Here is a 144179-nt window from a genome sequence, read left to right as displayed (position 1 = left end):
CTTTTTGTAAAACATAAAATGAAAACTGGACCATTTCGGATCACTGTCTGCACAATGCAGACATGTTTCTTGTTTGATTGGCACATTTCTTGCTTGATTTGACTATCCCTTTGCAGACTTGAAAAACTCCACGCCAGGTTTTTCCTAAAGTAATTTTCTGCAGATTAGCAGCGTATTTCCTTACAAATATCTCAGAGTCCTGAGCTTCCTTCAAGAAGACAGATGCTTCTTTTTGTTTACTCAATTCCGCCTGCACAGTCCGCATTGGATATGTAATATTATTTACAATGTTAACTATTTTAAGTGATGAAGTCATGAAGTGAGCCTATTATTTTAATTCTGGTAGTCCAAGAGCACCTAACCCTCTTGAGTCTTGCACTGCTATTCTGGAGGGATTTATATAGATTTTCAGCATTCTTCTATCTCTCTAGCATCTGTGTTTATTCCATTAAAAACTCTGGATTCAGTGGATAGCTTGGGGTAACCTGGGCCATAAGCTCAGTAGTAAGGAAAAAGACAGCAGAGGAGGCATTCTGTCCTATAGAAAAACTTGTCATTAAAACCTTCCTCTAAAATTAAAACACGGCTAAAGAAGAAGAATGCTATCCACAGAGGGGCTCTGTATTTCAGAGCTATTTTGTACCATCTCCAAATAGTGCTTTTAAACCGTTCCACTTTTAAATCCTGCAAAATTCTGAACCATAGCTTATATTAGACATGTAAAGTGAAATGCTTTAAGACCAATGTTCTCGTTCATGCAATAAAAGGGTAAGTATCTACTTATGTGCTTTGTTCAACTTCAAGCCTGCATTCTTCTCTTTATGAGAAATCAGTTGGTGTGATCTTTAAAACACAAACAGTTTAAACACAAACAGCATAAGGAGGAAGTAGTTCACAAACACTCCGTGCAATTATTACAAGCAATAAATGCTGCAATCTCTGTGAATGACAGCATGGGACATTTCAGTGGTCAGCTGAAGGGATAGTAACGCTTCTCCAGTTTGTATAAAACATAATTTCAGGAGCCCATAAAGCAGGAATGCTGCATCATTCATTAAATATAACTGTTTTACCTCATAGCATCAAGCTCTTAAATCTCTGTAACGAGCAGCAGGCATTTCAATAAAGTCAAAAATAATTATGACGTTGTGAAATATTACTACTTCATGCATCTATCCATTTTTGGCAGCTAAAGATACCATCAACAGTCCCTTTTTCTACTTACTACCTCTGATTTACTGGCTGATTCTGTTATTTCCGTTGTGCAGTTGATAGGACATAATTATTTCAAGTGGAAAGAGAGGGAACTTCTAATAGAAATTTTATTGCAGACAGTTTCTGCTTCGAATTTATTTAGTTCACCCGAATTTAACATCGAGGAAGATGTACTGGTTTGCAAAGGGAATAAAAATGACAGAACTGTGATGAAAAAGGGCAATAAATAGTGAAGGATATATTACCAAGTCGTTCATTATTTCAGCCATGTCGTTTCTCTACTATAAAATCAAAACAGAATTCAAGCCGTCACTCTCTAAATGCATCAAAGGCCCTCGGAGAGACCCAACTCAAGATTTATTCTCCTTTTAAAGCAAACAGTCTCTTTGAGAAAATATGCTTCAACCATTCAGCTCCAAAAAGGAGGGCTTTGTTTCTTTTTCAAGTTACTTAACTCCGTTTTCAAGGTGCCTCCGTCAATTTCAAAATGAAAAATGGATTTGAAATGAGGACTCCAGTCATCCTCTACCGAAAACTTTCCAATTAAAGTGTTCCCGCTACCAGAATTGCAATTTGCTTTGCAGTTCATGTTACAAGCCTACAAGACATCACGCTGTACAGAGCACGACTTTCAAATTCGCTTGAATTCTTTTGCATATTACATAGGTCCTTCTTACATTTCAGGTACAGAATATTTGCCAGTGCTTAAGTAGAGAGCAAATGCATTGGAAGATGAGCTACTGCTTTTTAAGGAGAAGCTACTGCTTCTCTTAACGACGTGATTCAGGAGCAACACCAAAAGCAGGGCCAGCACAACAGACGAGGAATTGTCCTGCTTTGTTTGGAAGCCGGGCACCAGAGAGCAGCAGCTCCCAGGAGTTGAGCTGCCGAGCAGCAGAGCAGCTCCGTGGCAGGCAGCGCTTGCAACAGGCAACGATGCGGCGACTTTCGATTTGTTAAAAGCAGATTTTGTGTTATTAACAGAGGCCGTTTTACGGACTGACACCTTGACACTTATCAGGGGCAGCTCAACGTCTCCCTCCCCAGATCCTGTTTTAGGGCTTTCCGAGCCTGCAGAGCTTCAGTGTTTGAAAGGGAAACTGTTGAATCCTCAGTTAGATACAGCACTGGGGAATCCCAGTGCCCGCTGAATGACCCTGGCACTCATCCTTTAAAGCTATCAGCTTCACCAGTAACAGCTCGGGCTTACATCATTCATTTTCCCCCTTCCACCTAACATATGCCCTTGTTTTCTACCCAAACCTGCTCTCCCTGTGTTTCTCTGAGAGGTTGCTACCTTTTAACATGACAGCCCTCAGCCTTGGGAGATTGGCCATTATGTTGAGCCATTTTGGAGGATGAGAGAACATTAGTCATACACTGAACATTTCCATGCACCTGAGCACCAGCATGATGACCCAGATGCCTCCCTCTGGCCTCAGAAATGCTGAGTAACTAATTGCTAAAGTGAGCTAAAGCACACAGATAATTTAAAGATGATGTGCTGAGTCCAAAGAGAGGCCCAGCTACCACATCTAGCCACAGTGGGTGCAGGCAGAGTATGTGAAAAACTAGCCTGGAGTCATCTTTATGTTGCTACATCCCCCCTTTCCTTGAGGCCAGAAGTTAGAAACTTTCTGAGCAGGATGTCTGTGTTTAACAGCCACTGACCACACTGACCATGTTGCTGCCTGTAAAACAGAATTATTCACTCCTCTTCTTCTCTATATCTTTCAGGATATTGATATATATATTGGGTGAGTCCTGATCAGATGTTTGGTGATTTTTCAGTGATAATGGTCTTCAAACGTTAAGCTCCTCTCCACACAGAAACCTCTACTCATTTTTCATCATCTTTTTCTCTTAGCTTTTCTAATTCTTCTGCATCTTTTATGAAGAAGATGTAGAGAAAGAAGTTGATCTTATTTCCAAGATACAACAGCATCATTAGCAGAATGTTCTCAGTTTTATTCTCCACTGCATCCTAGTCCATCCCTAACGTTGTCTGTCTTTTTGACAACTAAATGCAGTCAAGCAGATATCTTTGGAACAGTGTCCTAAGCTTTCCCTCGTCTCTAAAATAAAACCAGTCAAATTTGGATCTGATCATTGCCTATGTACACTTAGGACTGTGTTCCTACACTCCATTACCCTGTATTTATGAAGGGTGAATTTTATCTTCCATTTTATCACCTTCTCAGCATGATGCGAGCTTTTGAAATTCTGCAGTCTGCTTTAGTTTCCATCGACCTGAACCGTTCTGAAACACCAGCAAACTTTCTGCTCTTGCTGTTGCTCAGCTTTTCTAGGTGATTTGTGGCATGATGAACAGCACCACTGCCAGCAAGGTGCCCCTGGGATCCCTGGCTAACTGCTCCAGGAAGAAGGCTGACCATTTATTCCTGCCTTTTCCAGCTGCTTTGAGCAATTATTAATGCACAGAAAACTCCCCCTGAAGTGAGGTTTCTGCAAGACTATTTGGGAAGGGATTTTGTGGGAAGGTTTAGGAATCCAACTGTGTTTTTTTGGTTTTTTTTTGCTCCAGTTACCTTTGTCTATAAGCACAATGATACTTCCTCAGAACTATACGGGATTTGTGAGGCGCGGTTTCTTTTCTTGTAAACTCTCTTCACTCATCCCTAGCAAGTTGTGTGTATCCACGTTTACTAATTCTGCTCATTATTATAACTTCCATCAGTCTGCCTCAGCAGGAAGTCAAATTTACAATTCTCTGGTTTCCTGGCTCCCCTCCGGAGATTATTTTAAAAATTGAGGCCACATTTGCCACCTTCCATTCCTCTGGCACCAGCGCCAATGTAAGCAATAGCTTACACACTACTGTTAAAAGTTCAGCAATTTTATATTTGAATTCCCTCAGATCCCTCGAGTGATTGTTACCTGCTCCTGGCAATGTGTTGCTACTCACTTTATTGATTTGCTCTAAAACCTCTCTAATGACAGTTCAATTTAACACAGCCCCTCAAGCCTCACGCAGTAAATAAAGACTTTGTTGTGCAAACTTCCTTAAACTTCTCTGTGCTGAATGCTGACACACGGAATCCATTTGGTTTCTCCTCTCCTCTCCTCTCCTCTCTTCTCCTCTCCTCTCCTTTTTTCCTCCTTATTCTTACTAATCACTCTTCTTAAAGTACAAGGATATTATAATCTCTTTTTGACATGTTTTATTTTTTTCTCCTGCTACAGTATGAACTTAGCTATTGAAGGTTCTGCAGTGTCTTTATTTAGAGTTATATCTTGAACTGTATCTCGCACAATGCCCACAGGATGCTTTTCCTCTTGTACATCTCTACTATTCATCTAGATTAGAGTGTGTGGTTTTTTGTTTGTTTGCTCATTTATCTTGAGAAAACAGTACTTTGTGATTTCCACAACTTTTGGCTCTGCCTGATGCTTGTAATGACACATGACCCTTGTCATTATTATTCTCTTTCTGATCCTGGTCGTCACTCTGTTCCACTGATGTGGATCTCTGTTATCCCTTTACTAACCCATACTCCACAATTTCAATCCACAGAATTATGCTAAGACGTGGATGATCTAGTCATATCATTTCACTGCCAGGGCTTTCTTCAGTGCACATACTGTTCCTCTACCAGCACAGCCAGCTATACTTTCTGATATCATTTTTGCCTCAGTGTTACAGTATTCCCACTGATTTCCTTTCCTTCCTCCCAGTTCACATACTATCTCATAGAACAATATCCTCATTTAGAGCTGAGAATTTCCGTTCATCTGCTTCTGGTTTCAGACCATTAGCTTTTGCCTACGGGCATTATCCATTTTTACTTTTATTCTCATCGTATACTCTATTTGATCCTAACTTTATTTGCTCTTTAATGCTGTCCAATAATTTTACTGACTTCTTTTGCATACTCCTTTTCCAGAAGACAGAGATTTTATCTCTTCCCCTGCAGAAGATGAATCATCCTAATTGGGTGTGATTATTCATTTTTCATCCTTTTCTTACACTTCCATATCCTCTTAAAGTGACATTTCCTAATCTTCATTTCTCTTGCAAAACAAGTAACAGAATTACTTTAGGTTGGTATTAACGAGGCGATGTTTACAAACAAGTCTCTTCAAATAAAGGTGCATTGTGTGACAAAGTATTTTTGTTATTTTCTATTTATTTCATCACTCACAATCATCTAGTAACAATTCAAATATGCTCCATGACCACTGTATGCCCTACTTAGTAACATTTGAACTGCTTGGTATAATGTAATCCAATTAGCAGTAAGAGCAGCACTGAACTCCATTACAAACGCATGTGTCTCTTAGAAATTGTAGGAAAGAGTGTTGGATGTACATTAGGGGGTCACAAGTTAATGTAAGTCATGCCTGGTACCGCATGTCCTAACCATTCATCCAGATACCTCAATTCTTTTTCTTTTTTCTTATTACCCCTGATAAATTACCCAGTAGAACATCCTTCATTTTAAAAGATGGCCTATAAAGCTTCACTGAGATTAGCCAAAGCTTCACTTCAGCAAAGCAGTTCCTGCTCCTGGCCCTGATCCTGTCAATGGCTCTGACGCAGAGCAGGCAGGACACATGCCAGCATGGGGCCCAGTTGGGCTGAGGGAGCTGGGGCAGGTGGATTCCTTGTTGGAGCCAGGTGCCACGTGGGTGTGCAAATAAGAGTTGGCCTCAGTGCTATTAACCTCGCTGACAGGTATGATTTCTTGTGCTCCTATCACCATTCCTCAGTTTGGAAATATAAAAATTACACATGGTTACTATTGCAATTGTTACGCTGTTAGTATTAACTGCGTGTTACAGAGTTAATTTTGAATCGTAAAGTATTAGTAATGACAGTAGTCAATATAGGTGTAGATTGCTTTGAAAGTAATGCCTCCTGTTTCTTTCCATGGAAACAACAGGTACAAAAAGCACAATAACACCGTCTGACAGAGCAGATTCTCAGCTACAAAACACAGTTTTTCTACATCACCACCACCATTAGCTGTGCATTTTCTTCAGTGATGAACAAGAGCCTGCATGCTGCACTCATAACAATTTGCACCAGCAGACGTGACCCAAAGATGCTGTTCTCACTGCTGGAATGAACCACCCACCACCTCACCATGCACACATCCACATTTTAGTCTCCACAGACATCCAGCAAGTGTTGGTAAATATCACTGGGTTTTCTTTGTGGAGGAATTCCATTTCACACCTTTGCTTCATGCACACTTCCATGTCAGTCACCATTGTGTCACACTGCCCCTCTGCTGCCATCTGTTGTAGGCAACAAAACGTAACGAAATATTGATGGGAAGGGTCAATTTCTACTGTCATACCACCACCATCTGCTTCTGATTGTGGGCCAAATAAGAGGCATTACTTTTGGAGCAGCCTTTGTATGTGTGCATGCATATATACAAATGTGCTTATGGATTAAAACATACACAAACACACATATATACATGTAGTGGCCCTTGCATGCAGGAAACCTCTGATTTGAAGAAGCACAGCAGGAGGAGGTAAAGAGCTGCAGTGATATAGAAAATGACAGTAAAGCAAACAATCAATTCTGTAAAATGTCAAGGAAAAAAAAATGAAACACGTAAGCTTTATCACAAGGAAGGATCTTTCCCTGCTTTGTTAGGAGCCTGAAGAAATGCCTCCAGGTGTCATTTTTCTTACAGTGATTTATTAAATCTGTTCCGGGATTTAGCTCATTTTAGGCTACTCTTCTGCAGATAGTGTGTGTCTACAGATATGTATTTATGCATAAGAAGTATGTGTATAAGTTTATACACACACACATTCATATATCTCTTTGTCCAAGGCACCTTCATGGGCTACGTGGCTTTATGAGGTAAAGGCAAATCAAACCATGTATATATTTAGAGAGCTTAAAGAATGTTGTTTTCTATTAAAATCAAAAGGTATTTTCCAGCACAATACCTCAGATACAGTTGTTGAAGCTTGTGGCAGGTGAGCCAAGCAGTTGCATATCCTAGGAAGGAAGGAAAATGCTCTAAAATCCTCTGTGAAAGGGGAACTGGTCAAGCAAGGAGGTGAGAAAGATGTCCAGAAAAACAGTGCAGAGCTTGCACAGTTCTCTATTAGATTGAACTGGGAGATAAATAGATGTTCCTGTCTTGCTCAGTTCTCCCTGCATTTGAGGAGTTGTCCTTACACGATCCATCCGCAGAAGTGAGTCACAAAGTTAGGATAAAGCTGAGAAGTCTGTGTAGGATCCCTGTCAGCAACACACAGGAGCAATGCTTCCCAAGGCCTTGAGGATCTCTCAATGTAGCAGTAGGCACTGAGCTGGCAAAAGTCTTAACAAGTAAAAACAGCAGCTGAAAAGTTAATTTTCTTCTTCAAAATAAACGTGTTTTCATGATTTTTCTTTAAATGCAGTTAAAGAATGATCGTGAGCTATATTAACTCCCAATCTTAAGCTATTAAAAGCTTTTAGGTTATATGAGGAACACCATATTAGCTAATATATTTTGCTTAAATGAAATTTCTGTAGAAGTCAATTAGCGTATGAAATCACTGGCTGGGCTCTGGAAACAGAATTTGCTAAAGCATTACATTTCTTTCTGGCAATCTGCAGTCTCTTCTGCTGGAAGGATGTTTTCTTCATATCAGATCTGCACAATGCAATAGCTACTTAAATAATGTAATAGAATTTGAGAAATCAGGTGGGATTTGGAAAGAACAAAAATAAAAGCAAGCAGAAAAAGCCAAGTTTGCTCTTCCAATTTATTTATAAAAATGAGGTGTGAGAGGTGAACACACTTCAATCCTAAAATTCTGAAAAGCAGAGATCAGGAACCATCAGTTCAGTTGTTGCTATGAATAATGCCTTCTTTGTTAGGGTTTCATTTTATTTCATTTATCAAACTTTTCTTGTTCATTCAACACAGGAACTGCATTTTTAAGTAACGCGTGTAATACATGTACAGAATATCACCTTGGCTACCAATAAGCAAATATCAGTTTTAGTTATGGGCTACTTTTAGTACCAAACCAAAGTATTTTTAGAAGCTACCAAAAATGAGAATCAGTCTGTCTGTAGGAAAATAGCATCCAACTGCTGCTGCTGGGCAAGGACCCACCCCAGAGCTGGTTCAGACAGCTCCAACACACTCTACATTGCGCTGAGAGCTTAGAGTAGAGACCAACTTTGTAGCCAGTATTTCCAACTCCTGAAAGCACTTACATGATATAATCAATTATTTACACCTACTTTCCTGCCAAATTGTCTCTTTCTGTCAGGAGATCTGTTACAGCAGTCAGGACTGGCACTGGTACCTCTGTGCCTTGGACAGTGATGCTCATGTAAATGGCTGGGAAGTCAGATCGTCTCCTTGATTGAAAAAAAAACAAACAAATCTTCATTACATTAAAGAGCACAACTTTTTATTTTTGTTTTCTGTGTTCTAATAGGAAGATACATAATCTAGTTCACCACACACGTGAAACCACTTTCATCTGTTGTGGAGACATTGGGGATTGCTGATGTTCTGGAATCATGTGGAAATTTATCTCCTGAAGCAGGAGGGCTCACTGTTTCCTGAGGCAGGTGCAGTGCCCATGCTGCCTGCTGCCACCTCTACAGCCCCAAACGTTTTACTTTCCACCTCTTTTCTGATAACACAGACACCAAACTTATTCAAACTGGGTTGCCAGAGTTTATTTATTGTGCTTTACTGAACTTCCCCCTTTTAATCTCCTTAAACAAAGCACCACTTCATAGCAAACCTCAGCTGGTTCCGCAGTCAGATACTTTGACCTTTCTCAGCTCAGCTGTGGTTGAGGAACCTTTTCTGATCCTGAAAAGCTCCTGTAGGAGCACTGACCCACAGGAGCAGACTTGTTCATGTAGAAACGCAACCAGTCCTTGTTTCTCTGCTTTCTGTACTCTGGATTACTTTAGGGGTGGTTCTGTTGCTCTGTTACGTTCTTTAGAGCACAGTTCTTTCTGCAAAGTCACCTAGATTAGCTCTGAGCATGCAGCCACCACACCACTTGGCACTGCAGCCTTTTGGGAAAGCACTTGGAGAGCTGTTCTTAAACTGAAAAGTGTAGGAAAAAAAAGGTTCTGCAGCCATGACTTCAGGGCTTGCAGTTGTCCTGCCTTCAGCCAGGGCACTGCAGTGTGCTCCATCAAGGTCTCCTTAGGGTGTCTTGATATTCCATTTTCACTCTCTGACATACAGTTCTTTCCCTTATCTTAATTTCTGGAGCCCATCATCACTTGACTTCTCTGTTTTCTTTTATGTTTCCTTGGTAGAGAAATAAGGAGGACAGTGGCAATGGAGACGTTACTGAGGGAGTGTAGACACTTCAGTGGTCCATTTATGATACTCTCCAACACCCACAATTGTCGTAGTAGGGCTGCTACAGGATACATCGCTGCTTGTCACTTTTAGCCTCTTTTTTGGCTATTCCATCATTATTATAATTTAATTGCCATTTTCCCCCCTCCATTATGTCCTTTTGCATGCAGAACATTTTCAAATTAAGGGAGTCTCAGTACACTTTCTTTGACATCTTTGATGCAGGCTTTTAGTTTTCCTTCTGGGTAGCTAATTGCTTGAAAATGAATAGAGTACACTTTATGCCATGCACTTTCACTGTTGTGTTGGGTTTTTTTTGTACTTCCCTGCAGCTTCTCCTCGACTCTAGCCAAGTCTATAATCTTATCTACAGTATTGACTTTGGTAGCATCCCTGAGTACAGTGTGTCCAAACTAAGCAGAGGGGTAAGTGGCATACAGAGCAGTCTATCAACAGTGAGTCACCAAATAAAAAGTTGTCCTGGTTGCTGTGTTATCAAGGTACTGACAGTTCCTCCTTTTTCAGTGCAAGCCACAGAAATCCACCTTGTCCTTAATTACTCCCGGACAGTATATGAAAGGCCCTTGGACAGAAAGGCGAGCCAATATTCAGGGTTTGCAAGGAGAATTGATTACAGGAGTCAATTATTAGCTTTCTGGATCTGCAATAATTATTTACAAAGAATGCAGTATTTTACATAAAACCCCTTTCTATGAACACAATAAGAACAAAAATCTGGCAGTTTTCTTGCTCACAGATTCCAATACTGCTCTTTCAGAGAGTACACCTTCTGCCTATCCTTTCTCTTTGGGACATGACAACATAGGATCATAGAGTCATAGAGTCATTGAATTACCCAGGTTGGAAAAGACCTTGAAGACCATCAAGTCCAACTGCAGCCTAACCATAGTACCCTGACTCTAACAACCCTCTGCTAAATCATATCCCTGAGCACCACATTTGCTGGCTTGGTCTTGTGTATTGCAGCTTTTTGTTTGTGGTGTGACAGATTCATCTCAGGTTTGCTGTCGCTTTTTAGGAAAACTGAATTTTTTGGTGCTGTCTTATCTTCTGCAGCAATGGCTAATAATAATAATGGCTAATAATTTCTTCAAGGAAATGGCTTCAATTATTTTTTACATTAGAAGATGCTTAATCATTCCCAGTTTGGGGTGAAATGGAAGTATTTACATGCACTGAGTTTATCCAGGTGTGTGATGACTGATGATGACCATATTGTCAGGAGTCTGACAAAAAGCATGACAATATTTGTTACACTGTGCAAAACTGAAGTCGACAAGTTGCAGTGACGCTCTCACCTTATGTTCACTTCTTTTAATTCTTTTAATTAGATTCATTTAAAATTCTACTGTTGAAGTATTTCTTAGAAGATGAGCCCAGGAGATGGTCTGGTTTCCAAACCCAATTATCATCTAAGAGGGATTTGTTGCTGTCATGTCTAGACAAGGAAAACATACTAGTGAAGCTGCTTTCAGTAATGCTGGCTCTTGACTGGGGTCAGGAAGTTATTATGTATTGCATACGCAATTTGAATAAGAGGGAGCATCAGTGTGTGATTTAAACATTTTCCTGGAAACAAGGACATGGCACTAAGCTTTGGATGCAGTTAATGGCTTGCTGTAACCTTATTGAAGGAGGGAAAGAGTCATTAAAGGCAGAGTTCATCTTGCCTATTTTAGCTTCCTCCAATGCAGATTTCACATTTGAGAGAGCAGTTGTTCACTTGGTCTTCTTCAGATATTGCTTAAATATGCAGTTTGTGTAGCCTAGAAGTTTACATACACATCCACATAGGAGTGTGGATCATGATGTCAACACTATAGATGCCCATATTTCCTCAGAAAAACCCCACTCTGTCCATCTGGACAGGTGAAACTGCTCAGGTCACACATTGCTAACATCTCCAGAGCACATCCAGAAACATTTGGAGGGAAGAGCAACACTTGGGAAGATCAGGTTGGGAAGGAAGGAAAAATACCAAAGTGAGCAAGAAGACAACAAATCCAGGCAGGGTTACAACATCAGTATATTATGTCTCACAGCCAGACCCTGGGAAGACCAGGGGTAGTGGAGTCTGTTCCACATGGAAGGTTGGCCATGGGCTCTTGACTTCCTTGAGCCTGCCGGACCAGAAATCTTTGCTCCTCTCACATCCTGAGCAACGGCTCCTCTCCAAGCACAGGGGACGGGTGGTGTGGAAGAGGAAGGTGGTGGCTTGGGTGGGCACTGCAGTGCTGAGGAGGTTGGTGTGATGGCCATCTGCTCTACCTGCTCATGCCCAAGGCCAGATCTCAGTGGGTAGGCACCAAGAAACCTCCACATTTATCAGCAGAAATATTTGTCAGTTTCTTCACCCAAGACAAAGAACATTCTTCTCAGAATGTCCTGCTAGCTCCTGAGGATGGTGTGATATGCTACCACAAATACACTGCGGTGGGAGAGTATCATCATGCTCTAAGTTAATATTTGGATTAAAAAATTCTCATTTCCTCCCCCCATTGATCCCTTTGCTATTCAATTCCAGTGTGTACATCTAAAATTAGTAGTCCAAAAGTATTTCATGGCAGGGGTTGTAAATGGTCTGTTTTCCTAAGCCTGCTGCTCCTGAGGCTTATTTTCTGACATCTTATGACTTGGCTTGTGGCCGGCATCGCATCTGCGTAAATTTTGGAAGTGAAGGTTCAGTAATACACTCACCAACTAATACTTCACGAACAGATGAGCTGAAAAAATTCCATTAAGGCATATCAGGTTTATTTAAACAAAGAGCATTATTATTTAATCTCCAGAATCGTGCTAGAAAGAATGTAGGAAATAAATCCTCAGCACTCCAGGATCTACCTGAGTCTCAGTGCAACATTTTCCCCTGCTGAGTTTTCCTTGAGGCACCAGCTGGGACTTTCTGACACATTGTGAATGATCTCAGTTTAGCACTGGTGGGACCTGCATGTGCCAGACAGGGGGAATACATACTTTTGCACTGCTAACTGCTAACTGAGATCCAATTTTGCCAACACTTTCAGAACACATCAACCAAAGATTTTTTAATGACCGTCGATTACAGAGAAAGTAGTCTACCGAATGATCTGCACAAATACAACAAATTTTATGTACTCAAGGTTTTGGCTTCAGATCACATTTCACCAGAGCAATCCCCAAAGCTTATCTCAAAATAAAACCAGTTCTATTTTCTGGGGTTCTATTTTCATAATGGCTTTTCTAATTTTAGGTGTAAGTTCCCACTGCTGGCCCCAGACAGGTTTTGGACAAGAAGCAGGCTCATAATAGAGGGCAAAGTTCTCCCATGCAGTCTGCCTCCTTTCATTCAGAGCTTGCTTTCTTGAAGAAGTTAGCGATGAACACACTGTGGGTGAATGTAAGGGGCAGCAGTGCTCGCTCCTCAACCAGTTTTATGTGAACCTGTCACAGACACCTTATGTAGTTTATGCTGATGTCTCTGGAAGCAAATTACCTCCAATCATTAAAAAACACTTGCAGAGAGAAGTAAAGGCAAGACACACTTGCTCTTTTTCACTCCCTCACACACACTTGCCCCTAGTCCTGCTTTTCTTCTGGCACTGAGATAACACCACTGCCAATTCATCTCTTTAGTGCATGGCACACAGTAATGTTTGTGAGATGCTATATTAGTTCTCCCAAACCTGCTTTTTTACAGCTTTGCTCCATTCCCTGCATTTTAGCCACTCTTTACTGTGGCATCATTCTTGTCATTCCTTCTGATATTTTTGTCTTTGTGTTTCTCCACATCCTGTCATTAAGTGATTTCTTGAAGCCACATTGTGCGCCCATGTTATTTTCTTTCCCTTTAAGCATTTATGCCTGTCCACCATCTCAGCTAAGATAACCGGGATAACAATTTGGAGTTTACAGTAGCTAAAAAAAGTGAAGACCATAGAGGATTTAGACATACCAGTGCCATGATTTCACTTCCATTTCATTGATGGAAGCAGTATGGCCTGAAGGACAGGGGCTGGCAGGAAAGACGAGACATTTACCCTCCAGTTCTTGAGAGACATGGAGTAATTTCTTGACTCACTCTGCTCTGGTTTTCCCAGCTGTAAGATGAAGCTGACAGGGTGCCCTTAAGCTATTCAGAAAGGAGGTGCAATAATTGGTGAATAATTATTAGAATTGCTTGTTTGATTTCAGGCCATGACATTTTGTCTCTCTGGGGACACAGGTCAGTGAAGGGCTCCATGAGAAGGAAATTCCACATTGCTTGAAGGCACTGAAGGAATTTGTGTTATTGATGGTGAAATGTGTAAAAAAATATATGATAACATTTTAAAAAATTACTCGAGTGGCTTTCTATAACAATTTTACTCTTTTTTAACCCCCTGACTGAATTATTCTTGCGTGTATAACTTGCCTGCTAAAAATCCTCTCAGGGCTGCAGATGCAAATATCTTTGTGATGACTTGTATCATTCCACTCCAAAGGAAGGTGTAATACCCTTTCAGACAGCTTTCAACTCTTCCTGTTGATCGCCTCCAGCTATGCTGGTAAACTGGAGTTTTATCAACCATTGCTAGCCCAGGTGGAGTCTGTGCATGGCCCAGCATTAAATTCTTCTACCTTAAATTAATGGTAAAAGGCTGAAAAGGAAAAACTGAGCCTGTTATTGAATGGGGCATGTGATTTAGTGACAGTGAACATGAAGAAGACTGAGTACTCAGTGGCTTGATGAGGGGATAGTGTCCACTCTCAGCAAGTATGCTGATAATACAAAGCTGAGAGGAGGTCCCTTCCAGCCCCTAGAGTTCTGTGATTCTGTGATTCTTTGCATCAGTCTTCACCAGCAAGGTCACATTGGTCTTTGTGTTTAAAGACGGGGTTAAGGAAGAAAAGAATGACCAGCAGTAGATGAGGATCAAGCCAAGCATTATCTCAGAGGACCTGACCCATGTACATCCATGAGACCCAATGGGCTTCATTGTAGGGTGTTGAGTGATGAGCTAATATAATCTCAGGGATGTTTTTTAGTATCTTTGAAAGATGATGGAAAATGGGGGAGGTCCCCAGTGATTAAAGGAAAATTAAGTCATTCAGCTTCCCTTCAATTCCTGGGAAAATCGTGGAATGAGTCTTCTTGGAGCATATTCTGTGTTTCTAAGCATGTGGCAGAGAAAATGATTGCAAACTGTCAGCACTGGTTTACAAAGGACAGAGTATATCTGAACAACCTGAATGCCTCCTATGACAAAATGAATGGATATGTGGAACAGGACAAAGCAGTGGACGCCATTTATGTTGCCTTCAGTTCTCTGTCCTGCAGTATTCTTGTGTACAAGGTGGAATGTTGTGGCCTTGATGGGCAAAGGGGTGTAAAAATAGTTGGGTGGCTGGGTTCAAAACATTGTGCTTAATGGGCTGTATCCAGTGTGAAGGCCTGTGGAAAGTGGAGTACCACAGGGTCTATCCCAGGACTTGTATTGTGCAATGCCTTTGTCGGTGACCAAGAGGAGGAGTTGGTACATGTTCATGAGATTTGCATATGACACCAAGTTAGGGGGTCCGGTTGGTATGCTAAAGGGCAGTGTTGCCATTCAGAGGGACCTAGATAGGCTGGAAAAATGGATCAATGGGAGTCTTAGGAAATTCAACAGGGACAAATGTGAAGTTCTGCATCAGTGAATAAGTGTGAGTCTAAGATTCTATTTTTAGTCTTTTTATTTTATGTGCACATTCAGGAAAGCGGCAGCTCTAAAAAGGAAAACGTGGATGTTGCAGATCAATAACAACACTGCCAAAGAAGTGCAGATATGGCTACACATACACTCAATCTGTATTCATGCAGAAGTAGATTTAACTCCTACCAACATAAGGAGATATTTTGGTTTAAAAATACAAGATCATGACATCACTGATGTTATGAAGAGAAACTGAGCAAGTCTTTTATTACCGCTCTAAGCTTTCTGTGTTAAAAATCAGATCTTCTTTTTCTAAGAACAGACCTACGTGGAATTGCAAGTTTTGTTTATTTTTCAAGGGTGATGGAATAAAGCTTCGTATCAGTCCAATCTTTTTAATATTTGTAGATCAGCTTATCTTACTGGGAGGGCTGCCAGCACTGATTATAGCCACAGAAACTTTACATTTGAAGAGGGATTTTATCAAATCACTCACATCTGGAAAAAGGCCAAGAAAAACAGTGGCTGGAGAGAATGGAAATCATGTCTAAAAAATGGGATGAGAAACTGTGGAATAATTATTCAAAAGCTATGTGAACGTACATGAACATCTGCCAGGTGACCAAAATTGCCATCTGAATAAAGCATTATCCACGTTTAGACCAGATTTAGCTAAACAAGCCATTCCACCAGGCATAATTTCACATTTTCCATAGTTACAGCTTTTCTATCAAGTGTGGATATCCCAAGAGCACTGTATATTCATACCCTATCTTAATGCACACTAGCTTTCCCCTGTAGACAAGCCCTTGGAAGCAGGTACACCTCCAAGAGCATGAAGAGAGTAACGCTTACTTAGAGGTTAAAAGATCAGGAAGTGGTTCAGTGATCACTGCAAACAAAAGTGGATAAATACACTGCTGTCCATTGGAGCAGACTTTTAGGAAGGAAGGCACCCATTGCATCTGTCTAGCCAGAAGTACAGTCCTATGTGTGTAGGCACCTACTTCATATATCAGCACGCTCTTTACAATCTATGGGAATGCTACATGCAAAACTAATTTCTGAAGCACTACAGGACACTTTTCTTTTTCCACTAACGTTAGAAAAGAAGAAAAAAGGTTACAAGATTTTTTCCATCCGACTTGTGTTCCACAAAATAGCTGTCCATGTCTCTTACCATCAGGCACCCAGAACACCTGAGCTCTTCCAGGGGACATTAATCACAGCCCATGTGGGAGGAGAGGCATGTGAACACTCACATCAGGAGGACTGGCTCCATGCATGGGACCAAGGGATATCGCTTTGAAGGTGGAGTGAGACTCTAGTTTGCTTTGTGCTAATGTTCCAGGAGGAAGCCAAAATTCCTCCAAGGATTTGGAGGCACCAAGGACTTTAAAGAAAAAAATGTTACTTGGTTTCAGGCCATAATCTGCATCTGCATAGCAAGTTGCTCTTCACACGTGTGTAAATTCAGCATCCCCACTCCCTTTGCTCATTTCAACATAGTTTGTGAGTTCACAGAGTGAACTTCAAATGCAGATGTAGCTGGAAAAGATTTCTTTCTGAACTAACACTTCTCTTAATTCCTTCTGGACTGTGTTGCGTGAATTAAATACTCCAGAGGCGTGAGGCTCTCAATCTATTGTTTGCCCTACATCATACATCGTAACTTAGAGATGGAACGCATGGTTAAGTCACTTTGTTTATCTAGTATAAAATTACACAAGGTGAAGATACAGGTTGCTTTTCAATTGCTTGTTCACTCAAAAGGGGGTATTTGTTATTTGTAAAACATAATTCCTGTGGTGTTTCAGTGCCACTTGAGCCACCACAGATTGTATTAGGCATATAAAACAGGAATGCAGCTGCATGTGTGTGCATGCACAAATGTATCATCAAGAGCAACCAACAGTGAGAAGCAAAGAACCAAAGTTATGCGCAGAAGGCACGTCTATGCAGATGGGTGCAGACAGACGTGATCCCCTCTGCAGGACATATTAACTTGGGCACAGAGCTGCAGGAACATGGATCAATGGTTTTCAGACCTGAACTGGCTCCCATTTGATCAGCTCAAAGCATGGCAGATGAGCACACTTGTCTGGACCCATCTGTGCATACGTGCCCAGACTTTCAAAATATCTCTGGAATGAAAAGGAGTTTCCAGTTAGGATCTAAAATAAATATTTACTGGGATAACACACATGCTTGCTAACGCACTTGAAGTGGGAAAGACGAAAATGACAGTAGAAGCTGAAATTAGACAATGATGAAATGCCATTTGCTGGGTTGTTTAAGCAGGGCTCACTAATCATGAGATTGTGGCAGTTCTCCAGTTCAGTGTCAGGTATTTATTTCAGAAAATAAAGAAGCACATTAAATATAAATACAAAAATATGGCAGAGCCCAAACGAGAAGAGTACAAAAGGAGGAGAAAACCCAAAATGAATTCCCTTTGTGATGCTTACTGACTGAACTTTCCTTGTGTTCCTTGGGCGGCACTGGCAGTATTTCTCACCTTTTCAGCTCTCTGGCTTTAGGAGAAAGAATGGGTAAAATCATTGTGGACACTGGCAGGACCATTAAATCTACCTTTAGTTATCTAAACTGAGCGGTGGTCTGTCTGAAGACAGTGAAGAGGGTAAATCACTTTCAGAGGGAGCATTTACAGAGATATGATTGAAGTTTAGGTGGAATAAGTGCCAGGAAGTACACTGTATGGAGGTTGGTGTCTCTTTGTTTCTATTGACTGTAGCAATGCATAGCTTAATCTAAATCACCTGAAGACAGGGGAGATGAATCTTAATGTAAAGGAAGAAACAGAAAGGCAAGTAAATAATGTTGCCAGAAGATTCTACATGCACTGAGTCTACTTTTGGGGCTAGCATAAGTTTAAGCATGAATGAGTATATCAGAGAGCAATGAGGTTCACTGAATCTTCAAATTCTGTAGCTGAAGAAAAATAATTAAAATGAATATTCTCAAATAGAACAGAACTTGGAGGTTAAAAGAGATAGATTTGCTTTTGATCAGCTCCCCATCTTGCAATCCACATTCCTTGTCTAAATATGTACCTCAATCTATTGTGGTACTTCAAAGGCACCATATCTTTTCATGCTGGTGCTAACGCTCGGAGGCTTAGTAGAAAGCTGCAACTTGTATCATGAACTTCCTCTGCTTATTCTGTTATTGACAGATCAAATTAAAAACAAAACAAAACAGAAAAAAAAAAAAACAACCAAGAAAAAACAAAACAGAACAACAAAACCAACATTTCTTTTGCTCCTTTTAAGAGCCTTAAATTTAGGCATTTTCCATTACCCAGCTTGGTGATGATTAAAGATCAGATTCATCCCCAGCCTTCCTACAGCAAATACAATCTGCCCATGTTGTAAACAGAGACACTGGTATTCACAGAAACATATTCTCAAAATTCTTGGTAAACAACGCTGGCACTTGCTGGTTTTTTGATACTCACCACTTACCTGACTAAATCTGGTTAAAAGGTATATGTAGTGGCAACTCTACACAGGTTCTGAGCAAGGGCTGGACCCAAGAATTTAACATTTACAGCATATGAGGATCAGTGCACACTACAGGTCTGTTTGCCGCAGTGCTGCTCTTGCCGGTCCAACAAATGAACTCCTTATGTTAAAGAATGTGAGCAATAATAAGTGTGCTTACAACAAAGGCCTTAATAACAAGGTAGAGGGGCTATCCCTTCCCCTTCACCCCATAGCTGAGACAAAAAAAAAAGTTGGTGCTGTAATCCCTTTCCAGGTAAGAAAAATCCAATGAGATTTTCATTGCTACCTCTTGGTAAAGGGACTAGCATGGAAAGGATGGAAAGTTGCCATATACTGTAAAGATGGTAAGCATTAGAATACCTGGCTGAAAAAGCCAATATAGCTCAGTGAATATAACAAAGGGAAACCACATCCGCAGCAGCAGTAAATTATGCTGCTTGGCTGTAACAATCTGAAGGCATCTCTCTACCAGGGTGAAGAGAAGTCCAGGCCTGTGCTATGGCTTGTTGTGTGCCTGACTGGTAATGACCACTTGTGGTGAATCCAGACTGTCTTCCATAGCTTTAGCAGGGACCTCTCACAGTGCTCTCTGGGAATGAAGCAAACATCCAGCAGTGAGCACCTCCACACAACATCCAATAGCAGCCTCTGTGAGAAGCTGCCAAAAAGGTAACATGATGGCACCAGGAGCACTTAGATGGGGACCAGCTGTGATTAGGAGATGGCTATCATCAGAAAATTCGTAATGATTATTAGAATAACTAATGCTAATGTATTCCACTTGGACTGGGCCATCTGTGCCAGAGATTATTGCAGCTTTAAAAACATAAAATGAGAAGCCTCGAGCGGTTGTGTTTCTCCAGGACTTTTTTAATATGAGTGTTTCATTTATAAAGTCCAGATTTTAGTATCTTACACAGCCACAGGACAACTAGGCCTACCTCAAACTGATCAAAATGGACTTTTTTTCCATTGGGTTCAGCATTCAGTTGACTATCCAAACATCTGTTTCGTGGTTCGTTCAACCTTATACGTCAATATGATGTTAATCTCCTTTATACACAAAAGCTGAAGCGGTGCCAATGGTTTAACTTCCTAGGAAGATGGAAGATCCTTTCTCAAGCTGTAAATCCTTCTGGCCTATGTCCAAAGCGAAAAATATAAATCACCAGAGTGGAAACATGGCAAATATAATTTTCTGTCTAAACACGGGCAGTCTTAAATTTGGAAATTAATCAGCCTCTTTCTTCAAAACCCTTTTAATGACAATGAAGACAAATCTTCCAGAAAATTACTTGGGAAATTAATCAACCTCTTTCTTACACATTTTTTCCAGTATTTTTCTGGGAGATTTGTCTTTGTTGCCATTAAAGGTATTTCTAAGTGAGGAAAAATCTCTTCTTCAAGAACACAGCCAGCAAAAGCATTTTTTTTTTTTTTAATGTACACCAAACTTCCTTCCTCTGTGCTATTATTTTCTAAATAATCTTATTCTTTCCTTTACCTGAAACCAAACTGTTATTCTATGCAGAGGTGAGCCCGGAGAGGGGATAGGGACAAAAGGCTTTATACGCCTTACTGCTGCCCACAGTGCCAGCAATGACTGCAGTGGAACTTGGTGCCACTCAGGGAGCAGCCACTTGCACCTGGAGCCACTCCTGCATACAAGAGTCACACACGATATTTGCTAGAAGAAAATGAAGAGCCAACTGAGTACAATCCTACCTTTATTCAGAAGTTTGAAAACGTACCATTCATGTTTGTATTTATCAAAGTTTCCTTTAGGCAGCTACAGCCCTTCGCTTTTTATTGTTCCATTGTATGTGTTTTGTGATCTCTTTACAGTGCAGCTCCTAAGAAATGATCATATCTAACTACCCGTGCTCTTGCTTTGCTTCCTCATTCCCTGTATTGTTACTTCAGTCGTGGTTCTCCAACTCAGGGCTCAGAGTGTGCCAGTCCTCATCACTGCTGTTGAAGACAGAGGAAAATAAGGCATAAAACATCTCTGTTTTGCCTGTGTACCTATTTGTGTGGTGATCATCACCATCAAGTAAAGGGCCGATGCTATCTCTGGCCCTCCAGTAGCTGCTGATATATTTTAAAAAGCCATTTTCATTGTGTTCCATAATATTGACCAACTCTAATTGAGCTTTGGCTGCACAAATTATCTCCCTACAATAACAAATGGAATCTCTGTATTCTTCCCATATCACCTGACGATGTTTCTAGTGCCCATACACTTTTCTTTTTGATCTAAGATCTAGAAGATTCTCGCTTAGCCAACACAGCCTTCTGCTCTGCTTGTTGACTTCAGACACTTTGGAATTGTGTACTTTTCAGACTCCAAAAGCAGAATCCCGGGCGATCTTACTAACCAGTTCCCACCAGTTCCTTCATCAGTGTTGCCATCCTGACTGGGTGGCCTACAGAAGACTCCCACAGTGACATCTGCTTTACTTGTTTGTTCCTTCATCCTTACCCAGAGGCTCTCAAACGTGTCATCACCTGTGGTGAGCTCCATACAGCCCAGCCCCTCCTCACACACAGCTACCCCCTGCCTCGGCTGCCCTACATGTCACTTCTGAAGAGCCTAGAATTGTCCATCATGACCCACCGGTCACAAGGCTCTTCCAACCAGGTTTCATTCATGGCAATGATGCTGTAGCTCTGCAATTCAGCCAAGACTTCTGGCTCCTCTTGCTTGTTCCTTAAGCTGCATACATTGGTGTAGAAACCTTTCAGATGTGCTCCACATAGTCTCTTGCTAGCATATAGTCTCTCAAATTTTGAAGTATTGCCCCTTGCTTATCACTGTTTTTATCCCTTACTCCCTTCAAATCTGCTTTAAAACTCTTACAATCCTTTTCTACCTCTGAGAAAGGTGCAGTCCATCAGGTGCAAGCAGGCCTGGTGTTGTGTAGAACATCCCACGATTCAAGAAACAAAATTCTACTGGTGACACTGGTCCTGGAGCCACGTATTGGAGTCTTGGAGCTGGGTCTGCTTCTTCCTTCCAATCCTATTCCTTCTTCTGTAAGGGTAGAAGAAAGCCCTATCTGTGTTCCTGATTCTTTAACCAACCAACCTGAAGATTCTTTTGATCATCTTTGCACTTATGTTTCCTACTTCATTGCTGTGTACATGAAGAACCAACAATGGATAATAATCAGAGGGCTGCACCAGCCTGGGAAGTTCTGGGGGAAGAACAGAGTTCCTTAGGCAAGAATAAATGAAGGAAACATGGCTACATCTGCACAATGGAGGCTCAGGAGGAAAAGAATGAGAAAAGGAGCAGGCAGAGAGGAAAGGGTGTGAGTAGCAGGACAAGGTGGGAATGTAGTGAGAATGGATGCGGAGGAAGGGAATATGGGGAGCACATGATGCTTTAAAGCAGCGTTTTCTGCAGAAGGGCTCACAAGCCTGGAAGAACAAGCTGATGGGACACAGGAAGTGGGACTGAGTGTTAAAAAAACCTGGAAACTGCTGCCAAAAAGTAATAGAAACAGAAAAGCAGCCCTTGCTCTGATTCAATTAGTAAACATTGTCAGGTCCTCCATAAATTCTGGCAGCAGATGCTTCAGAAAAAGGTGTAAAAGCAGTATGTGGGTGAAGCGGTAAATGCAGCTGTGCTCTGGCTGGGAGGAACAACCAGACTGCATTGCCCTAGCAGCTACTGGTGGTCAGAAATGCTGCTCACATCCCAGTGCTGCTCTGGGGCTCAGAAAGCTCTCCTTAGCTCCCGCATAACAAAGAGCCACCGTGGGAGGGTAAGGCACTTCAGTGTTGTCAGCCACCCTGACATCTCACTGTTAAAGACATGGGTTTTGGAGAAGATTTAACATCTTTCTTCAACAGTGTTTTCAGTATATGTGGTGTCTGGAAATGTACACTGTCCACGTCGATGCTTGATGTGGCTTTTTGAATCTTAATCTCAGCTAAAATTTGTTCCCATGGCAATGAACGGTCTAATGATAAATCAGTAGGAAAAAAAATGCTTCCATTCAGCAGTCTCAAATTTCTTGTGCTTTCCATGTCAGTAACCTATTATTAGAAGAGAGAAAGAATTACCCACATTGTCTGCCTAACATAAACAATCCAGCTCTCCTTTGTACTTTCACAGCTGTAAAGTCACAGAGTAAATACAAAAAGAGAAACTTTACACAGGCTTCTGTAAAGCCTGTGTACTTTACAGCAGGCTTGTGCAATATCAGGAAGATGAGATGAATGCAACTTTGTCTCAGCAACTAATAGAACCACTCAAAACACAAGACTTGGTATTAATGAGAACTCCCACACAGTCATTTGCCAGAAGAGAAGAATAGCAGGATAGACACCAGCCGCAAGATATGGGATGCGATGTGAGTCACAGTGTTAATACAAAGTGTGGACAATGCAATTAGAAGGGAGGGTCTTCTACATCTGGATTTATATAAGAATATGGAGGTGAAGGTAAACTGTGTGATCATTACATGACTCTTAGAAGAAACAGGAAGAGAAAGCAACCCTCAAAATATTCCAGCAGAGTAAGATCAACACTGAAAACAAATGTAAGAGAGAAAGTACTTTGGAGCAGTGGAAAATCCCTGGGTGTTACAGTAAGGTCAAAAGTATGATCTATCGCAGTGAGGAGAAAGGCTAAAATGGAGTGTCAGAGGCAAACCTGGGTAAACCATGAGCCTAAAACCAGATCTACATAATTCTTGTCTTTGTCAAGGAAATGGGGAATTACAAGGCAATCAGCTGTCCTTCAATTCACAGAAAAAATGCTGGAATAAGTAATCAAAGAATTGTGGGCATCTGGAAGATAACAAGTAGATGAATAACACCCAACATAGACCTGTCATGTCATACTAACAAAGCTTACTCTCTGTGGCAGGGCAGCAGGTCTTGTTTGTTGGAAAGAGGAAGTTGATGGCCTATATATTTTTTTTATTTCATTAAGGCTTTCAACATGCTTTTCACGACATCCTGATAAATAAGCAGGGGGAAAAAAAAGGAAGACATGAACATTTGGAAGTACCATAGCTGGTTGAAAACCTGTACTCAGAGAGCAGAGATCAACAGCTCATTCTCAAAACCACAGAATCTATCTGCTGAGGTTTGGCGGTATCTGTACTGCATCCAACACAGCGCTGGGTTTGTAAAGGTTACTTGCACGAGAGAGCAGACATACACTGTTTAATGACATGAATGACTAAACTGGGAGAAGCAGCGGTGATGACAGAGGACAAGATGGGATTATACAACGATCCTGACAAATTGAAGAAGTGGCTTGGAGGAAAATGGATGCAATTGAATAAAATGTAAACAATTAAATAAGAATAACAAACTCCAGAAACATGGGAGGGGAATAATCAATTAATTCAGAGTAATGCAGCCTGGGGTCCAGTAGTATTCCTATTAACTGCTAGTCAAGAATTCAGTCACAAAATAGGCGAGAGCTGAATTACAATGCATATAAAAACAAGCAGCTCGTGAAATATGATGTGATTTTTTGTTCTATGTGGTGTCAGTAAAGTTGAATGGGAGAACATGTCCCACTTTGGTCACAGAGATCCACCAAGGGTTTATCCTCCAGCAACTGCAATGAGGAGGATTGGAAGATTTTTGCTTATTATGGAGGAGGCTCCAGTGAGAGATGATGAGCCCTTAAATTTCTCATGAGCCCTTAGATATGTGTAAGCCAATAAACATAAAGATAATTATTTAAATATGCAACAAGTCATAGGAAAGGAATAAACTGTTCTCAATGTCTGCTGCATATTGGATAAAGAATAATGCCAAACATCACAGCAAAGAGGACGGGTGACTTGTCAGGAAAGGTCTGTGATAGTTACGGACTGTGCAGCAGTGGAGCCCGGTGATGAAGGGAGGCAGGGAAATCTCTGGCACCAAAGCCTTTAAAAAAAGGATCTGACAAGATCCAAAAAGGCATCTGTTAAGTGCAATATGTATTTAATTAATCTTTCTCTACTGCCTTCTTTGATTCACTCATAATTTTATTACCTTTCAGCTGCTTCCCTGTTTCCAGATAATAAAGGCAGTAAATAATGCAGGTTACAGAACAGGATCTTCTGCATTTGACCATTTTGTCATTATGAAAATATACTTCTCGACTTACCCATTGACTTCCATCCCGTGCACAATGTTTGGCTCAGGACAGTGCTTTCTCACTTCTTCGCTATTTAGCTGCTGAGATAAGATTTAACTAGGTCTCTGTAGAAATCCAAACAATTTATTCAGCTTCCAGATGTCTTATTGCTTTAACTTCACTGGTTGTTTCAAAATATTCTGTGGTACAAAAGTGACAATTAGTGATCTAAGCCAGATTTTTACTCATGTAGGGACGAGCTTGCTACTTGAAGTCCCAAAGCAAACAAAAAGCTTGTTTTCTTGCAGCCCATCAGCCCCCAGGACTGGAGCACTTTCGCGGTCTTGGACATACAATCTGAATGTAGCAACATACAAGGTTTTCAGCTTGCTCCAACACCTCAGTTGTGGTATTTCCTCAGCAGCTTCATCTAATCCCTAGGAACAGAACCAACATCCCCAGTGGAAAACCCTTACACCAAAAGATAACTTTAATTCTGAAAAATTGCCTTTCCTTCCTCGGGTTGTTTCCCTTAGACTCTGGTTCTCTTCCAGAACCGTGAAGTCTCTCTTTCTACCAATTCTGATAGACTTAAGAAAACATATTTTCATATTTACTTTTTTTTTTTTTTTTTTAAAGCTATATTCCTTTGAAGCCTATGTTGATCCTTCTGATTTCCTGCTAATTTATCACCTACCATAATTTATAATCCTGTTTATTGCCCTCAGTAGGGTCAGATTTCCAAATGCTGAAGGACTGGCTCAAATTACCTCTTAAATCTTGCCACTTGGCATTCTTCTGCCCCTGTCTGGTTCCCTTTTATTCAACCTCATGCATATCTTCCAACACTATATAACTGTGATTTGAGTAGGTGACTTTCTAGAGATTTTATTTAATTCTAATTTCTAAGCCTTTTAAACTAACATGTTCGTCTTATTTTTTAGTGCTTACCAGAGCCGTGGCACATTCCAGTGTTTTATTTTCCCTTTGTGGGTCTAATTATATGGTTGTATCTAATTATATAACACTCAGCTACTGACACCTTTTTTAAAAAAATTAACTCCTGCATGTTAATTAAGACTGGATAAGGAATGTTTTTTTCTCCGAAGTGCAAGTTCTTGGCCTAGTTGTGCTGAGACTCAACACTTACATCCAAGAAACCATCTCGGCAGGGCTGGTGCCAGCAGCCCAAGCTGCAGGTGGGCTGCTGATCACCACTATTATCACTGTTTTCCTGCTGCTGTCACATCACTCGGTGCTTAGTGTCCTTCCTTTCATCTGGGGACGTGAAGCTGAGCTGTGGTTTGTATCAGTTTGGTAAAGCCACTTTTCTCTGTGTTCATGATGATCTTACAAGCTTTTCCTTTCTCTCCAAAGATTGCACTTAGCTGGGTTTGATCAGGTTGGCAGCTTGTCAGTAGCACCTACTGAGTTGTGTCTGTATCATCACTCACTGTAAATTCCCCTCCTGGCCTTCAGTGTGCTGCTGGGCAGGATGACAACCCTGCAAGTGGTACGGGGACCTCTAAGATGGGGTCCCCTAGATGGAGAGTGAGGAAGGACAAATAGTGTGGCTTCTGGCTTCTCACTTGGTCAACAAAGAGTCCTCCAGATAAAGAGCACAGTGCTGCCTGTTGCTGCTGGGGCTGATATGCCTCTGTTTCAGTCCCAAGCAGATGATCTGCCTCATTAAGGGGAGAATACAAGCAACTATTTATACACTTCTTTTGAAGTGTTCTCATTTGGGAAACTAATCTCATTAAATGCATCTGCAGCAGCCGGGGCAGTCACAAACATCTGTTCAGTAGGCTGCCGTACCACGGCGGTCCCTCTCCCGCTCAGCTGCCACCCGCGTTGCCCGACAGCTACATGTTGTCTGCTATGGGTGATGGTGACACTTGTCCATCTGGCCTTGGCAGGAACATCTTGGCACTGATCAGAGGATGCTCCGGGTGCACGGACACCTAAAGCCTCCCGGCATCAGGTTACAGGCCGCACAGCTGTTTAAATTGTTGGGAGGCTTTCCCTCGGTGGTTATTTTATATGGTTTATATGATGTGAAGGGAGCATTATTCTTGAAGGGACTTAAAGATCTTGGCCCGGTTTGTCTGTGGTCTTTAAAGATCCCATGACACTTTTCACAAGAGCTGGAGAATTAATCTCGTTGTGCTGCTTAAATTTCAGCCAAGAGAGTTATATTTTGCTTTTCTGTCCTTTTCTGTACTCTGCTCTGTAGAGTCAGGCATTATTAATCCCTTTTATGACATTTTAAATGTACACTGTGTGTGGCACTGTAGATGGAAATCTGAGGGGTTAAACTCAAAGTAAAGTCAGATCCTGAGTGGTTTATGTGGCTGAGGGAAGATCACAGTAATAGGCAGGAGCAGCGCTGGCAGCTAACATATGGGCACTGTGAATATCACGTAAGGAAGGACATGGAGTAAAATGGCTGTTATGCACATAAAAGACTCTTCTATTCCAATACAGTTTTTAAAGCACTGTGTTTAAAAGAACGTATTCTTCAAAAAGCCATTTCATCATGGAGTCTAGGGGTAGCCGAACTGGTATCTGCTGCAAATACTGAGTACAGTGACTACGGAACATAAAGCAGCTCTGTTTGTGTCAGTGTTAATGAGAGCAGAATCCAACCCAGGGCAGCACACACATGGTAGTGGGTGTTCGCCAGGCGGGCGTCTCGCTCTATGGTTCCTTCTCAACACTGGGAACAAACAAATGGCAAATTCACAAGAATAATTTAGCTTTGGGTAACATGTAAATAATAGCCATTAGGTAGAAGGTGACAAAACAAGGAAAAGAATGATTTGAGAACTAATGAACAGAAGAGCAATGAGAAAGGAACAGTCCAAAGACAGGACTTTAAAACTCATGGTGAAGTTTGAATACCTACAGCATGCCTAAAAGCTTCCTATAGTAAATAAATACTGTAGTTCACTAAGGGCAGAAAGACCACCAACACCACCGATCGTGCCTGTCCCTCCTAGGCCAGAAAGCCTCCATCTCTATCCATGTCAGAATGGCACATCCAATGGCTGCTTTCTGCAGGTGTGCAGACCTCAAGCACTGCCCACCTCTCCTGCCCTGGCCTCCAGTGCTCAGCTGCACAGCCCCTCCAGAAAGTGCACCCCCAAACACAACAGCAGTGCAGACTGCACGTTCCCTCTGCTGCAGGAGAAATGGCTGTCGGATTTGGGAGGTGGGATGCCAGAAATGTTATTGCTTCATGTCTAATAATCAATAAATGGACTTTATTATTCACCTTAAGTCATAACCTCTATGCTAGCTTTCAGAGCTGATGCAATCTGAGATAGCTGGTATATTAGATAGCATGGTGTCATGGGGAAATATATGGCTTCCTGAGGTTCAAACTGCCAAATCACACTCAATCACCATTGTTCAAAAATTGCATGAGTGTTATAGCTGTAACAGATGACACAAGGAAGATATGCTGACGTGCTGCACTCTCCTATCATCAAGTGTAAGTAACCACACAGTGGGGCTATCCTGATTTAGCAGAAGCTGGAATTAGGTTGGCGGTTGTGTATCCTTATTTCTCTTTGTTTTAATGTGAGCCATGACATATATCATCAGCATCTCTACCAGGCTTTGCAGTTGAAAGCCGTCAGTCTAGTCTGGGGATTAAAAGTCAAATATGGCACCGTCTTAGAGAAAAAGAAATAGGCTTTTAAGTGCAGGAGCCTGTACTTGAGCATGGTCTTCAAGCTAATGGTTGTTATTTGTACATACAGGCAAAGAATTATTAACATACACATCATACAGATAGGGAAGGGCAGGCAGGCAGGGGCCATGTGGCTGACATGGGAACTGGGAAGGAACAGTGCATGTGGCTTCAGGAGCATATTTTCCTGTAGGCACCAGGCAATGTCTCAAGAAACAAATAAAGATATGATTGTTCCTAACTCCTGCTTTGCAACTTCGACTTCCTGATGCACCCATCTGATGCAGTGAGTGGTATATAATTTGCTGGCACATAGCGGAGGGGAGCAGGGCTTGCAGCAGAGTCCAGCAGGGCTGATTTGTCTAATAGGAGAGGAATTCCACACAGAGCAAAGAAGTATCGGTTCCCAAGGACTACGGAGGAAATGAGGGATTATTCCAACATTTAGGAAACTTCCTTAGTTCACTGGAAAGATTTCACAACTATAAATCCGACACCTTCTTTGAGTCTTGCAAAGCTCATAAGCCTTTTCCCCAGACATGCAGGCCAACTTGTGCTTGCGCACAGAGCCAGCCTGGGGCGAGGGGCTGCTCAGCAGCATAGGGTGGGGTGAGCATGGGCCCCACATCACAGTGACAGTCGCCAGGTAACAGGGTCCATGCTACAACAGGCATTGAAATCTTCCACGTATAGTACCATTCTCCCCCTTTTCCACCAAATGAGGCAATTCAAAGAAGTTATACCACTCCCTGTCAGAGCCAGGCATTGCCCACAGCCTCCTCTTGCAGCCTGCAAAGCGTGGAAGAATTGTACCCCATACCTTCCTCAGATGCAACCTCTTCTTTGCAAGACAGGTTTGATTCTGCACTAAACAGGCTGGACACGTGCCTTGCTGCGATTGAAACAAAACAAAACACGCTTTGGATACCTGTCAGCAGATTTTTCTCCAGATTTCTTATAGCAATTAAAACATGGACAATTCCTCCAGCTCTTCTTGCAGGAGTCAAAAGACAGCCTTTGAAACAGGCTGTGCATTCAGTATTTGCAGCATTCATTTGATTGTGAGGAACGCATTTGCAAGGAAATGCTAAGTACTATTGCTTCTCATTTTCTCATGAGCGCTGCAGGCAGGCACAGCTGAGTGTTTGTAACCTTTCCGTCATACATAAACCAGAGATCATTAAAACCCTATTATCATATTTTGAAAAATGCTGTTAATTTCTCCATCTTCCCAAAACTGAACCGCTTACCCACAGCTGCTCTGAACAAAACCTGATCTGTGGCACTTCACTGCGTTTGAAAAAGAAATGTTTTCTCCAAATGAATACAAATGAAATGTAACCGTGAGCCGAAAACGTGCATTCGCAAACACACATCACAGAGCTGGGAAATGGTCTGACAAGCCAAATGCTTTATTTGCCTTTATTTGTGTTTCCTTGAGACCCAGAATCACAAAAAGGTGAATGCTGGTAGAAAGTCGATGCACTTTTTGTACAAGAGAATGTAATTTCAGAATTACAGCACACCCCTAAATACTCTGAATGCGAAAAATACGACACATTGTTTTCCATAACTGTGCTTTGTGATAAAAGAAAACAGCCAAGCTTTGTGATTTTGTGGTACAGTACTGGAAGCGTTTGGGTATCTGCTGTCATTTATACCAGCATTAATCCCAAACAATTCAATTACTTGCAGTTGTTTCAGATTTGCTCCCTAATGCAGCCATTAATTTTGCCATCAAGGAAGTCCTACCAGAGCTTAATTTATACTAGTGCAGCCATTACTGCACCAGGGGCTACAGCAGTGAGTGCCACACGGTGGAGGACTATGAGGAGCACATATAACCAAATGATTTGGGGTAGTAAAGCGTTCAATCAATAGGAAAAATCATTTTGTATCCCCAGGTTTCTCTGTGCTCAGAAGCAGCAGGCAGGGCCCCACACATATAAAGGGACACTGCATCCCCAGTGCATGTTTTACTATGGGAGTAATGTGTGATGGGCTCCAGGGCTGTTCCTACTGAACCTGCCTTCCCAGCACTGACAGCAGCGTGGGCATGGAGCCCACCAGAGGCCCTGTGGGGAGGCCATTCCCCTCTCAGCTTTGCTTGTCAATGGCCCCACACATGGCCAGGCTTAAGATCTGTGGCCATGCCCTGCAAAGAAGAAGGGTCAGACCCAGCATGCAGTAACTGTGCCATAAATAAGCTATGACTGCAGGGCTGTTTTTCACTGTGACACCTGTCTTGTTGATTTGTCACAGCTCAGGGTGAGCTGCTGGACCTGACCCATGTTGGGCTCAGGTCTCCCCTAATACAGATGCAGTTTTACCCTGAGGGCTGCCATGTTTCTCATTTGGACTGCTGTCGCATCTTGGTGCTCATGAGGGACCTTTCAAAGAGGGAGGAGGACCCCAGCTCTAGCTGCAGGGCTGCGTCTGGAAGGCGTTCACCCACTGACCTTCATCTTGTCACTATAGCAAGAGCCCTAGAGGCTCAACAAAGTCACACTGATATAGAAGTGCTAAACACGGCCCATTTAGCTGTGAGAGCATCTCAACTACAGCTTACCAACCACATTCATTTAAATGGTCTTCGTTTAAAGCCAGCAGGACTGAAGTGCTGCTAAGGATTTCACCCTAACCTCTATACTGGATAGTGAAACTCTGCATGAGATATTAGCACCAGTTCCTACTCTGCTCTGGACTTCCAACAAGACAGCTGTGCCTGGGCAGCCCTAGCCCCACAACGTGTGGGGGTTGTTGCTTCATTAGCACAGCCAAACCTCTTTAGAGCCAGCCCAGGGCCTTAACAGCTACCCCAAGACCTTGTGGCTTAGACAAGCATGTCCCCACAGATATCCTACTGCAAGCCCCGATGGCCGCAGGTGTCACCTCACTGTGCAGGATGTGGTAGCAGGGGTGGGATAAAGCTGCAGACAAAGGGAGGGCGAAGGATGTGGGGTGCTCCTGTGAGGAGCCATGAGTTGGATTTAATGATCCTTGTGGATTCCTTCCAACTAAGGATATTCTATGACACACAAAACGCTGTTTGTTGTTAGGTTCACCCACAAGGCTGTCTGCTTCATTTCATTACCAAAAACTGAACAGTGCTCACAGCTACTATGAATGAGAAAGATGAAATCTCCAGTGCCAGTCAGAGATATAAGCAAGACGTTGCCAGAACACCAGCAGTCAGAGGGCACCAAGGGACACGTTTGGTTCCACTCCTGGTCCCAGGTGGCAGAGTGCATGTCTGTTGGGAGAAGGATGACAGTCTCCCTCTAGGTCTGCATGTCTTCAATAGGACTGTGGTGCATGACCTCTCTGGGGGCCAACTGAAGACACTCTGGGTGTTACATTGCTGTGCCTGTGGTGCTATGTGGCATGGCTCCATGAAGGGAGGATCACCCTGGCTGCTTCCCTTGTTGGCTGGGACCTCTCTGCTGCTGTCTGCACTGCACCCCACTGAGAAGGGCTGGGACTTGGTTTTAGGAAGCCGATTTATGGCAGCTGACAATTCCTCCATACAAGCCCTGTGCTTCTGTTGTGGTTTAACCTTACAGGCAGCTTAGCACCACACAGCCGTCTGCTCGCTCCCCCCAGGTGGGATAGGGAAGAGAATCAGCAAAAGGTAAAACTCATGAGTTGAGATGAAGATGATTTAACAGGGCAGAAAAGAAGGGGAAAACAATAATATGTATTTATTTATTTATTTTAAAGAATATACAAGACAAGCAATTAACAGTACAACTGCTCACGAACCACCAACTGGTGCCCAGAAATAGTGGAAGGTCCTCCCCAGCATGCTCCTCCAGTTTTATTGTTCAGCATGACCCTGTACAGTGTGGGACATCCCTTCACCAGGTGAGGTCAGCTGCCCTGGGTCTGTGCCCTGACTGCTTCCTGTATACTCCAGCAGAGTAAGAAGATAAAAAGTCCTTGACTTAGTGTAAGCACTGCTCTCCAACTAAAACATCAGTGTTATCAACATTGTTTTTCTTCCAAATCCAAAACACAGCACCATACCAGCTCCTATGAAAGAAATTAACCCTGTCTCAGCTGAAACTAAGACAGGTTTGGTAGAGACTGGTCCTGGGAATACAACCATACCACTCCTCACTGCTCTTTGTAGCATAATAATCATGATTTAGGGCTGCAGCTGGACTCAGAGGCAGTTAAATACTTCTCATCATATTGTACGAGATGGGGATAGACTGTAAAGATGATCTCTGAATGAATGCACATGGCAAGTTTACAGCATCAAGCGCCTCTTAGTGCTTCTGGCATACAGAACTACTCCAGAGGGTAATCAGAGCTGCAATGCACTGGGAAACACATGTTCAACTGCAAGAGCCTCACTGACAAATGGACGGAGCTTATAAACTGCAACGTGTGGTGCACAGCAGTGGAGGGAGCTTTGGCTGCTGAGAAATGGGAGGTGAATGCCTGAGCAGCTCCATGGGTGCAGCGGGGTTGGATCCCACAGGGTCAGGCTTCCTGAGATGGATGGGGCAGCTCCTGCTGCGTGAGATGTGCTGGGCAGGATAAAGGCAGAATTGCACCTAAGGCTTGGAGAACGCAAGTCACCCCCATCTTTACTGGGGAAAGAGGCAGGAGGGCTGCTCTGTGGCTGGTGGCAGGCTGCCACTGCAGGCTGCCTCATACTTGGCCTTTCTAGCACCAGCTTTGAATAGAGGAGCCTGTCTGATGAAAGCATCAGCTTCTACCAGCTTCCTAAAGGGAAAAATGTCTATTGCGATTTCACATAACTGATGGTGTTATCTGAGAGGATAATTGTTGGGTGTAATAGAAAACATTCCTGTTCTCCGCACCGCCAGCAGGTTTGGGGAATGAATAAGGGATTCTTGTTTGAGCAGTTACCCCTGATGTGTTCCAGCTCCTTCCCTGAGACACAGCTCACTGCGTGCCATGCGAGCCTGGGACAACTGCATCTCTCAGATGCAGGGCACGTTTCAATGCTCCCTCAGAAATCAGAAAGCCCACAAAGCAGTACTTTGTGATCCTCACTCTTTCCTCTTTCTTTTTTTTTAATCAATATGAACTATTGACTTGGTTGTGGTGAGGGCACTGCTTAGAAAAGTTCAGGGACAACCCCAACACAGTGGTCTGTGATGGGCTGTTTCTCAGGCACGGGTTGCCCTCCTGGGGTCCCACTCTCGGCCCTTACCATACCGCAGCCAAGGGGGCTGGATGAAAGCAGTTGAGGGGAAGGTAAATAAAAAGGTGGTGGTGGAACACAAGGCCAGGTCTACGCTCTAGCAGGCCTGCTGGGTATTAGGTTGCACGCCTGTTCCAACCTAAGTGTGCCAGACGAGCAGGTGCAGACAGACTCTGGCTCCTCTGCCAGTGCTGTGGGTGCAGGCCAGCGGGGGATCAGCCCTGGGTTAGCACACCACTGACCGCAACACATGCAGCTGGCGGCGCGCTGCTGAGGTTGCGCGGCTTCTGTACAAGAATTCACTTGCATCTGTTTGCACCTGACTGCGAAGACATGCCCTGCGGGGGCCACTCGGTCAGGTGAACTTTGCTTTTCTAAGATTTCCTGGTCTTTGTGCCCTCGTGACTTTCTCGAGATTGCTGTGGATTTCCCAGCCAGGCTCACCTGTTTGCTATTTCCCACAAGCTGCCTTCTTTCCCAATAGGCCTCTGGGTTAATGCTCTGGCTTCACTTTGCAAAATTGCGGCAGCCTACATCTTACCCTGGGATTGTGGATACAAAGGGTCAGCAGAACAGGCAGTGTGCAGAAACTTCCTACACGCTCTGCGTTTCTGTTTGCTTTGCTGAGTAAGCAAACTGCCTTTTCCTTGTGTTTGCCTCTCTCCTTTTAATTTCTCTTCATATATAACAAAGCAAATAAAGACCACTGTGCAGTGTTTATCATGCTTGGTGCCTGACTCAGTGAGCAAAGGAATGGATTTTGTACTTCAAGGATAAATAACGATAACACAATTGGTGTGAACAACGGGAGACAGAAACATGAGAAACACATAGGTGTGGGCTTGTGCATAAGGGAGAGGGAGGACACTTATCCTGGCTGCCAGTAACCAGCAAAAGAAAGATGCTTTTTTCTTGGGGGATGGAAAAACAGAAGAAAAAAAAAAACACCCACATTTTTTCAGGCAGGGTGTCTGCAGTTTTCAGTGCCTTATGTGGTATGATGTGCATATGCACACCACGGTCCGTACTACAATTTCATTAGTAAATCACTCTATCTGGTAGTGCCTTCCTCCTAAAAGTGTGCAGCCGTGGCTTCCGGAGGCTCAAGACCTCAGCATGGCACTGTCTGAGAGCAGCAGGAGAAGAGGCGACAGCTTCAGGCCATGCGTGGAAGGATCTTGGGGCTGGGGCTGGTCAGGGCATGAGCTCCCCATCTTCCCACCTTGCTGCAGCACTTCAGCTGCCCATGCAGTGTCTCCCACGGTGCTGGCAGCTGTTCTCACCTGGCACCAAGGGCTGCAAAGCAAGGAAAACTTGGAACCACTGCCCAGGGTTTTACAAAACCTTATAGCCTCCTGTGAGATCAGGCTCTGATTTCAGACTGAAGCCTTGACAGTTGTGAGCTAACAAGTACTCAAAAGGGCTTCAGATCTGAAGCACTCCTTTCTCTCATTGACATAATTCTAATCTCTCTCTGTTTTTATGCCAAGCTTGGTAGGGAAAAAAAAAATAAATTTAAAAAAAAAAAATATATATATATATAAACACCTCTCTGTGACACTTTCTAGGAAGACAACTGAGTTTCAAAACTGCCTTTTAAGTTAGACACACACACACAAACAACAAAAGAAAAGCAGAAAGAAAAAACAAGACAAACCCTTGTTATACAAGCAGATGTGATGTTGCCACTTGCTCTGCAGTTATGGATCCTATGATGTGAGCCCAGCATGTTCCAGCAGCAATTTCGACCCAAATGGTATTTCATTAGGAAGCTTGAATTAAGTGGTTCCTACTTAAGAAGTAGATAACCAGACTAAACTATGGGATTTTAATTAAGGCACTTCCTTACAAGGAACAGCAAAGGGTACTTGGAGCAGGAGCTGTTCTTAACTCCCTGATGGAGGCAGCTCTTTGCAGGAGCACAGCCCAGAGGCTCCTGTCCTTGCCCTCTCCCACCCCATTGCTCTGTAGCAGCCAGTGCAGGCCTGCCTGGCACTATTGTGCTGCTCAACCTGGTCAAATCTATGCAATAGGGGCTGACCGACACCTAGGGACAGCATGGCTGTGCAAGTAAAATTACCTGAGGAAATCAAAATACAAAGGAGATCATTGCTAAACATCAAATGGAATAACATAAAGAACTTGATTTCATTTGTAAAGAATTTGCATTCTGGCACTTGTGATTTTCTGCAGGGAAGACTCTTATAAAGGGCTGAATTCCACTCAGGGGTGTAGGCAGAAGAAAAGAAGTCTCCTCTTTTAACTGTGGGGAAAAATCGAGCTGGTTAGCTCAGCTAATTTGTACAAGGAAACAATTTTCACAGCCGTGGTCAGATCATAATGATACAGTCCATTTCTAAAGCATATGTCAGTCAAGGATCTCAAAGTGCTTTTTAGCTCACTGGGCACTCCCACTCTGCACAAAAGCTGGCAGAAAACATGAAAGATATCCATGTTACATCTTCTCTAAATGGAGACTGACCAATATACACATGGTAATGTGTTGTACAGTCACTAAGTCAAGCAAATGTGCTGGGACCCGGGTGTTACACTTTGTGGGCTGCCTCTCTTGACCTAGCTAGGTACGCCTACACATCATTTAGATCGTGTACAGTGCAGTGTCGTGACACCCATGAGGATTTGGCAATGTCATGTCAACAGATGGCAGAATTGACTGAAAGCCAAGATTTGCTAGTGGTGACCAAAAGTTTGTCCCCCAGAATGGGTGTTTCATCACCTACAGGACGTGATTCACTGATGTCAGTGCAATTCTCATAGAATAAATGATAAATTACCTTCACTGTTACTAGGGTCAATATAATAAGCTGTCTTGCTTGTTGCTTCAGAAATGACCCCCAGGGTTGTCTCAAGCCTCTTCCCACTTAAAACCTCACTGGCTTAAATCTAAGCCAGACCAAAACCTGAAGAACTGTGGAGAGCAACTCTTCCTGCTCCTTTAGGAAGCAGACGGTGAAAGAAACTGAAAGTACAGCAGCAGGCTGCTGCCAGTGCTGATTTTCAGCAGTCCAGCCTTGTCCCTGCTCCACAATGTACTCATCCTCAGAGTGTGAGTCTCACAGCTCTGCCTCACGCTGCCCTTCTCAGAGACCCTTGCACATACCTGGTGTGGAGCTGCAGCTCTGCTCAGCTTGGACCTGCACCAACCTGGATGCAGCCTCTCCAGGTGCACCAACAGCTGTCTGCAGATCCTTTGGTGCCATAAGAAGAGGTTATGGGCAGCATTCATCAGCACAGCACTCCTCATATACTTCTTGGATTAACTACCAGTCTACTCTGATCATGCTTTTGCTAGAGCGTTGTGCTGTTACTCTTCAGGTATGCTTTCAGTAATAGCTTGATTTCATACTCACAACCTGCACAAGAATGGCAGTCTCCACCATAAATTGCTTTAGCTTTGCAAAGTCCATTAAGCTTTCTGTCCACCAAAAGGCTTAATTTCCTTTTGTCGCTGGCACAGACACATTGTTGATTGTCTTAATGGAGTTGTAATCTCTCTTGCAGCATTCATACTTTGATAGGTATATTATTGTCATTGTGTGGCACTCAAGTTTTGAGTTGTTTACTTTTGGCCTGGCAGCTACAACTGGTTCCCAAATTGCTCTGAGCTCCTGATTAATACCTTTCCAAAATCCATTCTAATTCATGGTGCCATGCAAAAACCTCTGTATTATCCAAATAAGAGCTGCAGTTGCTACTCCAATGGCAGCTTTAGCACTTGGTGTTTGAATTGTTTGCAGGAGATTTGCTTTATTCTGTGACCAGCTCAAACTGCTCACACACAGTAACTGGAAGAACTTTAGACTGTCTCTGCCTGTCTGGGAAAACTGGCCTTCAAAACTACAGCCCTCTGTGCTGCAAGGTTGTTCGATAACACTATTGCTAGTGTAATGAGAATGGGTAAAATGTGGGAACAAGCATGATGAAGTCCCCCTGTGTTCAAAAGAGGGTCCCCTTTGCATTTCAACTCCCTGATTCTCACGTGCACACGTTAAAGCTCAAGTCTGCGTTCCAGGCCCCAGTGAACAGCAAGCAACTATTCAGTGCGGGGGCATAAGGTAAAGGCAAGAGACCACTGGGATACAGTGGTGTGACCTGATTCCCGCAGCCAAGCCTACTAATTGGGAAAGCTAGCAGAACAAGTGCTAGATGCAACCCATGATAGCAAGCACTGTGGTGGGTGAAATAGTGTTTCCCAAAAGGACACTGACAAGGCAACCTGAAGATGGTCACTGTTCTGTTCTTTCCTTAGGTGAAGAAAGGACATTAGCCTCTCTTTGAAAAGAATGATAAATTAAGCAAAAAGATTTAAAGATAAAAAATCACAAGAAGCACATACACACACACACACACACATAAAACCCAACAAACAACAACCACCACCAACAAAAAAAACAAACCCCCAACACCAGAATCACAGCGATATAGCCAGTGATGTAAAGAAGTGAAAACTATCATCTCTGACAAATGACTCTTTTGGAGTCATCCCAAGAATGAAGGGATATCCTTGAAGATAAATTGTTTGATAGACTGCTGATACTCAAAAAAAAAAATTGGCTTTTTCCACTGCCCCCATTTTATTTATCACTTTCACAGCATTCCTCCATCCCCTCCCAGCTTCCTCTGCCTTGTACTGAAAGCAGCTACATGTTGTTATCGTGAAGCTCTGGGGCTCTCTGGAATCACTACAGCAAATTACAAATGATATGATCTGCTGGTATGAAATGAATAATCGGTGCAGATGGCACAGCGCACTAGCCTGTTTGCTGCATTAGTCAGGCATATGCTGCAGCTCAGCACAGCGCTGCCAGAAATTCTGACCACACCCAGAAAGAAACATGAAAATATTCCTCCCAGGAAAACAGAAGGCTTATTTTAGTTAATTTTTCAAGCGAGATGGTGGCCAGCTAACTGGATCTGACACAGAAAGAGAGAGAAAAAAAAGAAGTACAGCTCTCCTTCCTCACAAAGGAATTATAAATCATTCAAAGGTTCTTTAATTACCAGGCCGTTGCAAAAACGCAGACGATGGCTGGATGGGAATGAGCATGTACAAGTGCATGTGTGAACTGAGGGGTAAATGCGTCCATGTGTATAGATCCCACACAAGTGCGCTGTTTATCATTAATGTCTCCTCTGAGGGTTTCAGAATATAAGAATATTAAAAAAAAGTTAAAAGATCCCTGTTAGGTCAAATACTAGCCCAGCCAGCCCGGTATCCTGACTCGGAGAGTAGCCAATAACAGATGCTTTGGAAAGAATACAAGAAAGCAAGCATCTATTGAGTGATCGGACACTTCCAACAGTCAATTAGGGGCTGCAGGGACTTTCTTAAGCTGGAGCCTACATCTGGAGCCCAGTTTTTAATAGCTGCAGGGATGCGCACTGCTCAGGTGGTCTATCTGTGCACTGGAGAGCTTCACTTTGCAAGCAGTTCCTGAGGACCAGTGCTAGAACCTGCACTCATCTGATGCAGGACGAACCCCACCTGTCCCACACCTTTTACCCCCTCTTCTTGGAGAGCCCCTGCTTTGGGCAGGATTCAGTCTTGGGTTTCTTCACGACACAGCCAACAAAAGTTACTATCATTAATTTAAATTATGGTGATGGACTCCCTAATTCTGTTCAGAGAGGTCATTATACGGCTATTAGACTGCAACAAACCAGCCCACTACTGATCTGGGCTGGTTTGAATTAATGACCCACAAATGAATGGCTCTGTATCCTATTAAAAATCTGCCAAGCCACGCCAGATCCCATTACTTTGGTTTATTTGTAACCCGTCATGAAGGACCCAATGTAAATCCAGATCTGGAGTCAATCCAGAACAACTCTGAAGGGCAGCTCCACAATCTCTCTCGCATAATGGAGCAACGTCTGGCTATTTTCTCTTGGCATATGACAGTGGGGAAATATTTATTTCTGTGGGTTTTTTCTTACCCAGACACGTGTCACAGGATGATGGTGGAAAGCAGCCAGTAAGATGTGAAGGACTTCGGCACCCACCTTCCAAAAGCCATTTGCTGCACCAGTACCACTTTACAATATGTAAACCTGAGAGAATCCTCTTAAATTTGTAAAACAGGTTGTTATGTGCCTCCAGTTTGCACTTTACCACTTCCAGCTGGCAGAAGAGCACTGGATTTGGCAATGGTAAGGCAGCAGGCCATGGTGTGCACTCTGTGGATGGGCCCAGGCAGGTGACCCCATTGCTGTGACTCTTGGTCCCACACCTGATGGCTGACCTGATCCAGTGGGGCCTTCCTGCTGGGACAGGGCCGTGAAGGCCAGTCTGGCACAGGGCAACTTTCCCAAGGCATTTCCCAACACCACTGCCTGTGCCCCATGGAGCTGCTACTGCAGCATGCTGAGATCCAGGTATCAGAGCAATTACTTCAGGTTGTGGTGTCAGTATCAGCAAGGCAATGATAAGGGAATACCAGGAAGAACACACTGGGAAGAGGTGTGACTGCCAAGCCCTGAGCCGCCCTGGGCAGCTGGCATCACTGCAGCCAGTGGGACAGCACCAATGTGCTCATGTGGCACTTCCAGCAGTGCCAGTTTGCACACGGGCTCACTGTGAAGACTGAAAGTTAGAGAGAAGCAGGCCTGAGAGCTGAGTCAGTCCGCAATGCCGTGCCCCTTCATTCCAGCCATCTGTGTGAGAATTGGGAGGACTTTTAGAGGAAGAGAAGGGGACACCATGTCGCCTGAGCGCCCCGGGCCACAGTGCTTGAGTGGGCAGCAGAGCAAGAGCCATCCACCCCACCCATCCTGGCACCGGGCTGCAGCTCTCAATCCAGTCCAGGCTTTCTGCAGATCCCTACTGGAAGGAGGCCATTTTTCTTGAGTGTATTTCCAAGAAACAGTTGACAGGCTTGGCACAGCTATTCCTGGAAATGTTCAATAGGTCATCTTCTGGAAGAGAGTGCTGACTGATGGAATTGAGCAGATCTTGTTCTCCGCTCTGCGCACCACTCGCTGCCTCTTGTCTGTGCCCCCAGCACCGCAGCCCTCGCTCAGCACAGCCCCTGGGCTCCATGGGCACCGGCCTTGCTCAGAGCGCACCCTGCACCGCGCAGGCCTTCAGGACTCGGCATACTTGGAGTCCTATTTCCTTCCTGGCAGTGCTGCTGTGGTTGTTCTGTGCTGCCAGAACAATTGCCGCATGAAGGCGGACGGCCCCAGACTGTAAATCGCAGCGCTGCCTGCTCGCTGGTGTGACGGCAACGCCACGCACAGATGGCTCCTGTCCCTGCTCGTCCCACTGCTGGCCGAGCTGAGCGCACACTGCGGAGGGCTGCAGGGCTGCAGCACATCAAGGTTTGCCAGCAGTGAGAAAACACAGAGTGAAGTCATGCTGTGAGAAAGCAGCATAAGGTGAGGAATGCTGGCAAGGAAAAAAAACAAAGATCCATGTCGGGTGGTTTCTTCGTCACTCCTCATGCCTTTAACCTGTTACTGGCAGTAATTACCCTGGCGAGATCTCTTTCTGTCACTGATGTTGGGGTGGATCCCAGCACCTCTTGCTAAGTGAGGAAAGGGCCCTGGGCAGTGATGGCACCCAGCCGGGACACTCAGGATGCTCTCTGACATTCTCATGTAGCCCAGGGAGCGCTGCTGGCTGGGCCAGCCCCAGTGCTATAGCAGGGATAGGCCGTGAGCAGGAGCTCTCCCATCTGCCTGGTGAGAGGGCAATGGCCTCAACATACAGAGAATGCCAGGGTGCTGTTCTGAGTGGGTGAGCGTGGCTAGATTCAATTCCGGCCTAGGCAGCCTTAGCACATTAACAGCCTTTGCTCCGCACCAGCTCAGCACAGCAAGTGTCTGTCGATGGCAAGGCAGCAACCCCCTGCCTCTGTCCTGCATTAGGAGTGCAAGCAGTGGCTGCCTTCACCTACCTCACCAGGAGCAGGAGGTGGAAGAGAGGGCCAGCAAAGGTGTTGGGCTAGGTGGAATATAAAGCAAAAAGCCTCCCTTACCTTACCTCTCTGTCCGGGCCATGGTGATTGTGAGGGCTTAATACTGCCCCTGCTCAGAGGCCCCTGCGCTTTCTTACTCTTTCTGCTCTGCGGCCTTTGAATGCAGCTGTTCACTAGCATTAATTTTAAATAGCATTCTGCAGGTTCTGTGTTTTGCCTTCGACTCAGTCCACAAATAATGTTCTTGTGCTCTGCCAGGAACTTAATTTCATCCATATCTGTAAAAAGATCAAGATAAAATACACTTGGCTCAAACAATGGCCTAAACTGGCACCAGAGCTGCTGGATTGCCGGCAGAGGCTCAGAGAAGCCTTCCCTTTCCCCTTCTCACATCACAGACATACTGCCTTGTTTCTTGTTTTATTCCTTATTATCCCTTTTCTGACTGATTCCCGTTGGCCTGGAGCTCATCTCAGTTAGGCTGAGATACACTTTGCATTCAGCTGCAGAGTATAATAGTTTTTAATAAGGAGCCATAAATTTTAAGATGGGAAAAATAAGGACTGGAAGGTACTCCTTGTGCTGGCAATGCAAACACAGGGAACATGCAATGGACAATCAGTCCCTGCATCTCTGGAGCACACCCACTTCACAGCTTCCCACGTGCTCTTAGATGTTGTAAGACTTCCCCTGTTGAAAAAATCAAAGCAATTAACAGGGAGAAGGTACAATCACTGCCCTATTTTACAGGTGAGCAGAAAGAGGTGTGAAGCTCACATCTGTCAGGGAGCCCGGGCTACTGATTTCAGACAAGAAGCTCCCCAGAGAGGGCACTGGCACTCAAAGCTGCTCTCCCCATTAGAAACACAGGAAGCAATGGTGAATTTTAGCCCCAAACAGGGACTTTCCCCAGAGCTGAGGGCTAGTGTGAAATGACTGATTCATTTCAGTGAAGCTCTTTCCAAGATGTAAGGAGAATGTTGTAACCCGCCTGAGTAGAGAATGAGAACACTTCTTTCTTTTTTATGAATAACTCTTTACCTCCAATGCATGGGACTAGCGAGGACTTCTCCCATAGACACCTTCTTACAGAATCATAGAATCATAGAATGGCCTGGGTTGAAAAGGACCACCATGATTATCCAGTTTCAGCTCCCCTGCTATATGCAGGGTCACCAACCACCAGACCAGGCTGCCCAGAGCCACATCCAGCCTGGCCTTGAATGCCTCCAGGGATGGGGCATCCACAACCTCCTTGGGCAACCTGTTCCAGTGCAGGTTGGAATGAGGGCTCCCTTCCCTTCTTCCCTTGCCTTGCCTCTTTGGGTCCACTCATTGCTGAAGATAACCCCAGACACACACATGCCATTGTCTTACTTCTATATTTCTCTAAATGGAGCTCGTTGTGGCACACACCTGCTCTGTAACACAGACAGATCTGTTTTTCCAGATCAATGTCTTCTAATTCTTTTTAGATACATTAATCAAAACCTTAATTCATCATTTGTTACGGAGCTAATTACCAGTTATGACCACTCAGCAAGTATTTTAAGGAGCTGACAGTAGGAAACACCCTGCCATGTGTGGTGTACAAGAACAGCTCTTGGAAAAAAAAACAACACAACTCGACATTAAAAAAATAATTATTTGTAGTGACACTTTTGGGCATCCTTTCCTCTTAATGGGTGGGCATACAGAAAGATGTGCAAAAATCATTAGCAAGCATTCATTCAGAAGAAGCAGCTTCTCAGAAATTTGACACGCTTTTCAGAGGCAGAAGGGGACAAGTCGTGTTTTCTTGAGTAGCTTCTCTGGCTGAGAAAGAAGTTTTAACCTAAAGCTCAAGACTGGATTCACATGGAAGCTGTATCTTTTAAATCACACAGTGTTTATTTATAGAATGTGCTGTCCTTCCCTAAGCCTAAATTCCCTGCAGCTCAGTGTCTTCTGCTGAGCAGAGTCAGTGCTGCTTTGTCATTTTTTTTTTTTTGTTGAGAGATGGGTTTTTTTTACAAGCTATTTAGAAATGTCTCATCCATTTTACTTGCTTATATATCTCTCTGCTGTCTGGCCAGCTTGTGGCTGATAATCCTCAGTGACTCACAGATAAAACCTATTTAAAAAACCCAAAGTAGTGACGCACCAGATGTGCAGTGAAATTTTAAAAACATGCTATGACTTTTTAGGAATACATGCAATTAATATTAAACAGATGCCTGAAGTTTCCTGCACAGCTGTTTCTCTATTACGTGTCATGACTTTTAATGGCACTGAGGTGAGACATACAGACATGAGGAAATGCAAGTCTATTCCAAATTCAAGCTTCTAAAATTCTAGTAACAAAGAAGAGGAGAAAAAAAACAACAAATCCTACCAAACCTCTCGTGGCGGAAAGTGGAACATTTTTGCTCTGGTGTTCCACAAAGCAGATGATAAAACATGTCTGCAAAGGTAATATATAAGATGTACTGTTTTGTAATTTGTCAACCTTGGTAGGCACAAATGTCTTTATTGGCTTCCTCTAATACATTTCCTTTTGAAGCAGAGACCCACTCTGTGTTTGTGGATGGTTAAGAGTAGAACTGGATTACAATGCTGCATTTTGTTCCAGAATCCCTCTTGCTGTGTGTGAGCTGTTTATACAAACTGAGTAGGTCTTTTTCCAGGGAAGCTTGTCTCCCAAGTTTCAATTTCCGTTTATTGGATCCACGAGCCCTTTATTACCCCTTGGAATGCCTCCTTGAAACTGACGCTGTCAGGGCGTCAGGGCCCCCATGGACCTTCATGACAGGTGAGGTGGCAGTGCTACTGTGGGGGCCATCCGCTCTGGCAGCCAGAACTGTTGGGAGCATTGGGTTCCTGCTGGGGCATGTTCTCTCCAAGGATCAAGACTTTGGGGCAGGATTTGCTTAATCTGCCATGAAGGATCGGATTTGTCTCAATAAATGTACACACCTACAGCCGAGGCAGGCATCGGTTATAGTCAGTAGGGTGTGAGTTCATCTCAACCTACCAAATATACATGGAAAAGTAGATGTATTGTTCCCAAAAGGGTCCTGCTTCTCTCCCTTGACTGTAAAAGGACACGATAGAGATCAGCTCTGATGTCAGTGTCTCTACTGTAGATGTCTAAAGTTAAACTGATCCTTCCCTGGCTTCCTAAATCGAGGTGGCTGATCAAAGCAATTCATCTAAATTCCTTTGATAATCAGTGGAAGAGACCCCTATGGAACACATCACTTTGATCTGCAAGGTGGGTGGAGCTGCCCATGGTGGTGCCCGTTGTTGCTCTGCTGTCTGTGGGAGAAGCCTGGGCTGTGTGTCTGATCTTCAGATGGGGAAGGTCAGAGGGGAAAAAGCCAGGTCTCTGTCTCACAGGGCTACATTGCTTCAGGATCACACCCTCATATGTGCGACCTCACCCATCACGTCAGTCAGGATCATCTTTTAGCAGGCATGGCGCTTTCACATTTCCTTGGATACCTTTTCTGTCTCTCAGGTAAAGCAGGTAAAATGACAGAGGAAAGCCCCCATCTGATAAGAAGCTCCACCCCAGGACACAGTCCTCACCTGGAGGGCACAGTCCCCGGTCCCAACCACTGCACTCCATCTCAGGAAGATTTCCTGTGGCCCCAGGTGCTTCCAGCAGCAGTTGCTGTCGCTCCCCGTGTCCCTCTGGAGGCTCGTTATAGTTATGATATTTGCCCTCTCGCTATTCATTGTACCTTCTATGGGGAGTCACAGCCAGTTTATCAGCTACTAGGAGCATGCTTTGTGGGCTGAAAAGCAATTTCCTTTTCTCCTCTTGTTGCAGGAGCCTAAGAAGGGTTTGATTTATGCCATCAGTTTTAGATTTAAAAATCTTCAGCTTCACCTAGGTACATTTCCTGGAGATCGGCAATGCTTAGTATAGTAAGCATTTAGTAATGCTTAACAGATGAGCAGTTCTGTTATGGCATATGATCATCTTCTGCAAACTAGGCCTAGGCTTTTCCTGCCATGTTAGTAATAGCCACTGTCAAATGATACCGTTCCTCTTTTCTTCCTTCTCATACAAAGCTGATGTCCCCAGAAGAGTTCACAGCAGTGAACATGGCAACCCTGCTTCTGATCATCTGCACTGCTGGCTTACTTTTGTGCAGCACTCCCACTTTGTTGCTGTAATGGCCCTTATAAACATAAGTATTTGCCAACATGCTCAAGTACAGGAGAGCACAACAGCACAACCGGAGAAGTGCTGGCTTTTTGATGGAAAACTCTGCTGTTTGCTGGGGAGTGACATTCATCACTGCCCAGATAACAGACTCAACAGGGAACAGTCTTTGTTATGTGATTTCTGCTGGGCTCATCAGAAGTGCGCCACGGAGTTGGTTCCTCTGGCCATGCCTACCCTGCTGACAGGGCACAGGTGCTCCTGCCTGCACCTGGGTAGTACTACCATGGAGTGAAGGGGACACAGGAGCAAGCAGGCTGAGGGCACTGGTTCGTGCTTTCTGCCTCCAGGAGAGAGAACTCTGCACAGGCCAATGGTGGGGAACAAAACAGACTGAAACACGTCCCTATGGCCCACCCTGAGGGGCTGTGCAAGCCCACATTGGAGTGCCCGCAGCAGAGGCAGGCAGGCACATGCACCAAGGGGCACCCTGAGGAGCAAACAGGAGCACACACCTATGTGTTGCACCCAGCATTCAACCATTCCTATTCCCCATACTTGAAATGTTTATTTTTATAACACTTAAGAGAACAACCTGCATTTCTTAGATGAGACACTCCAGAAGGGCTTTGAAGCAGCCAAAGTTTCTGTTGACTTTTCATTTCGTTTCCCAAGGAACCAGCTATTTTGGGTGCGAGTTTCTCCAAGCTTGGCTGTGTATTGACTCACAGTCCCACACCAGAGTTGGGCGAGTCCCTCACAGCACTCGCAGCAGCGGGGAGGTTTTGTCATCCAGTGAAGTCCTCCAGCTTCATCAGAGCTGGATTCAATGTCTCAGGGTCAGACAGGAGGTTAAACACATCCCCAGACTGGGACCAAAACCCAGCAGTTGTCCTTGGATGAGGTGACTGGGGTGGCACATGTCCATGTGCCCCAACACTGACCTACTGCTCATGTTGTGCACACGGTGGTGATGATGGCTGCGTGTCCCTCATGTGGTACTGGGTGGGTGACAGCCATGGCCAAGAGCATTTGCTGTCGGCAGTGCTTGGCCGTGTGCCTGCTGGCACTTCTCTTTGATGATGGCTCTGCTTCAGTCACTCATGGCTTGTCACCTCGCCAGGATCTCTCGCCTCCTGGGATTAACTTTTGGAAATGGCAGCTGAATGCCCTGTAAGCAATGTCCCTTCTAGGAAAGTGTGTTAAACCTGGACCCGGCCTGTCAGCTGGATTTCAGGGTGAAATCTGATGTGTTGACTGTGTCAGCCATTGAAAGAAAAAGAAAAATCCTACCTGCTGTGGTATCTGCTGAGGACAGGATTGATACCTCCTGACATGGGGTCTCGTGGTAGGGACAGGGAAGTACTGGGAAGTAGCCCTTGGCTCCAGAGCTCATTGCCTTCTCTCCTGCTCCTGTTACATTTGTCCCCCTACTCCCTGTCGCCACCATGCTGACCCATGTGTTCCTCTCTGCACAGTTTGCTTTTACTGCTGTCTTTACCAGGAGCTGTGGGAGATGACTCATCAGAGCCCAGAGCTGCCACAGAGGCAGGGACTGACAGCCTATGGCACCGAGCCTGCTCTGGGGCTGAAACAAAACACAATCATGGTTCTCAGATTCACAGCAAACTGCTCAGCCAGTCTCTGGGTTTCACTTCTAATTTGGCATTCTTCAGATATATGCCATTGTTCTCATGTGTTTCCGTGGCATGACTTCTGCTATAGGTGGACAGCTCCTGTCATTTTTTGTCCTCTGGGTCTGAGGGACCCACAGACACCTTGGTGAGAAAACCCTTGTGTCACGAGGACTGCACTCTGCCTCCTTCACGGTGCTCTGCTGAGGCTTCTGTTGTACCCTGCTCCAAAAGCAAACTCTTATATGGCAAATAACCCATGTATGGCTACACGTGAGTCGGGCTCCTCTCATGGGAAGGCTCCTCATCATTCTGCAGGTTGCAGCCTGAAGTCGTTCCTCGAATTTTGCTAAGTGAGGGGCTGGCAATGGAGAGGAAGAATATTTAATTATGGAGGCTCATTTCACATACAGACATCCGACCCGAAGGCACAGAGAGCCCAGCGTGAGGCAAATAAAATTCCATCAGAAGGCTCGATTTCCCAGGTCCATACGTGGCTGGCTTGTTAATGCTTTTTCTCAGAAATCTTTATTATGGAGCACAGGGGCGTGTGCTGATCGCACACTGCTTCTTGGAACTTGCTGGGAGGCACCGCGCTGGGAGGTAGCTCGGGACAGGACTCTGAACAAAAGGTGTTGCTTAAGCATTTTCAAGAATAATCAAGCACTTGTTATGCAGTCCGCTTAATAACCTGAAAGAAGGATCCTTATCAGGAGGCTCCACATGTTCTCGCTGTTAACTGCTTTCAGTATTCAAATAAAAGCCAGCGAACGTGTCCATAAAAATAAAAATTACCTCATAGAAGACGGTATCACCGAGGTCTGCCTGCTCAATTAATTGGAAGTTGTATTGTTTCCTGTTAGTAGGCCTTTATATCCTTTTTTACAGGGCTGCTGTGTGCCCCTCAGGATTCGAAGGGCAGTGAACGGGCTGTGTGTGCTCAGTGCTGTTCCCACCAAGGCACTCCAAAGATGAAGTGGGGTGGTTGGCTCAGCCATGCTGGCCTAGGCCGAACAGGAGCCCTTGGATTTCAGGGACTGTGTTGTATGAGCTGGGAAGCTCCGCATTCCAGCAAAGAAGGTATGAAGGACCAACAAAAAACATTTTCTGACTTTCTGGGGTGGGATATGACAGAAGGTATTGCTGAAAAACCAAAATGAACATCTTCACAGTGTAAGAAGCTCCATGTGCTGCTTCTTAGGGAATGGTACTCACTGTGTGCACACAAAGGAACCACGCTGCCCTGTGAGAATAACTGAGCGACTCTCTTAAAAATAACCCCAAACTAACAGTGCAACAATGGAAGATTACAGTCAGTAACAATAACAGAGAATGACTGAGATCGCATTTAGCAGCAACATGCAGATGTCCCGGGCGCTAGGAGGCTGTACGTGTTTTAAAGCCAGAATGGCTAATTCTGGGGCCTAACCTAGAGATTCGTGCCATGAGTCAGGCTGGCTCGCACCTGCCAAGTGGCCAACAGCACAGATCCTTGCCACAGGACAAAATAAAAAGACACCATTCATCAAAAAATAGCCCTGACTCTGGGTCTGGTCATGGCCAGCAGGACGTGTGGCTGAGCAGTGCTCCCAGCTGAGGCCTTGTGCTGCCTGGCCCTGAGCCCGCTGGTGGCCATGGCCACAAGGTAGGTGCTTTTGGGGCTGGGCTCACCCTCCTCCCCAAGGCCTACAACAGCACTCAGAGAGCAATGGCAGCCAGCAGCCACGCAGCTGTGTGCCCTCTCTGCTGAGCAAGCTTGCTGCTGGCTTGCGAGAGCTCTGGGTCAAGGGCTTGGCTCGTTCCATCTTCTGCCCTTTTCTGCTCCTCTCTTATTTTTCCTTTCTCACAACGCTGATTTTGAAGTGCAAAGCAGCACTAGAGGCTAAAAGGACCCCATAACCCAGAATGCTTTCTGCACCCACAAAAACTCTTCGTGTTTTATTACCCCAAATTCATAAAGACTGCTTTTCAAAGAGAGGTAGTAAAAGTACCACACTTCAGCAGGTTCCAATTAGGGACGGCCTAATCCAAAGCGCACTGAAGTCAATAAGAGACTTTTTGTCTCCTTTCTTTTGGGGCCTGTATCCGACATCAGTGTCAGAAATGGCATCTGCAGCACGTGCAGGCATTTTAATGCTGTCTCCACATAGAAGTGCCAGGAGCCTTCCTGCACCATCAGCTCTTTGGTAACCGCTCCGCTCCACTGAGCATTCAGCCATCCCCGACAGCTTCAAAGGGAAATTACCAATTCATCTGTCTCACAACTAAGATGCCAGGTTCAGAAGTAAATTCAGATAAAACACGTCCTTATTGTTATTAATCTGGAAAGACATTTTGAAACATTATTTCCATTTCTAGCAATTGTCCCTCTTTCTCAGGAAAGACACTGTGTTTGGTCCCCAAAGAAGCCAAATCACTAGGTCTATTTTTAGGTCTACTTATCGGATGGTAGACACTTTGAAAGTCAATCTTCTCAGTTAATGAAATCTGGACACCATTTGTAAATTCACCAAAAAGAAGAAAAAAAGACTGTAAATTATTGTAAAATAATTTGTAAAGCAAACCTTTTAGGAACTGACTTTTCAGCTCTGCTTCTGCTGTGCCTCAAGATTAGTTTATGGCTATTGAGAATACAGAAGCTTATAAATAGATTAGCTCTCAGAGCTTGTTTTTATTTCCAGTAAGAAACAAAATTGGCTGCATGACCATATTTAGAATAAGATCATCATGCCTTTTATATTCCTTGAATATAATGTGACTTTTGTTTGTTTTTCCAGCCTTCAGCAAAATGTTTTATTCCATAGATCGATGACTGTCGTAATATATGACTCAAGATGGAAATTTCCCCCACATCATCTTGGAGAAGCAGCTCGAAGATGACTGCATTTTAGTTCTCCTCTATACTCCAGCCACTTCTTGAAGCAATGTGAAGCCTAATTCATGGGGTCATGAGGTCCCTCCTTTGTGATAATCCACGCTGCTTTGTGCAGGTGGGAGATATGCTCTTAGCCCTTTCTTACTGTACAAGATGTACAGTACAAGACTCACTGAGTACAAGATGGTTTTTATAAAGCCTACTTACCACCAAAGAGAGTTAAATGGGATCTGAGCATCTCCTTTATAGGCCAAGGAAGAAAACCAATGTCTGCTTATTCCAAGGGCTGGAAGTCAAGCCATTTCTGTAGAAGAGCCAGGGGCCACCATTGCTTTCATCTCTCAAGGCACCTAAACACTGCTGCAAACAAGTATGGAGCAATCACACCAGTTGCACTCAAAAGCCTTTTTTTTGGCTTCAGCTTAGAAACCAGAACACAGTTGAAAACACTTGAACTGCCATCAGGTGAGGTGACCGCTGTGGGAGACGTTCCCATCACCGGCCCTGGGTCAGGGAGCAGCCCCTGCCAGCTCTGGGTTGTCACCCAAAGTAAGAAGGCAAAGATGGGGACACTCGCTGATGGAGCTGCTCCCCCTGAACAATGCTCGAGTCGCAGGCTTGCCTCAGAGTGACATTTAAACGAGTAACATTTGCTCCCAAATTAGCCAGAGAAGAATAAACATTTTAAGATCTCTTGGCTGTGCTAAGAGAGAATGAGAGGCGTTGCTTTACATCTGAAGAATTAAATTGTCTTAATTACATCCTTGTGTAAAATAAAGCATTACATACAGAAGAAAAATATTTTTAAGTAGATGGAAAAATCCACTGGGTTAAAAGAATACTACTGTCAAGTTTAATGTGTCCCTGTATTTGTGTGGTGCAAAAACAAGCCTTAATAAAACTGAAGAGTCTAATAGAAACATTTCCATGAATTTAAAAATAACAGCAATGGAAACAGTCTCATAAAACAAGTAAACCTCTCCCTTCGATATTTGCAGCTCAAGTATTACAGCATTAAATTTGGGCCTGGGAATGTGAAAGCAGCTATAAGTTATGAATTAGGTGATTTGTTAGGATACCTAACTGGTTAGGAAGGCTTCTTCGGCATGAGACTTCATACGTGTTCCAAGCTCTTTCCTTTAAAATGCTCTAGGTATAGTTATGCATAATCTGACATTGGCCTTGTAAAAGAAGAACATAAAGTCCAAAGGTCATGCAGAGAAGAAAGTAGCAGGACCCTGTGAGTGTACCACCCATCGTACCACTTCACCGCAGGACTGGTCGTATTGCCGCATTCAGGCTGAGCTGGCTAGGGATGGCTCCCCATGTCACCAGCCTGCGTTCAGACTTGGCCTGAGCTGGCTCAGAGCAAGACAAGGTCCTTGCATTTCTGTGACTGGGAGCTGCCTTCCTCCTGTAAGCCGTGTTTTTAGTAGTTCATCCCACTCCACATCTCCCTGCTGCCACAGACACCGCTCTGGCCCTCTTCCCTAACATGCATGTCACGCTGGTGCTCATCTCACAGCAGAACAGGTTCAGAGTCCTCACACTCCTTGCTCTGCGCCGTGTCTATGTGAATTTGCCAAATGCCTCTGTATACCTCTAGGACTGTTTTCAACAAGAAGTATATGCTGGAATGAAAGCATCGCAAACTAGTAAAATAAGTAACATGGCCTAAATTGATTTAAACTGTTTATTTGGGACTTGTTGATAGACTTAGACTCTGTAAATAGCTGTAATAGGATATGATTAATTAAGATCTGAGTGAGGTATAACAGGATCATGATTTACAGAAGGTGAAAACTGTAAGCAGAAGACTTCCACCAGATCACTTCAGGACCTGCAGGACACATTTTCTCTTTTCATGCTTCTGAAAAGCAAGGCAGACAATGTTTCCTGAAAATGTCTTTGTTTTTCCTAATTACCCATCTTTGGGAAATGGCTTCAAAAATCAGAGTAAAGGAAGAATTAAAAAAGAAAGAAAAAGGCAATAAAGCTCATTCTTTCCCTAGTAAAGAATTCTGACAAGCCTGTTAAGCTGTTAAATTATATGGAGCAGATCCTGTAGGATGGGAAGTTATTTGGCAATGACTCTGTATAGATGAAATGGTCGACCAGAACTTGCTCATAAATAGACCTGGAAACCCTGCACTCAAACATTGTTCCTCATTTACAGTACAGTAAAGTGCCCATAAAGAATTAACATGTATTTAGCCTCTTTCCATCAGGTCTTTAAGAGCAGCTGGCCGTTTCTGTTGCCTTTGCACACATGCTGTAGTACAAAGACTGAGCAGACACCAGTTTACTAGCTGAGACAAAGATGGGAAACTTAGAAGTCATCTCATTTCAGTTTGAAAGGTAGAGTAAGGTGGCAGCCATCTACCCAAATAAGAAATGCTATGCGCGAAGGCTCTGACAAATGTGAAACGGGCCACCTGCAGTAACTGCTGTATAATCGCTGCATTAGTAACAGTGATTATTCTCATTTCTTACTGGGATATCAGGGAACTAGCATGGATCAGCAGTAAAAACGGCTCTTAGTCCACAGTCCAGAAAACAGGTTAAATCAAGTGTTGCTCCCACAGTGAAAAGGGAAACCTTGCTGAAGGGCCTCCTGCATGCAAGGAGTTTAAGCGTCACCCTATATCCCCACTGGAATAGTACAAGAGCAAAGAAAGAGGAAAGAGCGATCCATTTTTCAATGCCTGCTAAAAAGAAATCTGGCATGAAAAGAATTAGAAGTCACAAGGTGCCACAGAAAACCGAAATGTGGAATCTTAATAAAATCACAGTTCTCAAGCCCAATTTTGCCAGTCTGATGCACCAGATCTTCAATTCATCTCAGTGATGTACTCAGTTTAGCAAAGAACTTGAAAGCTTCCAAAGCAAGGCTTTACTCAAGCATGTACTGCATCACAGAAGGATCCACCTCTGCTGCCATCAGGCTGGCTTGCAGACTTTGGATTGTTGCACTCTTCCCAAAACGCTGTCTCCACAGGACAAACGCAGCTACTATCTGTGACTGAACGTTGTGAGGGTGATTGACTTTACATCGATAGATGTCAGTATGGGACAAACCCAAGCACAGAACAATATGCTCCCATTCAGGTCCCAGCTTCCTCGCAAGCTTGTTCATCTGCTGATCTGTGGGTGAACTCTTCAGAATACGTGGGGCAATTGCGGTTGAATCTGTAAATACAAAAGAAAGAAAATGCAAAATCACATCACTAGGCAATGTTGCAAATATTAACATAAAACCTTGACAAGGAGAGAATAAGCAAAGCTGAGGTGAAATAATCAATTAATTAGAGAAATGGCAAGCACACTCAACCAGAAAAAATGAATTACATAATCAAATACAAGATTAATTAGAGGAAAACTAATGCTCAATGGACCTTATTAGAGAGCCTGGAGCTTCTGAATGCCAATAATCCAGATATCAGAATTCCACTCTGAAGCCAGGACTTTCAGAAGTAATTATGGAGTCTGAGGGGAGTGAACAAGAAAGGTTCTGAAGGAACATGTTTCCAGCAGTCGGCACATTCTGAAAATCAGCCTTGTTGTACGATGACACATATGGGACCAATAATAACCTTATCACTTTGGTCCTGTCTCTCTGTTTGTGCACCTCAGAAATAACTGATTCCTTAGTTACCAGAAAGCCTTTTCAGTCTCCTAAGATGCTGCTTACCCTTTGTTCTCTGTCATATACAGCAAAATCATCTTTGGGTGGCCAGCTTTGGGGGCTTTTATTTGAATAAACCCTAACAGTGCTAGGATTAATTACTGCTGAGGAGAGAAATAGGCTCTTCTAGAATACAATTCATATATTGGAAAGAAGATGTTTAAAATAGACTAGATGAATTACTCCTCTAAAAATGCACGTTTCTCTCTGTTGACTATAAAAGGAGCGCTGGGTATAAGCTCACATGTTGATGTTGATGCTGTAAACGCCCAGTGCTAGTGAAAGAGTTCTCTGCCTTTAAATTCAAACCACAGACCAGTTGCTTTGAAAAGGTGTACCTAGAAAAGCAGCGTATCTGTAGAACATATTCACTCTCTGATACCTTTTGAGATCACAAGCTGAAATGAAGGGTTATTTCTTTTTGCTACTCTACTCTTGTCACTGATGACACTGCGTCAAAACAGAGCAAAAATAACCTCAGGAAAATGCTAATTATAGCCTGCCAATCTGAAACAGCAGCTTCCCTTCAGAGGAGTCGATCTGCAAAATCTAATTTATAGCTTCAATACCCTGCTCAAAGTCTCTGCCACAGCAGAACAGTAACACTAGAAAGCACTACTCCACTGTCTCAAAACAACAATTGTTTTTGCATAGGTTACCCTGAGCCTGCAAACATTTGTACTGTTCAAGCCCAGTCACACGAGTGCTGTATGGAGCTGCTTTGAGTAAAGGCAAAATTGCTTTCTGGAGAGCATCTAGGTGTCACAGTTTTGGCTGGGATAGAGATTTTTTATTTTTATTTTTTCCCTAGGGGTTCATGTGATGCTGTGTTTTGGATTTTTGATGAAAATAGTGTTGATAGCACATGGATGTTTCCATTGCTGCAGAGCAGTGCATGCACAGAGCCAAGGACATTTCAGCTCCTCATGCTGCCCTGCCAGCAATGGGCTGGGAGGGGACAGAACCAGGACAGCTGACCCAACTGACGAAGGGGATGTCCCATACCATACAGCATCATGGACCACAATAATAAAAGCCAGGGGAATGAAGAAGGAAGGGATGGATTTTCAGAGAGATGGCATTTGTCTTCCCAAGAAACCATTACGCACAATGAGCCCTGCATTTCTGGAAGTGGCTGAACACCTGCCTGGTGATGGGAAGAAGGGAATGAGTTCCTCGCTTTGCTTCACTTATGTACATGGCTTTTGTTTTACCTACAAAACTCTCTTTATCTCAGCCTATGGGTTCCTACACTTTTCCCTTTCAGATTCTCTGACCCATTCCATCTGGGGAGCGTGAGCAAGTGGCTGGGTGGTGCTGAGCTGCCTGCAGGGTTAAACCACAGCACTGGGACCTCTCATCTCCTGGTGCCAAGGGAACCGGCTGGTTTTTGGGTAGGGCACAGGCCTCACAACTTCCTTGCACAGGTCCCAGTTATGATAACAAAGGCTGAATGTCCAGATCATCTTTCAGCTTCAGTGGCTTCAGAGACAGAAGGGTTTGTGCCGGGTCAGTGGCTTCAGCCCTCATCACAGAGCTCAAGAACACCTCATCTCCTCCCAAGAATGCATCTGCAAAGACAAGGGCTCTATAGCACGCATACTCTATGGATGCACATTTTGTTGGCAATGTCAGCAGTGGCAAAGAAGGCCCAGCCTACACGGCCTGTCACCCCAGCACAACTCTCCTGAAGAAGGAAGAGGAGCTCCATGGGGCTGACCCCCCATTACACACAATGCCAGTTCCACGGGCACATCGAGACCACTGAGTGCCTGCGATTAACACAAATATGAGTCCAAGTATTTGATAAGAAGTACGATTTACAAGAGACAGCTACCCTGCACTGCAGCCAGCAGTATTTCTTGCTATTGAACTCACGTATTGTCTCAGATACTAAGCAGGAACTCCGTGCCCAGGAGGAGGACCTGCCAGCCCGAGCTTTTTGCTCTCACATCAAGATTTTTACATCTCGTGTTCACTAGCAGAATGATTTTATGGTACTGAAATGTGATCAAGCAGGGAGGCCTAACAACAATATATGTCAGCTTGTCCATCCAGCCTTTGATATCAGGCAGATTTTTTTACTACAACAAGTATCTTGCCTTCAGCCTGTTATCAGCCCTTTAATAAGAATAAGAATAAAACCCATCCAGGAAATCTTTTCATCTTGAGCTAGCATCTGATTCCAATATGGATGCAGGAAATTCTGGGACAGGAGCCAAATGTTAAATTTAATACAAAGGCCTGTTACTTTAGTCCCATTTTATTTTCTGTGATAGCTCTTTTTCAGCTCACTTCTCACTGAGAAAAACGCGAGACAAGTATTACATGACAGGCAACATTATTTAGAGGTATACAGAAATATTTAGTGAGATCATTCAGTTATGACAAATGTAAAATCATATAAAGGTTTGGATATGATCTATGATTAATAACACTCTTAATTTAATAAACACAAGGGCATTTCAGGTAAAAGGGAAATGCTTCTTCTGTCCTCAGCAACCAAGCTGGTTTGAACACATTGCAAAAACATTAAAGACAGCTTGTTTTGGTTATTTTTACTGCAGACCCCCGCTTACAATCTGCATTGGTCAGAACAGGCTGAAGGAGGTAGCAAGATTACAGTATAAATTCCAATTATGCAGATGCTCTGACTGTATTTGAAATACACATTCAGTAAACTAAAAGCTCAATTTGCAAAGATATGAAGCTTTTCTAGCTTTAGACAGGTCCAATATGAAGATGTCCGTGCTTAAGACAGATACAGGCTTGCGAAATTCATACTGCACCACTGGAAATGGGGAGAAGTGGGGCTTGGGGAGGTGTGACCTGACTTGCATCTGAGGCGCCACTGGGCTGCCTGTTCATTATCTTGCTGTAGTGGTGAGAGCTCTGTTTCACAGGGGGACCTGGAAGGTGCTCAAGGGTATTCCTGAGAAGACCACTTGTGGCGTTTCTACCTCCAGAGGGCAGGCCAAATGAAAGACCACAACAGCTCTGGACATGGTTTGTGCTGTGAAGTGTCATGGCTGCATGCTGTGGAGATTGAAAGTCCAGCCTCTTGCTGCTCACACCAAAACCACCAAGCTCCTGAGAAACAGCAAGCTGACAGCTCTGTGCTGGGGAGTGCGCTGACCTGGGGCAGGACTGCTCTAGGCCAGATTGCTGGAGCAGCACTGGGATCATAAAAATCCCCTTGCACAGGGCTGAAAGCAGGGACGATGCTCTTCACCCTGGATTCAGAGTTGGAACTGATCAGAGTAAGAACTCTAGCTTCTCCTGTTGAATCCTGCAGCACAAAGGGACAGGCTTCTCCCCTTCTCCACCTGCTGCTCCTTGCCACTGGCTCTAACAGGTCAAGGAAGATCATCCACCATCAACCTTAGTCCTAGCTGTCCCAGCTGAAAACAAAATGAAAACATCGGCAACTACCAGCCTGTGTGCTTCTGGACCATGGCTCAGAGTGGGAGACACAGCCATTCTGGTGAGTGTGGACAGGAAACAGACCTGGATATAAATAGAAATTATCACAGACAGGGACCAAACAAAACAGAGTAACCCAGATAGATGCCAAAAATATGTCTGGGGCAAAAGCATCCGGTTCATACTTTGGCATTCATTTTTCTTCGATACATTCCCAGCTTAAAGCACAAAACTTTAAGATGTTGTAACAATCAGGGGGATGGAAAACGAAACTCACCCCAGCTCAGCCCCCCCTTGGCAGAAGTGAGAGGATGTAACATAAAGTCCAGCAAAAGTGAGCTTTGAACGGGGGAGCAAGCAGGCACAGTTCCAGCACAGGATGCAGCAGCAGGAAGCATTGAGGTGTTTTGGGGTGATCTGCAAAGTGCCCAGCTGATTCCTCAGAACCACCAGCAGCCCAAAATGCCTTATGGTTTTGTCTAAAGGACTCTGCGTTAATATGACTTCTCTGCGTGTGACCAAAAGTGTCTGTTAAGAGTTTCAGAGATCCTTCTTCCATATGCAGTCCATTCATTTTACTGGCTGCTCCTATCTGTTGTGTAAAAAAATACTTTGATGGAAATGATGTGCCTGAATCCAAAGTGCTGAAAAAGTCCCAATCAGCTGTGGCTTAATCCTGGAGGACAACTCCATAGGCAGCTGAGGACAGAGTTAGGGAGCCAGGGATAACTGGGCCCACCTGTTATCTAACCACAGCTGGTTAAAGCTGCCCCTTGGGAAAGGATGTTCTGGGGACTGGTCTCTGCTTCCAGCATTGCCTCTGTATTTTATCTGTTAAAATGGCCATGTGCACTCACTGGATAAGAAAAGATAAGCAGTCCTGGAAGAGACTGGAATCCAAGTCTCTCTGAGCTGCACAATAAAGTTCTACTTTGTTCTCTTTCTCTTGATTAATAATCTCAGTAAAAAATAGAAAGATTTCCCTGTGAAGGGTCAAGAAAACTTCCTAACCTCCAGAACAGAGACTGGTGGAGAGAGAGAAAACTCCTGGGAAGAAAGAGGTTGCTTAGACACAATAAAATCAAACGCAAGATCCTTGGCTCAAAGCACTAGGCAAGCACTCCTATTTTTGTATTATCACCTCACAAACAGGCAGGTGATTCTGGGCTTCAAATCTTGCACAGCTGGGAATGAGGCTGCATAAAGGAATAATTTCTTAGGCATGCTTGTGGCCTCTGCATCTCCTGTTGGTAGGAGTACAGTCCTTCAGTGATCTGGACTCAACTGCCTAGCCCTTTTTATTCTCTTGACACCCTTACCAGATCCTACTCGTAATATCTAAAGAGTTCAAAGCAAGCATTTCAGAGTCGTCTTTAATCATCTTTTCTGGCATCTGGAGTACACTTCTTCCCTGAGAAGTGCTAAAGCTGGAGCGAGCAGTCCCACAAGTACAGACCCAAAAAAAGCCTTGCTTCCCCAGGAGTGAGTCCCACAGCTGATTGACTCCTGCTTCAGCCAGTCCTCACAGGACCTCTCTGGCTGCTTATTGATCCCCAGTGTACTTATGAAATTATCCTTCTCCACTGCAGCAAGTAGGCAGGCTTCCTGAAATTGGACAACAGGTTCAGAAGGTATTCCGGGTACACAAGTATACTTAACAGCCCTCAGAGGAGAACAGCACAGCTTTAGTTACTAGGAAACTACATTACAGAAGATGGGAACTCCCAGTGACAACACAACAGCTCCATAGTACATGAACATTCACGTGGCAGCAGCCAGACACGTGGAACACTTCAGCTAAGGGCTGGGCTCTGGGCAGCCCAATGTTGTGGGCTGCAGCCCTCCCTGTGGCAATGGTGTGGAACCAGGTGATTGCTAATGTCCCTGCCAACCCAACCCATTCTCTGCTTCCATAATTCTGTGAAAACATACATAAGAAAGAACTAGTGCCAGTTGCTGCTTTCCTCCAGCCCCCTCCAAATGCAGTGCACTTGTTCAACTAGCCTGAACAGCCGACCCAGAACTGAGCAGGCCTGGTCGTGGTTGTCAGACTGTGTGCTGTGTATTTTGGCAGGTGCATTATGTTCCAGGAATTATTTAATGACTAAGAGTCATAATAGCAAAAAACCTGCATATAACCATGTAAGTTTGCTTTAAAGAGTAATCCCCTTGGGCTGAGCACAACAGCAGAACTGGATCATGAAGCAGAACAACACTTGGAGGATCAGGTTGGGACAAGCTTTCAAGAGCTTTGAGGTGGGGCTGTCGAATGTGAATGGGGAGGTGAGCATGTAAGGCTGCTGATAACGGAGGGATCTGAGATTCTGGAGAGCAGCAGCCCTCCATGAGCTACCATGGACCTTGGGTGAAAGGGAAAGAGGAAATTTAGGAGTCCTGAGGGCTCCTAGCAAGTAATGTACTTCACTAAATCAAAGACCAGATGGTGAAAGTGGTCATGGTGAGAAGGATGGAATAAAGAAGGTAACTGCTAGGTAACTGCAGGGGGTAGGTTGGCTTGATTTGTTAGAAGAGGGGATGGGAGGTGATAGTGGGCCTCCTTTTGTGGGGCTGCTCTTCTGCTTTCTTGTTCAGTTCTTCTCTCCCAGCCCTGTCCTAACAGGCAAAATGGAAGGCATATGCCTGCCATCTTCCTACAGCATATCCAAATTCATAAGCATTAAGCCAACCTGTGGTAATAAATGACTGGAGCGCTGAATGGGAGTGTACCATGCTGGATTTATTTGATGGGCTTGCATGGGGAATGCAGCACTTATTCTGTCCTGTGCAAATTTATAATGTTAAGGAAGCACTATAAGGTTATTTACTTGTGAACTTCAAAAGGCCTGATTCAATACCCATTCAAACACAACAAAGTAGCTCAATCTGATGATGAGTAAAAAAAAGAACAACAGACTATCCAGAAATCAAGCTGTACAGCATCATCTGGGTGCTATTTTCTTCTTGTTGTTGCTGCAAATTATACATCAAACTGATTCAAAGGCTGGGAAGCGAACATCAGTGAATTGCAGCAGCTCCAAATAATCATGCTCCGTGGCACATGGAAAAATATTTATCTTCTATATATCACCATACAGGTGTTTTTTTCTCTAAATCTATAAATATGGATCGTGCAGTCCATCCGGAAGAGACTATTCAAAACCGCCATGGTCTGCTCCCTGGTGCCACTGAGTTTCATAAAGTGTTGGACCGGGGAATGAGAAAAACGGAACCATACCTTGCAATACCTGAACATGGAAATCTGACCCCATTATTGATATTTCTGTATATAAAGTTAATACTCCCAGATTAAAGTAATTTAGGAAGGAAGCCTGAAATAACTCAGAGAAGATGTACAGACTTCTGCTTTTAGCACATGCCCAGCTGTTTCTCTGTCATGGTGGCAGAGTGTGGTCATTGTTCCATCTGCCAATGCTTGCTGCCTCCTCAGCAGCTTTCCGACCATTACCAGAGGGAGAGTCATGCCTACCTCTTTCATCTCATTTCATTATATTGGGGGACATCATTTAATGATGACTGCAACGAATGCGCTGATCTCCACTTGGAAACTCCCTCTTCTTCCATAGAGTTGTCTCGACACAGGGAAACCCTGGTGATGGAAAACCTGCAGCTTTGCAGGAAGAACAGGCCTGTTTACCTTCCCAAGAGTGCCTGGATAAATCCAGAATAAATACAATCTATTTTCTCTAATGTAATCAAATGTTTTTCATTTACATACTCTGACTAAACTACAGAATGGAGGCTGTACTATAAGTGCACACAAGGGGAGAAAGCTGCACTGACGATGCTACAGTAGAACAAATTTGACAGAGAATTTTATGTTCACCTGAGTATATGCCATAGGCAGGCTTCACAGATGCAGGACTTTAAAGTTTCTGCAAGATGGTATTTTCTGATCTTATGAACACACGCAGTCATTAATATACAGAATGTATATGATTAAAACCAACCTCGGCAATTAGAGATCGTAAAACACACTTACCCTTAAGTGTACTTCTATTACAGTAATTTACGTTTCCACTTCTCATAATTAAATTATCAGACATTAATCAAAACGAAAGTAAATATACGTTCCAAAGATTGGCTGCGCTCTTCCACATCATGCTGGTTTTTAAGATGCTTTGCATAATAGGAAGGTCTCTGCTTTTCTTTATAAACAAATCTAAAACTCCGACAGTCAGTGCGTAGAAAAAATGCAGCCATGATTCTGCAATAATCCCATCCACAGCAACTTTAAACAGTCTCCCTCAAATGAAGCCCTACCCACCTATGGCACCAAATTCAACTCCATCATGCTGAGATGATGCATTTCTACAGTAATTAAAAGGTAGGTATGTCTTCATTCACTGGCAACCTCCTCATCTGCATGCTCTGTAAGGCCTCATGCTTTGTCACATTAAAAAAACTTCTGATATTAGAGTAGGAAGAAAAGGCGGCATAAAATCTTGTATGTCTACAGCATGCTGATGTTTCTGTTATGGCTCAGGACCAGCAGCTAATTCATGTTTTCTTTATCACTTACTAATGGATGCAAAGTAGCTGCGGATGTGGCAGCAGAAAAGTAAAACCTGAAACACAAACATCCATGACAAAGGGTTTCAACTGGATTCTCACTATTCTGTTCCAGTAGCTGCATAGTTTTCCAGGATTTATTATTTGTAATGTGTCTAACGTGTTTTTACCTCCACAGATTTCTACAGACTGTTAGCCTTCAGTATTAGCCCTGTTTAATCCATGTTAAACAGATTGAGAGGGAAGTCCCTAAATAAATCCATGCTTTCACTCTCTTCATGCTGCCAGAAACAATCCCGGGGTTTGAAGAGCTGAAGCTAATCCATTTTTCACTTTTCAATTGCTTTCTATCAGGAAGAGCAGGGATGACGTTTCAGCAGTTAATACCATGGATTTTGTTCTGCTTCACATGCAAATATTAAATAATTACAATCCTACCTAGTAGTTCTCCATTGCTGCACACCGAGAAATCACATAATTGACTGTATACATTAAATGACATCTATTGATGCATCAGAGGAAAAGAATTTCTACGCAAAGAAAGGACAAACAGAGCAGGATGTAACACCTGCTGTTTTCATGCAGAATCACCTGAGCATTACAGACAGGACTGGACTGAATTAGACTGCGTTTTTATGCTTTTTTAGCTTTAGCATTACATGATATTGCTGTAGTACCTGAAGTGGAAATACATCGTGCTTGATGTTTCCCATGGATTTACATTTATTTGTTTATCACATGCATTTACTTACAAAACGTTGTTGTACATAAATAAGTCACACGCAGCACTGAAGCCACAGCATCCTTGCAGTGATACTTTAGCTAAAAATTGGGAAAGAAAAATGTCTTCTCAAAAATAGTGGCTGGGCAGTGGCACAGGCTGCCCGGGGAGGTGCTGCAGTCACCATCCCTGGAGGTGTTCCAGAGCCGTGTGGATGTGGCACTGAGGGATGTGGTCAGTGGGCATGGTGGGGATGGGCTGATGGTTGGATGAGATGATCTTAGAAGTCTTTTCCAACCTTAATGATTCTATGATAGTTCAGCATGCGGCACTAAGGAAAAAAGAAACAAACATCCCGTTAATGGGAAGTTTCTGAGGAACACCTGAGCTTGGAACAACTGCATAAATACAAGTACTCAGCATTCAGATCTTGGCCAAAGATTTTTCCAAATATGCCTTGAAAAGTTTTATGGAAAAAACAGGTAAGACCCTTTTGGAAGCCAAGTGCAGCTGTGTGTGAGTACAAAGCTATCTGACAGCCTGCCAGAGCAGAGACAAGAGTCCCCGGTTTAAATGCCGTCAGTCACACCAAGAGTCAGCTCTAGAAATAATGTTGAAAATCAGTTTCTAAAGTACATCTGCGAATTTCTATTTAATTTTGAATGCTCTGTAGTTCTGAGTGAATTCAGTGGAGTTTGATAATACTCACAACACGTTCAACCATTAATTATGAGTCTGAACCATACAGAGCCATCATTTCCCTCAATCAAGTCTCTTCTCTGCACTATCACAAATAATAATTAACAATCAGTGGTTGGTTGTACGAAGTCATGACGATCATAAGGCACACTCGTATCTGCAGCAGACTTCTCATGGTTCCATAGGAAACCAGTGTTTATCCAGGTGGGCAGGGCAGCGCTGACAGAAGAACTCACCCACTCTAAGTGCAAAACAAAGACAACGGAGCAATTAATGATTGTTTTGTCAGCTATGTGACAAACTCACCACGCAATTTTTGTCGAGGGATTGGCACATAACTTCTTCTGACAGAAACTACTTGAATACTGACTTCAAATGTCTTTCAAGGAGCTGTGGCACGCATTAATTCTGCTGCTCCTCAGCCTGTAAGAGCCATAGCAGGATCTGCAGGATGTTTATCTGCCAGTAAGCACAATGAACGAGTGAAGTTTCTACTAGCAACTTTCCTCCCTAGAAATATTCCTCAAGGCTGAGGCATTTCAAAGATAAAATCATGCACTTGGACTTCACTATGGATGTTTCTCTCATGCAACAACAAAGCTAGTGCTGCCAACACGAAGGACTGTTCTGTTATATAACACAACTAGTTACACATTTTTCCCTTACCAAACTTAAACCAAACAGGACAACAAGCCATTATACTTTAAGTCTGATAAAACCGCTCATTCTACTTAGAGATTTCTCATCAAGCTGGCTATTCTTTTTTGCTTTGGCTTGAGTAGTCAGAAATATCACAATCAAAGGTCTGCGCAACAGATGGAACTCCATTTAGAAGAATGCCTTTGGCTCGTGAAGATCTTTGCCTGGCAGGTGTCAAACCAAAATTAATACTGCACATATTATGCTTTACCGAGTTTCAGATTTTAGCAAAGTGAGACTGCGTTCCTTCCTGACCACATATATTAATAGAACAAGCCGTGCAGAGCAAGCTAAAACAGTGCTATCATTATGCTGAATCCTCCACTGCTTGGCACTTCACTTAATCATTTACACCCATGCAAAGCAAGTAATCAAAACGCTACCAACGGGTCAGCTGAGTGTCCTTCTATAAACAATTTGCACAGGTGTGAAAAATTTCACCACATGCCATAAGCAAGATGGACTTCTATCTCTCCTACTTCTTTTTTGCTTCTTTTCTTGTGTCAGGACCTTTTTCTTTAAAGGCTCATGAACTTTAGTAGAGTTTTTGACATTTTAAAATCCCCAGGAAAACCAGTTACTGGTATTAAAACACACAGCTCAGCTGTGGCCGGGTGCTCTTCTTGGCCTGCCAAGCTGCAGCTACAGGGGCCCAAATCACCCGGCTGGGTGTTCCATAGGTACCTGTGCTCCTGAAGCAATGGGGCTCAGCACCACAACCTGCTCAGGTGCCGAGTCACATAAAGATCTGGGAGAAATGAATCTGGAATCTCATGACTTATTTGACCCAACTGGACTGAAAGCAATTCCAGCTGACTTACAGGACAGTAATTTTAAAGGGTCACAGTCAGAGGACTTTCATTTATCTCTGCGGCAAATGGGAGATTACATCTGTGGGTGTATGTGTTCCTATGTATGTATATAGATATATGAACATTTCCATGTTTTTATTAAAAAAATAAAAATGAAAGTCTTAGGTATCTGTAAGTTAAATTCATCCCCTTTTTGATTTAATTTTGACAAACTTATCTTAGGGAACTGACAAGCCTCCCTTTGAGAAATGGAAGCAAGAGGGAGGGTACAGCCTACTGCACAGACCACTTTGCACTACAAGTCCTTGCCCTTCTTTCCCCTCTGAGCTGGTGCTGGTCTCTCACCTGGCACACTGTGCTCACTGGCACGCGTTGTACCTGCCCTGGGATGCAGCACTCCGACCAGCCGCGCTCATCAAGGGTCCCAGGACAGCACTGAAAGTAATGAGGTGACTCACAGCTGTAGTCATGCCCTTGAAAGCTGGGGGCCCAATTACTCTTTCTCTCTCAGGAGCAGTGTTTTGCCAAAGCAACTGAAGCGAATTCAAACTCAAACAAGCTATAAGCAAACACTTGTATTACTTAAGATATTTATATAAGATTTATGCCAGTATTAGTGGGACAATTCATATAGCAAACCTAAACATCCGAAAAAATCTTGTGCTTAAACGATTAATTTTCACGTCTCGTGCATACAGAGCGATGTTTTCCCTCACAGTTTCATAGTCTACTTGCTGCCAGATTTTGGTCCAGAATCAAAATTTCAGTCGTTTTGGCTTTTGTGCATAGCAAATCAGAAATAAAAATGTCTTAACGTCAGAAATGAAAAGGCTGGAAGATCAGACAGACCGTAGAATATTTGTTTTACTTGGTTTGGGAATTTAACGCAGCTCTGCTAACCTTAGTGAGACTGAAACAAAACCAAAATGCGAAACACGAAACTAAACAACTCCGTTCTGTCCCAGAGATGCAGAAATACAAACTATGCTTGTATCCCTGGGGAAGCCAAATCTGAAGCCATGCTAGGGACAAGCAAGAAGAGTTGCTTACTTGCTCAGCAACTGAAAACAGCTGACATCACATCTACCTCCTGGAGGTAAAAATGGAAAAGCAGTCTTAAAACATGGAAATAAAAATTTTTCTTCAGCAATCATCTCTCTAGTTCAACAAACTCATAAAGATATCAGGCTCTTTTTATAATGCTGTAAGTTTTTGTGCCAGAGCTGTAAACTTGAACATTCTTCTCTTCCTCCCTTGTTCAGATGTAAGCGCTAGGTGTTGGTAGACATCAATAAACAAAATACACGAAGCAGTGACCTTCCTTACTGACTGTGGAGTCAGACAAGGAGAAATAGTTTGAACCTCACACGCTCAACACTCAGTTGTGCCTGTGGGCTCCTCCCAGCTGCAGTGAGACCAACCAAATCTTTCTGAGACGCAAGGCTGACAAGTTCTGAGAAACTGTCCTTGGGTTTCGTCTTGAGGAAATATGACACACCACATCAGCACGTGCAAAGTGAACTTTGCTGCCTAACAAACCACACAAACGGAGCCCTGCTACCTAACCTGACCTTCCATTTTCACTTTAATGTGCATCAGTATGTTAATAACGGGCATAGGGGGTTCACGTGCAAAGTTTACAGGTTCAGGTGCAGAAAAAAGATGAAAATCTGGCTTAATTGCTTTGGTTTTCCTTCATTTTGTATGTCACAGCTTTTTAAGATGATTATTACGCCTAGAAGTAACATCTTCATTCAGTTTTTTTTACGTTGAAAATGAGGCTTTCTTGTCAACTTGAAAGAGGTCAACAAGAACATAAAAGTATTTCTGACTCAGGCTTTCCAAGACGTATTATTTAGTGGTATTTATACCATATTTATATTGTTTGAGCACTTTAGGCAGGCCATGAGAAGGTCTTGCCGTGCACATCTCGCGGCCTAAAGATTTATGAAGGCACTCACTTCCAAAACTGTTGAATGAGTTTGGATACTCAAGTTGAAAACTGCAAAGAGCCTGAGTGTTTTCGGGAAGTTCTGTACAGACGGATTGTGAAACTGCAGACGAGAGCCTCAGGATGAGCATGAGAAGCCAAAGCCAGGTCCAAAGCATTTGACTCAACAGACCTCTTCTGTAAACCAAGCAAGGAAAGCACAAGCCATTTTTAATGCCGTTCTTTGTGCCATTCAATTATTTCCACATGCAACTGGAGAAACTCAGTCAACAAACGATGCTTCCATCTGTACATGTTGCAGGAGCACGCTGTCTGCAGGAAACAGAAGTGTCTTTGGAACTACTGAACTGAACGCAGCAATCTCAAGCAGTATATAAAATTGTTTCAGATACGCAACTGCAAAAAAATTGTAGCCCTGTCACCCCACAAACTGCTATTCCAAAGACAGTTTCATTAAGAAACACAGCTTGAGAATATCTATCAAAAAAGATCAGAGCTACATGCAGGGACAGCGGGAGGCAGCTGAAGCAATCTGCAGCACAGCCCTGGTGCTCATCCGTCTCCGACCCCAAGGAAAAGTCTAATTAATGCATGAACATACCTATTAATCTAAAAGAGAGGACCTCGAAAAGACAAAACTCTGCCTGAAAGGGATGGTCAAAAGTCCTCTGCTTTTATGCAAGAATCTACAGCTCTGTTTGTCCCAATCTAATACATTTGGTTAGACTGACAACATAGCTCAGACTTTTATTTGAAGTTCACATTTTTCTGTTGGAATCCCTGGATGTGACACACTTGTCCTGTTGCACAGAAAAGCAAGTCTGTTTCTACTTTTTATTCCTCTGCAGCATTAATTGTGCAACATTTGATGTAGAAACATATTTGAAGATGTTTTAGATATTAGCTCATTTGTACACCATCCCAGGCTTTCCAGGAACTCTAAACCAACAGCCTTCTAGTTTTATATCTGAACTACTGTATTTTGTGGCTTCCACACTGTACTGTCTGGAAACTCCCAGCGAGACTGGCCTCATTGTCTTTAATGGAGGAAGGACAGACAGACAGTTGGCAATCCCAGATCCTGAAAAAGGCTCTGTGCGTATCCATTTATGTATGCAGAGGCTGCCATCAGAGAGTTCAGACAGCTCTGAAGAGCTGGGCCGAAACACGCCAAAAACCAAAAGCATCCGAAGGGATCACATATGAGGAGCAATCCTGCTCATCCATGCTGGATTTCCTGCTCGTGAAAGGTGCCCATCTTTAGACACTGATGGAGACCCGCTGTGTCTCCCCGGTTTTAATCAGTGAGGTTAAATTTATGAGGTGCTAGAAATGAAATAGGAATTTATGATGGTCTCAAACTATCATAAGTACAGAACTGGAAGTGCTGGAATGGTCACTCCCTGCTGTTCAGCCTTTGCAGCTTGCTGGGTCTGAGTGGAGGTCGCTGCTGTGGCTCACCCACAACACCGACAGCCTTGGCGGTTGTCCTACAACAACTGTGGGCCTTTGGTGCCTTCTCTTTGTGGATGCAGGTGTTGTAACAACCATTTCTCTAAGGAACTGATGCTTTCACAAGCAGCTACCTTAAGGCCATGGCTGATCCACTGCCACAGCTGCCTGTCACGTAGCCCACACCAGCCAACACGCGGTCTTGTGGCCTGATGGGTGGAAGCAGCTGTGCCAAAGGTGTGTTGCAAGCTTTTCTGTAATGAAACCCCCCTCCTACTTGTAGAAAACGCATTTCTTTCTTTTTTCTTTTTTCTTCCTTCTTTAGTGCTCTCTTTCCTCCTCCCACTGTTTCTAGTGGGAAGGAAAGTGACAGGGAGAATAATGATTTCCTCAGCTTCTGTTGGAAAAAAGAAAAAAAACTCACACAAAAAAATTTTCCACCAAGACAGATTTTTGTTCCTGTTTTTTTTGTTTTTTTTGTTTTTTTTTTTTCAGTGAAGTTCAGAATCCTGCTTTTATTAAAAATTTCCTACAGGAGTGTCCAGCTATTGCAGGCATTTGGGGTGGAAGGCAGCGCAGAGCTGGTAACTATTGACCTCTGTTTTGTTTATCACAGAGCCCGGCTTTACGGGTAGCAAGAGGTCAGCTGGAATTTTTCTCTTCAACTGCGTCTTTAAGAAGTGCTTCTTGGGGTGAAATAGACTAAATCACACCCCATAACCCAGCATGAAAGCACATCGTGCAATGCTTTCCTTCTGCCAGTTGGCTCCACACGCCCCAGAGTAATCCCCACTGTCTCCACTTGTTAGGGATGGAGGGAGAGAGCACCCTGAGCTCTGAGACAGCTGAGGGGGACAAAAGTACAGCAGCCTTCCCATGTATGGAAGGACAGAGACAGGAGTGACCAGTGAAGAGCCAAACAAACACCTCTTGGCCAGACTTTGACGTGGCTTTGACATGCAGAAGCTTGAGGGAGTTCAGATGATGAGGAGCAAACACGCTGTGTTTCTGCTGAGGAGTCAACCTTGTTTAAGGCTTTGTCTTAGCAGATGGTGAGCACGATGGCTGCTGGGTTAAGATTTTTCTGCCAAACCAGCCCCAGGCTGTTTTCAAAAATAAAGAATGCTGCTCTCTTTACCAAAGCAAAAATAGCTGTCTGTCCAATTCTTTCAGCCGAACTATTATTTTCTATGTTTCAGGAGTAAGTATCTATCCAGACTGCATAATTACCATTACACAATTTTAAATTAACTATCTACAACAATCTTCCTGCTTCAACCATTGTTGTTTTGGTTTGTTTGTTTTTAGATGCCATACCATAAATCTGACTTCCCAGCAGCGCCTACACCACCAGTTCAGATTGCGACCTGCCACTCTGGTCATACCATGTCTGCCATGTAAACACCCCAACATTATTAGCACTAGCAAATACATACGGCAGAACTGTACCAGAAAAAAGTTGGAACCACATATTGGTTTAGCTTATTCCTTCAGCAGCTTTTTTGTTTTTGACCAGGACCCTCCTATAAGGTTTGGCTGTGAACCCACTGCTCGCCTTGCAGTAGAACCCATGGCAGCAGCACCTTGAGGTCCCTTTCCTTCCTGCAGTGCAGCCAGACACCCCAACACCATCAGGTGTGACCCAGCACCTCCCCAGCCTTTAGGACATTGCAGCCTAATGCTCAACATCTACCTACAAAACACAAACTAAGTGAACTCCAGCAACCTTTGTTGGCACAAGTAAGTTCCACACAAACCAACCGAAATAACAAACCTTGGAAATAAGACGAGTTCTGGGGACAAACAATTCTCACACTCCTCTATGACAGAATCTGCTTGCACCTGGAGGCATGAGAGCAGGAACCCCAACCACACACACACACGCAGCTTCTCAGCAGACCACCAGCAACTGCTGAGCCAGAAGATGCAGCTGGAGTCCAGCAACCCTCCACAAGCGATGGAGCACCAATGGGTCAGATTTTACGGTGTCAGCCCAAATTCAGTAACAACATCACAGAGCGTGTATCCATCAGCCAAGCCAGCTGTTCTCTCAAGTTCCAGCGAGCCTTTAGCTACACTGCATGGAATTGCTGCTCTCCACATGGAATGTGTCGTTACGAGCAAAGTCTGCCACGGCAACTGCAACAGCACTGCACATTTTCGGTGCGATAAGCTATAGTTAGAGTTGAAAAGTATTGCTTTGTGAGCTGAAAAGCAAATCAAACAATGAACAATACAGTTGGAAAATTCAGGCCAAATGTTCTAATACCTGATGTTGTTTCCCAAACCAAAGGATTGTGTATGCACACTGTAGACACCTTCTGTTTGGAGCAGTGCTAACACATTAGCTCTCAAGGGCATTGCACGTGAAGTGTCCTGAACCCCCACGCACACACGAGATAGCCTGACTCTGAATCCACACTACCTCCAAATATCTTTCTGTATGGACAGAACCAGAAAACAACAGAGTAACCAAGCAAGTCGCCCCATTATGCAACAGACGGTGAAACTATTTGTGCCAGAACGCTGTGGTTTTCATTCCTCTCTGAAGGCTGCTTTCCTCCAGGGGATTCCAGTAATGGGACTAACTGAAGTGTGTTTTGACAAGTTGTAACAGTACAGAAAACCCACCTATGAAATTACATCCTGGTAGCATCTTCCAAAGTAAACTGAAGACTTGGTATCACCACTCATTTGGAAAACTACTATGCCATCGCTTTCATTTGTTATGAGAACATAGCTTGAGGTGTTTTTTTTCCTGTAGATAACAAGTGTTGTTGTATGTAATGATTTCAACCCCCAGCATTGCTAGGTGTTTGTACCTGCATGGGCCTTATATATACCATCTCCTGCAAGTATTCAAATTATAAAATAATAAAAAGATGCAGTCAGTTTATTTTCCTCCACTTTCTTTCACTTTCTTTCACTTTACACAATTACAGTACGCACAAGGGTCACACTTTCTGTGTCACCTTCTTAGGTTGCTCAAAAGATTTTGCCTCTGCCTGTTCTTAGAGACAGACCTTTGGTCGCCACTGTAGCAGTTATTAGGAGCAGATAATCCATGACAGCCATGACTGTGCTTTCCCTGTCCTGAGCAACGTGTGCCAGCAGAACTGGGAACACAGAATGGACGGGGACAGAGCACAGCTGAATCTAAGCTAAATAGAGAATAGCCAGTCCAATTCCTCCTTGTTAAAAATGGAGATTTTTGCACCATGACTGAGTTTAGGCTAGTTGTTTAATGCAGGGCAGTGCCTCATATTCAGGTGATTTAGATTCAGAGGGCAGATGGCTCCAGTACCAGTAACCACCTCCTTTTCCCCTAGCAAGCCTTAAAATACTCTTTGTCAGAGCACTGTAGAAAGTGAGCTACCAGAAGGACGGATGCACTGATCAGCTCCTGCTCCTGAGTTCAGCTGCAGCTTAGACCAGTGAGCACGGACCATCAATATCTGCCAGAAAGACAAAGGAGACAGCAGCAGTGAAAAGGAAGGAAGTCCCACACTAAAACATTTCACTTTTCCATATTTTTCTTCCCGAATATCCCAAAACATAAAGCAGACACATTTTTTGCAGCAGTGACCAGGCTTTATTAAAGACAGGATATTGATATGAAACATTCATGGCCCTCAACTTAGCAGTATTTCTTCTGGATGGGGTAATGAAGCGAATTTATTACACATCAGTGCCAAGAAGCTCATAATAAAAATACAGATTATGGTTCTCAGATTCATCAACTCAAACCAGATACATTTGAAAAAATACACTGCAGCAGCAGGAAGAATGTAAGTCTCATAAGATACTTGAGTTACCAAAGCTGCATATGAAATACATATTTTACCCAACAACAGGATACAAAGTAAATTATTTGATTTAAAAATTCCGGAACAAAGGCACTCTGTGAAGACATGAGAAGGAGACCCTTTCTCGTGTTATCCCAGGTGCAGGGCGTAAGGAGGAAGATATATAGTTGTGTTGGACATAAACAAAGCATGCAGATTTTATTGCATTTCAAGTTGCTGATTTTACGAGACTTGATATGAAATAATAAAGCCTGGATGAAGCAAGATAGAGAAATACTGCCACTTGTCAGGAAGCTTGGCTTTGGAGAAGGTTCAGGCAGAACACAGACACAGAAAACCCTCCAATGATTCTACCCTGATCTCTTGGTCTGCTGTTCTTCTCTGTTCCTGACCTTTGCGTCTTCCTTTGCCGTGTCACACCTACTGGAGAATCAGCCAAGGAGGAGCCATTTATTAAATTCTAAGCTGTGAATGCTTCATTATGCTTCTGCCACATTCCCTGTAAAAAAGGAAGATCTCTCTTCCAAACGTTCCCAGAGCTTGCCTGCATTGCATCTGCACTGCCTACATGGCCTCAGGAAGACGCAACACATGAGCGTGCTGCAAAAGAATGAGCTCATACATCTTGAGGTGTGATCGAAGGCACTGTCACTATGAAAGTTTCCATACATCACAGTACAAGGGACCAACCAGGTAACGACTCAACACTCTTCAATGCCAGATGTGCTACTAAGGGGAAAAGTTTCTTTTCATTTTAGTGCCAAGAACTTCCAGGGCTTCTAATTCCTCACTTCTTCCAGCTCACCCTCAGGAAAAACAATGAAAAGCAAAGCAAAAATAAAACAAACAAGCAAGCACCATGGTGTTTCTAATTTCTCTCCAATACAGAACATGCAAAAAAGCATTTAAAGCTGCTTTAGTTTTGAGAAATTACTAATCATGAGATCTCTAGTGCGTGTCTGTGTTTAGCAGAGAATGTAATGGAAAGAAAAAAAGAGCATTAGTGACTCTCCAAGAAAGATTTCATGAAAACAAGGTGGAAGGGAGTTTGTTTGGATTTAATGTTTCCCCAGCAGCATCTCTAATCCAAACATTACAACACAGGTCAAATGGAGGGAAGCCAGAAAATGAAAAGCATTAAAAATAGCCCTTAAAAAGGAAAGTGAAAGTGATCGGTCTCCACCTTTTGTGACCATGAAATACAAATTCTGTGATTAAAAAAGCACAAAGGAAACAAATTTTGGCTTCAGTACCAACACTGACCATCAATAAATACTGCAATCTATGCATGGGAAGTCCAACAGAGAACTATACATCCAGCTGCTAAAGCCCTTTCAGACTTCCAGGCTGGTAGGGCTACTTGTATGTGAACTTTGGTTAAAATATTTCTTTTGTTGTCTGGCAGGACTGATTTATAGATCACATTATATCAAAAAGCTGCAAGGTGCTTGTTGCTTCAATGCATCAATTTAGTCCTACAAGTCAGTGCTACAAAACAGGAATGACTATTCCACCACATCTAAAATATATATGATCTGCCCCGGGCCTTTTGTCCCAGCACTTCCAAGCTGCCTCCTCGCAGACAGAAGTTCAGCAAAGCTCTCTCACAATAACTGTCACCAAGATCAGAAAACCGGCATCTGGCAGCTGCCTTGGTAGTAATTTATAACCATAAGGTTAAGTCTTAACGGCTCCATACCCCAGCTAACAGCCTGGTTCACACATTGCAATACTCAAGTTTTCTTCTAGATGTTCCTTTGAACTGAAGGAAATTAACCTTTTTAATGTTTGATAACACTCAGACTTCACATCCTGATGCTGATGCAGGCTCCCTTCTCCTTTATTGCATGGGGCCTCAGAGTTTAAGGAGCTGACGGAAGAGAGAGCATCATGACAATGGAAAGCAGAGACATTGTCTCTATCAGATTCTCATAGGATGGCTAAGCCACAATCCCCCTGAATGCCTCGCAAACTGGCAATATTGCAAAACGCACTCACGGCAATTCTTCTCCCTCCTTCAGCTGCTCTTTGAGAACATACAGCATTCAACAGGGAACCAGAGGGTTAAGCATTAAATTGCCTGGAAGACAAAGCACTTGAGGCCCAAGCAAGCAAAAGCCTTCATCAAAGAAAGGGCAATTCCAAACCTCTTGTCAAGCACCATTGAGGGAAAGAAGTGATCTTACAGGTGGATGAAGCAACTTGAAGCAACAAAGTAAGAAATGTTCCACTTGGGAGAACAGATTTGGGAGGTGCATTTGCAGAGGATGCTGACAAAGCCTGAGATGTCACTCTCTCTGGAGAAAATGAGGCTGGAGTGAAACTTCCTCAGAGGCTGGGGAGGGAAACTCCCATCTGTCCTGACATGTCATACCGACAGAAGAGCCGCAAAGGAGCAAAATGGAGAAAAGACGTGTTCTCTATTTTGGAATTCACCTGGAGAGGGAAACTTGTTCAGATGCTGCAAGCTGACCACTTCAGACTTCTGAGAGGAGCAAGGTCTGCATTTCTTGAAAGGAACAGGCACACATAAACAGTGCTCTGGGGAATAGATGCTGATGAAAGGTATCGTGCTGTGTGCTTAAAGGTGAAAGAGAACTGCTCCGAACAGCCAGGGGCTCCACAGAGACCTGAGCAAAGGGAAAGTGGGAAGTGCAGACCTGAAGGATTTCAAGGACTGAATTTTGATGGGGCTTCACATACCTTCCTGAATGTTGAGATTCCCTCAGTGCCATGCATGTGGTGAGTTGGGCTTTGGAGAACACGATCCACAATGGCTGGCAGACTGAGCAACAAACTGCTTACAGAGATGAGAGGTGCCAAGCCATGCTCCTCTGGAGATCGGGAGCACCTAGCAGAGGGTAATCGGCAGTCTCTGGTCAGCGTTCTCAGCACAGAGGCTGGTCAAACCCGTAATTTCACAGGTGAACAACGCTGCAGTCCTCTCTACTAACACCTGAGCACCAGTGCAGCTGCTGACTCGCTTTGTCCAGTATCCCTGGGTCTGAAGGGTTGGAAGCCACACCTCTAGGTTCCCAGAGGTACTCTGCACTCCCCTCCCCGATAATGAAGCTGTTCTGGCTGCTGGCTGGCACAGGGAGCACACGTGGCCTTCTGGCCTCCTGCCTAGGTGCTGGGAGCCTTGCCTCCTGTCTGGAGAGGATCCTGACCCGCCACACGACCCTCACCAAGCTGCACAGCTTTAGGATGATAATAAAGTCAGTTCTGAAGTCTTACAGGGCAAATTTTCCCTTCAGACCTGAGGTTTCTGGAGGGTTTGCAATGACCAGAAAACCTCTGGGCCTGAGCTGCAGAAGGAGATGAGTCTCACACAGAGCACCACGAAACTTCCTGTCACAGCGATCCCAGCGGAAGCCAGGGAGGAAATGGGAAAATTGAGTCAATTGAGTCGGCAGTCGTGGCCAGGAATGTCTTTGGTTTTTAAACTGCCTGATTGAAAAAGGGAAAAAAAAAAGAGAGAGAGAGAGAGAAAAAGGCTGTGGTAGAAAAAGCCCAGTCAATCAATTAGTCAGTCATTTCCAGTTCAAATATTTCCATAAGTGCTTGGCAGTGATTTCTATGCAAGGGATGTCTACTGCTGGTGAAAGATTTCTTAGATGGCAGAGAATTCCTCTTGATGACAAACTCTCCTCAGACAAACTCCAGTCTAGGCAATTTCCCTTTGGAAGCCCTCGCAGCTTGTTAATTTGTTCAAGGATTCTGCGCCTTCTTAAAAGAAAAGCCAGTTGGCTATCGGTGGCATTTGTAAACCTGATACACTGAGAGAGAGAGACAGTACTGAAGTGTAGGAAAATTCCTAAATTTAAGACACCAGCAGAATATTACGTACTTGACCTGAATACTGTGCCTTCAGAGAAAACATTTACACAAGTCCTTGATGTGCCCCAAACAGCTCTACAAACAAGCTGCGTTTAAGAATAATTTTATCTATTACTGAAATTCTGCCGCATCTGAATTATAATGCGGCAGCTGAAAGCTGGTAACTTAGATAGAAAATCACATAGCTAAATGTAAAGAGAAGTACTGCAATCTTTTATACTCTTGAGCTCCCCTCAGAGTTCTAAAATCTAATTAATTTGAGATTTGGTGGTTGTTTGAGTGTAGGCATATCTTCCTACAAAAAATATTGTGGGTTTTCCATCCGTCCCACAAGCTCAGTACAGATTTACAAGATAAGGAGTTCATGATCTGGCTCTGTAAGCAGGCAGCAGCAATGTTCTGCTTATTAAAGCTATATTAAAACATACATGAGCATCATGGCAGTTCTGTCACCTTTTGCTGACAGGTGATGTCCTTTGATCTCCTTCAAGGCTTGGTGCAGTAATCAAATTGGTCTTGCAGGTTTGCTGAAAATCCAGAAGGCTTGCCAAGAATCTAGAAGCTGNCTCTCTTATCCACATCTTCGTCACAGCCAGACAGCTGCCTTGCAAGTCAAGCAATATGCATATGAACATAACACGCCTGAGTCCAAACTGGAGAGCAGGGCACAGCCAGGCTGATTATTAATCCCAGATAGGACCATACTCCCACAAGGGGATGTACACGACAGCAAGCACGCAAGTAGGATTATGAAAACTAATGACGCAAACATGAATTTTAATTATGGCACATAAGTGTTTCCATCGGGCAAAAATGTTTGAAAATATATCCTCATTTACTCCTCAGCTTCAAAAAGCATTCACAGCACCCATAATGTAGGATCTGCAATCACAGCACTTGGTGACTTTATCTTATTTTTCTTAATTGGTTGTGCTGGCAAACTACATGTGAGGAGAAATGATAAATATTCCACATCCTGAAGAATGCTTTAATGCAGATATAAATGATGCCATTTCTCAGAGGTTTGAGGAGGGGGAGCTGAGTTTTTTTTAGCTCTGAAATGGGAAGTGAAGTGCTCATCAGCTGCAAAGTGCTACTTTAATATCACCTATGCAACAATTACCTCTGCAATAACTTTCATCATATTAAATAACATACTATCCTTCCTCAGCTGGAGAATAAAATAAGAAAAAAAAAACCACACCAAAAACCAACACTGGAAATCCATTGCACAGCACAGAGTTTGCATAATGAAGATGAAGGTACTTGCTGCAAGGAAGCCATGTATCTCATAAGAGCTCCTTGCCTTTGTTTGAAGTCTACAATAAACCTAAGCGATGTCACGTCACCTATTCCAGTATTCACTTCACTGATGAAGTGTCACTGCTGAAAATACGTATTTATGGCAGCATAATTCAAGAATCTGACCGTAACCAGTCATGAGAAGTTAAACAATGAGGACAATTTTGCCTGCTTAATTATTAATAATTCTTGTAGCAACCCAAATATTCTCATGAGGTCTCTTTCCATATAGAGAAGAGGTTTATTAGTTCCCTTACTTTCTCTGAATAACCATGTCTCTTTCTATTCCATTCTGAAAATACGTCTGTCTGTACTTGCTAGCTTTCAGCAAACATACATAGCTATTAACATTTTGAGTTTTTAAAGTGTAATTTGCTCTGAAAAGTGCCTCATCAAAAATACATTACAATTCTGTAAGTTTTATGCATTGGTGACTTATAGATAAAATTAATTCAATTTACAAGGCATAGGCTTGGGGGGAATTTTTGGCAATGTCTTTTCTTTTCAGTCCCATCGACTACGTAGGAGCTGAAAACTCAGCTGTACTCCCTGATGTAGAATGTGGAACTGCTTATGCTCTTTAACATGTATTTATACTGTGAAGCAAGTGCCAGCTGCTGACGTCTCAATAGAGAGAGAATATTGCTAGCTCTGTCCTGTCTAGTTTGGATCTCTGAAAGTGATCGTGACTTTCTTCAGCCTTTAGAAATCTTGTTGAAACCAATTCCTGGTTGAGAAAGGAGACCACATGCAGCAAGACAGTGATCAGTGTCTTCCATAACATCCATAAGCTTAGGAAGTGTGGGATAGATGAGTGGGCAGTGAGGTGGGCTGAGAACTGACTGGCAGAAACTCAGAGTTCTGTCATCAGTGGTGCAGAGTACACTTGGTGGCCTGTAGCTAGCAGTGTTTCCCAAGGGAAGGTACTGGGTTCAATCTTGTTCAACATCTTCATCAGCAACATGGGTGAGGGTACAGAATGTGCTCTCAGCAAGTCTGTTGATGACACAAGGCTGGGAGGAGTGGCTGGCACACCAGAAGGCTGTGCTGTCGTTCAGCAAGACGTGGACAGGCTGGAGAGATGAGTGGAAAGAAACTTCATGAGGCTCAACAAGGGCAAATGAAGAGTCCTGTACCTGGGAATAAATAACTGCATGCATCAGTACAAGTTAGAGGTTGACCTGCTGGAGAGGACCTCTGCAGAGATTTTAGGGGTCCTAGTGGACAGCAGGTTGGTCACGAGCCAGAAATGTGCTCTCCTAGCCAAAGAGGCCAGTGGTATCCTGGGTTGCATGAAAAAGAGCATGGCCAGCAGGTCCCTGGTGAGGCCACACCAGGAGTACTGTATCAAGTTCTGGGCTCCTCAGTTCAGGAGAGAAAGACAACTTCTACAGAGTTTGGCAGAGGGCTACAAAGATGATGAGGGGCCTGGAGTATCTCCCTTATGATGAAAACCTGAGATATGAGGAGACTGCAAGGGGGTTTTACTGATTTTATACGTATCTTAAGTGTTGAAGTCAAATGGATGGAGCTGGGCTCTTTTCGGTGGTGCCCAGTGACAGGACAGGCAGCAACAGGCACCAAGTGCAACACAGGAAGTTCCATACAAACATAAGCAGGAATTTCTTGATTGTGAGGATGACGGAGCACTGGAACAAGCTGCCCAGAGAGGCTGTGGAATCTCCATCTCTGGAGATATTCAGAATCCACCTGGACACTCTCCTGTGCAACCCATTATATACCCCTTGTATAGCAAAGGGGCTGGACTTGATCATCTTCAGATGTTCCCTTCCAATCCCTACGATTCTGTGATTCTGTGTCCTTTAATTCATGTCCCTGTAATTAAAATGCTGGCTTTGTTAACACCTTTGTCAGCAAAGAGATCAATCGGTATCAACTTCTCAAGAATTGCTCTGCTCTTCAAATTCACAAGTTTATCTTCACCTCCTAAAAGTGAAGTGCTAACAGATCTCAGTACAGATCGCAACATTTCAGGAGTTCAAGAGCTCTCGTGTTCTCAGAGAAAAGATGAAGGGGAATATACTTGTTTTTCATGTCAAGTGTCACAGAGATCACATCCATCAGGTTCTCCACTGCAGACTACTGAGAAAGGTACAGTATCATAGTTATGGGTGAAAGTTCCAAAGCTTTCATGGGATGTGATGTCTTCCAAGCACCATATCTGGAAACCGTACGTTCAGTGAGGGTCCCCATCTCATTCTGGAAACACGTATGACTTTTGCACACACAGGGAAGGTGCTCCGGCCCAGTCATTGTGGTGGGCCTTGACTGAATTCATTCCAGTTTATCAGCGTCCATCCTGCACTCAAGGGGAAAAAACCAGCTGCAGTATCCAGGTTTGATCCAGCAACAGCTCACACAGAGAACATTTTCCTTCCATCCACAGGCCCTGCTTTGCTTCATAGAGCCCAGGCTGCTGTTTCCCCCTTTGGTGCTGGGGCATACTGCTGGCTCATGTTCTGCTTGCTGCGTGTCACAGTCCCTCCAGCACAGCTGCTCCCCAGCCTGGCAGTCCCCAGCCTGTATTGCTGCCAGGGGCTCTTTCTTCCCACATGCAGGACTTTGCATTTGTCCTCACTGAATTTCATAAGGTTATCACTGACACGTGCCTCCAGCCTGTCTAGGCACCTCTGAATGGCAGCCTTGTGCTGTATATACTGACTGGTTCTCCCAGTGTGATGCCATCTGTAAACCTGGTGAATGTTCACCTGGTTTCCTACCCTGCCTACCCCCCTCCCACCCCCCAGCTCCTGGCTATTAATTAGGTCATACGCTACGAGAGATCCTGTGCTACAACACTTGCCAGAGGTCCAGGCTGAGCACAACCCATTAACCCTTGTCAGAGTCCATCCCAGTCTCAAACCACCACAGAGCAAGTGACTGCATCACCTATGTAAAAATGAGAGCTTTCACAACAGCAGTATCACAACTGCTTTGTGGCTCACAGCGTTTCAAAAGATCATAAAAAGTATGTGCTTATCTTACTTGGACTAAGTGAGTCTGTGGGCACTAAAAAGCCGCCATCTGTGCACAGAATACATAATCTTCTTGAAAAGATTATTTGTCCTCATACTTCCCATTTGGTAATCATATTTTTATATTTAGTACCTATCACCATGTCAGCAACACTCACTGAATACAAAGGAACAGAAAGACAGATGCAAGCCACCCGTGAGCACAGGTGCTCACCAGGTTAACAGGTGGCTTGCACATAAAAAACAGTAAGGAAACAATTAGCTTTTTTTCCTCACCCTACAGTTTGCCAAACTCATAGACACAGGATGTTCTGGAAGTCAAACTAAAATAAGGTTCAAAACAGATTAGACAAATTCAGAGGATAAATAGTCTCCAAAACACAGTGATCCAAATGCTGTTTTGGACACACATATGTCCTCTGCATCATCACTGTCTCCTACCAGCCTCTTATAGAGGGCAACACTCTGCGAGGTAGGCTCCTTTTCCAAGACAGTACGTAACTTTTATTGGCCTTTCAAATAAAGAGAAATGCTTAAAAACAGACCTTCCCACCAAAAATAAAAATAAATCCCATCACTGCCTTCAGAGTTTGATCCTAAGCTTCAGCAGAAAGATCCTACCATTTTGTATGAGACTTCACGGTACTTCAGGCTGGTGCTAAATACCTCTCATAGGCTATTGTGCTTCAGATGCTGTGGTACAAAAAAAGAAATTAATCAATTCAGAGAAACAAGTCCAAATCATCTGAATGCCTGGGAGTAATCATTAGAATGCTTTCAGAACTTCTAGGAATTGCTCTATTAATATTAACAGGTTATGTCAGCATCTTCTAATAGCATTCATTCCTAAAGCAGCTGGCTAAACTTGAGAGAAAATCTGTACTTTGCTTCAGAAAATCATCTTTCAACTCCTTCTCTAAAATTCCCCCTTGCTTTTTGCCTACAAAACCTCGGCAGTACTTCAAGCACTGAGTTCAGTGCATACCAGCTTGTTGACAGATATCATTCTGTTATGCACTATGGGCCACGGTGGGCTGTTTATTAGTTACATAACTGCACTGGTGTAAATAAAGGTTGGGATTTCGGAGAGGCCCAGGAGATTAAGATCTCCTTGATGAATTTAGTTCATCAAATTTGGTAAGAGGCAACAGAATGTGGAAAATGCCAACAGGGCAGTTTGGACTGCATTGAGAAGGGGAGAAAGATGATGTGACAAAGGATGCTGAGAGTACTTGGATAAGACACTTGAGAGGTGACGTGGAGATAAAGAGTTTTGGTACGAAATTTGTAAGGTCACTGTGACAGTGATTATATTCAAGATCTACAAGCAGGTTAAATATAATAAAAGTGAGGTAAATACAAAAAGAAAGCAAATCCGATGGTTTGATTTATATGATTTTTAAAAGGCCATGTATTTTGGAGCTTTCTCTTCATCTCAACAGAGTGAGATCATCCAAGTATAAACATGAGTGAGACCTCGGGCTGCTATTGGAGTTAACATTTTAAGGATACCTCTGATTTTAGAAACAAAGCATGTTTCTCCTTACTCTAGCTAACAACTTCAGGTAATGAAGTTGTTAATAAAATGAGTTATTCTGTGCTATGGTAATTTATGTAAAGTATGACAGAACAGAACCATCTGTAGAATGAAGATGACACTTTGCATTTACATAATGGTCCTTGGTTATTCCCTTAGCTCATAATAAAGTGCCTAGCACAAAAATAACAGCAAAAATACAGTAATTAAAGCAATATTTCACAGTCCAAACTCATCTTACAACAAATACTGATTTCCCAACAATGTTTTACTTTCTACCATCTTCTCAGTACTCTGCAGAAGAATCAGAGCTATTCCCATGCTCTCAAGTCCCCAGGAACTGTAATCTACTGATTGCTGAAATGCATTATAAATGCTGCTCTTATATTTAGGTTGGTTGTTTGCATAAACAACCTTTCTCATAGCTGGAGTTTCTATAGGAGGGCCAGATAAAAGCAGCTAATCTGCTTGGCAATTCATGGCAGAGGTTTCCAGAGAAGACCAGTAGAGCCGACAGGAAGCTGAATCCCGATGCACAGACATGTGTTTGTAAGTTGCAGGCACAACAATCTGATCTTCTAATTCATGGGACCATGGAAATGATTCAGCCAGATGCTGGACACTCTCATGGGATTCAGCAAGAGGACCAAATGCAGGGACACAACTATAGCCTTTCTACAGGTGTCACAATGTATTTTGTGTTGCCATGAAAAAATAATTTCACTCGATTATATGGGCTTCTTAACTGCACAACACATTATTAATTCATAGCTGACTTACCTTTAAGGCCTTACACATCCCTGCAATCACAAGAAAGGAAACCATGTTGTATTTGTTGTACCTTCCATCCAAGGATCAGAGTGTACCCTACCACAGCGTTAAGCATTTGCCAGTTGGCCAAAGGTTTTCTCTGTTGCCCACATGGATGTTGTGAGGTACAGCACGTTTTCTCCTTGCCCATCTTTGCCTTGCATCTCTTCTAGAAAAGTCTGACTGACTTCACGAGAAGTTAGGAGGTTCACAGAAGAGCTACTTGTGAGCTGCTTGATCCACTGCTATGTGAACAGCAGGACAGAAAGTCAGGCCAAGCAAGACCTCACCTGCCAGTCTCGGTCTTAACGTGGCAACCATGGAATTCTTCTCATCTAAGCAGATGCAAAGTAGGAAAATTGTGTGTCTTGGCACAAGGGGCTATCAGCCACCAGCTTCCCCAGGGTTAGACTGCTTTTTGCCCTGTCTCGCAATGGAGTGTAACAGAGAGTGGATAAGGGCCTCATGTGATCTAGAGTTAGATGCTAACCCACCCCATCCAGCCTTTCACATCTCCACAAGCTATTTCATGTCAGACTGTTGTTCATGCACTAAGTTCAGTAACTGCTTAAATACAGGACAAAATTATGTCTGACTGCACTGCATCTTTAAGAATATCCTCAGGTCTTCTGCTACAGATATGGAGAAATATTTAATTTGCCAGCCAGCAATTTCCTCCAAAGGTTAGCCACTCCACTTATTAAAAATATGAACCCTGCTTCTCATTTGCAGTTTTCTGGCCTCAGCTTCCAGCCACTGATTCCTGATATGCCTTCTGCTCCTGTTAAAGTGACCTTTTAGTAACCCACTATTTAAGCATCAAGTATTTTCTCCCCATGAAAGTACCTACACAGTACAGATGACCCACCACTCTAGTTTCATTTTAACAGGAGAACTCAAACTGTTCAGTTTAACTCCCTCCTTAAGTAATTGAAGGTCATGTAAAGAAAAGAAATATATATATATCTTGTTTTCCCTCATTTCTTCACACTGTTAATTAGAGCAGAATGTTAGAAATATCCTCATAAAGACAGAAATAGGCAAGATATCCCTACTTGGCCTAGTTATGCAGCATGACTCAACAGTGGCCACAGACTTGCAGCACATTAAAACTTTTATAAAAAAAGAAAAAGCACTACTTATGCAGGCAGTGAGCCAAAGTTACTCCCTATAAATCTAGTATAGTATTGAATACTTATAAATGATTAACTAGCACAGAAGTTAGAAAGTTAAACAAGAGGAAAAAAAGACCCTAACATGAATCGAAACAGTACACAAAATTCCAAACCCCGGATTTCGCAGTGATTTAGCGTCTAGTACAAAAGAATTTAGTCACATTTGAAAAGCCATAATAAGGCAGTGTTATGCAGCCTTCTTGCTTCTAATGCCTAATGAGCTCATCAGTCACAACTGCAGATTTGCTTGATACAAAACTACAGAATAATTTTTGTACTGATTTTATATAAGCTACTAGGATAAAAAGAGTAAAGAAAAGCTTTATTAATTATTTGTTAAACTAAAATACATTTTTTTTCCAGCTTAAAAGTAGTCATCTTCAGGCTTAAGGCTTCATCTGACTTTCACAGTCTATTTAGAGATTTGAACTAGTAAATTCACTGGCTGAGAAAGGAACGCACCGGTGTATTGCCACTGCTTTTATCCTTACTTCCATCATGGCAGCCTTTGGCTGCAGTATGACCAACCTCAAAGCCCTCTGTAATAAGAAGACTGCTGGGTAATGGAGGGAGAGCAGTGGATGCTGTTTGACACCATCCCCAAACCAATGTAGGAGACAACTGATAGGCTATAGCCCTGAGCTACCTGACCTGTTTGACCCTGCTAGCAGCAGGGGGTTGAACCAGATGATGTCCTGGAGCCCCTGACAATCTCAACCATTCTGTGATGCTGTGAATGTGCATGTTGAAATTCTTTTCCTTAGGGATATGGCTTTGCCACTCAGAGGAGTCATTAGCCTCTAGCTGCAAACCAAATGTTTTGAAATTTCCATGTTCTGTAGGTTTCTTTCCCTTGATCTTTTCGATAAACATTCTTTTTTTCCTGTGCCTCATTCACTCTGTTAAGAATGAAATTCTTCCAGTCTGAAAGAATCTAATGTGTTTTGGTGATGAAAAAACAGGAAGAGGAAGATAATGCAGGATGAATGGTCAAATATAACTTGTGTTAGCAGAAAATAAACCAGGCTATATTTAGAAAGGCCAGCAAATGGACTCTTGAAGACGACTTTGTCAACACTTATGATAAGTGAGACCATCCGTATGCTTGAAGTTAGGCTTGTGATTAAGTACTCCATTGAAAAAGGGCCAGAATATCAAACAAGGGAGCCCCTCCAATCCTGCTCAGCATATGGACAAGGTCTAGAGCAATACAATCAGCCAAACAAGCCACAATTAAAAATTCTCGAGTGCAGCAGTATTCCTGATTGAGTTTTCCCTAATTCTCCCTCCTACTGGAGATATTAAAGCACAACATACTAATGGACTGTATCCAGCAGCCCTTTAAGTTACACCTACTAATTTACTTACTGGAGTTTCTACGCCACAGACACCAATCCACAATTAATTCAATCTAGGTTTGTAACACTGAGAAGAAATTATTTCCATTTCAAACTCTGAAACACAACTTATTGGAAAAAGACAGTAAGGCTCCTGAATATGGCCAGACAGAGCCACAATGGCAGAACAGCTTTGCTACCAGGAAAACAAGGTAGTTCTCAACTAGACACATATATGTCTTGTAACACAAATCACGCCAAGACATCCGCTGAAGTTCACCATAGTCATGGTAAGGTTAGAATAAGCAACACAGTATACCATAGAAAAAGCATAACAGGTAGTTATATTCATTATAGGATCATTTTAGCTGAAAGATGGCACCAGGGGATCTCTAATCTCCGCTGTGCTTTAACATAAATCGTCCCTTAAGGTCAAGAGATCTGAGGGAAGAAGGACAGGAAAGTTCTAACCAATTTCACTACTGCTCACTCGAAAATCAGCTGAGCAACTTGCCCATGTTTTGATGTAGGTATTCTGGAGGGAAAACTTCAGAATAGGTGCTGTTGTTGTCTGGGTGTACCACTCTGCCTGCAGTTTGGTTTGCAGAGTTCTGTTCAGTTTCTGTGCATGCGTGCTGCCTTCTTTTTCTTTCTTATAACTTTGAGAGAGGTACCTGAGAGCTGCGTGTTTTCGTGCTGCACAGAAAATACCACTTCCTATGGGACTGGTGAACAAATACGCCCTAACCACACTCAAAGAGCTCTTTTTTATTATTACATGAATAAAAGAAACATGGAAGGAATCAGTTTTTCCCTTGCTTGTTTTCTCTCCTTCACATAAAATACAAGACAGCCCCCAAATGAATTTTACTGTTTAAGACGCAAATTCAAAAGTGCAGCTTTCCTAACTCTCAGGTTCCTTATCAAACACCATTAAATTTTCTAAAGAAAATACCAATCACATTCCCCACGTTCTGCAGATGTCAAAGCCTGCCATTTACTTCAAAGCCCCAAGGGGCCTCCAGTTCCCCTTTTACTCTCGTAAAAGCAAACCCAAGTTCAGAGAGGAAAAAAGAGAGATTGATTCAGTGGTTTGGCCTTGATATGCAGATTCTATTAAAACGAGCAAACAAACCTCAGGGAGAAAAGAATACCAGGAATGGGGGATGCTCTGAACACTCAAGCCACCTGCTTTAGTCTCTCTAACCTCAATGACTGCACCTAAGTTTCAAGGATTTCTTTACTAATGCCAGCTTTATAAAGACCAGATTTACCGTGGACAAAAAGTACTTCAAGTCACTTTAGAAGCCTAACAGCCATTCAAAAACAGAAAACAAAGCACTGACCAAGCCTGGTAGTTCCTGGTTTCTGCAGACCCCTCTGCTATTTGTATCACTCCACCAATAAACCTCACACCAAATGGATGTTTTGGCAGTGGTCCCAGACGCACCAAGTCACAGGCAGCTCACTGTGACACTTCTCTTACTAATGAGAAGGAGAGAGCCACAGCAGCAGTTCCTCAACATTTTTCCCTCCCCGTTCTCCTGGGGGACATTCCTCCTGCCTTCCCTGGCCAGTCTGAGGAGGAGGAGGCAGGAAGGGAGGGATGGGGAACAGCAAACTGAGGCTGCCCTCACACAGAAAATCATGGGGAAGGTGGCAAGGGAGAAGGCCCGCAGAACAGTGAAGACTTTCCCAGCCCTGCACTGACCCCTGGTCCCTGGTGCTCCCCAGGCCTACCTCCCACAGCACAGCCCCTCCTGCCACTCTATACCATCCCTGCAAGACTGAGGTGTGCCCCAGCCTGGCACGGCACCACGCAGCATCACAGGGAGAGGAGAACAGCAAAACATTATATGGTGTGAAAAGCCGTCTGGATGGCAGGGCAGGCAGCTGGTATGTGAAAGCAGGAAGATTCAGAGGGAAAAGCTGCTGAGCAAAGCCAAGCCCGGCCGAGACACTGAGTGGTAGGCACAGCAACAGCAGGAAAGAGAAAAAGTGAAGACAAAGATCTTCCTTCAAAAGAGCTGGAAAGGATTATGTAGGATGGTGACCACATCTTTCCTCAACCATTCAGGCCCGCCTTCCAGCTATGCAGAAAAAAGGAGAGCTCATTTTTTATGACATGCAAGGAAACTCCAAAAAGCTTCTTTCAAGAAGGTCGTGTATTCTTCATTAAGAGGACAAGAAACAGATTTTTCTTTTGCAGGCTGCTTCAAGCACTGAGATAACTTAGGCACTGGCTTCTTCCTGAAGCCTGGGGAGAGCCCTACCTGTGTACAGAATGTTCATAATCAGAAGAGTTAGTCCATTCCAGAATGCAATGGGAAGATAGAGCAAACAGATCCACCTCACTGTAACAGCATGTGTGCATGCAGGGAAGACCGGACACATTTGGGAGCAGTCAGAAACAGGAATGAATGGGTGAGGAGAGGGGCCCTGGCCACACACAGAGCCCAGGGATCTGACAGAATGGAACGAGGGTTTGGAGACCAGGGAGTGGAAGTATGCAAGGCCTGAGGTTTCTGAGAGGGAAATCAAGAGAATCGTGACTGGGAAAAGTTGCTAGAATTGAGAGAGCTCTCTAGGGAAAGCAATAAAACATATACCCTTCAAGTCAGTGTTACGAGATTATGGATGGATTACCTTATCCAGCTCTGTGGTCAATATTTCTGAAAGGGAGAACACATTAAAGTGTTGAAGAGAAAGACGGCTCCAGTGGGAGGAGGGAGGGGTTTACAAGCTAAAGACAGTCCTGCGGGTGCCGACATAGGCACTGCCTGCACAGAGTGGCAATCTGCTGCCTCTTCCTGGCTGCTGTGTGAGCCCAGCACGGTGATGGCAGCCAGCACAGAGCCTTGTACAAGGTGCTCGGAAGCAGCACAGCTTCCAGGGTCCAGCATGCCCCAACCTGGAAATGTGTTATGCAGATTGCATAACATTTAACATATTTCATCACTGGGGCACACGCTTTCCTTTCTTGTTTTCAGTTATCTCCCAGTACATCATTTGAATGATTACACTCCAAGACAGCACAGGCATTTTTCACACCTAGTTTCAACACCTGCTCCTAGCAGCATAAATGCAGAGATGTTTTATAGGGGGCTTTTCTATTTTTTCTTGTCATTTCTACGTATTTCCGCAGCCAGCGACTTCTGACCAGAAGGACCATGATTTGTAGAAAACTCTTACCATGTAAACAAAGTAATTAGTTTCAAATATTAGTAGTTCAGTCCTTAAGTGATCCTGGTGGGAAAAGTAAAGTGCCGTGAAGAGCAGAATGATCAGATAATACAGCTGGTAGCAACATGGTGAGCAAGTCTCTGGTAAAAGGCCTACTGCTGCTCCTACGCGGGGAAAGATTTGCAGGCTGAGAAGTAAGTGTTCCTTGCAAATACAGAGCTTTGCTTAAATTACCTGCTGCAAGGAGGTGAGGAAATGGATGTCACCCTGCCACCTGCAAGTACTAAAGAGTAAACCTAAGCCAGTTTCCACCCACAGGTACAAGTATACCACAGCAAATGCTGCAATGCTGGCTCTCAAACAGGCAGAGTGAGTAATGCATCCAAAGACACACAGCAGCACAAAGAGGAGGGTCATGTGCTGCTCTGCCACGTGGCATGTCTGAGCTGCTGGGGCCACCACTGAGCTGGTTTGAGGGAGGTGAGACCCTGAGTTGGGTAGGAAGGGTCATGGTCAGCCCTACATGCAGCTGTGCTGGAGCAGGGTCTGCCACAGGCACGCTTCCCACTGCAGGGCCTGGTCTTCAGCCCTATCACGCCACCCGTCCCCAGGCACAGCAGCACTGCCTGAGATCAACCTTCCTCCAACTGGGAGGGAAAAGGGAGAGACAGAGCCTGGAACTGCAGCTCTCCACCCGCAAAGAGGCAAAGCACAGGTAGAAACAACAGAATGCTTCTGTTCAGAAGAACAAGACGGCGAGTCCAGCCCTGCAAACTGGCACCCAGTGAGCAAGCACTTTGTTGTGTGTGAGCTGAAGTAGTGGAGAGCAAAGAAAGCACCAAACTTCCAAAAATCATTAACATTTCTCATGAGTAAGTGGCTTTGCTACCAGTTGTCTGCTTTAGATCAGCTTTCAATCACAGAGCATTGGAAAGCAGGCATCAGTAATACTTATTCATAAAATAAACTTGGGCTGTGATAACTAAAGCATGTGTCACTGCCCAATGGCTGACTACCTGTGTTTGCAGCTGACAACTCAATTAAGCTAAGAGCAGGGTCTTTCACCAAAGGCATTATTCACTTCCCTCAAATGGCAGAAACTGCTGTAATCCCAACCAGGATTAGTGGAGCTGTATCGTTTTACACCATGTGGGAACCGGCCTGTTTACCTTAAAATGCATTTAACTTCATAGGCTACTTATTTCATCTCTTCCCAAGAGTGATTATTGTTATACTGAAAAGAGAATGAGGTGAGCTACGATGGATATTAAAAATAAAACAGGAGAGGTCTGTCAGCTGAGAGAAACACTCTGCAATAATAGGGCAAGTGAATTCCCCTTCCTAAAAACAAGCTGAAACGCTGCTGATACGGTGCCTGCTTGTGTTTTGCAATTACTAGCCTAGGAATTCTTTCCCTCTCCTCTCATATTTTTTCACTTAAAATAAAATAAAGCGGCAGCATTGATAATCAGTTTCAGTTTGCAGCATCTGGTGTGGGTGACTAAGGGATTGATGTCTTCTTCTATTCCTCACTAAGAATAGGACTGGACCCACTAGCTTAAGAAAAAGGCTGTTGTGGTTTCCTCTGAGGTACTGAGCATCACTGGAGCTGGGCCCTGCGAAATGAAGAATGGGAGCAGAGAAATAAAAAAGGCAGAGAAGGACTAAAGATAGAATGCTTCCGAGGAAAACAGCTGGAAAAGAAAGAGAATAAAAGAAGGGAAAGTTCACATTTTGGCATCTTTAATGTCAAAAACAAATTAACAGGAGAATGGTAGGAAAGAAGGAATTTACTACTTTCAAAGGAGCCAAAAAGAACAAAAACCAGATAAGTTTAATTCAAGAGCAGAGGAGAAGGTCAACAAGCTATTACATAATTTCTGTATTTCTAAAAACTTCATTATTTAGTTACGTATCCCTTCCTTCCTTTTTTGTTACTAAAGTGCTCTCTCTTGGCGGATGATGTTTGTTTAACATTGCAAGAATGTATCTGCAATTACTGTTCGTGGGTTTCTTTGCTCCATAAAGTGCAATTAAATTATATTAAACATGTTTACAAGATAGCACATCGAGTAACAAATTAGAAACCTCCATTTCACTGGTCTTCCAAACTTAAAAACAAACTCCCTGAATTGAAGGCTTTATGTTTTCAAATTCTAAGTAGAACATTTCTTAGTTCCAGAATTCCTGGAAAACAGTAAGAGTAACTGAGAAAGAAAAAAAAAAACGCGGAACAGCAAAAGCTCAACAAACAGCAACTGTAACTTAATTAAAATTTACTTAATTTCTTAGTCAGCTACAGGAGATATCTGCAAATGGAAGAGAAAATCTGGTCTCTTATTCAACTATCAGACTGGAATAAGTAATCATCACTCTGCATTTTAATGTAGTTTTAACAGCGGTTTTGCTGAACAGGGAGGATCATCTACTAATTTTTCAAAGGCTTTAAACTTCTGTAGCAAAAAAGAATTCTCAGTCCTGAGAAAGAGTGACCATGTAATGCTCTGACTGTGACCCCACCAACAAGCCTCACTGAAGCAACGATTTAATAATTCCCCAATTACTGTAAATGATTTGCATGAATGATAAGAAATTACTCTTAATGTCGTCTACTTTTTTAATTTTTTTCAGGCTCAAACATATGATGAGAATTAATCTTATTAGAATAAGCCATACTAGAGAAATATGTTTCCTTGGGCTGTTAGGCTTTTATACAGCTTCGACTAGGGAAAAGTTAATTAATAGGAGCATCTTTTTTTCTTTCTTTCTTTCTTTCTTTCTTCCTTTCTTTCTTTCTTTCTTTCTTTCTTTCTTTCTTTCTTTCTTTCTTTCTTTCTTTCTTTCTTTCTTTCTTTCTTTCTTTCTTTCTTTCTTTCTTCTTTTCCTTCCTTCCTTCTTCCTTCCTTCCTTCCCTGTCTTCCTTCCTTCTCTTTCCTTTTCTTCTTGTTTCTCTTTGTCTTTCTTCTTCTTTCTTTCTTTCTTTCTTTCTTCTTTCTTGTCTTTCTTCTTTCCTTCCTTTCCCTTTTCCTTCTTTCTTTCTTTACTCTTTCTTTATTTCTTTCTTTACTCTTTCTTTACTTTCTTTCTTTCTTTCTTCTTTCTTCTTCTATCTTTCTTTCTCTTTTCTTTCTTTCCTTTTTCTTTTTCTTTCTTTTTCTTTCTTTCTTTCTTTCTTTCTGTTCTTTCATACTTCTTTCTTTCTTTCTTCTTTCTTTCTTTCACTCTCTCTCTCTCTTCTTTTTCTTTTCTTTTTTTTTTTTTTTCCAGGAAAAGAAAACATTATTTGAAACTGTAACTTTAAAGTATTTATGCTAATACATACAGTCCAATATTAAAAGGCCTTCCAGCAAAGCTGTTGCACCGGTTTGTTTATATGTATTCTAGTCAGACGTTTCTTTAATTCATTAAGAAGCTATATTAAATTCATCAACTTCTACTGCACTGCACGCAGTTCCTCGATGTAAGTCCTTCTATTAAGCAATTCACCAAGTGATTACGGTATGTATTTTCTTGAGAAAGAAGCCAGTAAGCATGGAACAGAGCCAGCAGCCTTGGAACCAGTGACGGAGAGCAGAAAAAAGGGCAGTGTTCGGGACTTTGGAAGAAGAAGGTTATTCTTATTGTTTTTGGTGTTATAAATGTAAGGCAATGATGAGAAAACAGTTACAGTGATGATGGCAGTGGTGGGGCAGACCCAAATAATTACAAAGACACCAAAATGACTGGATATTGAAAATGAGACACCCCTTATCCTCGGCTGGGTACACGACAGATGCTTTTTATGCAGGAAGAGTACTGGTACAGTGCAATAATGTGACAGAGACTTGGCACGTATCTGCAAACCAAACTAAATGAAAACAAAAAGAAGCCCCTGGGTCAGGACGCTGGGAATGAGACCTGCCAGCAGTGGAGGAAAACAGCATTAAAAGAAAGGAAAAGAACAGAACCACTGAGGGACTGGGCACTGAGGAACAGCCTGACAGCACTCTGGAGACTGCAGCTTATATGGGAAGCGGGATGACCCACGGACAGAAGAACCAGAAGAGAAAGGAGTCAGATATGTACTGACACTGGGGACAGGAAAAAGACATTTATAGATGGAGGTTGTTAAGATCTGTAAGACATGTCATATGACTAGATCTAGAAAAAAAGAACAGCATGCACCCAGTGCATACAGGACATGGAGTTAAGAATGATCCTGAAAAATCTTCTATTTTAATGTATGACAACGGGCAAAGGAATGTCAGTGAGGGAAAGGAAAGACAAAAATGAGAAAGAAAACAGATTCAGTACTGCAGAGAGCAGTAATTGAAAGGAAACACAGGATTATACCTAATTCAGTGAGGGAAATGGATGTGGTTAGCGAGAAACAAGTGAAATGTTTGTGTACTAATAATACTTAGGCCATGGACCAGAAAAGGAAAAGAGGAATTTTAATTGCTGGTGCAAAATGTGAAGCAATACTTTGAAGGAATAACAGCAAATGCAATCAGGATGGGAACACAACTATGTTTAGAAGAAATAAAAATACAAGTGAAAATGATGGGAGAGAACCGAACATTAGTAATGTCAACAGCAGCGTGATAGCAAGGAATACCACTGACAACTCAAAATCCGCTTAGGGGAAGGTGGGCTTTGCAGCAGACTGGGCTCCTTTGCAGTAAATATTTTTCTCCCTTTTCCCCAAAGAAGTTTTCCACCTGAGACTCAAAAAAACAGAATTCCTAGCAGAAAACAAGACTTCAATTCAGGAGATACAGATAATAGAACACATGGGACAGCAGGAGAGTGGAGATTTCTGGATGTGAGATCCTCGTTGTCTCTTTACCAACTGCAGGGTTAGTTTTGGAAGGAGTAAAGATATCCATGATAGAGCTGGATTAAGAAAATAACTGCAAGTTGAGAGACCATTATTTACATTTGTTCTAGTTAAACAGATAAGCAAAATGCCTGTCATAAAAGTTCAGGATTTCAAAGGGCAAGTTTGATAAACTGAAAGAAATCAGTTGTTAAATGATCACCTGTACTGAGGAGATACCAAATAGGAGGATCTAATTGACCTGTAAAGCGTGGCTACAGCAATGGAATTGAAAAAGCCAAACAAACTGAAAGAGGTGAAACAAACTGAAAGAGGCAAAAAATTCTGCCATAAACTGGAAACTCATCGCCTGGAAATGTCAAAGGCAAATCCATTAAATCACACAGATTATCACCCTGAAATAATCAAGAGACATATAAATAGACATATAGATAAATAATGTCAAGAAACACAGATACTTCAGAACTGTTTCAGATGGGCGTCTGTAAGACACAAATCACTGCCATTCTGCAGAGCTTTGGGGGAAAAAAATGCTCACCTTCAGTGCTGAGTTTTATTGCTCATACTGAAGGAAACTGGACTCAAAGTGATGCAGAGCAGGGTTATTAGAATGGTGAGAGGAACAGACCAGCTTCCGAGGATCTTGGTTTGATCAGTGTCAGAAGGAGTAGGCTGAGAGGGCTATAAAATTTGTCTCTATAAATGTATCACAGAGGATGTAAAAGATTTATTTAAGCAAAATGACAATGTTAAGAACAAGTGGATACAAACAAGCCACAATGAAATTTCGGTCGAAGTTAGAGGAAGGCCTCTAGCCTGACCACACTGAGGTTTTGAAGCATGTTTTTAATAACAGTAGTGAAGACAAAGAACTTAACGGGGTTTTGATCACTTTGCAAATGGAACAGCAGGAGGAGGTTGCCTGGAACAGTGAGAGAATGAATGCTAGGTTCAGGAAATCTTTTCCATTCCTAATTTAAATAAAAATTTGTTCACTGAAACTTGGCAGAAGTTACTTAATACTGTCTTTTAATGGATGTCTTTGTTACTTCATGAAATGTACTTAAAAGGTTTGTTAAAAAGAAAACCTGTCTGTTGAAAGACAGTGTTGTATTTTTATGATATACAAACAATATGTATCCTGGAATCCTAATGAGTACGTTGAAAGCCATTAAAATCAGTTGCAGCAAATTCATTATTAGAAGTGATAACTATAAAAATGAGGAATTACTGCAACAGCTCAAAGCTCATGCATTCTAGAGTTATGTATTTTGGTAAAATTCCCCACATCCAATTCCAGACACCACGTGAAAATTCAGTGCAAATAATCTGATACCTATTCTTTATGCCTACTGGAAGCCAATGTTCAGACATGCACAGCTGCTCTGCAGAAGAGGCTCTCTCTTTTTTAACACATTCATCTCTGTGCTGCCTGATCTCCAGAGCAGGACTACACTCCCACATTCACAAGGAGGGAGGCAAGAATGATAGGAAAAAGTATTTAGAGCTAATACAGGGTTGCAATATTTCAGGAATTTAAAGAATTATTTTACTGGGTTTTCTAGAAAACATACCTGCTCATGACTTTGAACTGCTGGTTCAAGTAATATTCTACAGAGGAACACACAGTTTCTCACTGCTGGGGGACTGCAGAAGGATTCAAATAAGAGACGGTAGGTGATTTTACTCTCAGGAATTAAACTACTGCAAATAAAGTAAAGCAGGTACTATCTTACCATCTAAGTAAATATTTCACTATTTAATGAACATAGGTACTCACACTCACAGGTGAAGTATCCAGGCCAGTATCCATGAAAACAGCCTTGAAAGGCTTAAAATTACTTCATCTAATTGACAACAGGAAAAACTGTCTGCGGTTAGGACAGTGGACTGGGACTTAATAGTTCAGTTCCTGAACCTGCCATAAACTCAGGGGGAACTATCAGTTCTTCTGCTGCATTTGCTGGCTGTTAAATTAAAATAATCATCTTTTTCCCTTGCCCTGTGTCTGGAAGCCTCCACACCTGGAGACAGTGACTGATGAAAACAACAGGGCCTGTTCTCATTTCACCTTTCTCACACTACTAGGACCAGTGGGTGTATATCACAGGACAACGTTGGTTCTGCTGGCTTATTCCTAGTGTGCCAGCCACTGGTAACTGACCAGGCTGAGCCATAAAGCAAAACCAAGTGACAAAGCCCCCTGCAGTCAGCCAGGCCCCCTCCATGCTGCTCTGAGTCCCTAGAGTAGCACCACTCTAGATGGAACCTCACCACCACTCCTCAGCAGCAGGTCTCAGTGCTGGACAAGTGTCATGAGCTTCCAATCACAGGCTGATCTGTGTCAATCAGGAGCAATGTGAGAGATCAAAGCTTTGGCTTGCAAATGGACTACATGTAAATGAAGGACCAAGTAATTACAACCACACTTCATGCAGTATAAAACAGCAGTCACAAACACATTAATAGGACCTAGTCTCCAAGTTCCAAGGTCACAGTTAGTCACGCTGACAGTATTTAAACAAAAACACACATTTTAACATCATTTTAAATATCTTTCCTCTTTATAGAACATACACTACATGTAAAGTCTCTCTGAATCCACCAGTTTTATTCAGTACCTCCCGGCAGCGTAACGAAAAGGAACAGGACAGAAAACAATGTTGTCATTGTGAGCGGGCCTGAAGAAACTTCTGTGAAAGCAAGGATTACCATATTTGCATAAAAGTTGAGTTGTTTTAATCCACATTTTGTAATGTGAGGCCTTTCGTAACTTTCTCGCTGATTATTACTCCTACAACCTATACTGCAATGCACAAATCCATCTGACCTCCTATGAACTTCACTCTTTACTTAAAAAAACACAGCAGCTATGAATTACTAAACGCAATTATTATGGCACGGGACAAATTCTATCTGCCTGGTGTGCAGAGAGCACTTTTTTATTATCTTCCTTCTGTCTGCCAAAAAACTCAGCTCAGCAACAAAGCTACAGAGTAGATGGAGAGGCTCTTTCATTAGGTCTGGAAGATGATCAGTTTGAAGCAACTTCCACATCATAGGACATATAATTTCACATGACTGCCGCGTGACTACACCAATAGCTGCAGATTAACGCTACACAGGAAAGAAATAATCCCCACCAAACACTGCACCTGCCAGCATGTAGCCACTAGCCACAACATCACTGTATGCTATTTTCTATGGGGCACACAGACCACAGGCACTACCTTTTGGTGAATGGAGCTGCTCTACCATGCATCACACACCAACAAAAAATAGCTCTGGCTTTTTGTGCAAGGCTTTATGTAAATAACACCCAACTGACACCCTGAGGCTGTAACATGCCACTATTTTTCATCAGAAGCACTCCTTGCGTGAAAACAGTCTCAGTGGCTGACCTCAGCGGGTCAACCATGAGAGTAAAAATGGCTCAGGTCAGACTCCTGAGCCTACACAGACCCCTGGTGAACTGCTCTTTCTCCTTCAAGTGAGCGGTGCTTGGGGAACAGAAATGCATCTCACGCAACAGAACAGGAGTGGGTCAAAAGTTAAATCTTTCACAATCTCCAGACATGGATGCCAGATTTCAACACGCACCTTCTTGAGTTAAGGGTGAGAGAAGTCCACAAACAGCCACGAAACAGAGAGGGACAAACTCAGCTCAGGAAGCCTCCAAGCACCAGCCCACAGGATGAGCACAGCCTACATGCATAGCCACCTCATGCAGCAGGTTGACGGGACGGATGGACTTGGCTCTGGCCTGGTCTGGACATCCTAAGGTTAATATTTACGTTCCAGATTTCTCCAAGTCTGTTCAGGGAAATACCATGCACATGATGCCATTTCAAAGAGCTAGCACAGCCTAAAAGAAATGGGTGATACAACACTGCCAGTCCTGAACAGTTCATACACAAGGAGGAAAAAACAAAAGAAAAATCTGGAAATGGCAGAGAGAGGAAGTTTATTTTGCAAATTCTTGGCTCGATAGTCAATCTGTTTGTCAAAGTTTGTTTCCAAAATTGTTAGGGACAACACTTGTACATTACCAAGAATTCTTTGCAGGATTCATAAAACGAAAGCGATGTGAGAAGCTCTATAACTGTAATAGCTATGTGAATACCCTCTAAAATCATTCCCTTGTTCTTTGTTTTCTCTCCCAGTACACCTCATTATTAGTTTTTCTAATACACAGCATAAGCATAAACTGAACCTGCTGACGAAACTGATGTAGCGCTCTCCCTCCTGTACAAAGCCCAGGAAAGACAACTTGAGAAGAAAGCCAGGGTGGTGCTTTATCTACCACACATGAGGTTTCTCATCCTCTGCATATGTGGGAGTAACAGCTGTCCCTGAAGAAGATTCTAAAGATACTTCCTTGATCTTGGGTAATCTCAAGAATGCCACGACATCCCACTCTGGTGTTGATTCCAGGAACTACCAATTTCACAACCATAAGCTTAAACACAGAACGTGCCCCTACAAGAGCTGCACCTTCCCTGGCTTGGCGGCAGGATTCTCGGTGTTACACTTAGGACTGTTTGCTAAATTTTCTTTCCCAAGCTGTATGGCACTGGAGGTGGGGCCGAGACTAAGAACGTATGATTTAGTGCAAAGCTCTTCCCTCCTGCCAAATTTCTACTCCCTTCGTTTGAATCCAAGATCCTTTTGGCCTTCCCAGGGCCTGGGAGAGGATACAGCTGAGCCTTTGATATTCTCCCTGCCTGTACATAGTAATGAAAAAATCAATGACCAGAGGGAAAGCATCAGTCCATCAGGATGTTCTGTATCACAATGAGAACAAAGCTCCTGAAAATCTCCTCCCAGACCAGCCAAGCTGCAGATGAAGACAGGAGAGGCTGCTGCTTACAAAGCAAGCTAAGTTTTGCTTTTCCCTTCCTGTGGTGGGCAGAGCTGTTCCAGCTCTAATTTTAATTTCACTTAGTTTATTACTAATTAACACAAAGTTTTAATTATCGAGTCAGATATAAAGGGGAAAGAAGAAGATAGGAGCAATTAAAAGCTCTGGGAAACACCTTTCCTCCTCCGCCCCTAAGCTCCAGCAGCTCTTCTTCCCCCTTCTCTCTCCCAGCCCCACTCCCCACATATTGCACGCCATGTGAGGACAGGCCGCGCTGTGGCTGGCAATGCAGGGCCCTCCCTGCTCAGCCTCCTTCCCACTGCCTCTCTCTTCCAATGCTCCCCGCTGCTCGCTCTCCTCCACCAGAGCATGCATCACCCACAGCTGGAGCCCCTTGGAGCCACGTCCCCTGCCGTGTCCCCTTCCCAGTGCCTCTTCCCACGTGCAGCTGCTGCTCTTCCCCAGGCAGGTGTGGGACAGGCGCTGGGGCTGGCAGGGCTTCGGCAGGTTGTGGGCAGCCCCCGCTGCCCAAAACCCATGATTTATGCCCAATACACCCCCCGCCAACCACACTGCAGAAGCCAGAGCCGTTGTAAGTTCAGACTTCACCGTGCAAAGCCTCTTTCTGAACCAGCAANAGGCCAAAACATGCATTGCCCCAGCATCTCCTAAAGCTGCTGCAACAGGAAGACTACAAATAAGCATGCAGCTGACGTCAGCTAGACTGTTTTTGCAAGCAACTCACTCTATTTTTTTCCAGACAAAATGAGTTTTCTCTGCAAAATCCAGTTTTCCAGGTGGGTGTCTCCGGTTTGCGGCAAGAGAAGAACAGGAAAAGTGCACGGCCAGGGCTTGGGAAGGGGCAGCAAGTGCATCTTCCAGGGCTGTAGCTGGCACAGCTGCATTGGCAGGAGCGTGAATTTTGTGCCAGCAAAACTTTCAGGGCAGTGCTTCAAAAGCATTAGCTGTAAATGTTTATCTGCAGTGCTTAACAATCCTCTTGCACAGAACTACTAGATGCTGAGACATGCACTGGAGAGACACGAGAAGGGGAGAAGCGTCAGTGCCTGCAAGGCTGCCTGCTACGTCCCTTGTAAGGTAAATTTTTTCTAGTACGAGAGCAAGAAAACACTAGCTTTAGAGAAAACACACATTGGTGTGTTTTGTTTTCTCAAAGAAGTGTGGAATTTGAAGCCAGGTCCTTTGGCTTATCTGTTGTAAACCATGACTGCTTCTCAGTGCCACACCACTCACTATTTCCTAGAGAAGGGATTCTGAGAAAAAGAAAGAGCCCCAGTTCCCTAGAAGCATTAAATTAACACAAGGGATCTGTAAACGAAACAGCAGAGGTTTGAAAGCCTTACCCTTTACTGTTTCCTGCTTTCTTGGAAAAATCTCAGTATTAAAACAGATTGGATTACATTACAGGACTAGTTGCTGCTGAAGAATTTTATTTTGGGTTATAAAACACAATGTTTGCTGTTTTTCTAATTCAATTTGCTTTTACCTTCATTATGTCACACTGTTACTAAGGTTCCTGTGAGAAAATGCAGGTTATTATTGCCTGCAAACTACCCCAATTATCATCTGCTCTCTCTTTGCATGGGTAGAAACTATGTAGTAAGTATAACGCTGACCTAAAGAAGTATGTCATACTTTCAGATCCGTTCAGAGCTTTTGCTTTGGGCGTATAAAAATTACATCAGGAACTCATTCTCCCCGAAATTTATAAGCCCGGCATCTCCCTGAATTAAAGCAAACTCTGAGCACAACACTGTCAACCAGTTCACAGCGCTGAATTATAAAACAGCAGCAAGCGATCAGAACCCATCTTGAGAACTTTCCTTTCAGGAGTCGGTGCCGTTGTAGTTAAGCTTTCAGTTAGAGGAACAGCACCAGCAGCCTCACATGGGCTCTGAATAATTTCCTCACGAAGGGCTGAGTGCAGCTGCGGACCTCCTCCTGCAGCCCTGACACAAGGGAGACTCGCTTTCATGCAGTGGGAATTTCTGCTAAGTGATAGCCACAGGATCAAGCTTCCTGGGTAGAATAAAATCTGAAGCAAATTTTATATTCACATTTAAATGTTTTAAGTAGGTGAAGTGAAAATTCTTGGCACTCCCAAATGACATCAAAGATCCAGGGAGGAAAAAAACAGAAGATTCTTGGTAGCAATATATTTAGCACCTTTCTTGGAATGCAATTGTTACTGGAAACTTTGGGGGTGTATCCGTATGCATTAACCACTCTTGTACAGTAAAGTCTGGTCTCTGAACTCACAAAGCTATTACATGAAATTCTAACTACCTCATAAGGCCCGATAATAATCATAAAATCACAACGTTCTACAGTAATCCGAAAGATAAAGAGAATAATTAATTTGCAGCTGGAAAAAAAAATAGGCAGCTCCAGATGTTACTGCAGCAACAATTTTTCTGCATGCTGCAGTGATGCTTCTCACACAACAAGCGAGAACAGAGTTAAAAATATAACAGTAGCGGGCCCAGACAAGTAATTGACTCTGCCAAATTTATACATGCATGTGAAAAATTGATTTAACAATGTTTTTTCCAAGCATCCATTGGTCATATGAAAAATCAGGGGGGGTGGAGGGAGGGAGTTTACACTGAAAACAAGTGATGCAGGTCAGAAGTAGACTGTCTTTCCTGCCGTCTTTTAGTAATGCTCTTTTGTTTGGTTTAATCTTCCTACTGCCACCTGTATGCTAAAACATGGGAGTTTTAATGCAGAGCATTTTATGATACTCTAATGCTTGCAAGCAATATTAGCTCTCGCAGTGGCATAGCACAGGACTATCAATTCTGGGAAAAAAGGGGGAATTGGGGGACTACAATTCTAGAGACACTGCCCAGCCTGTGTGCTCGTCCATCTGTTTGGAGGCATTTTTCTTTACAGATGAGAGAACAACAGGACTGCACATGAAAATCCCGTACAGGTTCCCCCGGCACGTATTTCACCACCAGCACCTTTATATTTAGAGAAGATGTGCATCAACTCAAAACCAGACTGCAGCGCCCCTTTTAAGCCAGACATGAGAGAAACAAATGTCATGAAGTGACGAAATTGACACCAGAGTCCTACTGATTTCCAAATCATTTACTCTTGCTCTATTTTACATATTAATGTGGCTACTTCAAGCAAAAAATATCAATATCAAAACCACAGTTATTACATTATTAAACAAATACCTGGAGTGTAAAATATTCTGCAGTTCAAATTGAAATATTTGGGATTTGGGCTTTTATATTTTTTCAGCAAGTTCAATATCAAAATTATGGCTCAGACCTGCCTACAATTTGCAGGCAACTTAAAATGACTGAACAAGAAAAGAAATTAAGACACTATTCACTCAGATGAACTTGTATTGAACGTTCAGATCTAAGAGCAATAAAAGACACTGGCTCACATTATCCTTAATTTGAAATCTGTAATTTTAAGAACTCAGTCACAGAGTTCTAGCAATTTTGACAGCACAAGGAATAAAATTATGTTTCCCACCAAAGCATTTTGTCTACCAACTTCACACGTACCTATTAAACTATAATAAGGCAAAAGGATACTTGCTAAAAGAAAAAAAAATTATACATAGTTGTTGTTGTTCCACACACAATATTCCTGCTCGGCTCTCAATACTTCCAGAAGGATTTTCTTTTAGCTCATCTCTTTCTGAGCACATTTACCACCGACTATCAGATTTTTCTGAGTGCTACCACTGTCTGTCTCTGGACACGAGGGGTGCTCCTTTAGCAATGAAACTCCAGCTAAATAAAACAGACACACAAAACATTAGTAAACTAAAAATATTCTAGGCTATCATAACCAATGAATTTCCATATCTAAATGTTTTTAAAGCAAGCTGGTGTTAAATCTAGGTGCTCCGTGCGAGCCACAAATATACCCGATACAGTGCAATTCAAGTAGGAAGAAAACAGACCGAATTCTTCTCTCTTCTACAGTGCAACCCCTACCAACCTCTGAGAAATTTCTGATTTCACTAAAACCAGACCAATGTTAAACAAGCACACTGAATTTTAAGGAAGTGAGCACTTAAACTCTCTATGAGGTTCTATGCCCTTTTCTTCTTCATAAATATGCAACTCTGTGTGACTACCTATTTTATACATATGCATACACCTGACTTTTTCAAAAGTCTTAAATATTGGTCAAATATTGAGTGATAACCATAAAGTGCTAATCTACCCACAGCCAACAACAATAACCAAACTATTCTGCAAAAAGATTTTTCTTAGGCTCCAAAATACTTGAACAAACAGCTCGATATTATTACTATTTATAACTAAAAATTATTCCACTAGCAGATCTGTGTTAAAAAAAAATACAGGCATAGTCAATATTTGGTACAAGTCTTCAGAATAAATATAGTTAGTGAATGTAGCATAGTATCAGGTCTTTATTCAGTTTTTGAGTCCGGTACACTTATTTTTTGAAGAGGCTGTGCTAGGAAATGGTTTTTAAGAACTCACTGAATAAACCAAATGTATTTACCATGAAAATTATATGCTTGGGAGGCTATATTCATAATTTAAAGGTATATTATATGACAAAGTACTTGCTTTAAGGAGAGGAAGGGACAGATTGGACAAGCAAAGTAATTCCGTCAGAAATATTTAACCAATTTAATGAACTTCCTTCTCTGGATCTTGTTGATGATATTCAATACGAAAACAAGTGAATATAGCTTGACAATAAAACCAGAGGTCGTGCTGTAATCAGCAGCCTTTGGTGCAAATTAGTAACTTGCTTAAATGTAGGATGTGGGAGAGGTTCTCGGTTGATGGTCCACTGACTTAGCTCCATTCTGTGGAGCTAAACAAACCCAAAGGCTACCCAACCTTTTTGTTATTCAAACAATACCATATTACCCTTGCTTTAGGGAGAAAAGGAGGGCAAGATTTCTAATGGATGTTGAATACCACCACCTGAGTTTGTGTGTTTTGTTATGTTTTTTTTTTTATTTCTAAAATAGGCAGAACTCTAACAGTCAATAATAATATCATACTGCAGACGTGGGACTCAAGTCAATAAGACACAGTAAATTCAGTTATGGGAAACAGCTTTGAATGGTTTTAATTATATTTTCCTAGAAAGGCTTATAGAATGTTATTGATATTTGACCTGGATAGTTCTGTTTTCTATTACAAAGTACATTATATCAATACAACACCATATACGTCTGCATTCAGCCGTCCTTAACCCTTTGCGGACCCTAAGTGAAAAGGGAAGGCAGGTGGATTTTTTAATTTTTAATCTCAGAAAAGCAGATGCCACCAAACCTGTCACCTGTCAAAAAGCATTAAACCTCTTCAAAGTGAAGAGCTGGCGAGGCCTGACACACCGCCATGCTCCAGCAGGATGAAGACAGAGAGCAGACTATTCATTTTGAGCACGGTATTTGTATGTTAACTACATTAGACATCTTTTATTTTACAGTTGCCTCATTCTTTCTCTCTCCTAAAGCCGGCTCGTGCATCTGGCCTCCTCCTGGAAGCCTCTGCTGTGTGTTGCTTTCAGAAGTGCTCATTCCAGCTGATCGAATCCTTTATTAAATTAGGTACCCCCATCTTGAGGTTAAAAAAAAAAACAACAGAAAACACACACACACACACACACACACTCATACAAAACCCCAGCCCTGCAGAATGAACAAAGGACTCCAGTTTCTCAGAACTATAAATTTCAAATCCATCTGGCCTGGGAGGGGACAACTCAAACAGGCAGCAGGCAGCTCGGAGGTGCTCACGATGCCACAGCAGCGTGCCACCATGGCCCACACCGTGGCCGAGGGTCCCCAAGATGCAAAGGGAATGCCACCACCTCCTGTGAGCAGACGGCGAGGCAGACCGACAGCCGCCTGCCCGAGGCCACACTTTAAATCAGGGGCAGAACTGGGAATAAAATTCCCAAATCACTCTGCTTTCCTGGTTCAGGCACGATTCAGAAGATTGCAGCACAAAACCAAACAAGCACACAGACAAAATTTAACAGCTCGGTGCAGAGGAAAAAGTATTGCAAGGGGGGAGCTTTGTGACAAGGAGAATAGCTGCTGAGCGACCTGCATCTGGGCTCGGTGTGAGCACTCACCTGAAACGTGAGGGCTGACGAGGCTCAAAGAAAAGTGGGTAGTCTGAACAGGTTTGGACATTATCGGCACACCAGGTCAGGAAAAAAGCAGGATTTTAACACGCTGGGAAAACAGCAACCACCCCATTACTGCCAGTAAACAAATGCATATGTCCACAGAGACACAGAAGCAGCCTTCTGTGCTAATTCAGTAAGGTCAGAAGCAAAAAGCAGCCGTACAGCACTTGACATGAAAATATAAATGAGTTGAAACAGCAAAGTTCAGATGCCTGCCTGAATCAGAAATCGCATAACGCAGAGAATCTGAGCTGCAAGTTTGACAGCAAATATAGGTTAGAAATACACGGGAGAGATGGGTGGAATAGGCCAGGAGAGTTGTTTCAAAGCCCTGGCATGCTGCTTGGAATGATCTTTAAAATCCATTTAAAAGAGAATATACAGTGAAAAGGCTGCAAATGTTTAAAGAAAACAACCTTCTGCCCAGCGAACGCGCTGCGGGGCTGTGCTCTGCACTAACACCAGACCAAACCGAAACCAAGGGGGCACCAGCACACAGAGCAATTCTTTTTTTCTTCTTTATTTTGTTTCAAATACCCAAACAAGCTTCCTTCTGCTCTGCAACTTAAATGCAACCATTAACCCCAAGAAGGAAGGGATGGAATTTTTCACAGAAGCTTTTTTTTTTTTTTCACAGCTCAGTAATACGAGGATCTTTTCAAGCTTTCTCAGAGCTCCGAAGCCAAGTAGCCCAACGCTGCCCGGATGGATGGCACAGCTGGGAGCGGTTTGAGAAGCCATCCACTGAAACGTAAGCAAAAGGCTCTTAAGGAAGTCTTTCAAGAGACCATATAGAGCGACTATAATGGTAGGAAATAAATACAGCTGTTGCAAAGGGGGAAGGGAGCCTACTGCCCCAACTCAGACATGACGGATCTCAGGAAGCACAAGATGTATGGCGTTTGGGAAGGGCACCACTCACACCAGAAAGTACAACATCCATCAGACCACACAAGGGGCTTAGAGGCGAGCTGACAGCAGCACGTTAGGAAACGGTCTGTGACCTACAAGACAGGCCACAAAAGGGAACAGTTAAGCCTGAAAGAGTAAGCCGAGAATTATGAATGCCTGAGAGCTACAAAAGTGTTCTTCAAAGAATAAAAACCCCTTTCGCTGCCAGGAGAGAACTGTGACCTGTGCATCAGACAGGGCATATGCTGAAAGGTCCCCTGAGCAGCACTGACGGGCAGGCCTCCCTCCAGGGCGCCCAGCCTGCCCTCACCTCTGCTGCCCAGCCTGCACCACTCCCAGCTCCTGCCCAAGGGGACACTATCTGCTGCTTGGTCTAAGTGCCTGGCTCACAGAGACACTGTACCAAACCCACCATTCTTAGCTGTCATGAAGAGTGTATATATATATATTCTTTATCATGATGGGGGAGGATTCAGGAATATTAACCCTCGAGGCATAGATATGAAAGCCAAGCGCTATGTTCTCCGCTGTGCCCACAGCCTGGCTTGTCCTGAGGGACAGTGGGGATCCCAGCAGAGGCCTTGTGGGGATCTTGGTTTGGCACACAGACAACTTCAGCCATGGTGCAGCTCGAGAGCAGAGCCCCCCATTGGAATCCCCCATCTGCAGGCCCAACTGTGTGTAAACAAACTTCTAAACCCCATTTTCCCTGGTAACATTGTTTTAAGCCAGAGAACAATAAGATGGCGTGCGTAACGCAGCCACCCATGGGAGCACAGCAGACAGTTACATTAACTTTTTTACACCAGTTTTATTATTGAGTTAAAAGGAGAAATTTCTTTTCCAAATATTTTTATGGGGAGTCGGCGGGGAGATTAAAATACATGTAAGGCAAATTACAGAACGGTTTAAAGAGTTCCAGTGCCATAAATTAGTTGGATCAGAAATTCTGAACAAAACAGAATAAAGCCGCAGTGGTACTTGCTGATGGAGGAAACGGAACTGTTTAAAAGAGGAGCTATTCCTGAAAAGCCAATTAAGTGATGCCATTTTTTACAACAGTCAAGTCAAGGCAGAACATGGCAATGAATGCGCCAGACGTTACCAGCAGCGAGCTTACCTCAGTTCCAGGCGGTCAACGCGAGACAAAAACACCGGGATAAGGATAGTAACACACAGTCAAATCAAAACAGGTTAAGCACAGGAAGACTGAGGTTTGCACAGATACCAAAACTACAAGCTCTGCTGAATGACTATGAATACTTTAGACCAGTTTTCACTTCTCTTCTAAATGCAATACGAGCTGCTGATCACAGTCTGCTGAAAAGCTAGAGAAATGGAGGTGTAGTTAACGAGGATGTCTCCTGTGGCAAGTTACGAACACCTGGCACATCCAGACTTCACTCTGGTGTTAAAACTCCCCTCCAGCACTGAATGGAGCCTTGCAAGAAAAGTGTGAATCTTTGACAAGTGAGAATCTTTGAAAAGTGCATTCTCTGACATCAGACCCTTGGGCCTAAAGGGTCCTCATTACTACACCCATCAGCTGAATCTTCTTCTAAGACTTTTAAACATAAATTAAAAGCTCTCAGGCTAAAGAATATAATTCCTATGAAAGATCAAACCTTACAACAACTTTTGTTTTGTTTTATATACTTCTTAATAAAAATCATTGCTGGCCTTTACGAAGTCTGGAAGTTTTGTTCCTATTAACAAAAGTTCTCTTATTGGTCCCAGTGCCTAACAGGAATACAGGACGTCACCCAACACTGGCTCCATTTATACAAGGGCTGCTCTGAAAGTACTGCCTCCTATTTTATTATGTAGGCTCAAGACATCAGAAGCAGATGTTGGCAGTATGGCAGTAGAGGTTGAACCTTCCCACCAATATTCCATTTCCTTTTGTTGCCATGCAACAGGCGGCAGCAGAGGGGCAGTGTGACAGAATGGCATCTGATATGGAAGTATATATGAAGCAGAAGTGTGTCACTGGATTCTTCCATAGGGAAAAAAACGTACCCAGTGACATTCATTGATGCTTGCTGACTACATGCATCAAGTGCACCTCTTATTTTTTTTCTCGATATTAAGAGTTGATCTTCGTTCAGAACAAAACAAAACAAAAAAAGATCCAAAACTTCAACTTGCAACAAGAAGAGTTACAACAGGCTTTGCCTGCAAATAGGAGTGATTTTTTAAAGCTCCATTTCAAGACTTCATAATGAAACAAAACCAATTATAAGGCCTTGACAACTTATGGAAACTACAAAACAACCGTAGACAAAAAGGAAATTTCAGCTTTTCACCTGGCTTTGGTCACAAAGAAAACCAACCTGAAATTAAGCGTTGGTATATTTTACAGTGTAAATATAACACACACACACTTTCTATATGGGGGCAAAGCTCCAGCTGCTAAGTATTGCTTGTTCAAAGTGCAAGAAGTTTTTTCTCAGAAGACTGCTCAGCTGGGTGCTGCCTACAGCACAATACACCCCATTTATATGGAGAGAAAAAAGTAAATGATTTAAAACAATTCTTAAGACAAGCAATTTAGCTTTCCTCTATACTAAGCATAATTCAATCATTTCCCCCGTAAGAAAACATCAAAGAACTGCATCACATTCTTCTGCTTTTCCTCCCAACACCAAAACCAGTCAGCCCATGTTCATCACAAAGTAAGAGAACTGTGATCTGCTAGTAGCACCAATTCTCTCAAACAAATTATTTTCACCTACTAAAGCACACTGATTTCTCATGGGAAATGAATTACTTGTATGTACATATACCCTGAATTCAAGCTACCAAGAAAGGGTGACCCTCTAAAAGCTGAGAACAGCTTTTAAAACTTTCTCATAGCCTTTAGGCAAAAAACAAGCAGTTATTCTGACAAATAACTGCATCTTCTTTGGCATCCATAAAGCACCAAAAGTCTTTGTGTGCTGATGCCAATCCTTATTTTATAAGCCTGGAATGATGGGGGAAGTTTATCTGATAGTATGTTTCCCGTATCTGGATCTTAAGTCATACTTTGTTTGAAGTGATTGCATTCTGCCTCTACCTCTGAGGTAATTCATCTCCTTGTTCCAGACATAGCACATGCATTTTATTCAGGTATGTCTTTCACTATCACTTCACACGAAAATAATTACAGCTGTGGTGTTAAAAGATAGCTTGGACTCCCACAGCCATTGACGGTGAGTTTCTTGGCTCAACGGATATACTGAACAAGACAGATCCAGCATAGCTGTCCTATCATCTTCCTTCTACCTCCTTCCATTCTCTTACTCCAGAGGCTGTACCATGGAAATACAGAACAAAACCTCAGGCATCCCTCCTTTTACATCTCAGACTTGATGGGCGAGGAAGCTTTCTTAGCAACTACAAGATTACGATACTAAGAGGAATATTCCTAGAAGCATAATGGATCCCACAGTTGGAAAAAAACAATTTCAAAGCTTATATGCCTGTACAGCTCCGAGGCAGGGCAAAGATTTATCCAATACAAATACTGACAAGTTAATAATGTGTGCTATGCAACGATAAGACAGGATTATGATTAAGTCTTGATAAAGCTCCTTTTTTTTTTTTTTTCAAACCAAGGTGAGGAATTCAATATAATGTACTATGAAAAGTAAGCCTATCATCAGTGAGTGCCTGCTGCACAGCTGCAATGATTTAAGGACAAAGTAGGAGTCACAACTGTACTTCAGTCTTTACAGCAGACACAAGATACCCTGGAAAAGACAGAAGCCCATGATGACAAACATGAATGTTACCACTGCAAAGGAAGGACAAACAACTCTTGTACTAGCAGAACACTTCAAGGTCATTTTGGTGTGGACTGCTTTTAACCAGAAAATAAATGATTTCCAAAAAAAAAAATGTAATAGTCTATTTGGGTGTAATGAAGTAAACAAACACAGAGGTAGCTCATGGCTGTTTCTTATGGTAACACAAAGTAGCTAATTCTTGATTCTTTATATATTCTATACGCCAATGAAATTCTGTTTATAACCTTGTGATAGCACTGCACTTGGAAGCTGAAGAAAACAGGAAATAATAATGTACCTACTCCAAATATGTTGACAAAGGCAGAGCATTTAATCCTAGCAAATGGTCCTAGTACCTTCACTTTCAAATCTTTAAAGAAGATGCAATACAGTGATGTTCCATTTGATCACAGAAATGCTATTAATCTCTTCATTGATATGTATGACCAATGTGTGTTGTGTCTCAGAATTAAATCAGCCATACGCCACAATGCTAACGTATCTGAGAAAGGGTCATGAAAGTGAAACAGTAAACTGAGAGGGAAAAAGCTATCCAAGATGAGAAAAAGTACAACTGCTGTGGCTCACAGATGACTGGAATTAGATAAGGACTGTCAAGGAGTCATTTAGAACGAGGTCCAGGCAGCAATGATGTAAGAGCACAAGTAACGTTCCAGATTTTACACCCTGCTCAGGTATTGGCTTACTCAATAAACCAAAGGACTTAATCTTTTCAGAGGGTAACTCTTCGTTAATAATACAGTATTGTAAAGGCTGTTCTTGATGCACAAGATTAAATCAGCAGTCCGAGTAATTAAAAGGCGATATCACTACAGGAGGAAAAAGGGCTACTGCAATGACTTGTACACTCAATAGAAAATGAGCACTAGTAAACGCTAAAAGCCGCACTTATGGCACTGAACAGAACAAGAAGGATTTATCAGTGTAAAGCCTATAAGCACATAAACATTAGCTGGTGCCAAATCAGAAAGCTAATTAATTCTGGCAGTACAGAATCTCTTACCACTAGGAATATGAATGCTTTGTGACTGCCTGCCCATCTGATGATCCAGGATTAACGCTAATAGGTCTCCAAATCCAGGGCTTCCATTTAGCGCATTGGTGCTCTCCAGCACTTCTGAACCGTTTGTGGGAAGAGTTCACAAACATCCCACAGACAGTAATGTAAGACAGTGATAAAGTCTTAAGAGCACCGGACTTGTCGGTATATGCTGCTGACACGATAACAATGTTGCTGACATGATAACAGAATCCCAGAATGAATCCCTAAGGAAAGGACAGCAAATACCAAAACGAGCAAGCAGTGTCCATCTTTACATAAACAGGGAGGTTTGCAATTTTACCTGGGCAGGGAGTTATTCAGTACATGTCATGGTTGTATATGCATGGATCGCAGAAGACATGCAGAGAATCTGAAGATAATACCATTGCGCACATTATCAGAATTGATTTTAAATATATACACATCCCAAACATCTTTCAGCACTTGTCAGAAAGGGTTTCGAATAGGAAGCAGTAGTATATTTCGGCAGGCAGAACAACTGGAGAAAAGTCCAGCACACTGCCTTCTTAATCAGAATGCAATCTCTGTCAACAAAAATATTCAGTGATATGGAAGGAAGGTTACGAAGTGCACGGGCTGCTGAGCAGGGGAAGTGAAGGCTGTTCAATCGTACATTCACGGCTGTAGATCACAGCTTCCTTCTTATCTGGCTTCACAAAACAAGCAGGGATAAATTTTCTAAACTAGAGCCTGGGGTGCCGAGAATGTTCTGAGAGGGTACACATGCCAGAGGCAAAATGAACACTGCAGTGGACATATAATCACATTAGGAATGCCTCTGATCAGCGTTAGTCATGAAAATACCTTGTCATGTAACAGACGGGTACATGAAAGCCAAGTGAACAGCAGCTTTACATTCCATGTTCCAAATATATATATATATATATTTACTCTATAGTAAATCACAAACTGATAAAAACAAAAAGCCTAACAAAATCCACACATGACACATTCTATACTCAATGTGCATCTTTCAGTCCCACTTGTTTTCCCTCCTACAGACTCTCCTTACACATAATGGCCCAATCCTGCTGACACTAAGAAGTTAGACACAAGTCATCCAGCTGAGGCCAAGAAGCATGCCTACATGCACTCAGCCACAGAAACTAATGTCTGCAGGATGAGACTAAATACATTAGCTCATGCCTCTAATTACCTACTACAATTATACCAACTTGAGCAATGCACATTTCCACTAATTGGGATAGAGACGTCATGTGAAATGAGCACTGTCTTCTAAAAAATGAGGTGCTCCACTATTCAAGCTTTTGTTTTATGCAAGACAGCAGATCAGTGCAGTGTCACACCAGCAGCCGGCCAACTTAATTTTCCCTGAACAGAAGTATGGCAACAGCCTGCTAATAAAGCAGCAGACATGCTAAGTATGTCTTCCTTACCTATATTCTACTTGTTGATCCCAGTGGGAGCTGAAAAATCCTACCATATGTAACAGCTATAGATAGGCAAGTGAGCTGTATGTATTTATACTTTGCATAGGAAAGACCGTGTAGTTACACAAACAGTTTAAACATATGATAACAGTGCTATATATGAGAGCTAGAAAAATCAAAAAATACAAACAAATAGTGATAAATTCAATGGGACTCACAATCACTGCATCAGTTCTTCTGAGGTCAGGTGCAAAGCAGAAGCACAGCAATATCACTTCCAGGACAGGTCTGAACTATTCCACTAAAATCCAGGCAGAGATTCTGGGGAAAGTCAAGTGCATTAAGAATGGGATTCACAAAGGGCAGAAGGCTGACTCTGTAGCTGACTAAATTAGCCCATATGAAACAAGGATGAGATAAACTCGAGCACTACCTTATGTTTTCCTGGGGTTTAGGTATGTTTCTTTCAACAGCCAGAAAGATCTACGTATTTGTCTTGGAGTGCTTCCCCTACTTCAGATTTGCTAAAGACAGTTGAAAGGGCTAGTGGCCACATACATATATGCTAGAGGTACACACTCCAAGGAAGTGCCTAAGAATCAAGTCACAAGGAGCATCTATCTGTCACATGGTAGGGACACATCAGTGCCAAACTGCTCTATACAAAGGGCTGCAGCACAAAGATAGCAGTCCCTTCAGCACAGGATGCACTGTCCCTGCAGCAACATGGGATAAAATGGAAGTTCAGGCTCCTTGTCCTGCTGCAGGCAGAGGCTGCCCAACCCCTCTATCAGCGTGGAGAATGTTCACTGGATTAGACTACACAGACAGATGGCTGGAGAAATGCCTAGCCTCGCTGCCAAGAGGCAGACAGCCTTGGGACGTGCCCTGGGTGACATGGGACATGGGTGGCAAAAGCTGCAAGGCCTAGAGGCCTGGCTGCAGGCACATCCAACTGCTCCCTGGGGAAAGACTTAAGGCTTCCTCTTTGGGGTCAGAGTGCTTGCAAGTGCAATGTCCCCATAATCCTGGGTTAACTTCTACTACAAACAGACAGCTAGCATTTCTATCTATAACTATGACTTCCTTCTAAATCGAGGGCTTTGCAGGTGAACTTGTCAGATGACCCATGTGCACACAAAACAAGGAGATCAAGAGTGTCCTGCAGTCATGACTACAGCAGTCACTGCCCTTAGACAACAACAAAAAGCTCATCTCTCGTGGGATACGGCAGAACTGAATCACAGAGAAACACATGACTTCTTAATTAAGCAGAAGAGGAGTAGGAATGAAATGTCCCTTCAAAAAGCTGAGTGAACACAGCCACCAGCTGTAGTAAATAAAATCGTATTGGAAGAATTACATTTTTTTACACAGAAATACTAGAAAGTACTGATTTTCCTTTTGGTCCAGCTGTCCTTTCTCAGCAGTTACTTTGCTGAGGATTCTCATACCCCTGCCTGAAGGTGAAATCAGCTGCCTATTTTGGAAACCCTGGAGCTGGCAAGGGGCTCTGTTAACCCTTTACCTGTTTGAACTTGCACAAAGCCCCTTCACTCAATCGTAGCCCATGTATTAGACAGGTCCAAAGACTGAAACAAGCTGTTCGTTAAAGAGCTCAACACATCATTAACCACAAATGAAAGGTAAGATTTTCAAAAGCATCAGCGCAGGACTAAAATTGCCTTCTTTAAAGCCCAGGGAGCTTACCCTTGACCTTGAAGGGTGGAGGGTTGGGTTAACTCCGAGTACTTTGCAAATCCCAGGCAAGGTGGTGAAACACTAAGATTAAGAAGGCTGCCAGAAGAAATGTGCACTAATGGCAATTTATTCCCCTTGACCTGATGCATTAATGCTTATTTCCCGCACACACAAACTGTGTAATATAAATCAAATCAGCTCCTTCTCTAAATGTGGATTGAAAGAAACGGTAAAGCTCCAGTTCACAGCATTGTGAAACAGAGATGTTTATCAAAACACGTGTACAATTCCTTGTCAATACATCAATATATGACAGAACACAAATCTATTCACAGACAAAGCAAGAGCAGGAAGAAAACTTTAAGAAGAAAATCTGGCAGCACAGTGGAACAAGGGTTCAAAGCAACAAAACTGGTTTTCTGTTTACACAGACAATTGCCAAATAGATAAAAATTGCCTTTAAAGTCCTGTATACAAAATCTTTAGTCTAAAAAGATAAACTGCAGCAGCATCTCTCTGAGGTTACAACCAACTCTGTTTTAATTCTCATTCATATACACATAACATGACCAAAAGCAAATAAACAAATCTGGAAGGAAAGTTTAGCTGAGTATGTCCAAGCAGGGAGGCTTCGCACGTATAATAACCATAAGTAACTACCTGGATCTTAGAGAAACTTACTGATCTTTGTCATACAAGTGACATTTCCCTGACAGAAGGGAATTCTGACATTGCTGATCTTCTCAGTCAACAGGCAAAATGCCACAGCATAGGCAGTCTGAACAAGTAATAACTTTTCAGCTGCAGAAATGATGTTGCTTCGAAGGTCAAGCCACAGTGCCTTGCCAGTGTAGGGAAGAGAGCAGGGCATCCTTTCCTTCACTGGAAAGAACATTTCAGTCATCAGTGCCAAGACCTTCAGTGTCCTTGACCATCAAGTTATCAGTGGACCTGCTCTAGCCAACAGAAGCCAGGATCCTGAGACTTCAGCAAAGTCAGGTTTATACTGTAACGCATTAGACAACATTTTTACTGACTATGGACAGCTGTGCAGCCTCCACAGCACATGCAAACTAAGGTGGCTGTGGTTTGTTGTTGCTTGCTTTTTAAAAATAGCATTCACAGTTATTTATAAAAGACAATAGATTTTTCCGCACAGTGGCAATATAAGCATTAAACAAACTTTCAGCTGAAGCTCCAAGGCAATTCTGGAGGTGGTAAAAAAATTGCTGGTCAGCTCTGGAAGAAAATATCCATTATGAAAAGTTCTGCGAAAAGAGATCTTGAAAGACTTCAATAGGAATTGATCTCAGTCACTCAGGAGTATTTATTAGTGTGAGCATATGGGCCCCAAGAGTTATTAATCAGTTTCAAGAGAATGTCAGTACAGATAACATAGTGCAGAAATAACAACTGCATCGTGTTAAAATTGAAGTTTACAACTGGCTTTATCAAGCTGTAGGGTTAGGTACTTAGCACAACATTTCCCCTCTGTTCTAGAAAACAATGATTATTGTCTGTGAAGCACTTTCCGGGCTACCCATGCCACATTCTGAGACCAGACCAACAGCAGGAAGCTGGCAACAATTATCCTTGATGATCTCAAGGATCACAGAGGACTGAAGTTTTGGGCATACAAAACACTGGCATGATTTTATCATATTATGATACAAGCTGAAGAGGAAAACAAACAAAGAATTAATTAATTAACCATTGACCACCACCTAATGGCCCAGGTTTTTTTTCCACCTCCCATGCAATTCATGCTTGAAGCCCATATTTTCACAGCTAGAATACTAAGAGAAACTGTGCTGAAAGCCCTAAGGTAAACAAAATCTACTCCTGTCATCCACAAAAGTAGTCACTCTATCATGAGTTCAGTTGGAAGTTCCTCTTAATATCAAACTGGCTTCCTGCAATTCCTGCTTCTTTTTCTGCATGCAGGAATTGACTCTTCTGGTGATTTGAAGTTTTTATTGATAATCATGTGTCCTGGGTGTTTTTGTCTTTCAGAACTGTCCCTTATGGTGCCTCATCAACCAGTTTCTCAAAGAAGCTGAATGATCTTTGCTTGGCACTTGCCTTCCTCACTTCTTTCACGATCTGAAACTGAAGTACTGCATGGTACCTGCAGCTAAGACTGACCTCAGCTATCTCATCCCTAAACGGTTGCTCCTTATCTGGAGAAGCAAGGCCAGCAGACCACTTTCCTCAGACTACCCATCTAGGACAGCCATCAATATATTGACCCCTCTGCGCTTTAGAAATCTCTTGGGCTGCCCTAATGGGCCACATTTTCAGTATGCAACTCTCGGTCAAAGCAGAATCAGCTCAAACTATTGTGCTACGCATTCTATCCAGCTGGCTCCTGAAAACCTCCAAAAATGAAGACTGCTCAGCCTCTCTGGGTCCCTGTTTCACTTCTTGACTGCCTTCATCATGAAAAAAATTATTCCTTATTGCCAGTGAGAATTACCCATTTCAGCTAATTCCTATCACCTCTCATCTTCCTACCACACTTTGCTCAGAAGAGCCTGCCTCTGTGTTTTCTCGATAATCTCTTTGTAGGCATTGGAAAGCTGTTATCAGGTTCCCCTGAAGTCTTCTCTTCTCTAAGAACTGCTTATTTTCAATTAGACAATTTTACAACAGATGCTACCACAATGTCTTGTACTGAGCTCCCCATCTGATCCTCACCCATAGCTCTTCACCAGCCTGTTGCCCACACTCCAATAGCACTCCCATCTAAGTCTTTGACCACTCACTGGAACAGTGCAACTGTGTGAACTTCCCACTGTGTCTCTGCAAATTCAATGACATCACTACACCGTGTAAGAGTAGACTTCCAATTCCTTCCAGCATGTCTGCTGGTAAAGATACTCTTGCCCCACACTATTCTGTTGATAGCATTGATCCCTAGAAATACCCACTTCTTGAAAAGGGTCCTGTGGCCACACAGTCCTGTATGACTGTGCCACTAGGTACATAGAGAAGTGCAAGCACGCAGGATGCATCCACTACTGCCCAGGATGGAGAACATTTCTTGGGCTCCATCTCTTCACTCTGGGTCACTGAGCCCTGCAGTCATCCTCAACCTGCTAAATATTACTAGTGCCTACATGAAAGAGTAGCAAAGTCTAATGATTGGCCTTAGCAACCTCCATGATGTCCTGGATGCAGCCCTTGGGAAAGTGGCAAGCCTTGGAAACCATCAGGGCTGAACAGCAGATGGATGTTCCCATTCCTTGTGCTAGGGAGTGTTCAATCCCTGTTAGTCATTGCTTCCTACAAAGCACTGGTACTGGTTATGAGTAGTTGACCAGGTACAGCTGGCCCAAACACTTGTCTTGCCAGAACTCACTCCTCTCTTGTTCCCAGAGCACTAAATAGTTTACTAACTTAAATTATCATTAGCCTCGCATACCTGAGGATGATACCAAGTACAACTCAATATGGCTGTTAACTTGCATGAAAGGAACTGCATGAGACCTGAGGGGGAACGTTACAGTTCTCATTAGTGATGCCTTTGATTAAGGCTTCTCAAAGTGAAAAATGTAAACAGCAAAAACATAGCCACTTATTAACAGGCAAAAAAAAACCCCACAAAACAAAGCAATAAAAATATTCCTTAAGCTGTAAAAAATAATTTAGATTTATTTTATATATATGTATATTTATTTATAAAAATATATACAGTCATATGCACACTCACACTAAAATACATACACAGAACACTGTGGAGAACCAGGGAAGTTGATTACTTGTCCATATCACGATGTATGCTGTTTATTGAGTGTGTGTGCAGACCTTTAATGCCAGATCTCACTGCGGTCAGGAGCAAAGCCAAAGCCGTAAATGTAACACCCGATTTTCAGGGGAGATGGGAATATGGAAAAGAGTTTGGGAAATTCTCCTACAAAGACGGATTTGAATCTCTCCAGAGAACTAGAGCACTTTTTCTACAGCCTTCGGGCACTGGGATGTGGCACAAGGGCATTCCTTCATCCAGGTCAACTCAGTGCAGCCAAAACTGCTAAGCCCATCCCTTTCCTCTATGGGAGGAAACTCCCCCTTCTGTCACTGGACTATACAAGAGAGGGGAGGGAAAGAGAAGAAAAAAAACACCCCCTTCTGTCCACCATTTTAGGGAGAGAAAAGGAATACCTCAGCTGCTCTCCTATCTCACATCCAAATGGAAAAGGCAGAAACCAGCTTGTTTCCTCACTGCATTAGAGGTGAGAGGAAGCAGAATAGGAAGAGGGCAGGAAGCAGCCAACAAAGGTAAGAAGAGATGTTAAACTTCCCCATGTCCTAATGCTGCTGCATTTGAATCAGAACTCTTACAAATCTACAACCCAGCTGTGGAAAAGGACTTTGGTAAAGCTGGGGTGGAGGGAAGGATGGCTTTCTCAGTAAAAGTACTTGTTTTGCTTTGTATTTGCATGCTTCATCCAAAGCGTTACACAACATGGACTTTTATAGAGCTATACAAAAACATGCACTTCGCACATGGCCAGGGAAAAAAACCCAACCCCACTAAAATCTGTTTAAAACATAACATAAAACCTCACCTGAGCCTAATAGGACCCTAGTGCAGCTCGCTCAGCAGGTACCGCAAGAACAACAACAACAAAGAAAACGAAATCATACATCAGAAAATATTCCTGGCTTAGATGTGACAAAGCAGCTTTCCCAAGATGATTCCGTGTAACTCAATGCCCCAAATTCAGTAACGTTTGCCAGGATAGCAACGGCTGCTGCAGAATTCCACTGGCAAACATTGTATCTCACATTTTTCTCTTTCTCAATATGCTGTGATTTCCTGTGGAGTGGAGAAATAATCTATACTACAAAGAGGTGCAGTACTAACACTTCTGGAAGTAAATAATTTTACAGCATCCTACAGTATATATATATATAGAAATATAATACTCGGGTAGAGAAATTCCTGAGCAGAGAGAGACTAGAAAAACACTTTGATAAACAAACGCCTTCAAAGCTTATGTTATTTTCCTCAGAGCAAAAAATATTGGGTAAGTGTGTGCTGTTCCTAGAAAGAATGGAATTTTGTTGCCAACAGCTGTAGCTTTTCAGAGGACTTATAATACTATACAGAAGATTTATGCTCCTGACAAAGGCTTAAAGCTATCCAAACTAGGGCAGAAAGAAAACAATCGTCTTTTAAAAGACCTGTGCTATTTTTGCTAACTCTTAGCACAGCAGAAGTTACGACCTTCAAAAACAGACACCCACAACTGGGGCTGATCTTTGTAATGATTCCTAAGTCAATCAGCGACACTGCACTGGATCAACTATTCTACTTCAGGTTCTTAAACGAGCAAGAAGTACATCCTAATCACCTTGAAATCGATCAAAATCATAAGTATTTATCTGCAAAGCACATGACTTTAAGTTTTCTTCCTGATCCTTTTGGGCTTACAGCTACATTTTTCATATGTTAAGAAAGGTTTCCCCAAGAACAGTACAAGATAGGAGAAAAGTTACCCTAGACAAAAGGCTGTCCTCTGCATAAACAAGCAAAGGGATGCAATCTCAGATCTCTTTGTTGGGCTTATATAGATATAAGTAGCCCTACTTGCCTGCAGTCAGTCTCCTGATGCCAGCAGAAACTGTTCCTCGAGCTCTGCAGGATTAAGGTCTTCTGTGCCCTCTTGTAACTACAGCAGCTAACAGTATCTGGAACTACTGCTTTAAAGCTAAACTGATACTAAGCAATGAAACTCAGGATGTCACAGCTTTTAGGACTCATTTATTTGCAGGCAGCCAAGCAGCACGCTCTGGGTTCAATCCTGGGCCAATTTACAGTTACAATCTATGCCACCCTGTGAACATTACAAACACACAATACAAATACAACACACAAATTGTGATTGACAAATCCATTGCCTTGAAACAATTTGCCCAAAGCTCACGATGAGTCAGTGGAAGTGTCTTGTTTATGTCTCAGACTCTGGCTTCCATCTCGTAGCTGCTCGGTCTACCAGATCATAACTACAGAGCATCGCCAGAAATGTTTTTATTTCCGTCCTCCTAAAATTCCTGTTTAATTTATTGTTTTTGTTTCGTTTCGTTTTGCTTTTACAAAGGGAAGAAAATAAATTAAAAGCTTCTTAACAATTACAGTTGTGATTTTTTTTTTTTTAACTGGTAACCAACGAACAATTTCTCAGCTGATCCACAGATAGAAAGCCTCATCTCTACAAGCAAAATGCACAACAGTCCAAAGCCCCAGATAGAAATATCACTCTGCATGTGCCAGAGTTGTCACCTGCAGATAAATAGTATGCCTGCATTAACTTTTAAATAACCCTGCATGTGGTTTAGTTTGTAAGAAGTGAAGGGCTACAAAGTAAAGCCTTCCTTCAAGAAACAACTCACCACCAGTCCTCAATCGTGCAAAAGATCTGCAAAAACTGAGGATATTTTGCTTGAGTAAACAGAATTTTAATTGAGCATAAACAAGTGAACAGCAGGCGTGCCATTTCCATAAGTATGCATGATCCCAAGGAATAAAGATTTTAAATCTGAGGCCATGAAACAGATTTCAGTGTTAAAAGTCTTACAGGTTTAAAAAACATACGATGTACGTAGAAAGCTCTTTTCACTAGAAATAGATTCTTTAAGACAAATTGCCAGTGACAAATCATCATATTTATGAACTGTTTCCAGTAAGGTAGAAGTTATCTAGCATGGCACCGAGGAACACATTTAATTTTAAGCATGCTTACAGTTTTATTAGAGGCAATGGCTTTTTCCGTGCTTAAAGCCAAGCATATGCTCAAGTACTGTGCTGAGACAAAAGCTTACAAGTTCGTTGTTCTGAATGCAAAGCGAGGCTTTTTATCCCAAACCACATTTTCTTGCATGTAATCAGCCTTCATGATGTCACCATAGTTTCCAATTCACTTCAGGATGTGCTCATCATTTATTAGGGTCCAGATGGTGCTCTATTTCTTTGGTTACTAAAGAACATGCCCAAATATTAAAGCTTACCCTTTGCTTATGTTCTGGATTGCCACAGTACAAAATGACAATAACCTTTGATCTAATCTGGAAATCTTTTCTTTATACATGAGATTTGGCAATATCAAGTACACTCAGCCCACTCGAAACCAAAGAACCTGATATGCATAAATACAGTATGTTAGTCACAATGGGAACAAGCAATCCACAAAAGGGTTGAGAGAATAAAAATCAGAAAGCATTTTTCTAGTAAAAAAAATATGGGACCTTGCCTGTACTTGATAGCTGCGTGTGTTTCTGAAGAACTTTGAGGATTATTTACTAGCTTAACCAGCAATCAGCAGACACACGCTCTGATTTGTAAGGCAAATAAGGAGCACGAGCATGACAGGATTTGTCACAACAGCACCATCTTTTCCAACACTTTCAACACCACAAGTCTGCACCGTGCTGAGAACTCACGGTGTTTTCACCCATGGGCAGCACGTGATATTTATTCTCCAAAATGTTCTGAAAATTATTTACTATTTCCGCAGCTGTGGAGCAAGCATAAAGCAGATCTCCACAGAGACCCAGCAGAAAGATAAGCTGTCTTGCCATTTCATTAAAAATGTCCTAAGGTAAGATAATGCCATATTTGTCCAGCAGATCTTGACAAAACGTTCTCCAGCGTGCAGCTAATTCAGGCGCAGGTGCACATGATGTTCAACAGTCCTGAGTCACACATCTTCACAAGCTTAGAGCCTCACGCAAAGCACACTGACACTGGAAAAATCACACATCATAATATGACCAAATCTAAATGGGGGGAGGCTAAGGGAGGGAAGGAAGGAAAGTTAATCCAACTGCTCAGAAAAAGATGTTCCCAAATGAGAACTACTTCACTATTTAACTCTTATTACCTACAACTAACTATTTAACAACTAACACATGTTGCAAGAAACTAGGGCAAGGAAATGTATTTTAAGCAGGCTTCCTGACTACAAAACAGCTTAGTAATTGCGTACACGTATTGGTAGAGAGATCGTTTCAGAACAAACATCAAATCCAGAAAACTTGTTCTAGAAGTATGCTTAAATGTCAGAAAAACAGAGCTTCAACAAGATTACGTAACGTCCACTAAATCAGTTAACTCCTCAACTCTTTTTAAAACTAAGCAGCAGCTAATTATTTTGGTGGCAATAATCCCAGATATCTGCACTCCAATAAAGATGATAAACCACCTAATTCTAAATTAGCATACGCTACTAAATTAAAACGACATTAAAATCATAAAGTTACATAAATACAAACTCTGCCAATCCAGAAACAAAATACCATAAAACATACATAAAACACATATTAATCAGGTACGGGTAGTGAGGAGGCCATGATTCAGCTGGGGAAAACTACTTTTTATAGTCCATTCCCTTTGAAGTAATGCAGTCTGGGTCTTCCTCTATATCCCAGCTCTCCAAAGGCAAACTCAGTTGAGCTGCTGTCTCCCCGTACCCAGAAACTCAGCCTTGCTCACACCCCAAGCTTGGCAATGTTTCCTGGCATTGGGCTGGCTTCCAGGAAATTCAGGCTGCACCCTACGTTGCTATCATGCTCTGTATCTACATGATGCATAGCTTGAAATTACTGCTACATTCAACACTTTCAAAACTACAGCTTGAGAACAAGCTTCAAAATATCAACAACAACCACCCTGGCCTTACCTGCAGGATCTTGTACCGTCATTTCCTTACGCTTCACCTTCAACTTGTCTTTAACCCATGGGAACTCCTGTAAGGAATCCAGGAATGCATCAAAAGCCTTGGGTCCTCTAGTAGGAAGAATATCAAGGAGCATCATGGTTTTCCTTTGGCTGGTGGTTTGGGATTTTATTTCTTGAACATGACTGTCGGTGAGAATGCCTTCTTGATAGAGATACTGAATAACTAGTCCATCCACCAGCACCTCCGTGCAGAGCTCCAGGCGCAGGGAGCGCAAAAGTTGCTTGTCTCTGGCATCCATTTGGCAACCTAGAACATAAGGAGTGGGGAGATGCAAGATTAAAATTCCAACCATGAACGCCCTCAAGTGATGTTTGATGCCCAACATTCTTTAGACAGAATTCTCAACATCATCAGCCTGGGAAAACTACTATCTCCACCACCTCATTTCTGCTCGAATCATAAAGTCTTACAAGCTAAAACACAACCATTTCTGGGAAATATTAGACAGGAAAAGAGTTTTTGACATTGTGAAGACCAGTGCTTAGAAGGAATGACAACCGTGCCAAAGTACCTGGCTCACTAACTGGCCAAGGTCCACCCCCAAAGCAGCTGGAGCATTTGCCAGTCCATGAGAGACTCTACCCCAGAAAGTTGCCCAGTGTCACACCTAACCTCTGGTCTCAACATCTAAGACATGAGGGCTGCTGCACTGCTGCCAGCCAGCAAGTGGCTCTGGCAACCCAACACATCCTAATTTCAGCAGGGGTGGAATGTCCTGCATGCACCAGGTCGTTCTCTCCCCCAGCCCATCCTGGACGGCTCTTTTAGGACTCGACTGACCTGGTGATGAGAAATTTTCCTCAAATTTCCATCTTAAATTTATTCACCTTCTATTTATAGGCATTTTTTTTCTGCCAATATCATTCTTTAGCCTAGACATTTTCTCTCCCTCCTTGGTATTCACCGCTCTAATGTGTTTATAGGAAGCAATCGGGTGCTGCCTGCCAGCTTCCATTTCACTCAACTAATGCTCCAACTAGACAAAAGCTGGAAAAGATGCATTTTATAGCCATTCTGAGAAAGAGGAATCGAGGTCCAGAGAGACCAGGCGACTCATCCAAGATCAAATCAAGTGTAAGTGCCAAAGCTAGGAACTAAATCAAGATGTCTAGTCTAGTCCCTAATGACAAACATATCCCCAGGACCATTAATGGCACTTGCAAAGGAAAATGACTTAGTAATACAATTAAATACTTTCTTGTGATTAAATCGTGAAGCCAAAAAAACTGTAGCAGGTGTTGAATGTGATTACCAGGAGAATTTCTAGTAATTAAATTAGAAGTTGCTGTTATAACAGCTTGACTGTACAGGAATTATATTTCATTTTGCTCGAAGATTCAGAGAGAGACCAAGATTTTTACAAGCTCCGTTCAAGTTTTTCTACTGTCAGAGATGCCTGTTAACTCTCCATTAAAGACATGCCCATGTGGCCTGATTGTTGACATTTAGGGCAGGTAATCAACAGAACAGACAAGCACACAAATGGTGTTCCAGACAGAATACAAAAGCCAAAAGGGAGGGACTGGAAAACCCTGTCTGTGACACCCTCTAACATAGCAGCTTTCTGAAAACACTTCTCCCTGAGTGCTGAATGCAGCACTGGATGGCACCTGCTCAGGTTACCCTGATGCTTGAGGTGCTCACCTTCTGCCTTGGGCCATCTTGGAGCTGAGCAGCAGCTCTACTGGCACTCGTTCTTTGCAAGGCCTGGTTGATGGGTTTAGCCTAAACACCAAACCCCATCATGGAGAGTGGTGATGGTGAGAGCCAGGAGGCGGACAGTGGCTGGTGTCAGGATGCTCATTAGGGATGGGTGAAACTCAACATCCTGGTTTCTGGCCACTCGCCACCAAGGTCAGCAGCCCAACAACTGCCAGGATGGTGCTTATTGATATTTAGGGTCTTTTTAAAGCTTAAAGTGCTTCTTTAAGGGTGGTTACCACGTCTGATTCAGGAACCGGGCATACACACATGGAGGCGTTATCAGAGTTTTGATGCAGGCAAGCACAGGGCCAGAGTTTAATGCAACAGGGAAACACCTTCAATTAATTCTAATTAGTCTGTATCTAGAGGTCTGTGGTGAGCTCGAAAGTAAACTTTGCTCATAACACTGCTGCTAAAGGGAAAGGAACGGATGTAAGTCCAGTTTAGCTGCAGGATGGCACAGCACAGCCACCCCAGACACTCCTAAACGTACATCTTTCCACTGCAGACTTCAGGAATCGCACTTCCACATCCCACGGCCCCTGACTCATCCCCACACCTGCAGGCACATGTTGGGGCTTTCCTGACCCGTCCACGAAGGCAGACGAACCTCCCGTTCCCAAAGCTCACCCTCCCCGTTCCCCTCCCGCCGTAGGTCGGCGTTTCCCAGCACCAAACGCCCCGCTCGCCCTCAGGCAGCTCGTCCCCACCCCGCCCCCGGCCCCGTCGTTCCCCGGCCCTACGCACTCGGGTTTCGCAGGCGGCGGAGCGCCGAGCCCAACGTGCAGCGCGGCCCCGTCCTGCCCCGCTCCGTTCCGGGGGCGGCGTCGCTGCAGCCCGTACCGCAGGCCCCGGCCCGCCCCGCTGAAGCCCGGCCCCGGCTCCGCAGCGCGGGGGGCCGCGGCCCGAACGCCCCGCGGCGCCGCCCGGCAGCCGGCTCGGCCGCTCTTCCGCCCCGGAGCCGGAGGAGCGCGGGCCCCGGAGCGGACCGGGAGCGGACGGCGCGGGGCGGGGGAGCCCTCCGCCCGCTCCCCGTACTTACGGAGCAGAACGGGGCACTACACGCGGCGCCCCGGCGGCCGCGGAGCCGGTGCGGGGAGCACCATCTTTGTTGAGGGCTCCGCCGGAAGGACCGGGGGAGCGCCGCCACCGGCCCCGCTGACGGCGAGGGCGGGGGGTGCCGCCATGTCACTTGTGGGCAGCCGGGGCGGCGGGAGCGGGGCGGGGGAAACGCTGCCGGGGGAAGGAGAGCCGCGGGATGGGGCCGGGAGCGGCGGGGCCGGCTCCGTTCGGACGCTCCGCTGCCCTCCGAGTGTTCGCCCACGGCAGCCCAACACCCCCCCGCTCTCGGATGGTCCGCGGAACCCGCGCACCGCTGGGAGAGAAGGGGGGGTCGCAATGCTTTGGGTCACTCGGCACACGCGGGTCGGTGTGCGATAGCGGGCGGATAATGAATTTGATGCTAGGGGTTGAAATTGCTTTTACTGGTAAAAAAATTATTTTAGGTGATGCTGCGTTCCGGTATGTGCGTTAAGCCGCGGTAATGCTTTGTCTCGGGCACACCTCAGCCTTCTAGGAACAGGGGCAGGACAGCCTGCATGCGGGTGAGCTTAGCTGCAAACCACGCGGGGAGGCACCGCCAGCCGCTGAGTGACGAGGAGCTGGCTGCCTGTATCCGCAGCACGGCTGTCACGGCTCGGTATATATCTTATATGATCTTATATATATGTATATATATAAAGATCATCCCTCGTGCACAGCCGTGTGACTGCTGAAAGTTTCCTTCCTTAACTTCCTGTACCTCTGCTTGCCAATGTTTGCTTTGCTTTGTTTTTCAGCGCTGGTCACCATGGAAGGAACTGTATTGTGTTTAGAACCGGAGGGACCGAACCTGGGGACTTTCGGTACCACCCCACTGCCGTCCTGGCGGCTGCTTTCAGTGCAGACAATGAACCCACGTCTTAGCCCAGAGAAGGGACAGGAGCGGCTCGGTTCATTAGATAGCTTGCATTCTTTCTGCCAGTTGAGGCAATTGTGATTATTTATTTTATACTGTCCAAGAATATCTTAGAAAGTTAGCAAAACATATGGATGTGCGCAGAGCGGCTCCGGTTCCCTCTCTAATAAATAGCAGCAGCCTCGTTGCCTTTAGCACAGCCAGCGCCGGTCACGTCGCTGCTTACAGCCTAAACACGCAGAGAAGGAGAGCGGTGGGAGGAAGGAGATAAGCCTGGGAAGGAAGAGGGCAACGGCAGAGGTCCAGGTTTGATTAAAGGGAAAATCTGGTGTTTCCTTTTCTTTCCACTAAGTTTGTAAGCGGTGTCTGAAATTCACCGGTGGGAGCTGAACGCGCTATGAGTTGTTTGGGTCTCATCAGCAGGGACACAAATGTGAGCGGTGACTGCGTTCAGTGCTCACCCTGCTGCCACAGAACAGCACAGGGAGAGCAGCCCTCACACTGAGCGGTTCTGCTTGGGTTCTGACTGCGGTTCTTCCATGTCTGGTCTGACTTCAGTGAAACTGCAGAAGAACAGTTCAGTTCCATCCCAAAAACAAAAACCACTACATGATCCAGTTTGGGGTGGGCTCAGCTCCCTGCTATCTGCTCAGGTCTGAGTGCTATCCTTGGTCAAACACATAGATCAAAACAGCACCTCCCGATCTGTGTATGTCAGTGCACCACAGTCAGCCCCACACATCAGCATTTAGGACATCTGACCTAAAACCTTGCTCACCGTGGGGTGGGGAATCACCACCGGTCTTCAGGCCGTGCTGCTGAGGACTGCTGAGATCAGGGCAGCAAGTCCAACTCTATGGGAGCCAAATCCAACCCTATGGGAACCACACTGTGCAGCATCTCTTCTGACGGGGCTGTTCCCTTTTACACGTGTGCTATCGCAGATCAGGTTGCCAGATTTTGAAATGCACTGTACGGGTTTCTAAAAATGCCAAATCTTTTTAGAAACTCAATCAGAAATAAATAAAACCTTTCCAAAGGATCCTCTTTGCTACTTAGAGCTGAGCTCCATCCTAGCGCGAATGTCTTTTCTTTGTTTTCTATGCACTAATTTGTTTCTGTTGATAACGAGAGCCAAACTGTGTTTTTAAAACTCGTGCAAGCAGATTTAATCTATTAGGACTATGCTGTTTTCAATTGTCTGTAGGACGGCATTCCAACTTTAGGGACAAAAGAAAAAGAAATATGAGCCTCAAGATTTGTTTATTAAAAACACATCTAATTGGTTAAATCTCTCACAAAACCTCCGAAATGAAGATGGAAAAAAGAAACATATATTATAGGGGCTGCCTGTCATTTTTAGGCAGATGAACACAGCGAACTTTTCTGTTGAAATAGGAGCCAGGGTGGCCCAAATGCTGTGGCCTGAGGAGCAGATGAGGGTCCTGCGAGTGATCCCTTCCTTCCTTCCTACCCTCTTCCTCAGCCTCCCCTTGCTGTGCTGTCCTCAGCAAGCCTGGCTCTCATTCACGCCAGCACCTGGTGCTGCTGCAAAGGGAGGCTGGTGCCAGAGAGGCAATGAGGACAGCGTGCAGCCCCAGCAGTGCTATCCTCCCCAGCTGCAGGGAGATTTGTACCTGGTGGGATGGGAGGGGGACAGCCTCCATCCTACATGTTGGGTTATTCTGCTGCTTCCTGAAGCCCCCCCTCCAACACACACACACATAAACGATAAGGGCTTGGAGTTAAGTGCACTTCAAAGAGAGCAAAGGGTATAAAACGTAGGTGACACGTCATCGATGTTCGTAGAAGTGTTGTTTTATTTAAAGGCATGGCCAGCGTGTAGGTGAAGCACCGTCTCGAAGCATTAAACCTCTGGGGTTTGCGGTGACCCTGCAGCGTCTGTGCTCGTACATTTGTTTCAGTCATAAAAATAAGTACGTAAATAGCGGAGCTGCGAGGAATTGGTTCTTAGTGCTGTTTACTTCGGTGCTAATGATCTCAGCCAAAACTCAGACGTAGGACGGTCCTGAGGAAAGGAGCAGGCATCGAATGTGAAACTGGCACGTTCACTATGGGGAGAAAGAATCTCTGCAGCAAATCGGAATAAAAGATCTGCAATGCATATTTGCAAAATGTGACTCAATATTTCTCCTACGAGGAATCTGTGGTCCATTTTCCTTAAGTGTGTGAATTAATGCTTTCCTCTGTTTTGTTTTGGAGTCTGAATTTAAAGATGCTTTCGGGAAAGAGCTGAAATACTGAAAGCCTTGAAATATTCCTGACTTCTGAAAGTTTTTGTTTTCTAATGCAAAGCAACCATTTTACTGATGGGAAAGTAAAGCGGTATCACTAATTAGCCTGAAAATTAAATGCTGAGAAATAAGGGAAAAGAATTTCAGATTCCAGTCTAAAACCCTGTCCCAGAACAAACTGCTTTTGTTTGCAAGTTGCAGAGTAGGAACTGCCTGCCTTGCACTCCATACAGAGCACAGGGTTTATTTGGGAAGAAAATAACCACTGATTTTGGTCATCTTCGGTTCCTTTCTCGAGCTTTGAGCTGCACAAACTCACATGCAGTGCATCTCTTTTTAAAGGCTCTTGCTTTCAGGTTAAGCTTTTCAGGAGCTGGTAATGATTCATGGAAAGTTTTTGCAGGTAGCCTAGCCGGATCTGCGCTTATACTTCTTCCATATGTCCTGTTCTCCAATAAAAAGTACCCTTCAATTCACAGTCCTCGGGCTCGATTTTGTTCTCTTGCAAAGTGAAACCTGTGTGGTTCGTGGCTACAAGGCGCTGGCTCAGCAGCCTCGAGTGGGCACTGCATCTGCCAATGGGGGACTCAGAGGAAACTGATGATTTGCAGAAAGCTGCTATCTCCTCACAGTGCTTCTGCGTGCAGCACTCGGCTCACAGAGGAGCTGCGGTGCCCTGGCACTGCAATGGAGGCAGACAAGCAGAACTCTTTCCCTACTTATTTTCTGCTCTCTGCAGAGCAAAGCAGCTGCTCGAGGAGATCACCATTGTTAGAGTAAATGCTAATTGAAAAATAAGCTATTTTTCACCCATGCTGAAAAACTACAAAATATGAAGTCGATCTCCTGCCCTACAGATATAGAAACTGCAGTTTGTAAGGGCTCGCTCACATTTAATATTGCATTTCTGAAAAGAAAATGCGGCAGCAAAAAGTTCCATGAACAACCACAGCTGAGCCACAGCTTCCTCTGCCTTGTGTCAGTGAGCAGCACGGTAGGTAAGAGAAAAGCAGCTGCAGGACGTGTCTTGGAGGTGTCTGGAGAAACCCCTCTGGTTGGGGCATCCCCACTGAGACAGGCTGGGTGTGGGGACAGAGGCTGAGCTGAACGGGTCCTGTTTTGGGAGCGCAGCCTAAAGAGGCACAATTAAATTTTAACAAAGCATTTTGAAAAGTGAGGTTAGAGCTTTGAAATGTCCATCCCACAGATGTTTCTAGTTTATTTCTTGTTATTGAGCCTGATCTAAAGTCTGATAAATAATAACTCCAGGAAAGTAGAAAGAAGAATTTGCACAGGGCTTTAAATCTTTCCCACATTTACCGGTTCTCTGCCTTTACCATTTGTTAGCTGACAGGGCACCAAATTACAGTCCTCGGCTATGAAACATCAATTATGTAACAATTTGTCTGAAAACAAAAGGATTCACTTACATAAACCCAGCCTGCCAAGGAAGGAGAAATTAAGACAGGCACATTTAATTGGGGGATTTTTTCATGTATTTTGTTCTGTACAGCACGCAGCACGGAACTTGTCCCCAGTCCTATCCATTTGAACTCCTTCCTGGTAAATCCCAGCTTAGTTCTTGTACTAGTTTAAGGAGCTTCTGCCCCTGCGGTTATGTGTCATAGAAAATAATGATATCATTTTGATGTTTCAGTTCCTGGATAGTTTTCGCAGCTCCAGCTCTGAGGAAAACAACAACAAAATATAGAAAGAGTAACTGTAAAAAACCCAGACAGGTGCAATCCTTCTTTCAGTGGGATTTAAGCAGAATAAAATCCACAGTTTATCGAGTAGATTAAGCACCATAAATGCGGCGCTATGTTTTAACGTTCCCATAGACTTTCTCAGAAGAACTGGCTACTTCCAAGCCCTATAGACACCTGATGAATAACCACGCTTAATCCCTCGTCCCCTTGGCAACCCCGGGACCAGGACAGACTGGTTTTGCTGTAAGCTGATTTTTTTTTCCCCCAGGGTTTGGTTATCTGACAGACTTTTTGTGCGGTTCACAGTTATGTGTGGATATTTGTTCCCCCCCCCTCCCTTGGCTTTGACGCTCCCCTGAAGCACCATTCCCATAGCCCTGCAGCTGTGCTGCGGCTCTGATCCTGCTTGGAGTTGTGTGCACACCTCCTGCCACTGCCACCTCTCCCAGCTGCTGTGTCCTTTCTGCTGTCCCTGCCAGAATGAAGCCAGCCCTCCTCAGACACCAGGCGGGTCATTCCCTCTGCAATGAGCAGAGCAGCTCTCACCGGCTCCCCGCATGCTGTGCTGCACTGAGAATGCAGCTGCCCTCCGTCTTGAGGGTGTTTGGCACCGATGACCTTTCCAGCCCCTCTAACAGCGCCGCCGCCTTCTCACTCCTTTGGCTGTTCTTCAGCCCTTTGTGGAAATTAGCCCATTTGAGCAATACCGTGGCAAACCGCCATGGCGTTGTGAAGTGAGCTCAGGTCTGGGTGATCTGAAGGGATGCGTCGGTGGAATGCTGTTTCCAGGCATTCTCAGTCACACTGAAATTTGCACTGAAGAGGCAGTTTCCAGGGGCTGAGCTGAGTGAGCTTATCATCCCCCTCTCTTTTGTGCACAGCCCCAACTAGCTGTGCCTTTTAACTAACTTCCTAGTTATTTTATTTGGAAATTTCACTGTTTTATCTGTATATCTGTATATCCGTAGTTGTTTTTTTTCCCCTTTGACAAAGAAGTTCCTTACCACCCCCGAGAGCCAGTAATACAAGTTTCAGAGCCCCTGGACCCGTTATTTCCTCCAGCAGTCAGTATGACACTTAGATTTATTTCGGTGACAGCAAAGTCGGCAGAGGTTTTGTTTTACTTTATTTCAAACAACCGTCAGATACAACACCCACATCTCTGCCTGTACCCATCGTGTGCTTTGGGTGAAGAAGAACAAAGCAATACGTCACCCGCCAAAGCACAAATCCATAGGAATTGTACCAGGAACACAAGGAAAAGCTCTTGAATAGAATATGTGAGTAAATAAAGCTTTTCTACGCTCTACAGCACGGCTGTTACCGCTGTTAGGTAACTAACATATACGAATTCATGCAGCTACACAACACTGTCCTTCCTATTGTAATCAGATTCTACTTTCTTAAGGGGGTGAAATTTAGTGAGAGTTTTAGATTTCAGAACCCTGCAGCTTATAGCAAGGAGCAAGTTGCAGATTGTTCTGAGATTAAAAATAAACAACTCCCACCTCATATTCCAGTGCACCGTTCTCCCGCTCACCAATAATTACACATGGTTTATCTAGAACGTGGTTACATAAATTACAATTAGGACGATGCTGATGAGATCAGATGGAAATAAAATTAATTACAGTGCAATGAGTGCAGCTGTTTGGTTATACTCCCACTCCGCCCACCCCTCTTGTACCGAACCATTTTCTGTCTCTGGTGCTAATGCTGGTGGCAGAGGAATGCCCAAACAGCTGAAATGGAACCGTAGCTCACACTCGTGCTGGTGTTAGAGCTTAGCTTTATCCAGGCACAATTCCACTTTCACCATCCATTTTAAAAGTGAAAATTAGCTTTTCCAATTTACTTGTGCAGCTGTGGGCTTCTCACCTTTCATTTATCAAAGCAAAGGCATTTTCAGATACTAACATTTCCAGGCACAGGCTGAAAAATCTGGAACCTCAAGGCTGAAAGATGAAAAATGAGAGGAAAAGAAACTTATGGTTAAAATCCTGATGATGATTTTTGGTGGACTCAGAGGTGTTCGATCTGTGAGATTGCCCTCACCAAATGCTCCCCAGTTGCAATTCAGGCTGATGTTTATCAGTCAGAAGTCGTTTTGGGGATCTGAAGGGTCAGCAATGAAAATAATACTCAATTTAAGAAGCAATGGGTCTTTCTTTAAAATGTTTGGAAAACACGTTCTTCCCTGATAAATCCAGGGGTCTTCATGCAAGATTTTTTTCACCGCTGTGATATGAATCGTGCTATCTTTGTATCTTTTTATTCCAAAACAAGTCCTCCCCCTGCGCTGCATTAGGATGAAGCAGTGATTGCAGCAAGCCAAGCAAAGTTTAGCTGTATGAGTGCAATGCATCAGCCCTAGGGCTGGCATCCTAATGAGGACGAGAGCTCTGCTCTCATACAAAGAGGACTAGTTCCCCCTCCAGTCTGTTCAAAATATTGTTCATTGCTTTCAGCACAGCACTGCTGCAGACCCTGCTCCCTCCTCTCAGCAACCGACACCAAGGAAAGGAAGTACCTGTCGGGACGCTGTGTGTTTTGCAATCTGATCGTGCAGCACGGGAACCTCCAAAGCTTAATTACAACCGTCACCACCTTTCCCCCTCTTCACCTCTCACCCTCAGCCCATGTTCCTTACGGATTGGTGCCGACCACCCGAGAGCTGCATGGCCCCTGCCCTCTCATGGCATTGCATCTCAACCTGGCATTGCCGGGCAGAACAGGGCCTGGCAGGCCTCCACGGCTGGCAGTGGGCACTGGGCGCTTCCAGCTGCTCCCTGCTGTCCCTCGCACCCCACCAGCCTCTCTCAGCGGAGCTGCTCTTTGTTTCAGATCCCTAAGCCAGGGGCTGTCTGGAGGTAACCTGTTTTAAAGGCGCTGAAGGCACCGTGCTCACACCGAGTCCCTCAGCGCTGTGGCGGGCACCATCTTGTCTGTGCGTGCCCATGAACGGGCAGTGAGCACAATGGTGGGTCAGGGCGTACCCTAACCCTGACAGGGGCTGCTTATTCCACACAGCAGCCACCTCAGCTCTGGGTTAGGGCTAAGTAAGAGCTCCAAGAATGTTTACTGGAATGAAAAGTGTTCCTGCTGACCACAGGAGATGCTCCTCGTGTCGAGGTGGCGGGTGCCAGTCATCCAGGTGACAAGGATGGGGCAGGCAGGTTGCAGTGATATGTCCCCACAGTGCCACAGTTCTGCTGGGTGGGACGCAGAGGGTGGAAACCTTCCAGCACTGCTGCATCTTGGCAGGGCATGGGGAAAAAAATTACGTAACAAAAGCTTTTGTTTTGTTTTCCAGGAGAAGGCTGCCCCCAGCCCATCTCTATGTGAAATTCGGGCAGAGAGTGGGAGCTGAGTGAGGGAGAGAAGCCACCTTTCCACAGAGGGAACAGCGGCACAGCGAGCACTCACGGTGCTCAGTGATATCTCTTCAGCCTTGGTGCCCTCCACTGCCCACATGTTTGTTGGAACTGCAGTGCCTGGCATGAGAAGTCTGGGTGCAATGCCATGAGCTGGTCAGTTCCCCCTCATTACTCAGTTATGCTCGGTAGCGCTGCAGAGCTGCTAAGGCACAGGGAAAACAGAGTTGTTTGCTGTTGTTTCTGTTTCAGCCTGGGCAGGGCTAGACTGCAGCAAGTCTTGACAGCTCTCCTTGTTCAAACACAAGTCTTTTTGCTTTAATTAAGGTAAGCTAGGAAAAGAGTTAAAACTATGAAACTGTTAATGAGGATGAATCTGCGCTCTAGTTTCCCTCTTCACTGCTCCCACATTACTCTCAAATTGGAATGTTTCTTCTGTTAAATGCTTTACATTTAGAGAGAGGAAGGGGTACTGAGGATCTCAGCCCCATCTTCCCACTTGGAGGACCGCCGTAATACACAAAGTCCTGTGCTAATATTCAACTTAATTAATCATGAGAATTCAACAGGCAGCTTATAAGGCTGAATAACTGAATATCTGAATGCCAGCCAGCTGTACCTGTGAGTGGCACCACAAAGCAAGGGTACTCATCATCACTGATACGTGTCCACATACGTAGGTGTTAGTTGGGAAATGCCAGGGGTTCTTAGTGTCACACTTCCCTGAAGAGCAGCAAATCCATACATACAGAGATGAAGATAGATGTGCAATCTGATTGATTTTATTGAGTAATAGTCTTGAGAGCTACAACCGTGAATTAGAAGAAAACCAGAACAAAACAAAACCACAAAAACCATTCCCCTCAAAAAATAAACCACAAAAATAATATCCAAATTTCCCCATATTTTGGGAAACAAGCTGAAGAAAACATTCTACACTGTAGAAGACAGCTGTATCTGCTGATATCCATGTTCTGACATCGGAACTGAGCGGCTGCAGCTCTGCAGCGTGGAGTCCTAAAGCCTCAACCAAAAGAGGCTTACTTAGTAACAACACGGATATATTCACCACCGGGAAGATGTTAACATGTTAACAAAGATTCTGGGATACCAATCTGGTATAATCAGCAACATACTGGGTTCCTATGAAAGATGTGGCATTGCTCCTTAACGTCAGCTTTTAGAGAACTTTGGAAAACAAGGTTTGAAACTGCTTACGGTGCTGCTTTCCTTGCAGAAAAGCACTAAAAAAATCAGAGTTCAATAAAAAACTGAATAGATGCTCACTCTTCTGACTGGATTTGATTAGTTGCATAACTTTGGCAAGATTATCACAGTGCGATCCAATTAAGCTTTCGGGATTGTACGAACACCGGCACCACATGAACCTCAGAATCAGACAGCTGAGCTACTCGTGCACTCCTGCACATCTCCGACACGACACTCCGCAGCCTCTCCTGTCCCGCTCAGTCAGCGCTCTGTCTGTCCTTAGGAGGCACGGTACTGACAAAGCAATGCCATGCAGGCAGCCTCCTGGCTCCGCTCCCCCTGCAGGGACAGCCCGTCACCTTGTCCAACCCCAGGGATGCAAGCGGGGATAATTCTACATAAAGTCTCCCTTTGTGGCATCTGAAATAAAACCCTTTCCCCCAGAACTGCCACTGTTTTGATAGTGAATTCCATGCTGAGTTGTACAACTGGTTACTCAGTTCTTTGGCTGATTTTAAGAATTGCATTTAAAAGTTACTCTACGTTAGAGGCATTTAGAAAAGACGTTTATACCTGGTACCGGTACTCTTTCAAGTACTCTTTTAGCCTTGTTGGCAACGGCAGCTCCCAGATCTGGTTTGTACATTTGTTTATAGTTATTCTGCAGCGGTGTTGCAGAGACGGGGCCGACGTGTACAGGGGTTTGTTCAAGTAGAGGTGGACCGTCCCATTCGAAGGCGTTTCGGTTCTGTCCTTGCACATCAGCACGTAGTACTCGATCAAGTGCACGACGCTGTTGAACTGCTTGAGCCTCGACCTGACGCAGGTGATGGAGTCCAGCCTGAACTTGCCGTCCTGGTACTCGATGCGCAGGTTGGTCGGTCCCGCCGAGGTTTTGACCGAGATGGTCAGCAGATATTCGGAATGAGAACTGTCCCTAACCAAAAAAGTCCCTTCGGGGGCATCCTGCAACCTCTCCTTGGCTTCGGCGACGCTCATGTTGCCCCAGTACCACCCTGGTAAAGGAGGGGAGAAAGCAGAGATGGATTTGCTGCCGGCTGTCTGTTTAACAGCCCGCTCCTCGCCCGACGGATCCGCGCTAACCCGCTTCTAGCGCCGGAGTCCTGCAGGCATCGTAAACTTTTATTTGCCATAGAAAATAATTTGCCTCACGACGCGTTTCCTTTTATCGCGCCCCTCGGGCCGGCGGCCGTTCCCAGTCGCTGCGCGCACGGCTCCCGCACCCCCACCCGCGCCCACCGAGGTCGCTCCGTTCGGTGACACGCGGGGCCGGTCCCCTCACCGCGCAGCCCTCGGGGCGGCGGGCACGGCCACGGGGATGCCGCCGCCGCCGCCCGCTCCCCGCCGCCGGCACCTCCCGGCGATCCGGGCTCCCGCCGGGGCGCGGCGCTGCCGCCGCTTTCACTTCGGGCGCTCGGAGCCGCCGCCGCCGCGCGTTACCCCGCGCCCTCCCGCCGCGCTCCCCTGGCCGCCCCGCTTACCTGCGCGCCGCAGCTCCTCCATGGCCGCCGCCAGCTGAGCCGCCTCCCGGCACTCCTCGGCTGCGGGCGCGGCCGCCTCCGCCGCCCCGGGGCGCCCCCAACGCGGCCCGGCGCCCCCCGCGCTCCGCAGGGACTCGGCGGAGCGCAGGGTCATGGGGGGCGGCGGCGGGTCGGGGGCTCAGCGCCGCACCGGGGGCATGGCCCCGGCCCCGCGGCCGCCGCCGCCTGCGAGCGGAGAAAAGCGCGGTTATAACGGCGGCCCCGCGGCAGGCGCACCCGGCGCGGGTCCGAGCGGCGCTTCGGGACGGCCCCGAGTTCATACGGAGACCCGGGGAGAGCGGGGCGCCAGCCCGGGCGGTGCCGAGGGGTCGGGGGAGCCGGGGGGGCACGCGGGGTCGCGCCCGGGGACGGTCTCGGGTTCAGGCGACGCCGCGCACGGGGAGACCTCGAGGAACGGGGCCGGGAGCGGCGCGGGGCAGCGCTCGGCGGCTCCCGAACACGCGAGTCGCGGCGCCCGGGGGCGGGGACGCGGTGCTTTCCCCGCTCCATTAAATTCGGATATCGGCAAAGAAAAATCGCCTTCCCGCCCGCCCGGGTGCGGGGACGGGAAAACCGCGAGCGGCCGCGGCGCCGCTGTCACCTCGCGGCCGAGCCGGGGCACAGCGGTGCCGGCGGGGAGGGGGCGGCGGGGCAGAACGCGCCGAATCCGTCCCGCTGTGGAGCTCCGAAACTTTCCCCGGAGCCAAACCAACTTCGTGGCGCCCGGCGCTCGCAGGTGTCCCGGGGCCGCGGGCGCAGGTGGGGAACCTCGGGAAGGGGACGCGAAAGGGACGGCGCGGTGCCGAACCCCCCCCCTCCCCGCCCCGCGCCCGCTGTCGAGGAACGCGCGGCCCCGCGGCGGGCGCTCGGGGTCGGCACTCACTCACCCGGGCTCGGCGGGACGGGGCCGCCCGCGGGCGGGGCGCGGCGCTCGCTCGGCTCCCGGCGGCGTCAGGGGCCCGGCGGCATGGCGGGGCGCGGCGGGGCGGTGCGGGCGGTGCGGGCGCACGGCGGAGCGCGCTCCCTCCCGCAGCCGGACGGACACAGACAGAGAGGCGGGCGGCTACCGCCGCGTTAGGAGGAGGAGAAGAGGAGGAGGGAGAGGAGGAGGAGGAGGAGGAGGAGGAAGAGGAGGAGGATCGCGCTCCGGGGGAAGCACCCCCCGCCCGCCCCCTTCCCCGGGAGCGGGCAGGAGCGAGCGCTCCGCGCGCCTTTGATGAGGAGTCGCGGGCATCCTCCCCCCGCCCGGCTCCATACAAAGGCCGCTTTCCAGGAACTTTCCAGGAACCGCATCATGTGACAGACCCGCTCCGAGCCGCACCGCTCCCGGCCGCGCCGCTCCGCCGCACCGCCGCCAAACCCCCTCCCCGCACGGGCCGCCGGACTCACCGCCCCGAGCGGAACGAGCCGGAGCCGCCAGGCCGCCGCCGCAGGTCAGTGCCCGCCGGGGAGGGAGGAGGGGGGGCGGGCGGACGGACGGAGATCCGAGGCCGCGGCACCTGAGAGCGAGTGGGGGGGGGGCGCGGCCTCGGGGCAGGGAGCGCCCGGAGGGGGCGGGGGGGAGGGGCGGTGCGGGCGCGGTGCCGCGGAGCGGTGCGGGGTGCGGAGGGGGCTGACGGGGAAACAAAGGGGAACAAAGCCACGGCGGCCGCGGCAGTGCCGGGCTCGTCCCTGGCGAAGGGTGGGGATCGCCCTCAAATTAACGGCGGCGTTGGGAAGGAGATATTTTTCGGGTCTCAGAGCGGAAGGAATCGCGGTTGCGTCGCGCCGTTCGGTTTGCTGTAGGCCGGTATCAGGCACAGCAAAAATCAGCTCTAAAAATCGGGTGTGGGGGGAGGTGCGAAGGTCCCTTTGTCGGCGGAACGAGGCGCAGAGCGGAGCGGGGGTCGCGGCCGGGACGGCCCCGTCGGTGCTCGGGGGCTTCGCTGCGCCCCGCCCGGGGGCCGCATCGTCCCCGTGTCGGGAACGGAGCTGCGGCAGCACCGGGACCGGGGGGAGCCGCTCCGAGCGGTTCCGGAGTTTTAAACGCGGTTCTGCGGGGCGTGAGCGAGGAGCTTTGGGGTTAATCATTGTCCCTTTAAAATAAACTAATAATAATACAAATAGCCTCAAGTGGTGCGTTTGGTGATGAAAGCGATCGCTGTGACAGAATAACGTTTGTTAAGCGAGGTGCTCGGCGTGGCTCCGCGGGTGTGCGGCGTGCGGGCACTTCGCTCGTTGGGCTGTTCGGAAAGGCGGCCCTAAGGAACGTCGCTCCCCCGCCCCGGCCGCGCTCCCAGCCGTGCCCCGGGGGTGGGCGAGGGGGGCTGCGGGCAGCGGGAGGGGGGGCAGCCCGCGCTGATCCCAACTTACTTCTTCACATCGGCATCACCACGTCCAGCAAATTGCATTTAAAAGAACAAAAAAGGAACGCTTCTCCGTTTTGCTTATTAAAATAATTCCCTATACGCAGACACGGTGCTTTAGCTCGCCATCTATTATTTGGCTACGAGATAGATTTTGCAGCGATAATATATTTTGCGACGACACCTATTTCGCTGCGCTATCTGGATTATTTTAGCGCTGCGATCGGAGCTCTCCCGGTATCGTTCTGGAGCTCCCCGTGGGGCGGTGCATCCCGCCCGTAGTGCCGTGCCGCTTTGCCGTACTTCCGTCCCCCCGCGTTATTTGTCGGTGGCATTTTTATAGGGCCGCTTCTGGGCTCTCCCTTCGCCGCCCGCCGCCGCAATCTCGGCCGCTCGGAGCCGTACGGGACCGCTCCGGGAGAGCGGAGGGGAGCGCCGTGATTCACGCGCCGGGGGTTGGAACGGGAACGGCGGAATGCGATGAACGGGCGTTACTACCGGCTCCAGCCATTGTTACGGGAAAAGCTGCGATAAAACTCGAGGCGGGGGCTTTTCTCAACGGGGTCCCGTTCAACTTTTCGCGAGAAGTCAATGGCGTTTAAAAGCGGCGCTGATGATTCGAGGCGGCGACGGCACCGCGGCGTTCCCTGTCGGAGCGGAGCGGTGCGGGGACGCTCGGTGGGACCCCCCCGGGCGGGGCGGGGGTCCGGAGGGACCTCGGGCTCCGTTCCTCGCAGCCCCCCAACCCCCATCCCGCCTCGGGGTGAGGCTCCCGCACGGTCACAGAGAGGATAAAAACCATTCGGTGGTGGAAGAAAAGGTGATTAAATTAAATTACTTTGGGGATTACGGGCCACATGCGGTGTATTAAAGTGCTTTAAGCTACTTTGTAGCTTCTTTGGCATTAGGGCGTTTAATACGGGCTCGGTCGGTCTACCCGAGTGTTTTGCCGGGTGAGAGAGTGGGGTGGGAGGGAGACGGGATGAGGAATAAAAGGAGACGGGAGCAGCACGGAGAGCTCGGGCTCTGGGAGCTTTGCTTTGCTCCGTGTAAACAAAATCCGGCTTTAATTTGCCGTGCTAGAAACAATATTTTTTTTTCTAATCGGGGTCACTGATACAAAAGGAAAATGACCGTCTGTAGGCAGGGATCTGAAATGGGTAATGCCTGCCGGGCAGCGTGCTTTGTATGTTGCCGATGGGGCTCGGGGACAGCCGCTGCCAGCGCCCGGCGTGCACTGCCCGGCCGGGACGAGGGCACAAACGTCGGAGGTTTGAGGCTGAGGGAGGAGAAATTCCTTTCCCTGATCCTTTCCCCCGTGCACGGGCAGTCCGGTCGGGCACTGCGTTGGCCGTAGGCAGATGGGTGAGATGGAGGTTCGGATTTGCAGGGAGGGAAGCAGCGTGCGGAGCTCCTGGAGGCACGGAGCTGGGTCACGCTTCTCATTTAGTTCTGGATGTACCCAGAGAGGAAGAGAGGGGGGGGAATTGCGGGGGAACGGTGGGACGACGAGATGAGGGGGTTCTTTGCTTATTTTTTCTTAAGGCAAATATCTCTTCCATTATCGAGGGAAGAGGCAGCATCGCTTCTGCAGTGGTGCGAAGCGTGTCTGTTGCTAGAAATGCCTCTCACTTTGTTCCTGAAAAGTGTGCCAGATGCACTGGAAAGCTCGCACTGCTTTAATTATGTAATGCGATGGCGAGGGGGGGGGTAGAGGGGGGAGGGGGGGGTGCTCTGTCCCTGGTGCAGCCGATTTGGCTAAATTTGCTGTGCTGTGCTGCAGAAACTATGTGCTCGTTTGTCCCGCTGGCAGAACAGAGGGGCCTCTCCTTGCTGCTGCATCCCTGCTCCCCGAGGATGCAGCTCAGAGACCCCATTGCCCTCAGTGTGCCCTGTGCTCAGCTCGACCCCAGTTAGCCAAAGGGCTGGGGGCTTCACATCCCACGCTGAGGGACCAGCCTTGTGCTGCCAGGCTCACACCGATTGCAGCAGGAGCTCTCTGCTCTGCTACAGCCCAGCCCCAGGCACAGGAATGGGAGCACGGAACCCTCACTGCGAGCAAATGACAGTGAGTTAATGGGGTAAACCCCGTGGGCAGGGGCTGGGGAGCTTCCCACCCTGCAGTCAGGTCTGCTTCTGTTACAAAGAGTTCCTAAAAAGTAATAAATAGAGCAGAGAGCAAACAAATGTTTCCCTAAATGGGACCACGCTGCTCTTCTCAGCTGCCCGAGGAACAGAATGTTTTGATGAAATCAATGATGATGCATACCAAACAATTGTACTCTTAACCAGCTGCCACCTTATTTCCTGCCGTGTCGATCTCTTCAGGCACAAGCACTTTCTCTTCCTTAGGAACAACAGATTTGCTTGAGGAGAATCGTCAAAAATACTCGGTGAATAATTTCTATGAATCAGCGCTGTCCTAAGAGAAAGCAGCACTCGTAACCAGAAAGCAAACTGTCTGGAGACAGCGCTGGGAGGGCTGCAGTGCTGCCCTGCTGCTTTCCTCTCAAAGGGCCGGTCGGTCCCCCTGCCTTCTCCATACACACAGCACACGGCAGGCACAGAGCTCGGCCCCTGGGATGGGGCATGGGGACCCTTTGCCCTCTCCCTGTGTGCTCTCTCCTCTGTAGAAGCTGCTGGTGGCACACAGAGGCCTCTGCCGCACCGAGTGAGGTTCACACAGTCTCGGGAGCTTTAATTAGAACCATGCTGCATGCAGTGCTTTCGGAGCTTCTCCAATTTATTAGTTATGATTTAAAGCAAAGACAAAACAACAGGAAAATATTTCGGCTTTGCTAGTTAAACAGCGTGTGGTGGTACAGGGCAATAAACATTAAAAATAAATACATAAGGGAATGTCCACGGTATGGCAGTGCCCACCTGGCGCTGTGTGGGGCTGCATTGTGAGCAGAGCCCCATCTGCTGGGTCACTGCCATCACACAGAGGTGCCATGTGCCTGGCTGGGATGGGGAAAACACCGCACCCAGGTACAGGGAGGTTCACAAGCAGATACTGGTGCTCTGACAACGTTTTCTTCCCAGTTTAGTCCTCCCTTTCATCAGCACGGCAGAAAAAGAGACTGCTGCAAGCCCCGCATTGACAGCAGTCATTTAAACTGTTGCTGGGACAAGGTGACAGATTGTAGCATTCAGGCTGTAGCTTTCAGGCTGTAGCTTTCAGTCTGTAGCTCACAGCACCATGGCTGTGCAGTTTGTTCAGCCTGTTTCGTGGCTCAGAGGTGTGCACCCAGCCGCACACTGCCAGCTCTGCTGGTCACAGTTGCTCTCTTTGAAGTTCAGGTGTTTGTCGGCACGTGTGTCTCTGGCTTTGCTTCCTAAAGCCCACCAAGATAGAGGCTGGGAGTGCAGTGCGGTGCTGCGTTCTCCTCCCGGCTGCTGCCAGAAACAACACGGCTGCTCTGAACGAGGAGCGTGGGACGGGACGGTGCCTGCACTGTGAGGGGCAGCCCACACCAGCGTGCTCTGTGCATTATTACAGCACCTTGGTTGGGGCAGCCCTGAGACTAAGAGGGGAAGTTAAAATAGGTGCAGCCGTGGCTGTCTCTGATGGACGGGGATCGGAGCGCAAAGTGAAACAGGGATGCAGCAGAAACTGGGTTACGTGGCTCTGAGTAAACGCTCTCCCGTCGGAGCAGGATTTGTTTTACATCACTGCTCTAGTTCTTGTCCTGAGGATGTTTAACTCACCCAGAGCTGTTTGGCCTCCAGGATGGATTCCTACAATTACGTGTTTATGATTGCGAGCTCTGCCACGGGAAGCAGCAGGAGGAGATCATTTCGGGAGTGCTGGGAGGCACGGAGGGAGCTGGAGAGCCTTCTCCTGGGCTTCAGCCACTGCTACACTTCGGAGGGAGGCTGTGGTGTGTTTCGGGCCTGACGTGCTGCTGCATTTAGCAGCATGAATAACAAGGCATCAGATGGGTGTTACTGCATCGCCGTGACTTTAAACTTCATCCACATAGTGACATGCAGGCTGGGCTGTGTGCAGTGCTCACCTCAGACATGTTTTCAGACCACTCACAGCAGGCAGTGAACACAGCCTGACTTGAGGCCCCATGGCTGCAGGCCTGCAGGGCTGGGCATGGCCTCCCACAGCCCCACACATGCCACACAACCTCAGTGACTTGCCCAGCTCCTGCCTGCTGCCCCAAGGATGCTCGGGGCACCTCTGTGGTGCAGAGCCTGAGGACTCCCAACTGTGGGAGCTCCGGCTGGGACCATCCACCACCGAGGCCGGACCGCGGGCATCTATCTCAGCCATCTGCCTGCAGCCCCACACCAGATGTGGCTCAAAGTCCTCAGATGCCCTCTGCTGCCATGGACCAGAATTAACAGATGTCTCCGTGTAACCGGGTTTAGATTTGCTGAAGTTTGCTATTATCTCCGCATTTGTAAATGGATGGGGGAGGGGAAATAATATCTGGGATTATTACAAAACAGGCAGAGCTTTATAAAAAGTGTTAAGTCTGGGGCTGGGTCCCTTCTGACTGTGAATGCCATTGTCCCATATTTCAAAATGTTAACACTATTTTTAGCTTTCTCTTCAGAGCTCCCTCCCCTGACAGCTTATCCCTCTGGGTATGAGTTTGGCCCAGTGAGCCGCCCAGGACACGGCACACTTTGCCCCAGCATTTCGGGCCCTACTGCGTCTGATGGAACCAACTCTGCTGCTGTGGCTGGGCTCTGCTCAGGCACTGAGGGACACATTCGGCTGCCTGGTCCCTCTGCATCACACAGGCAGGTATGCAGGGGTCCGTGTCTGAAGTGGCACCTATATCCCACACATGTGCCTGTGTCAGGGCAGGTCTTTGTGCAGGGATACACACAGCAGCCCTGGAACACAACAGATCCTGGAGAGGATCCCTTGGCAAGCTCTGAGAATTGAGCAGCTTTGCCGTGCCTGAGCTTTCGCTGTGCCTGAGCTTTTGCTGTTTCTTACAGCAGCTCCTATGAGGAAAAGCCAACCAAGCCTCTGCACCTAAGCTCCCAGCCTGGTTCCTAGTGGTGGGGACCAAGGTGGGTTGTGTCCCCTCTGTACAGGATGCACAGGATGGGATGGGCTTTCCCAGCCATCGTCCACTTTTAGCCACACAGTTCTATGCTTCTTTCTTTTATTTCTTTCTTTTTTTTTAATTTCTCTTCCAACACCTAATGTTGAATTTACAGAAGTCTGTGGCAAAAATCAGATTCTAAATCCATATTTCCCCCCTCCCCCCCCCCCCTGTAGTGGCAAGTATTTTTTCTATCCATCTGGGAGAAGAATCCTGCGCTCAGCGTATGTAAATAACAGCTGTTTCCACTCAATTGCATTGATGTACTTAACACTTCAAAATAGATTTCTTTCTAGAAGTTTCACAATCTAGTCACCATCCATGCTTAGACAGAGGTACCGGGGAGAGGTTAATGAAACCCCTCTGGACGGGCTGACAACAGTATACAGCTGCAGCTCTGGAATCCCCACACGGGATGGAGTGCTGATGCTGACGGCTCTGCTCCAACGCACTGTGGAGGCAACTTCACTCCCGAGGCACCCTCAGCTCTGGCTTCTGTGGTTGCTGAGGGGTAACAGGGTGCCAGGTGAGGAGAGGAGCTGTGCTGAAGCCTCATTACTTTCCCAAATGTCTCAACCTGAGCTATTTCATTAGACATTTGGATCCTCCGAAGGCTGAGGATTACAGAATGTTGATATTTAGTTACCCTTCATTCACTCCATTTACTCTGATGCAGGCCGCTGAAAGAGTTGCTTGTTCCTAAATCCAGGCTGGTTTTTATGCTGCTGTATTTTTTGTTTTGCTTATCCAGAAGAAAAATACTTTGATGTTTACTGCCGTCTCAACTGGAACACCTGTAAACTGGGCAGGACCATGCTGAAGACTCAAGCTGTGCAGAGAGAGCAGTAACAGTGTGCAAGCTGCGGCTCTCACACATCCATCCCGACGTGCCTGTACCAGAGTGCTTATAGGAGGAGCAAAGAGGACCTGAGCTCGGGTTGTCTGTGAGAACAGCCACCTGCTCCCACAGGGCACGTCTGTAGTTCTGGATAAGAACATTCCTGATGTCAGGAGGACTGGCTTACAGCCGTGCCAACATGGTTCTCCCTAGGGCTCCTCCTGCTTCCCCACCCTGGACTCTGTGGTACTGTCATGGTACCCTGTGGGTCCAATGTGGAATGATGTGTTTTTATCTTTCTTTCTGTTCAGAACACCTGAAATGAGGTGAAATCACTCCGCAGCCTCCAAGAATGATGCTTCCTTAGTGTGAGTGTGAGGTACATGTGTGTTCTGGGGTGTGGTAATGCCTGAGTGTGCGCAGCCATCTTGGGTTGCTCTGG

The 144179-nt window shown here is 44.6% G+C and overlaps 2 protein-coding genes and 3 long non-coding RNA genes across 8 annotated transcripts in view; 3 read left to right on the top strand and 2 right to left on the bottom strand.

Annotated features, from left to right (window-relative positions):
• Positions 1-51989: 51989 nt before the first annotated feature.
• Positions 51990-124642, bottom strand: CRADD (CASP2 and RIPK1 domain containing adaptor with death domain). 2 transcript variants are annotated; one of them, XM_015858241.2, is made up of 3 exons: positions 124477-124642; positions 121671-121976; positions 51990-53499 (listed from the first exon to the last, which is right to left on the bottom strand). In XM_015858241.2, the coding sequence occupies exons 2-3, from the start codon at positions 121966-121968 to the stop codon at positions 53204-53206; spliced, it is 594 nt and encodes a 197-aa protein (XP_015713727.1). In that variant the 5' UTR covers positions 121969-121976; positions 124477-124642; the 3' UTR covers positions 51990-53203. The 2 variants fall into 2 exon arrangements, with proteins under 2 accessions (XP_015713727.1, XP_015713734.1); XM_015858248.2 differs by lacking the exon at positions 124477-124642 and adding an exon at positions 124182-124309.
• Positions 98600-106888, top strand: LOC107311607. The gene is made up of 3 exons (XR_001554163.2): positions 98600-98745; positions 98957-99046; positions 104766-106888. It is a non-coding gene; the product is annotated as an uncharacterized LOC107311607 (long non-coding RNA).
• A 23-nt stretch (positions 124643-124665) lies between the features above and the next one.
• Positions 124666-125992, top strand: LOC116653261. Its single transcript, XR_004306827.1, has 2 exons — positions 124666-125133; positions 125273-125992. It is a non-coding gene; the product is annotated as an uncharacterized LOC116653261 (long non-coding RNA).
• Positions 125993-133489: 7497 nt separating this feature from the next.
• On the bottom strand, positions 133490-135660 carry SOCS2 (suppressor of cytokine signaling 2). The gene is made up of 2 exons (XM_015858228.1): positions 135441-135660; positions 133490-134954 (listed from the first exon to the last, which is right to left on the bottom strand). Exons 1-2 carry the CDS (start codon positions 135592-135594, stop codon positions 134506-134508), a joined length of 603 nt encoding a protein of 200 aa, XP_015713714.1. The 5' UTR covers positions 135595-135660; the 3' UTR covers positions 133490-134505.
• Positions 135661-136536: 876 nt separating this feature from the next.
• LOC107311589 overlaps positions 136537-144179 on the top strand; it is an 11631-nt gene continuing 3988 nt past the window's right edge. For 2 of the 3 annotated variants that reach the window (XR_001554156.2, XR_004306821.1), the window contains exons 1-2: positions 139337-142589; positions 143651-144179. The exon at positions 143651-144179 is cut by the window's right edge. This is a non-coding gene — a long non-coding RNA (uncharacterized LOC107311589). Of the gene's footprint in view, positions 136913-139336; positions 142590-143650 lie in introns of those variants that run through there. The other variant, XR_004306822.1, reaches the window with a different exon arrangement.

This window comes from Coturnix japonica, chromosome 1 (genome assembly GCF_001577835.2).
Source record: "Coturnix japonica isolate 7356 chromosome 1, Coturnix japonica 2.1, whole genome shotgun sequence".
In the NCBI taxonomy this organism is placed as follows: Eukaryota; Metazoa; Chordata; class Aves; order Galliformes; family Phasianidae; genus Coturnix; species Coturnix japonica.
The sequence above is the reverse complement of the archived record's forward strand: the minus strand, read 5'-3'. Positions and strand labels throughout refer to the sequence as shown.

Excerpts from the sequence above, each read along its gene's own strand:
- CRADD (XM_015858241.2), bottom strand. The coding sequence starts at position 121,968 with ATGGATGCCAGAGACAAGCAACTTTTGCGCTCCCTGCGCCTGGAGCTC. Across the intron at positions 53,500-121,670 it reads GACGGTACAAGATCCTGCAG|ATTCAACCGCAATTGCCCCA; the intron begins GTAAGGCCAGGG and ends TTGTATTTACAG.
- SOCS2 (XM_015858228.1), bottom strand. The coding sequence starts at position 135,594 with ATGACCCTGCGCTCCGCCGAGTCCCTGCGGAGCGCGGGGGGCGCCGGG. Across the intron at positions 134,955-135,440 it reads GGAGGAGCTGCGGCGCGCAG|GGTGGTACTGGGGCAACATG; the intron begins GTAAGCGGGGCG and ends CTCCTTTACCAG.